We start from the raw sequence: 106809 nt of genomic DNA, 5'->3' as shown, positions 1-106809 counted from the left end.
ATTCTCTCTTTCCCTCTCTCTCTCTGCCTCTCTCCCCCTACCGCTCACAAAATAAATAACCTTAAAAAAAATGCCACCTTAAGAGCTAGCGAGTGCTGTAAAGGCACAGCCTTTCCTGGGCCACAGTCTTGTGGGTGACAAAGCATAGATGCACCACGCTCGTCACTGAATGCGGTTCCTCTGAGGCAAAGTCCTGGAAAGGGTTGAGTCTGGAGTCAACCACATGGGAGGGAGAGAATGAAAGGAGTAAAAAACATGATTTCTCCACGGGAAAACCGGGCTCAATAACACCAAGACTCTCTCCCAAAAGTAAAGGTTCCAGTCGCCTACGTGAAAAGTACCCCCTGTCCAGAGACCCCGCGATAAGCCTCCGAATCACCAGCGTGTCCCTGTCCTGCACAAGGCTGCTTTGTTTTCAGCGTTGTTTTTTTTTTTTTTTTCTTTTTTTAAGGTGTACCTAAGACAATGTCAGAGGATCTTTTGATGTGGTTTCCAACCGTCCTGCTGTGCAGCAAATGTAAGGTTTCTAGGTTAAAAATGAGAAAACAAGGTTGCCGATGACCCGACAGCCCACCTTCTACATACCCTCTCGGGAGCCGGTTATCCGGGGTGGGGCGGGAGAGTTGTGGGAGGATGGCCCCAACTTTGTAGCGTGCAGACACTGGCAGCTATAGTCCTCAGGGCGGAGCGTTCCCATCTCTCCATTTACACCGGGGCTTCCTAATTTTCTTTGAATTACCCAACTGCACAGTTTTCCCAAAACCCATTTCTTTAAAGGACACCACCCCGTGAGGTTAGGAAAGGATTTTAGTAAGCAGTAGAGAATAATGCAGGGTCACCAAATTACCAAAAGGCATCATACAGGGATTTCTGGAGCCTTCAGAACCGATGCCTAGCTCCTCATTTCCCCTCAGAAAGCCAAACCCCGGGCAGGGAGCTGGGGAGCTCTCAAATCCACTTCCAAAGTCAAAACCTGCTCATATTTTACAAGGTTAAATGTTGAAAGTGAGGGTTTGCTCGTTGGTTCTGTAAAAATGGGAAAGGAAGAAAAGGGACAAAAATGTGGCTTTTCAGGGTAAGGCTTTTATCAAAAGCAGGTACATTGTGGAACTCCAACCTGGGAAACAAAGGGAGCCTTGTGTAGCTCCCCCCGCAGGGCGTTGGGGGTAAAAGGAGTCGGGGAAATGGTTTCTGTGTGTGGTGGAAAAGAAAGAGCAATTCATGAGGGCTGCAAACGGGGGCTTCTCTGAAGTGCTCCTGCAGGCCAGCTCTGGCGGTGGTCATGTTTCACAGTAAGGAAAGGAGGCCTGCTGGGGGCTGGAACCTGAAGGAGGCCGAGGGCTCCCTATGGCTGATCAACCATCAACGGGAAGGGTGGTGCAGCTTCCCCCCCCAAATACAATCAGAGCAGGAGTCGGAGAGGTCCCTCAGGACTCCTTGGAGTGGGGCGCCCAATCGAGGGTGGTGAGAGCCTCACTCCGCTGCTTTACCAGTCTGTTCTCTGAGGCAAACCCAGTGGTGCACACTGTCCAACATGGCGGCCACCAGCCCAAGGTGGCTACTGAGGATTGGTGAAGAGACTGGTCTGAAATGAGGGTCGCTCTGAAAAGTTGAAAGATACCCCCCATTGCACAGAAAAGAATGTAAAATGTCTCAGTAATTTTTGTATTGATTGCATGCTGAAAGGACCACATTTTGGATATATTGGGTTAAATGAAACATATCATTGATTTTACCTGCTTCTTTTTTTCGTTTTAAAAAATGTGACTGCTGGAAAGTTTTTAAATTACACCTATTGGCTCGCCTTTTATTTCCTTTGGACCGTGCTACCTTGGAGAACACACTTAGAGCTGCAGTGCTGTTCTCACCTAATTTTCTTTTGATATTGGATAAAGGAGAAACCAAGATGGAGGAGAAAACCAGTGAAGAATGCACTTATGGTCCTAAAGCCTGAACAACTAACTTGAGGCAGCTGATTCACATGGCACAGATCCCTCCGACTCTCACCCTTGTCCCCAAGCCCCTCGTGCCTGCATCACATTATGTTCCCAGCACCCAGCCTGGCACAGAGAGGCACCTGTGTTTGTCTGAGGAAGGTGTGTGGCTGGCTGGATAAAGGGCTCTTCATTTTGCAGGGCTTTTCCTTCAGTTCTTCTCCACTTTCCCTCCTCAGCTCCCTGCTCCAATTCGTGGAGAGAGAAATTTGAAACTGAATACGCGGTTATAATTCCTTATAATTACTACAGACCGCATCGTGCGGAGTATCTGTGCGGGAAAGGTTGAAAACACAGGTAGAATGGGGGTGTCAGCTCTCTGAGGGGCGGCTTCATTTTTGAAGGGATAGTAAAGCGTGTAAAGGGCTCTGGTGAAAAGTGCGAAGCCTGAATTCGGTGGCACGGGCCACATCACTAGCCACGTGACTCGGGACCAGTGACTTAGAGTGGCAAGACCTTATTTTCTTTTCCTGTCAAACAAAAATGCTAACCATTGTCCTGATTCCCTCATAGGGTGAGGATCAGACGAGAAAAATGAACTCCAAAGCTCATGCTGGCATTTAGAGTATAAACGGTTAATGTTATTTAGTGCCGAGCTTCTTTTGAATCAAAAACAGAAGGTCTCAATATTCCCCTCTGAATTAAGAGATGGTACCCAGGGCTGATAGGAGGGTAAGGAAACCCGATACCGACCCCCGACCCCATCAGTCAGTGAGGAACTCTGGATGATTTCTCCGAGTCTACTGAAGGACTAAAATGGTCATCACAAATGTGTTCTCAGAACCAGCACTGAAAGAGCTATAGGGACCAATTTTGCTGTGCCTTTATATAGAATAAGGAACCAGAGAGGCAGGGAGGTTGGGAGGATGGTCTTGGTCACTCAGCCCAGTCAATGCCCAGCACCGTGTGGAACTCAATTCTACCAACACGAGGCAGCGCTCATCCTGTGGGACCACATGTCGACCCTGGGAGCCCACATGCCCTACACCACGAAGCTGGTGGTGGTGTGCGGGGGACAGAGTCTGGAGGCCATACTAAGATGAATGTAAGAGACCATGAAAAAGACCATCCGGTCTGAAACAAGGCTGGCTTATCTTCAAATTGCTAGCAAAGATCTACCCAAAGATCCATGAGTAAGACAGAAACTTCACTCACGGCCAAACAACGAAGAAACCGAGTTGTTTACTTTAAGGTGTGAACAAGAGCCAAGTTTATTGCTATAAAATTTCCTTTCAAGGAAATTAAGTTGTTAAGAGATTATTTATTTTATCACCACCGGCTGAGGACACAGTAAGTGACTCTAGGCTTCTGAGTGCATTATGCCACATGTGCGTTATCTAATAAATTGCCCCGGCTTCGTAATAAAAAGAATTAAATTAACATTATTGAGGGGCGCCTGGGTGGCTCAGTCGGTTGAGCATCCGACTTCGGCTCAGGTCACGATCTTGCGGTCCGTGAGTTCAAGCCCCGTGTCAGGCTCTGGGCTGATGGCCCAGAGCCTGGAGCCTGCTTCCAATTCTGTGTCTCCCTCTCTCTCTGCCCCTCCCCCGTTCATGTTCTGTCTCTCTCTGTCTCAAAAATAAATAAATGTTAAAAAAAAAAATTAAAAAAAATAAATTAACATTATTGACCCACACGGATTTTTAAAACCTACTTTTTATATCCTTAACAGAACCTGGGGTGCCAGGGTGGCACCCATTAAGCATCTGACTCTTGATTTTGGCTCAGGCCATGATCTCGCAGTCGTGGGATCAAGCCCCGAATCAGGCTCCAAGTCGGGCGTGGAATCTGCTTGGGATTCTCTCCCTGCCTCTCCCTCTGCCCCTCTCCCACTTGTGTTCTCTCTCTCCCTCTCAAGAAAAAAAAAAATAAATTAATTAAAAAGAATCCTAAACAGGATGTAGAACCTATCTGCAAATTGTTCAGCTTTGCTAATTAGCATCCCCTCAAGGAACTGACTCCCAGTGCAGAGGGCAATCTAGAGAGAAGAGAGCATTTAGTGTCAGATGAGTTCAGACTATAGGGTCACCCAGGATGACAGAGGGTGTCTCTTCTACCTGAGCCCCCAGGAGGCCTGCCTCCTGCAAACCCCAACCACTGTCATAAGGCTGGTGGGAATGACTTTGGTTTTGCCATGTGCCTTACTGCTTTTGTCTGATGTCCTGAGGTCATTTATTTAGTAATTTTTTTCTGATATAGGACAGGGAGTATACAATACGGATGCAGTTTATGGAAAGTCTTCCTCCTCCTTCCCCCTCCCCCAGCCACACACGGAAAATGTGATTTGAGAATAAATGACAGGAAGGCTTAGACCAAGGCTTGCTAGTCAATTTGAGAGATAGAACCACTGGTATCCATGGCAAAACTGTTACCCAGGAGACACCCTAGTTTGGGAGACGTGGGCCTGCGGGAAGAGCACTCCACATGGGAAACGAGTGATGTCAAGAGGCAGGAGACAGGTCTTTTTAAAACACTGGTTCATTGGGACGCCTGGGTGGCTCAGTCGGTTAAGCGTCCAATTTCGGCTCAGGTCATGATCTCACAGTTTGTGAGTTTGACCCCGCGTCACATTCTGTGTCTCCCTCTCTCTCTGCCCCTTCCCTGCTCACGCTGTGTCTCTCTCTGTCTCAAAAATAAATAAACATTAAAAAAATAAAAAAATAAAAATAAATAAATAAATAAAACACTGGTTCACAGAGCCTAAGAAAACCCTCGGTTGGACAAGGTGTGGCGCTTCATGGGCCGCCAGCCACCAAACACTGGAAACCTGCACTTGTCTATCAGAGAATCCAAAGGACCATGGAAGCAGTGATTGGAAGGACATGAGAAAGCTGAATGGGTTCCTGTTTAAGAGCAAGGGTTAAGGCCATGGAAGACTGTGGAATGACCATTTTCTTGAAGAATTAAGAGTTTTTGGAGAGGGGTGCCTGGGTGGCTCAGTCGGTCAAGCATCCGGCTTCAGCTCAAGTCATGATCTCACAGTTCATGGGTTCGAGCCCTGCATCATTGGGCTCTGTGCTGACAGCTCAGAGCCTGGAGCCTGCTTCAGATTCTGTGACTCCCTCTCTCTCTGCCCCTCTCTGGCTCGCACTCTGTCTCTTTCTCTCTCAAAAATAAATAAACATTTAAAAAAAAATTTTTTTTTTAAAGAGTTTTGGGAGAGCTAAGAAATGGATGGCTGCTGAGGTGGTGAGCCTGGGAGTCATAAATAGCCACCTGAGCCTGGGGGAGTGGAGTGGGCTAGAGGGCAGGAAGGTGAAGAGATGCCGCCCCATGGGAGGAAGAAACCCAGGCACCTTGGTGGACAAGCATCTAAAGCCACAGCAAAACCTACTGAAGGGAGGGAAGCTCGCTGGATTTTCAACCTGGAAGACACCCTCACGTTCTCGAACATTGGTGTCTGAGATGCCTGTTGGCCTGGCTGCATCCGAGTCACCAGGAAATAAACTATCGTTTTTTTTCAATCTTGTAAGATTGGGGACAGAATGGCTAGTTTTAATAAGCTCCCAGGTGGCTTACTTGGCCAAGAAGCTTGAAAACCACTTATGTGGTCCACCATCCAGCATCTTTAATTAGATGGCAGGGCTCAGGTTAAGTGACTGGCCCAAGGACACATGACCTGTTGGTAGCAACGGAAGAACTAGAACCTGATCCTGTAATTCTAAGCAGTAGTTTTTCCTTGGCCTCACAATGCCTCTGCCAATTTCTGTTGGGCATATTGGTTAGCTCTAGTTGAGTCACAAACCACCCCAAAACATCACCACTTAAAAACAGCCACACTTATGGGGAGCCTGGGTGGCTCAGTCAGTTAAGTGCCAACTTCCGCTCAGGTCATGATCTCGCAGTTCATGAGTTCAAGCCCCACAATGGGCCCTGTGCTAACAGCTCAGAGCCTTGCATTCTGTGTCTCCCTCTCTCTCGGCCTCTCCCCTGCTTGCACTCTGTCTCTCTCTCTCTCTCTCTCTTTCAAAAATAAATAAATATTTTTAAAAAATTAAAAAAATAAAAACATTTACCTCAGAATTCTACAATTAAGTTGTTGGACACTTAGACAATGTCTCCGTTGGGTGCTTTTTCTGGTCACCATCTTAGAACCTGCCCAGATGCTTTTTCTGGCCTCACCTGGGCTCCCTTGTCCACGTAGCCAGCTACCAGTCAGTTGGGTGGCTGCTTTGGGGACTGGATGGCTGTTAGCTGGGGTGACGTGAGGTGGGTCACATGTCTCTCATCCTCCAGCAGGCTGAGCTTGTTCTCACGGCACCTGGCCAGGTTCCAAGATGGTCAGTGGAAGACACAAGGCCGCTGGTGGCCTAGTGTGAACCGTACCTCATCACTGCTGCCACATTCTATTGACTGAAGCCGCCACAAGGCCAACCTGGATTCCAGGAGATGGGGCAGATTCTCCCCCTTTGTTGGAGGAAGCTACAAAGTCACATTGCAAGGACTGTGTGCGTCCAAGGAGAAGAATAAGTTGGGCCATCTTTGCCAGTCTACCACGGGGGACTTGTCTACCTGCCTCTGGCCCCCCATCCAGTACACCCCACACCCCAGCCAACTGTGATCCTCATTTCCCAAACACGATGCCACAGCCTTTCAGAAATCTGTTCGCGGACTTGCTTCCCTTGACCTAAAATGCCCTTCTCGTCCCCCCATGTCTTCACCCTTAAATTCCTCTTTAAAGTATGACTTACGGCTCCGAGTCAGAAGGGGCCGATTGAAGATGCATTTTCCCTGCTCCCTTGGAGAGGCTACTCTCCAGGAGTAGAACAGCCTCTGAAGAGCGCTGGAAGTGATTGCCTCTTAGTTGTGGGACTCCAGGCGGGAGAGAGCAGGGCGTGTCTGAGGTCATGAAAACCTTGGTGAAACTACTAGGCACTTTGCACTGTAGACATGCACTACATTGTTAAAATAAAAATTCATTCTTTTTTTAAAGTAAACAAAACCCCCTTAAACGTCCTCTCTTTAAAGACGTCTCCATCTGGCAAGCACGTTCATGGCCCTGCTTTACTGGTTTTTACACGATTGTCGTTCACAGGAGTAATTTACTGAAACGTTCCTGAATGAATACAGTGAACGGGACACATTTTATCTGCTTGACTGTCCATCCTCCTTTCTTGCTAGGCTTTATGTTTTCTGAGGTCAGCAGGAAATCTTTACTTAGTGTTGGGGCGCCTGGGTGGCTCAGTCGGTTGGGCGGCCAACTTCGGCTCAGGTCATGATCTCGCGGTCCGTGAGTTCGAGCCCCGCGTCGGGCTCTGTGCTGACAGCTCAGAGCCTGGAGCCTGTTTCAGATTCTGTGTCTCCCTCTCTCTGACCCTCCCCCATTCATGCTCTGTCTCTCTCTGTCTCAAAAATAAATAAACATTAAAAAAAAAATTAAAAAAAGAAATCTTTACTTAGTGTGCTACACACAGAGGACATTCCCACGTGTGGGGAGCAGAGGTCAAGTTATAGCCGATTCGTAAGACAAGTCTTTCCTCTTTTATTCACTATTTCATTAATTTTTTCATTTATCAATTTATAATTAGCTTTGTTCCTAAAAACAATTTAACGTGACTAGCTATCAAAGAAATAAGTGTAGAAATCGGGACAAATGGAAGCCTGCTTTTGAAAAGTCACACCAACATATTATTTAAAACATGAAAGAAAGCAGATGGGGGTTCAGGAGGCAAGAAAGGAAGGAAAGAGGAGATTTAAAAAGTGTTGCACTACAGCGAAACAGCTACTTCTTTCAGCCTTCTATTTTCTCTTCATTAGTCTTAGGCATATCCATTTGATAGCGTCCAATCATAGAAAAATAAAAATTTATACTGATTTATTCTGTGATATTTTAAGCCACATACTATTTTTCTGTGATGAGAGTATGAAGTTGGTGAATTACTGTCTTCCTAGTTATTTTTAGGGGGTTATACTTCTGTTTCATCCAGTCAACATGCCATAATGTAATACCTCATTCTCTTGTTATTGAACGTTTTGGCTTTCTAATCAATGCTACAGTGGTATCTTGTGTGCATAGTACATATTCTTCCTTTTGGAAAACATCTCCAAACATAAACTGTCTATTGGCCATAAATAGTCATGCAGGCATGTGTTACAGGGTTTAGAACTGGCAAATGGCTTTCAACTCCCTCCAGTGTTTCCACGGCTAAGATCGTCGTTAGAGATTAGAATTTCTTTCTAATTTAATTTTATTCACATTTAAACACATCTTTACTTCACTACTTCCATTTTTATCTTGGGTCTGTTCTAGGTTCTCACACCCTCTTACACATTTATCTACTATATGCTCTGCTCGGTGGTTTTCTCATTCATGTAGATAAACTATTTGTATAACATAGATATTAGTCCTTTGTCAATGTAGTGATACATCTTTTTCCCAGTGGTTTTCCGTTTCATTTTGCTTTGATGTCTTTAATATAATAGAAAAGTTTTCATTTTAAAGACAAGAGTTGAATCTGTAAATTTTCCCTCGTGGTTTCTTCTGCCCAACCATGTGTTGCTTTGAGTCCCCGGGTAGTTCGACACAAGCATCATTTGCTCTGTTTATAACTAGGTTTAACGCCAATCATATTTAATTTATCATTCAAATAAACAGCCTTCTGAAACCAGGGAAGCCAGTTCACCCAAACAATACCCAGAAGCTTAACTGAAGCCAATTCTCAAGTTCTGAGTTAGAAATTATTCTAATTGAGGCTATGACAAAATTTCGTAACGAGCATGAATGATGCTGGGACGACCAAAAAATTACATGTTACAAAGCTGCCCCCCCCCTTTTTTTAAGTTCATGTAACTTAAAAAGAATTCTACTCCCTTTCCCCTTTCCAGGTTTTAGGTTCAGAAAATGAAAATGTGAGACTGACCCCTTCCTCCATTAGCTCATAAAATTGAATTTAACAAATTCAAGTTCTTCAGTTCCTTTCTCTGTTGACTCTTAACATACTTTGCAAGCTTGGGAATGTTAGAGTAAGAATTTGAAGTGTTCTCAGGGTGCCCGGGTGGCTCAGTTGGTTAAGTCTCAGGTCAGTCCGCGTTTGTCTCAGGTCATGATCTTACGGTTCGTGAGTTTGAGCCCCGCTTTAGGCTCTGTGCTGGCAGCTCAGGGCCTGAAGCCTGCTTTGGATTCTGCATCTCCCTCTCTTTTTCTCTCTGTTCCTCCCCTGCTCACTCTCTGTCTTTCTCTCTCTCTCTCTCTCTCAAAAAGAAATACACATTTAAAGAAATTTTTAATGCTAAATAAAAGAATTTGAAATGTTCTCAGACCAAAGGGAGAGGAAGACAAATGGGGCAGTTCCCCTAATCACAACTTCCCCTCTTCCCTTTTGTCTCTTGGTCCCAGAAAAGTCATCATTACAGGTTTGGAAGGAGATGAGGAGAATGCAGGGCCTGAAGGAGAAAAATGTATCCAAGAGAAGGAAAGAGACGGAAGGCACAGGGCTGGGAGAAGTTGGCAAGCAGAGCCCGCACAGAACAGGAGTAAGGAAGAGTCACTGGAGAGGCCCAAAGAATTTTCCCAGTGCTTCCACCCCCAGCCCCATTCCCTGCACTTGGCCATGTCCCTGCTGAGGCTGCCCTCCCCACCGCCCCATCCATCCCTTCCCTGTTCATGGCTGATGCCTCCTCATCCTTCAACACAAGGCCATTCGCAAAGTGTGCTCTAAGCATCGGTGCTGGCTCTCAACCGTCCTGTTGAGTTTTTTAGGGTGAAATGAGGTGAGTCTGGAAGTGAAAAGCAAGCATTTAGAAACTTTTATAGTAATAAGCCAGAGCCATTACATATCGGCGTACTCAAAGAACAAAATTGGGTTTGTACTTTTGAACGTGACTGGTCTCGTCGTCCATTTTCATTGTATTTACATAGCAAATTGGAAATGAAAAAGAGAAAAAGATTAGCCCTTTAATATGGATAGTTCGAGAAGCTGCCTTCAGACTCATTTCAAAGATCACCCCCTCCAGGAAACCTCACCATTGCCTCCCAGATGAGATGAGTGTTTTTCCTCTATACTTCCAAGAAAATCTCTCCCCCCGTACACTAGTTTTAATTATCTGCTTATGGGTCTATTTCTTATTATTATTATTTTAGAGAGAGAGAGAGAGCTCAAGCAGGGAGAGGGGCAGAGGGAGTGAGAGAGAATCTTAAGCAGGCTCCATCCTCAGTGCAGAACCTGACATGGGCTTTTAATCCCATGACCCCGGGGTCATGACCTGAGTCGAAATCAAGAGTTGGATGCTCAACCGACTGAGCCATCCAGGTGCCTCTGTTTTGTGTCTATTAAACTCCAATAAACTTTGAGCTTCTTGACGGCAAATACTATATCTTACTTATCTTTGCATGTCCAACATCCAGTACAATGCATGGCCCACAGGAGACATTCAATAAACGTTTCCTGAAGATTACTAACTCAATGGTCCTGCTTGGGAATGCACAGCCTATATATATTTGACTCGGTGACACCCACTCATCTACGCTTCCATTATTAATCAAATCTTTAAAATACGCTTAATCATTAGATACGGTTATTGCCAAACGACCATATTGCTATCCTTGGGAGCCAACCTGACAAATATCTTTAGCATGACGTTTTAAGTTCCTTCTCTGCATTCCATTTTGTGTTGGTTTCACAGCCTAACCCTCTGAGGCTATTTTGTTTCCCTAACTTCCGATTTTAGGTGAATACCTCACTTTTTCCCTCTTGTACTGCCCACACAGGGAGATGCTATCTGTTTCCTGGGGTTGCTATGAGGAATATATCACATGGTGAATGCAGAATATATGGCATATAGTAGGCTTTAAGAAAATCTCTCTTGAAGGGAAGGCAAAAAAAAAATGTTATCTTGGCATTTGTGACAACATGGATGGAACTGAAGGGTATTATGCTAAGCGAAACAAGTCAGTCAGAGAACGACAAGTATCGCATGATTTCACTCATATGTGGAATTTGAGAAACTTAACAGATCATCACAGGGGAAGGGAAGGAAAAATAAGACAGAAACAGAGAGGGAGGCAAACCATAAGAAGACTTAAATCCAGAGAACAAACTGAGGGCTGTTGGGGGTGGTGGGGGGGGAAATGGGTGATTGGCATTGAGGAGGGCACTTGTTAAGACGAGAGCTGGGTGTTGTATATAAGTGATGAATCGTGGGAATCTACTCCCGAAGCCAAGACGACACTGTATGTTAACTAGCTTGAGAGGAAAGGGAAGGGGAGGGGAGGGGAGGGGAGGGGAGGGAGGAAGGAAGGGAGGGAGAAAGAAACCATGATTCTAGGTTAATGTTGAAGTCAGTGATAATCCCAATTTCAAAGCAGTTTTTAGCAAGTGCAGGATAATGAGTCTGGTAAGCAGGCAATCGATGGTTTCAAAAAAGTGAGAGCATACTTTTCTTCAGATTTCCCCAAGGTGAAAGAACTATCACGTTGTTTTGTTTTGTTTTTTTAATTTTTTTTAATGTTTATTTATTTTTGAGAGAGACAGGCTACAAACAGGGGAGGGTCAAAGAGAGAGGGAGACACAGAATCCGAAGCAGGCCCCAGGCTCTAAGCTGTCAACACAGAGCCAGACTCAGGGATCATGGTCAGATGCTTAACTGACTGAGCCACCCAGACACCCCTAGAACCATCACATTGTTGACGGAGAGGCAGGTAGGCCTTCTGGATAGTGATGTAGTCTCTTTGTTTTTAAGGAGCTAAACACACTGTGAACAGCATACAGTTGGATTAAGATCTAAGCAACTAATGTGTCTCCCTCAAGAGACAAGAATTAGTAAACAGCAGTCTCCTTGTAGCTTTACTTGACAAGGTAGGGAATCTCTGCGTTAGTGCCTGGGATGAGGCATGGATGCTGAATGGGTGCTTCAGACATGAAATTACATGAAGAAAATGCAAAACTGTATTGTAATACAATTCCGTCATAACGCAAAGCAAAAAAGACTGATGGACATGTATCAAAATAAAGATTGTGGTCTCAGAATACGGTTACAGGCAATGTTTTTGGTTTTTTGGATCTTCTGCAGTGCAATTTTATGAAAATAAAATAACATTAAAATTAATGCAGTGGCCGTTTCAATTCTGTAAGCTCCTAAAGAGAAGGAACACTTATGAGTAGGGGGCAGCCCCTTTCCTCAGCTGCTGGAAGGTGCTGGTCCCTCCGAGGAAGCTAAGGCCACTCTGGGGTGAGCCCCTCACTTCATCTGTGCCCAGCAGCACCGTTCAACACTCCCCCGCATCGTGGCCTCGGTCTGGGAGCTCATCAGCCTCTGCTCTGGCCCCATCCTGCACAGCGACGATGTGATGATCACCGAGAATAAGATCAATGCCCTCATTAAAACAGCAGATGTAAGTCTTGAACCTTTCTGGCCAGGCTTGTCTGCAAAGGCCCTGGCCAGTGTTGACATCAGGAGACTCATCTGCAATGTAGGGGCTGGTGGGCCAGCTGGCCGCTGGCACTGCAGCAGCAGGAGGTCCTCCATTTCCATCATGGCTGCCGAGCTGAAGAGAAGAAAGTGGGAGCCAAGAAAGAAGAATCAAAGGAGTCTGATGATGACATGGGCTTTGGTCTTTTTGACTAAACCTGTTTTCTGTAATCTGTTCAATAAAGAGCTGAACACTTGAAAGAAAGAAAGAAAGAAAGAAAGAAAGAAAGAAAGAAAGAAAGAAAGAAAGAAAGAAAGAAAGAAAGAGGAAGAAAATAAAAGAAAGAAAAGAAAAAAAGAAAAAAGAAAAGGAGAAAAGAGAAGAAAAAAGAAAAGAAAAGAAAAAAGAAAAGAAAAGAAAAGGAAAGAATACGGCAAATGGGGTCTCTCAAGTTATAAAGGCTTGAGGTAGAGAGTAAGTAAGCAATGAGTATTTTCCTGGTTTCCTGCCTCTTAGTTATATACAGGAAAACAAAGGCAGCCATGTGCCAAAACTATTTTACACATGAGACTTCTATTTCCCCAAGAAGAGTAGGTCTTGGTATCTCAACTGGAAAACTGGGGGTGATTCACTAACTGTACTATTTTAGCTTTCGTGTGTGTGTGTGTGTGTGTGTGTGTGTGTGTGTGTGTGTCTTTTGCAGTCAGAGGTAAGTATGGGCCATCTGGAATCATCACCCTTCTTTGCATAACGTGGTTTTATTCCAGAGCATATGATAGAGTTATTACATCCATACAGCATATGAGCTGGAAGTTTGTGTAGCTTCTTCAAATACTCACCGACTGAATGTTTTTAAAAGGGCTCGTTTTAATCTGATCATCACCGTAACATGGTGCGGAGACAGCAGCTTGCAAAAAATAATAAGGGAAAACAAAAGAATGTTGTCCTTTTGTTGTAATCTGTTGGAAGATATGAGGCGAATGCTTTGAAATGAAGCTCTCAGTAAGAGAACACTGAATACTGTGTCTCTTTGAGGAAGCTGTCTTGTTTATCTACAAGATAAGGGCCATGTGTAGCCAGGTGCATTAATAGCAGGTTCCAGAAACTTGGTGTCTCAGTTGGAAATGACTTCAATATTTTTTTTCTCCCAGAGGCTATAGTTTTTCTCTCCTCTAATTATTAGTGGAATGTTGTATAAAAGCCAAAATCGTGATCTCTTAAGTTGCAAGTTCATTTCCAGCCTGTGGTATTATATGTTTTATCCATCCTCTTTAGAAAACTGCTTTAGAACTTTCTTTCATGTTGCTTCCCAAGACTTTCTAAAAAAATTTTCTCCAGATCCCCCTGAAAATGCAGATTCATATATAAAAAGAATTATTAGCCACCACCCCTCCTTGTGTGTTATGCCATGTGACGTTCCAAAACAGGAGGGAATTGATCTTGTCTCTTGACTTTCATTGACAGATTTCTTGGGAGAGTCAGCAGCCCATTCATTCTGCCTGACCCTGCGTACTCACTTTGTAGCCCCTGTTGTCTGGGCTCTCCTACCACCAACCCCTCCCTACTCATCACTCCTCTGGAATCAAACTTGCTCTCAGGATCTTTCTCTGATTTCAGCTTCCTTGACTGTCCTATTCCCTACTGTTAGGCATATCTTTTTTCCTAAATACTCTCTTCTTTGGTTGCCATGGTCTTGTATTTCCTTACCTACTTTAAGAGCTCATCACCTATTTGTCTTCCAAATGTAGGAATTTCCAAAGGTTATGCCTTGTCTCTCTTTTTGTGCCTGCTCTTTCCATGGCCTAGCCCATGATCACCTTCACCTGAACTAAAATTTGGCTGCATCACTTTCCACTCAGGTTGATGTACTTCAACGTTAACAACTTGCCTGCACTTCAAAGCTGGCCTATTTCAAACTGAGATGCCTATGCCCCCCCCATTAGTCCTTCTTTCTCAATTCCCTATTTTTTTTTTAAGTTTGTTTATTTACTTTTGAGAGACAGATAGAGAGAGAGAGAGAATCCTAACTAGGCTCCACAGTGTCAGTGCAGAGCCCAATGCAGGGCTCGAACTCATGAACTGTGAGGTCATGAACTGAGCCAAAGTCAAGACACCTAACCAACTCAGCCACCCAGGTACCCCCTCTTAATTCCTTATTTTTATTTATAATGATACAATTCTTTTAAGGACCTAGGCTCCAACACAGAACTATATTTGCTACCTCCTTCTCTGTGACCCCAACACCTAGACAGTTAGGAGGTTCTGCAAACTCTCCATGGCAATGGTTTTTTTACTTCTCCCTTCCCACACTCTGATACTGGTTCAGATCCTCCTTTTATCCTAAGAACTACTGCAATGGCCTCTCCCTGGTCTCCGTGTTCTCTACCACAATTATCTTAAAGGGTGGCTTTGATCACAGCACATTCCATGCTCATTCATGCACGTTCGATGGCTCCCATTCTCCAACACAGTACGAGCAAACCCTCCTTGCATTCAAGCACACATAGATTTTTAACCCAGTCTCCCAACCCCTTATGAGCACCCCACACCACAGTGAATTTATAGCAGTGTGTCTGTTGTTTTCTGAATGTTCCGTGTTTTGTACTTTTACTCCCTCTCTTGCCTTCATCTCAAATATTCTTCCTGGTTATTTCTGTTTCTAGAAATCTTATTCATCCTATTAGATAGTTCACTTCCTTCCTATCCCACCGGACCACACACCTGCCATTTTCCTATTTCCTTTCCTTATCTGCCTTGCAGTATATTTGTTTGTATACTTGCTTGTCCTCTTTACTACACTGATCAGAAACATATCATCAGAAGAGAAGGGGCTTGATTCGGTCACACCAAGGGTAAGTCCGTAGCCCCTTTGAGCCTCACTGTCCTCATTCATAAAATGTAGATAATGACATAGTGTAACAGTGATTAAGTAAGACCTTGGGCTTCGGAGGCAGGCTGACCTGGATAATAAGTGCTTACTAAATATTGCCCATGAGTCACTACGACGGTCGTTAATTCCTTCATGGGGTTGTTGCAATAATCCTGGGGGATAAGACAACGGCACTCCCTTAGGTCAAGGCCCCCCAAACGCAGGTTATTATCAGCTCTAGAGAAGTCATGTGGAATACAGGACAGCCAGCAGCTCTGGACCTACGTCCCCACATATAGTGTAGGTGTGCACGTGACTATAAATAATGACATGCTAAATAAATACGGTATGACCCTCTCCATCTTCACCTTTGAACCTCCTGAGATGGTATGACAAAGTAGAAAGGGTAGAGCCTTGGATTTTCTAAAGTACCAGGACAGTGAATCCTATAAGTCTCAGTTTCCTCATCTGTAAGATATAGTGGTCAGTCACAGATACTAAATAAGGTGACTATAAAGTTCTTAGTATATTTGGTATAAAGCAGCTGCTCAATAAATGTCAGATTCCTTCATTGCCTCCCTCTCCCAGAAGTGCCTCACGCCTAGGATAAACTTAGCGAATATTTGTTGAAGTGAACTGAACTTAAAAAATACTGAGTAGTGCTATTGCTGGGTCGTAGGGTATTTCTAGGATCCAGGAGTGCCGATTCATAGGGGCACATGTGCCCCAATATTTACAGCAGCACTGTCAACAATAGCCAAAATATGGAAAGAGCCCAAATGCCCATCAACTGATGAATGGATTAAGAAGATGTGGTTTATATATACGATGGAATACTACTTGGCAATGAGAAAGAATGAAATCCTGCCATTTGCAGCAATGTGGATGGAACTGGAGGGTATTATACTAAGTGAAATAAGTCAGCTAAAGAAAGACAGGTGTCAAATGTTTTCACTCATATGCAGAATTTGAGAAACTTAACAGAAGACCATGGGGGAAGGGAAGGGAAAAAACAGTGTCAAATAGAGAGGGAGGCAAACCATAAGAAGACTCAAATACAGAGAACAAACTGAGGGTTGATGGGGCAGGGCAGGGCAGGGGAGAGGGTAAAGTGGGTGATGGGCATTGAGGACGGCACTTGTTGGGATGAGCACTGGATGTTACATTAAGCGATGAATCACGGGAATCTACTCCTGACGCCAAGAGCACACTGCATTCACTGCATGTTAGCTAACCTGACGATAAGTTACATTTTAAAAAATACTGAGTATGTATCCAGAATATGTATATTTGTCACAGGGGATGAGTACCTTATCTGGCTAATGGGCTGACTCCTGGAGAAGGCAGAAGTAATCCCGTTAAGAGATTTAAAAATATATAATTAACTCTTCATTAAAACTGCATTCTATAAAAAAGTTTTTAAGAGAGACAGAAATTACAGCAAGAATTAAAAGGAAAATCTGGCCCCACAAAATAGCTCCACAGCTCCATAGCTCTCTCTATGCCCAGATACCATAATGGCTAGACAGATGCAGAACGAAGCAATTTCCTGTTTTCTTACCAGATTCAAATAAAAAAAGCCTGAAAGCAAATAGATGGCCATTTTTTTTTCTTTCTTCTAAATAAGTTTACACTTACAACAACTTACTGAGAGACTACTGGATTCTAAGTGTTTTACATATGCTGATTTATCTGATTCTCAAACCACCATATGTAGTAGGTACAATTATCATCCCCATAACAGAGATTATGAAAATAAGGCACAGAGAGGTTAACCGTTCGAGATCACACAGCAAGTAAGTGCCAGAGCTAGGACAAGATTCTTGGCTGTACAGATCTTCTTGTAACTGTTACACACAAATGATACATTTAGTGTCCCATTTTGGAAAGCGCTAAGGTAGTGATTCTCAATGGTAGCTGCACATCTGAATCACCTACAGATTGATACATGGATGCAGATTCCCAAGTCCAGATCAAGACAGATGGAATCAAACTCTCCAAGTGAGGTCTGGCTGTGTGTAGTTTTGGGGGCATCACTGGGAATTCTTTAAGGGTGGAACAGAATGGTGCTAAGGCTTGGCACGCTCATCTAGGGTAGGAAAGAGCCTGTGCCTACAAGATGTCATGGAAGAAGGCTCTGGAGAGGCCCAGTTCCTACTGTGGGCCTCATCTAAGACCAGCAATACGTCTGAAACCTACACCAACTTACCACACGCCCACGTCCTCTAAGGTGCAACTGTGAAAGCGTCCACAGCCTGTGTAAGAGACTGAAGTCACTGCACACAGAACAACAGGCCATGCCGGGCACTCTTGCGGGGCCAACATACATGTCCCATTACAGCTTGTGCCAGCCGTAAGGCAATGCCAGGTCCCCAGGGAATTCCCAGAACCCAGACGCCTACTAACTGCAGATGCGGCAAGATGTGCTGCGAGGGAGGGCTGGCTGCTGCCACGTGACCCTTCTTCTCCTTGACTGTCTTTTTTTTTAGCTTGTGAGTTGTGAGGGCCTTTCTGGTGGTTGGGTTTATTTCAGGGGGTGGGGAGTGGGATGGGAAAGGGTACTCATTTCTATATTGCTGCTGCTGGCAATAAGAGGCAAAGTTGAGGGGTAACTGCCAACAGCTTCCCCTTTCTCTTCTTTTTGTTCACTCAATCTGTCTGGACCAATGCACAAGGAAAAAAGACAGACAGAATGGCCCTCCAAAGTTGCACTCTGTTTTAAAGCTGATAAAGGATGTGTTTCCCACAGCTTAGGAGAAAAATATATTATCAAGTGCCCGAGCAATTAAACAAATGGTATTTGCAAACATCTGCTGTCCAGAACTGTTGCCTGTGTTCAAACAAAGCCTCACACTGTCTTTGGCAAACCAGGGTGAGAAAAGCTGGGTGCCATTTGCTAAATGAACTCTTCCAGATTACAATTCTGTGGCCTGAGGGAATTAATTCACATCCACACGGGGAAATGAATTCCCAAAGAGGTAGTTAGTCCCTAAGAGAATCAAAGAAACTAGGACCTAGAGTAAAGTTGGCAGTAAGTCAATGAGTGTTTTATTACCCTCTACGACACCAGATTTATTATTTATGCCCAAACCACAGACTCCTAAAGTCAAGAAGATTCCAAAGGGAGAATGAGACTTTTGGTTGAAAACGGCTGCTAATAGCACCGGCACTTTTCTGCAGTCTCTCCAACTGATACCTACGAAGATACACCCAAAGATGGAGCCTTTCAACAGCGTCACCAAGACCGATGGCCAAATGCACAATGTGGGCGCAAAAATAGCATTAGAGGTTAGAAAATGCAGGCTCCAGATCTGAATTTTGGCCCTGCCATCTCCTAGCTGAGTGACTTCATATTCTCACCTGTAAAAATGAGATCATGAAGACAATTTCATAGGCTTGTTCTGAGGGGTAGAGAAGATAATGCCAGGAAAGCTCTCAGCGCCATCGGGGGCACAAAGTAAGCATCCCACAATTGTTAGCTATTCATAGCACAGCTTCATGGTTACTACTGTTGTCACCGTAAGACAGAATTTTCTGTTGTTCTGTACTCATAACAAATGAAGACAGGAATGGCACACAATGTCCTAGGTTTCCTGAGAGGTGCCTGCTTCAGTCTTCCCCACCTCAAGCCCCAGAACCCCAATTAACACAAAGGAAGAACGGGCAGGTAAGTGTGGCCTCTGAGGGAATATTCTGAGAAAGAGGCTATATTGACCCTCCCTTCCCCATGGGGGAGGATACCCAACTTTTTCTCTCCTTGAAACTAAGAGAGGGAGATCCTAAAAGAAATTCTAGCTAAATTTGAGGGTTTCCAACACCCCATTTTTAATAAACCAAAAGATTAATAATTTTTTCTCTGAAAGTTGGGAGAGGCACCAAGCCAACTGAGTATCTAATGTGTTTCTTGGGCTCTGAGAAGTGAATGGGAAAGGACGGTGAAGTTGGGCCTGGAAAGGATCAAACTGGTAAGCAAGTAATTTAACTGCTTATGGGAACAAAATCTAACACTCTTAAAGAAAGATAACAGTATCTACCCCTCAAAAATGTCAAATTCAGGAAGTCCAACATCTACCCAAACATTACTAGACATAGGGTAAAGCAAGAACATGTAATTCATTGTGAGAAAAGTTAGTCAATAAATAAAGATGCAAAAATGTCAGAAATGATGGAATTAATAGACACATCTAAACACAATTTAAAACATTACTGTTACAACTGTGTTTAAATATTTAAAGGAAAACATGTACCTGGTAAAAAGAGAAATTAATGATATAAAGGACTAAATATAATTCTAGAAACAAAAAAATAAGTCTAAAATGAAAAATTCACTTCATGGGATTAACTGTAGATTAACTATGGAAGAAAAGACCAAACACTTGAAACATCAAAATAGAAAGTTTCAAACTGAAGGACAGATGGAAAGAATACTGAAACAAACAAACGAACAAACAACACAGAGCTTCAGTAACCTCTGGGACAATATCAAGTGTTACAACGTGTTTACAAGTGATGGGGTGGACAAAATATTTGAACATATAATGGCCAAAGTTTTAAAATTTTTATGAAAAGAATAAACTCATAGATTTAAGGTGTTCAATAATCCCACACAGGAAAACCACAAAGAGAACCATACCAAGACATGTCATAATTAAAGTGCTGAAAAACGCAGAAAAGGGGGCTATTAAATGAGAGAGAGAGAGGGGAAAAAAATGATACATTGAGTAGAAGGGGAAAAAAACTACAACAAACTTCTCACCAGAAAATATGCATGTCAGAAAACAATGGAATGGAAGAGGCTTAAAGTGGGGTAAGAAATCCCACCAACCCTAGAATTCTATATTCAACAAAAATGTCCTTCAAAGATGAAGGTGAATTAAACTTTTCCAGACAAACAAAAGTTGAATGAATTCATTACCAGCAGGCCTGAATCACAAGAAATGTAAAAGGAAATTCTCAGACAGAAGGAAAAAGATATACATAAAACCAAGATCTAAAAAAAGGATTGAAAGCACCAGAAATGGTAAGCAGATGGGCAAATTTTAAAAATATTTTTGCTACTTTTAAATTTCTTTAAAAGATAATTTACTGGTAAGAGAAAAGTAATAATAATGTTATTGTGAGCTTTATAACACATGTACCAGTAAATATATGACATCAACATTCAAAAGGAAAGAAGAGGGAAATGGAAACACAATGTTGTATGATTTTTGCATTATACATGAAGTGGAATAATAATAATATCTGAAAATAGGCTGGTAAGTTAGAGGCATATTGTAGTTCTGAAAGAAATGATTAAAACATTAAAAGGGGTACAGTTAATAAACCAATAGCGGGGATAAAATGGAGTATTAAAGCAATACTAAATCCAAAATGGGCAGGAAAACAGAAAAAGGATAGGACAAGTCATTTAAAACTAGCAAGATGTTAGACTTAACACAACCATAATGATAATTATGTTAAGTGAAAATGACCTAATTCAGCAGTTCTAAAACCATGCTTTATGGCCTTTTAGCAGAAATCAAGACGGAACATCCCACTGTATTAGTAATCATTGTATTGTGCATCCTCGTTAAATCTGAAAGAAAACAAGGTCAGTCTCAAGAAACCTTCATGAAGCAGTAAAAATTATTGATATTATTAAACCATGATCCTTCAGTATACCTCTTTTATGAAACATTCTTCTTTGTCTCTAGTAATGTTTCTTGGTATAAAATCTCTTTTGCCCAATATCATTATAGCTATTCTAGCTCTCTTAAGATTATTGTTTGCATGGTCTATCTTTTACAATCCTTTTATTGTCAGTCTACTTATGTCTCTTATGGACAGTGTATAGTTGAATCTTGCTGTTTTATCCGGTCTGGCCATCTGTACATTTTGATTGGAGCTTTTATTCTATATTTAAGTGATTACTGATATGATTGGATTTATAAAAACTATTTTACTGTTTGCGTTCTATATCTTACATCTTAAATCCTTTTCCCCTTCTATTCCTCTCCTACTGTCTTTTGTCTTAAACATATATTTTTAGTGTACCATTTTAATTCCTCTACTGATTTTAAATTGTATTTTATTAGATTATTTTTTTAGTGGTTATTCCAGTGTAGTGTAACTCACTACAATCTACTATGAATTAACACTAACTTAATTCCAGCAAAATACAGAAACTTTATCCCAATATAGGTTCATTTCCTCTCTTCCTTTGTGCTATTGTGTGTGCATGTATACATACATGTACATATATATAGTCTATATATTTTGTACATATAAAATCTTTGTAATAAACCAAACAGTATGGTATACAACCAGAAAGCTCTAGCAATTATAAATCTACATTCATCCAACAGAGCCCTAAATACATGAAGCAAAAATTTAAAGAATTAAAAGAATATACAATTCAATAATATCTAGAGATTTCAATACCCTAATTTCAACAGCTAAGAGAACTAGACAGAAAACCACTATAGATATAGAAGATTTGAGAAAACATATTAACCAACTTGTCATAACTGATAGTTAACACTGTACCCCAAACCAGCAGGATACACATTCTCTTCACATACACTTGTAAGATTCTTTAAGAGACATCATATGCTAGGACATAAAATAAATCTCAGTAAATTAAAATAATCGAGAAACTGTATTTTCTAACAATAATGGAATTAAATTAGAAATCAAAAGTAGAAATAAATTTGAGAAATTTCTAAATTCTTTCAAATTAAACAACATGCTTGTAAATAATCCATGGTCAAAAATCTGAAATCTGAAGAGAAATGAAACTATAGCAAAACCTTGGATTGTGAGTAACTTGTTGTGTGTTCCACAAGACAAGCAAACATTTCTAATAAATTTTAACTTGATAAACAAGCAATGTCCTCCAATACAAGTAGTACGTGATGCCGAACATCACATGATCACAACTGAGCCAATGGTTCTTGAAATTCATTTTGATATACAAGCATTTTGAATTACAAGCATATTTCCAGAATGAATTATGCTTGCAAACTAAGGTTTTACTGGTATTTTGAGTTGAATGAAAGCAAAAACACAACAGATCAAACTTATGGGATTCAGCTAAGGCAGTGGTAAGAAGGCAATTTATAGCTTTGAAAAATCAGTAGAAGTTAGAAAACAATAAAAGTTTAAAGTCAATAATTTAAGTTTTCTTTCACCTTAAGAAACTACAAAAAGAGGGGCGCTTGGGTGGCTCAGTCGGTTGAGCGGCCGACTTCGGCCCAGGTCATGATCTCGCAGTCCATGAGTTCAAGCCCCATGTCGGGCTCTGTGCTGACAACTCGGAGCCTGCAGCCTGCTTCAGATTCTGTGTCTCCCTCTCTCTGGCCCTCCCCCGTTCATGCTATGTCTCTCTGTGTCTCAAAAATAAATAAACATTAAAAAAAATTAAAAAAAAAAAAGAGAAACTACAAAAAGAAAAGCAACTAGAAAACTCAAAGTGGGCAGAAGAAATAAGGAGGAAATAAGAAATTTTAGTATAAATCAATAAAATAAAAAACAAAATTAGAGAAAATAGATGAAATCGAAAGTATGTCACTTAAAAAGATCACTGGCTCAGTTGGTTAAGCATCCTACTCTTGATTTCAGCTCTGGTCATGATCTCACAGTTCGTGAGATTGAGCTATGTGCTGACAGCATGGAGCCTGCTTGGGATTTTCTCCCTCCCTCTTTCTCTGTCCCTCTCTGGCTTGCATACACACACACTCTCTCTCTTTCTCTCAAAAAGAAATAATAATTTTTTTAAAAATAACTTTAAAAATGTTTAAAAAGATCACAATATTGCCAAACCTTTAAGTAGACTAACAAAAGAAGGAAGACATATTAGCAGAATTAGGAATGAAAAAGGGGACATCACTACTGACACTACAGACATTAAAAGGTTTCTAAGGGAATACTATGAACAACCTTGTGCCAACAAATTAGACAATCTGGATGAAACAAATTCCTAGAAAGACATAAATTCCCCAGACTTAAGAAGAAATGGAAAAACCTGAATAGACCTATAATAAGAAAAGAAAAACTCGGGTCCATTTATCTACACTGCTGAAATTTATCAAATATTTAAAGAAATAACACCAATCATTCATAACTGTTTCAGGAAGTAGAATAGATAACAAATTAAGGAGTATTCATACAAAAGAATAACAACAACAACAACATTGATACAACATGAATGAATCTCAAAAACATGCTGAGCAGAAGTCTATCAAAAAAAAAGAAGACACACTGTAAACGTATAATTCTATTTATGTGAAATTCTGGAAAACAAAAACATGAAAGGCTTCTGTTTCAAATGGGTGGGGGTATTTAAAAATACCATTTCTTACATGAAGTTAACAATTATAAAAACATAGGTGAATGCTTCTGAAATGTTTAGCAATAATAATTAGAAGACTTAAATGCATGCAACACACCTCCAAGAACACAAGTGATATGAAAAAATAAGCTATGTGAACCAAAATTGTGTTGGTGATACTTTGTACACCTAAAAAACTTAAACTTAGTCTCCCACTACACACTTACTACAAAAATAAAAGCTTATAGAAGTATATGACAAACTTTGAAGTTTACAAAAATTAAAATTAATTGGAGTTTATGTCCATAAACTCTAAATGAACTTAGTATCATAATACAAAGGAGCAACATAATCAAAGTTTTTTTAAAAATACATAACCTTCATTTAGGAAAGACTTTTTAAAACACAAGATAAAACCCAGAAATCTTAAGGAATATGATTAAAGGTAATTTACTTCTTCCATAAGACAATGATTGTGGCAAATTTTGTTTTCCATAGATGTCCTCAAGAGGAGGACATCTCAGCTAACATACTTTTCCTGTGAAATGTGACTTTGACACATTGCCCAATAACTACAGTCTACATTCTCTTTCACTGAATCTCAGCAGGCTTTATTACTTTTGAGGTTAGGTCACAAAAAGTGATATAGCTTCTGTCTGATTCTGTTGGGCCACTCTCTTCTGGAACCTTGCCACCATGCTGTAAGGAAGCCCAAAGAAACATATAGAAAGAGGTGTTCTTTTTTTTCTTTTTTTTCATGTTTATTTACCTCTGAGAGAGTCAGAGAGAGAGTGTGTGTGAGCGGGGTAGGGGCAGAGGTGGGGGGGTGGTGCGGACAGAGGATCCGAGGTGGGCTCGACGCTGACAGCAGTGAGTGAGACACCAACGTGGGACTCAAACCCATGAACCGTGAGATCATGACTGGAGCTGAAGTCGGACACTCAACTGACTGAGCCACTCAGGGGCCCCTGGAAAGAGCTGTTCTTGACGACAGCCCCAGCTAGGTCCCAGTTGACAGCCAGTATCAACCATCAGACATGGGAGTAAATGAAACGTTAGCTAATTGCAGTCTCCAGTGATGGACTCCTTCATAGTCTCAAGTTTTTCTAGCTGAGGCCTCAGACACTATAAAACAGAAAAAACTGCTGTGCCCTTTCTGAATTCTTGATACACATGGAAAATGGATGGCAAAAATTAGAGCACTTTGGATGGATTTGTACTTTCCGTATTGTGGATGCTTTTTCACATTAAGAATATTTGAAATGCTTTCAAACATTCAAGAACTCTCTAAATCAAAAATCAAGTTTTAAGAAGTATAGATCACCCAAAAAACTTTGCTATCAGTTACTTCTAGTTGCCATGAAAATATGAACCTGCTCAAGGGATTCAGGCTATATCTGGCCTACAGTTACATAGCTTATACAATTTATAGAACAAATTTCTTTAACTTGATGGTCATTATTCACTCATTATGGATTAGTCATCCATAGTGTCAGTGTAGAACTACAAAAGCTCCACATCATGTTAGATCCTTAATCAGTTTTTGCCAGGAATCATAAGAAGTAGGGAAGACTTTTAGTTATAAAAATAGTAAGTTTCAGTACTAAGAAGGATAAATACAATCCAGACCATGCCACAATTAAACTACTAATGACACACTTCAGTGCATATGTATGGTAGCATCTCAATGTTTGAATTTGTAGATTTCAAGTTCTCTATTTCCTGAATTATTCTGGTATTTTTTACATGCAAAACACATTGCTATTGGGGCGTTTGATCTAAGCAGAGGCATTTTGTTTGTTTGTTTGTTTGTTTGTTTGTTTGGAGAAGAGGGCTAATTTGAAAAATACTAAGCAACCAGAGGACATTTAAAGAATATGCTGCAACTGATACACATATTTTTTTAAGTCAGCTTAGATGTATTTTTGTCTTTCGAACTAACACACATCCTCTATCCTTCCCTCCTCAATCCTGTTTGCTCAGCTGGATGTCCACAGGGTCCAATTTTCCCTCCAATTGCCCTTGCACGCTAATATAATTGCTGTTCATATGGGTAATTGGTCAGCCTAGAGCAGCATTTGTATGGATTTGTTCATCTACAGTATCTGGCAGCTTCTCAAATGGTTTTGCAGTATTATAATACTATCATGCATTTTTAGTTTTTGTCTCTTTGTAACAAGACTAAATAGATGTAAATCTTTTTTATTTATTTATTTATTTTTTTCAACGTTTTTTATTTATTTTTGGGACAGAGAGAGACAGAGCATGAACGGGGGAGGGGCAGAGAGAGAGGGAGACACAGAATCGGAAACAGGCTCCAGGCTCCGAGCCATCAGCCCAGAGCCTGACGCGGGGCTCGAACTCACGGACCGCGAGATCGTGACCTGGCTGAAGTTGGACGCTTAACCGACTGCGCCACCCAGGCGCCCCTAGATGTAAATCTTTAAGGATGCTATATTTTAAGTGCTTCAAAAGCAGGAATATACAAATGCAAACTGTTTAAGCAGCTAACATTCCTTTTCACTTATCAGATACACAATAAATGAACTTGAGTCTCAAACACATAATGTTCTGCCCTATCTTCCTCCATTGCTTTTTTTCCTTAAAAAGAGCCAAATTGAGTAGATTCAAATAAACTTTAGCTTAAAAAAGAGAATAAGCCAGCTTCACCTGATAGTGCCCTTGATGTATCAGTAAAAATAATTTTATTAAATCTTGATCTTGGAGTGCATTTCTAATGTTCTGCTTGACAATATGGGAAGTACACATAAAGGATTTCACCTGCAATCCCAAATATAATTATTCTTGAGGAAAAGCACAGGTTGCACCTGTTTGAGTTGCAAGCTGAACTAGCCATGTTTTTCATGAAACGCTATTTTTTATTAAAAGAGTAACTGACCAACTATGGCTTTTCAGATGTAGGTATCTGACCATTTTTTTTTCAAAAGTAAGTGAAGTGTTCCTCTCACCTCAGGGAAAACTACTGACAGTATGTGGTTACCGATGATAAAATTCAAGTTTCCAAGTAAAAACCAGAATTTTGAAAAATGTAATGTATTATGAGTTTAACAGCTTTCTAGTACTGAACATTACTACTGACCTTGTCAGAGAAGTTAAGTTTTTAAATTATTTAAATTTAATTTTATAGAGTTAAACGTATCAACACTTAGAAGATCTGTGTTATTCCAATATTTTCCAAATGACCAACGGATGCTGTCACAAAATCATGTAGTAGTTAAGAGAACTTTCCAAAGGGAAAAAAGAGACCAGTGGATTTCAATGTAACAAAACATGAGAAGTTCTTTGGGGAGAGTCTGGAAGATCAAGGTGTAGTAGGAGGATGCTAGGCTTGCCTCCTCCAATGAATACAACTAGGTTAACTATCAAATCATCCTAAATACCCCAGATCATCAACCTGAAGACTGGCAGAACAAACTCCACAACTAAACGTAAAGAACAGGCTACACTGAAGAAGGCAGAAAATGCAGAGACTCAGTTTGGGAGAGAAACAGACTGTGGCTGCTGTGGTAGGGAGGTAGCTGCGGTCATGGAGAAGGACAAGAGAGAGACTGACACACGGAGTGCACAGAGAAAATGAGTTCCCATAGAAATTGGCTTAGAAAACGAGAGAGGCTGAATTTTGTTGAGGTCTTATAACCAATGGGGCTTAAAGCCTGGAGTTTTAAAGTCAGTGGGCTTGGCTTGGGTAGAGCCCAAAGAGCATTGGGGCTGCTCCTGGACAGAAGGCAGGGCAACAGCCTGCAGACATACAGCGTGGGAACAGCCATCTGAAAGTTCCTTGGGCACCCAATGGGGAGGTTATTTGTTCATCTCAGAGCCTGTCCCAGAGAGGCAGCATTCACAGAGAACAAAGAAACTGGCAGGTGCTACTTCTCTGCCCTGCTCCTCAGCATAAGCTGAGAACCTCTTCAGTAACCAGGGCAGTGTAGTCACTCACTACCTAACTGACTTTACCAAGACCCACTCCCCCCCCCCCCAAACTCCCAAAGAACTTCCCTTCCCAGTTATGTTTGCCTCAGTCCCGATATGGCAGACCCCTCAGAAGACCAGCCCAAACCCCTGCCCACACCACATCCCTTGACCTAGAAGCTCTGCAGAGCTTTAGTTCCAGTGGCAGTTGCAACAGATCCCATTTCATAAGCAGACCAGGGTACACCTAATTAAAACACACCACATTCAGGCCAGGAACCAAACACTGCACGTAACAGGCAAAAAGAGCCCCTGCAGACAACTGGCCTGAAGGATAATGTGGCCAGGACACAGCAGCAGAGCACACGCTGTGCACATTGGAGACACTCCCGTAAGTGCCAGGTCCTGGGGAACAGAAGACACTACACTCAGGACACTTCAGGACACTTCATAAGGCCATTACCCTCAAGAATGAGAGATGCTGACTTTCTTAACAAATGGAAACAGGCACAGAGACTAAGACAAAATGAAAAGACAGATGAATCTGTCCTAAATGAAAGAACAGGGCATGGCCAGAGATCTAAGAGCAGCAGATGTAAATAACATGTCCGATAAAGAATTTAAAGTAATGATCATAAAGATACTCACTGGATTTGAGAAGAGTGGAAACATGAGTGAGACCCTTAAAAGAGAGATAAGGAATAACACAGCAGAAATAAAGGGCTCAATATACTAAATGAAAAACATGCTTGATGCAATGAACAGCAGGCTGGAAGAGGCAAAGGAACATATTAATGACCCAGAAGACAGGGTAATAGAAAATAAGTTGAACAAAAGAGAGAAAAAATAATTATGCAAAACAAGAATAGACTTAGGGAACAAATGACTCCATTAAATGTAGTAACATTTGCATTACAGGAGTACCAGAAGAAGAGGAAAGAAAAGGGGACAGAGAATTTATTTGAAGTGATAATAGCTGAAAACTTCCCCAATATGGGGAAAGAAACAGATATCCAGATCCAGGAGGCACAGAGAACCCCGAACAAAATCAACAAAAAACAGATCCAATTAAAATGGAAAATTAAAGACAAAATCTGAAAAGTAGTAAAACCAAAAAAAAAAAAAAAAAAAAAAACAGTTACAATAAAGGGAAATTCCATAAGGCTATCAGTGAATTTTTCAGCAGAAACTTACAAGCCAGAAGGAAGTGGCATGATATATCCAAAGTGCTAAATGGGGAAAATCTGCAGCCAAGAATACTCTATCTAGCAAGGCTGTCTACACAATAGAAGGAGAGATAAAGAGTTTCCCAAACAAACAAAAGCTAGAGGAGTTCAGGGCCACTAAATAAGCCCTGCAAGAAATATTAAAAAGGACTCTTTGAAAATATCAGTCAAAAACTCACAAAATAAAAGGATGTAAAATATGGCACCAAATACCTAAAACCAAAAACCTAAAAGGAAAAAAGAATCGGTTCAAACTTAAATGACCATCAATTTAATATAGACTGCTATTTGCAGAAGAGGTTGTATACAAACCTAGTGATAACCACAGAACAAAAACCACTAATAAATATACAAAGAATAAAGAGAAAGAAATCCAAATGTATCGCTAAAGCAAACCAGCAAAACATGAAAGAGAGAAAGACAAAGGAATCAGAGAAAATCTTCAGAAACAACCGCAATGTGTAACAGGTAATAAAATGGCAGTAAATACCTATCTATCAATAATTACCCTGAATTTAAATGGACTAAATGCTCCAGTCAAAAGATACAGAGCATCAGAATGGATTAAAAAAGCAAGAACCATCCATAGGCTACTTACAAGAGACTCATTTTAGATAGGAAGGCACCTGCACATTGAAAATGAAGGGTTGGAGAAACATTTTTATGTAAGTGGAGGTCAAAAGAAAGCTGGACGGGCACCTGGGTGGCTCAGTTGGATAAGTGACTGACTCCTGATTTGGGCTCGGGTCATGATCTCACTGTTTGTGAGTTCAAGCCCCACATGGGGCTCTGTGCTGATGGTGCAGAGCCTGCTTGGGATTCTCTCTCTCTCTCTGCCTCCCCTCCACTCATGTTCACTCTTGCTCTCTCTCAAAACAAACAAACTTAAAAAAAAAAAGAAAGAAAGCTGGAGTAGCAATACTTATATTGGACAAACTAGACTTCATTTTTTTAAAGTTTACTCATTTGAGAGAGAGAGAGAGAGAGAGAGAGAGAGAGGGCGCACACAAGTGAGGAAGGAACAAAGGAAAGACAGGGAGAGGGAGAGAATCCCAAACAGACTCCACACCACCAGTGCGGAACCTGGTGTGGGGGCTCGAACGCATGAACCATGAGATCATGACCTGAGCTGAATGAAGTCGGACACTTAACTGACTGAGCACACAGTTAGTGTGCCCCGGACAAACTAGACTTTAAAACAAAAGCTGTAACAAGAGACAAGGAAGGACAATATATAACAAGAGGAACAATCCAACAAGAGGATATAACAATTGTAAATATTTACGCACCCAACATGAAAACACCCAAATACATAAAACAGTTAATAATATTCATAAAGGAACTAATCAATAATAATACAATAAGAGTAGGGGGCTTTAACACCCCACTTACATTAGTAGAGAGATCACACAAACAGAAAACCAACAAGGAAACAACGACTTTTAATGACATACTGGATCAGATGGACTTAACAGTTATAATCAGAACATTCCATCCTAAAGCAGAATACACATTCTTTTCAAGTACATATGGAACATTCTCCAGAATAGACCACATATTAGCCCACAAAACAAGCCTCAACAAACTCAAAAAGATCAAAATCATAGCGTGCATGTCTTCTTACCATAACCAGAAGTCAACCACAAGAAAAAAACCTCAAAGACCACAAATACATGGAGGTTAAATACCATGCTACTAAACAATCAATGGGTCAATCAGGAAATAAAAGAAATAAAAAATTACATGGAAACAAATGAAAATGAAAATACAATGGTTGAAAACCTTTGGGTTGCAACAAAAATGGTTCTAAGAGGGAAATTTATAGCGATACAGGCTTACGTCAAGAATCAAGAAAAATCTCAGTAAAACAGCCTGACCTTACACATAAAGGAGCTAGAAAAAGAACAAAACCTAAAAAGACAAAAAAGAAGAAGGAAGGAAATAAAAAGATTAGAGCAGAAATAAATGATAAAGGAAGTTAAAAAAAAAAAAATCAATGAAACCAGGGGCTAGTTCTTTGAAAAAAATCCATAAATTTGATAATCCTTTAGCCAGATTTATCAGGAAAAAAAAGAGAAAGGACTCAAATAAAATCACAAATGAGAGGAGGAAAAACAATCAACACCACAGAAATACAACAATTATAAGACATTATGAAAAACTGTATACCAAAAATTAGACAACCTAGAATAAATGGATAAATTCCTAGCAACATATAAACTACCAAAATGGAAACAGGAAGAAAAAGAAAATTTGAACACACTGAGAACCAGCAAACAAATTGATTCAGTAATCAAAAAACTCCCAACAAACAAAAGTCCAGGATCAGATGGCTTCACAGGCAAGTTTTACCAAACATTTAAAGAAGAGTTAATACATATTCTTCTCAAACTATTCCAAAAAACAGAAGAGGAGGACAACTTCCAAGTTAATTCTATGAGGCCAGCATTACCCTGATACCAAAACCAGATAAAAAAAAACACCACAAAAGCGAAAGAGAGAGAGAGAGAGAGAGAATGAGAGAGAGAAAACGAGAACTACAGGACAATATCTTTTATGAACATGGATGCAAAAATCCTCAACAAAATACTAGCAAACTGAATACAACAATACATTTTAAAAAACAATTCATCACAATCAAGTGGGATTTATTCCTGGGTTTCCAGGGTGGTTCAATATACAAAAATCAATCAATGTGATACCTCACATCAATAAGCAAAGGATAAGAACCATATGATCATTTCAATAGATGCCAAAAAAGCATTTGACAAAGTACAACAGCCACTCTTGATAAAAACCCTCAACAAAGTAGGTTTAGAAGAAACATACCTCAACATAATAAAGGCCATATAGGAAAAATCCACAGCTAATATCATCCTTAATGTGGAAAAACTGAGAGATTTTCACCTAAGGTCAGGAATAAGGTAAGAATGTCCACTCTCACTTTTATTCAACATGGTACTGGGAGTCCTAGCTACAGAAAGAAGACAACAAAAAGAAATAAAAGGCATCCAATCCAGTAAGGACGAAGTAAAACATTCACTATTTGCAGATGACATGATACTATGTAGAGAAAACCCAAGAGACTCCACCAAAAAACTGCTAGAATAAATTAATTCAGTTAAGTCGCAGGATACAAAATCAATGTCTCTTGCATTTCTATGCACCAATAATGAAGCATTAGAAAGAGAAATTTAAAAAAAAATCCCAATTACAGCTGCACCAAAAATAGTAAGATGTTGAGAACAAACCTAACCAAAGAGGTGAAAGACCTATACTCTGAAAATTATGAAACACTAATGAAAGAAACTAAAGATGAAACAAAGGAATGGAAAGACGTTCCATGCTCGTGGATTTGGCAGAACAAATATTGTTGAATATCTATACTACTCAAAACAATTGGCACGTTTAATGCAATCCCTATCAAATACCAACTGCATTTTTCACAGAACTAGAACAATTTGTACAAAACCACAGAAGACCCCTAATAGCCAAAGCAACCTTGAAAAAGAAAGGCAAAGCTGGAGGCATCACACACAATTCCAGACTTCATGTTATATTACCAAGCGGTAGTAATCAAAACGGTATAGGACTAGCACAGAAAAAGATGCATAGATCAATAGAACAGAACAGAAAACTCAGAAATAAACCCACAATTATATGGTCAATTAATCTTCAACAAAGCAGGAAAGGATATCCTATGGGAAAAAAGACTGTCTCTACAACAAATGGTGTCGGAAAAAGTAGAGACAACTTGCAAAAGAATGAAACTGGACCACTTTCTTACACCATACACAAAAATAAATTCAAAATGGATTGAAGACCTAAATGTGAGGCCTGCAGCCATAAAAATCCTAGAAGAGAGTATAGGCAGTAATTTCTCTGACATCAGCCATAGCAACATTTTTCTAGCTATGTCTCCAGAGCCTGGGAAACACAAACAAAAACGAACTATTAAATAAAAAGCTTCTGCACAGCAAAGAAAATAATCAACAAAGCTAAAAGGCAACCGACAGAATGGGAGAAGATATTTGCAAATGACATACCAGATAACGGATTAGTATCCAAAGTACATAAAGGAGTTATAAAACACTCAAAAAATAATCCAATTCAAAATGGACAGAAGACACGAACAGACATTTCTCCAAAGAAGACAGATAGCGAATACACACATGAAAAGATGCTCAACATCACTTATCATCAGGGAAATGCAAATCAAAACTACGAGATATCACACCTGTCAGAATGGTGAAAATCAACAGTACAAAAAAACAATAGGTGTTGGCAAGGATATGGAGAAAAAGGAGCCTTCTTGCACTGTTGGTGGGAATGCAAACTGCCGCAGCCACTGTGGAAAAGCTATGGAAGCCTCAAAGAGTTAAAAATAGAACTACCCTATGATCCAATAATCGCACTACTGGGTATTTACCCAAAAAATACAAGTACACTAATTCAAAGGGATCCATGCACCCCTATGTTTATAACAGCATTATTTACAATAGCTAAGCAGCTCAAGTGTCCACCAACTGGTGAACACAGATAAAGATGTGGTATAGGGGCACCTAGATGGCTCAGTCAGGTAAGCGTCCAACTCTTGATTTCGGCTCAGATCATGATCTCGTGGTTTGTGAATTCAAGCCTCACTTTGGGCTCCTCGCTGACAGCACAGAGCCTGCTTGGGATTCTGTTTCTCTCTCTCTCTCTGCCCCTCCCCTGCTTGCTGTCAGAAAAACTTAAAAAAGATGTGTGTGTGTGCGTGTGTGTGTGTGTGTGTGTGTGTACACATATACATACACACAGACATGCAATATTATTCAGCTATAAAAAGAATGAAATCTTGCCATTTGTGACGACATGGATGGAGCTAGAGAGTACAATGCTAAGTGAAACAAGTCAGAGAAAGACAAATACCATATGACGTTAAGAAACAACTGAACAAAGGAAAAGAGAGAGGCAAATCAAGAAACAGACTCCTTTAACTGTAGAGAACACACTGCTGGTTACCAGAGGGGAGGTAAGTGGGGGAATGGATTAAATAGGTGATGGGCATTAAGGAGGGCACTTGTGATGAACACGTCGTATTGTATGGAAGTGTTCAATCACCTTGCATCATACACCTGCAAGTAATATTACACTGTATGTGAACTAACTGGAATTAAAATTAAAAACTTTAAAAACGTTTCTTGGTATTGTTTCTGATTCCACGTTGCAAGTTCAGGAAACCAATACTTGCTGAGTTTTTGTGTAGTATTAAAGAATATGAACAGCCACTTGAAAACATTATTCTTTTTCACAACTACACTATTTGCATAAGACCAGATTTCTCTAGATACTTCAACCAAAATAACAATGCAACAGATTAAATGCAGAAACAGTATGAGATTTCAAATTTCTTTTCTGAAGGTAGATACTAGAACTTTGCAAAAAAAAAAAAAACTCATGAGTCTCTAAATAAAAATACATTACTTATGTTAACATGCAATCAGCTTATTATTGCTATTCCAATGAATAAATAAGCATTTAAAATACTTCTCAGTTTTAATGTTTTAATACAGCCAATAGCAATTAAGACGACCTACATAATAAGCAAAAACTCTTTGGGGCCTGCAGTAATTTTTATGAATGTAAAGGAGTCCTATGACCAAAGAGATATAGAATCATTGTAATTGATCATCACTAAGGAAGTACAATTATTGTAAATGTTGCCTAGAATCAGAGCAAAGGAAACAAAATGAAACAAGATTAAAGTTTTAGAATCCTTCAGTTGGTCAGAATGCAACTGAATTTGCTTTCATTCACCAACACAGTAAGTTTGTAGTTTTATCTACAATTCTACCAAGTCATTTAAGTGTTAATCCAGGATATTTATCAACATGATTTTTATGACAATAAAAACTTAAGAATTTTAAAACTAAAGTTAAGCCTGTATCTTTCCATCTCAGGGCAGTTCATAGTCCTTCATGGTTTCTAAGACGTACAGAGTTTCAGATGGTATTTTTGACCAATTTATATTCACGAATATACTTTCTTCTTTTTGACTTCTTGCATGGCCAAGTAAAGTGGTTAGTTGAGACTTTGGAAATTTGTCAATAAAAAGCTATCCAGAAACTCCTAGAATATAACTCCATGAGAGCAAAGGCTTTAAGGAATTCAATATCCCTAGCCCTAAAATGTCTAGTTGTATACCTGAATATTCTGCATTTTACGTAAATTATTCCTCAAAAAAAATATTTCTATAAAAGTGTCTGGCACAATAAATGGGAAATAAACTGGAGGACTGAATCTAGCCATATGGGTCATCTCTAAGACAAAAATGTCTGACTGCAAATATTGTGTTTGTCAATGTCAACCCTAGTATGTGTACCTAGTTCTTGATGTGTGATGAATTATGGGATTACGGTAGAACAGTATCCTAAAAAGGCGACTAATTATGAATAACCATCCAAATTGCGTAAAACTAAAAAAAGTGGCCTATCATCTCTTGGTCCTGAAATCTAGAATTTGGGTTGATTTTAATTAATAAAGAGGTGGGGGAGAAAAACAGTCCTATGTTTTTGAAAAATATTTATTTAAAAATAAGATTTCTAAAAATACAGTACATAATACATTTCAAGAGAAGTAAAAATTCCACAATTTAAATTAAAAACAATCTGCAAAGAAAAACAAATATTACAGGAATAAAAACTAAATCACTGAAATAAATTAAAAAAAAAAAACCCACAAAACATTGTTCTTAAGGTAGATACATGGTTTTCCATTTTAAGAACCAGTGTAGATCTTTCACTTAAACAAGTGTATCTCAGATACATGGCTTCCTCTCTCTTTTCAGTCTGGTCTCAGCTCTCAGCTATTATTTTCCCTATTGCCATTAGCACTAGAAATGTTAGTGAAGATCTTCTTTAAATGCTCTTGAGGGACCAGACAAGGTAAAACAGACAATGCAGCCAAACAGCACTCAGATTTAAACATATGCACTGAATGAAAAAACGCCTGACACATTCGAAAACAGGATCTTTATGGCACTTGGAACGCCCCACTATTAAAAGACTTTTATTTTAAGGATGTAACATTAGACACAGTTTGAGGTGGACACAAAATTTTAGGAGCCCCAAAATGTCACAGATTTTGCCCATTCAACTTGCCAGTCAGAGTTTTAAAAAGACTGCTTCGGGGACACACGGCTCATACAAGCGTGGTTATCTGTGCTCAGGCCTCCGAACGGCTATCGTGCACCCCCTGTGTTAGATTCGCAACTTACTGGTCTCGGATTGTGGAGGAATTTCTTCCTTCCTATCAGATCATCGTAGTTGTTTCGTTCTGCCTACACTAAAGAAGAACTTCTTTTTAATGTTCATCTCTGGAGGACAACAAATAGCGGTGAACTATCCACTACCAATAACTTGAACAAGCAACTGCATTCACCCACAGCACTTTAAATAAAAAACAAGCCAAATAACTCAGAACCGATACTGCAGCAACAGAACCTGGGAAATATATTGTTGACAATTAGAGACACAATGTTGCTTCTTCCCATTTTGATTACAAGTAAATTGTCCTTTTACCTCTAATGGCAGGTACATCTGTATTTCTATATATAATTCAAATGATCTTATGTCATATTCCATTTAAGTTTCAGACTTGACTCTTTTTTTCCATTCAGAAATCACTGCAAAACCATATACTGTATCTACATTCAAGGAGAAATTTGATTTCGGTTGACTGAAAATAATGTAAAACATTCTCAAATGTGATTGTCAACTTTTCCAATACACAAAGTTATCTTCTTGCCAGAAATTTTAACCACTTGAGTTGCAGTTTTAAGGACACTAAAGAAGTATTTTGAAAATTTGTGGAAAAAGAAAAAACAGGGAACCGGCAGAGTGTACCCCGACAGCCGTACTACATTTGGACAATTGCAAGTATTTCTAAAGGGCATTTCCCCCCATTTTTTGGCAAAATGAATCACTAAGCAGAAGTAGTTCTGAAAATAATCTTACTCTAAGTTTCAGGTAAAGTGAGTAGCAATATCCAGACACCTTTTGTGGGTGTGTGTGTTGGTGAAGTTCAATTTTCTATGATCATTTTGCTTAAATCAAGGTACATTTGCATTTCCTCTTGGGGAGCGCGTGTGTGCGTGTGCGTGTGGTGTGTGTGTGTAGATATATATTTTTTAAAGGTGTTCTTTAATTGTATTTTTATTTGGAAAATAATCCCCCCACACCCATACATAGACAGATGCAGAATTCATTTATAATCAGAATGAGCCCGTTACAACTTTTCATTTTAGCATTTTGTTTCAGCATTCATTAAGAGGGCTCAATAGGATGTACAGCTCATTTACAGAAATAAAAGGAGTTCTTATTATTTTTCATTTATTTCTGCAGAAATAAAATACAATCTTGTGAAAAGTGTTCAATTATCTTTTGTAACCTCAACCTATTAAACTACCTTTTAAAGTAGCCAATCTATATTAAAATACAGACTGAAAAACCATACTAATATGCCTAAAAAAAAAAAAAGTCCAAATGAGAGACATTTAAAACCAATTAAACTGAGGCAGAAGTGTGCAAAAACTCAAATGTGTTCATCAAAATTGTTCTTAGGGACATTATTTAGAAGGATGAGAGAAGCAAAGTCCCAGTCAACCAAAAAAAACCAAACAAAAAACCTAAATAAATAATTCTTTGGTACAGGAATTAAAAATGTCACTCAATGCTAAAATGAGTAGCACCAGTATGTATGTTTTAGTTGTTGAGGCTGTAAAACACTAACTTCAGGCACCAGTAGGTTGAAAGATCACCCAGTGCACACTGGCAAGAACACAGAGCTGGCGATATGTGGACAACCTTTCCCTTTAGTTAACAGCCTATGCAATGAAACCCTGTATGAGATCAAACAGGCAAGCGAAGCCACAAAAAGAAGCATAACTTTTGTTGTTGCTGTTTTGTCCATACCTTTGCTCGTATATAAAGCTATCGATACCAAAAAGATCCAGGTGTTGAACAACTGTGGCAAGTGCTACATTAACATGTTACAGGTGTTCACAATACCAATAGATATAGTGACCTTGGAGGGACCAAAATAGCCCAAATTTTAAAGTGAAAATCACCTTTTATACACAAATTGCTAATTTTCCCTCTGGTGGCAAGTTTACTATAATATTTTGTATCCTTTATTTGCAATAGGTGGCTTGTAAAAAAAGGTCCCAATTTTTCCAATCAAACTTTCAATAACCTATTCATTTCCCAAGTCTCCATTAAATAGCCGTAGCTTTCACATTATTCATAACACATCAGGTTAGCATACGCTACATAATTATAATGTTTAAAATTTAAAATAATTTTTCAAAGGCATCTGGCCAACTCATGAGAATCCGCAATATAAATAACTCTAACTAAATGCTCCCATGCATTAACAACTCTTACAGTAAAATGATTATCAACAAGAGATAAGGCTAAAATGACTACAGCTGGGGATTTCCTGATGTCACAGAGACTATCTCCCGTCAACCCTGTTACTGAGATGCTGCTTTACATGTCCCATCTAGCCTTCTTCCCATCTTCGAAAGTTTCCCTAATATCTTTATCCAATTTTGGCTACTCACTGCTCATTTGTATCTGCCCTCTATGGTGGATGAGGGAAAAGGACATATAATAGTAAAAATATATATAGTGAGAATGGAAAATACTGGTAATATCAACACCTTAAGAACCATAAATGCCACTGTTATTTCTGTCGCAAATTAGCACTAGCAGGAAGTATTACAACATCTGAAGAACAGACAAAAATGCAGTAAATTTTGTTGTTAAAAACTGCACAATGATGATGAAAGACATCAGAGAAAACAGTCACTTTCCTGAAATTAAACCATCATTATCCCAAAGGCAGCGGAAATGCTAAATACTGACTGATATATAAAACAACAACATTGGTTCAAAATACTTTAAACAAGTTGCTTCTATTACTTTCTCACATTCTACTGCAGAATATTCTAGGATTCAATTGAAAATGGCTAAATTCAGAGCACAGTGCAATTGTTGATTTATAGATAAAATCTGAGGGTGATTCTTAGAGTAGAAGGTAACAAATGACATTAAATAATACACTCGTTCAGCTGTTAATTATATGGTTAATAACACTAGCAAACAGAACATACTAAATGTACATGACTACATCTGCCAATACATACATTTTCAAAAGCAAGAACAGGTTGGGTAAAAAAAAGCTAAACCTTGTATCTATTAGTAAACTATCTGATGTTTGTACGCATAAGCTTTCCCAAATAAATTCTAGGTATATCTACTTACATTTGAGGTGATGTCAAAAATGTGTTTAATGAAGCAGCACTCGTTTAGTAAACTTGAGCTAGACAATCTATTCATACATGAAGCACGAGGGAAGTAGTTAGAGACTAGAGCAAAGTCCAGGGAGAGACTAGCAGCTCTGTTAACATTAATGCCATTGTACATCAGGGCCGGACACACCGCGATTTTACAGCAACACACGCGAGAACACACGAACTGCCCTGTGATCTAATACATAGGAAACCGTGTGGTCATACTCTAAATTACTTCACACTTCCCAGTCGGAAGTGTCCTCCTAACCTAAGTCTTTCTGATTAGCATTCAGAAATAATACACCCTTTTGAGCAAATCACACCTTCAACTTTTATGGAAGTGACTTAAGAGTGTGACAATGAATAGCTATAATTAGCCAGCATCCGCAGAGAAAAATACCTCCAAGCATTGGCAAAAAGTCACTGCTGTTCAGTCCAACAGAAGTTTTAACTTAGTTGTCATATGGAGCATTATGTCTGCTTATGCTCCGTACTTCCATTACTATTAAAAGTAAACTATGCTTTCTTCTGTTAAAAAGAGGTTAAAACATTAACTAAAATTTTAAATATGGTTACCTCTTATATGAAGTACTTTTAATACAATTCTTAAGCAAAATAGTATTTTCCTTATAATGGAACACCAGTTAACTTTGTATTTTTAAACTAGAAGTCTTGGTTACAAAGTACCAAAAGCTCTTTAAACTGATGCCTGCTGTCTGGGGGACTCTGAACTCAGTCCATTTTTGCCTACAATCTTGGGCCCATAAGCATTTTTGTTTACAGAAGAGAACAACAACAAATATAACTTGTAACTCAGAATATCTGGCTAAAAATCTTTCATTTCCAGAGCCCAATTAAGAATTGCTGATGCAAAGCATCCTTTAACATATATTTTGCTTAAAACAAAATGGAATGTTTATAAGGAAATACTTCATCCAACAAATAGATTATATCAGTAATTTCACTGCCTGTAAGTATTTTCTAATAAGGCTCAACATTAGTCATTTTCACAGTTATCCAAAACCCATAATATGATGACTACTAAAGTTATAGCTAGAATTCTGAATGGGAATTATAAGAGTATAACTTATACTCTTAAAAAGAATGAAGTATAAAAAGAATTATTAATCTATTATTCTATTAATACAATAAAATCAGTAAAAAAATCATTCTGAAACTGAGATTAAAAAATCTAAGTGTATTTTTTTAGATACTCATTAAAACACATTAGATACTTGCTTGCCAACGTAACTACAGTAAGTTTCTGTGTTTTGTAATGAATTGGTAATTTTAGGTAATGGCTTTCCTAATTCTAAGCACTTAATTTGCCGAAATAAGGTTTAAAATATTATTCATGAAATGGTTTACATTTGTTTACCCTGATCTGATATAAATTTCTAATGGATAGTAAAAAAGTATAATAATATACACGGATGAACCAAAGTAGTTATCATATTTGTATGATCCAGACACTGCCATCATAAACGGGAATGCACTGGTTTTCATAAACTCTTACGTTTTTGTACTTACACTTCCCCTAAGTTTGCACCTCTGGCATGCTCAGAATTAGGCCATACAAATAATGAACTGTGGGGCAATAAATCTCTAGAACCAGTATAATTACACTAGTTAGCCAAAAGAGGGCGCAGAGAGAACACAACTAGACTCCATGCGTCCCAGGAAACTGCCGGTTGGCTTCTTTCAAGTCATCGCTCTAGAATTGTAAACACAATTAGGTGTGCTGACCTGAGCACACTGAAAATTACAGCAAAAGTGTATACAGATAGGCTTTAATATAGATTCTTACATAGATTGATACGTAGCATTTCTGCCATTCAAACAAAATAAATATATGCCTTGCCTAGTGTATCAGTTTGTACCCCAAAGACTGTGAGCAATCAGGTAGAGGGAACAGGACAGGGAGGTTAAAGAGAAAAGAGGGAGGAAAATGTGCCCAGAAGTGGTAAATCTAAGAAAAACAAAAACCCTCAGGGCGGGGAAAGGACCATCTCTGGCTCCCATTACTGAGACAGAGATCGGCAATGAGATCTCCCAGGTATATACCTTTCAAGGTAGCTACTGCTACTACGTGAAGCATAAATATGTCCATAAAGCTCTTTAGCGGGTCTACAGTTGGCTTTGTTTTTTCTCAAGGTTCTCATCTGACAGAAATGTACACAGCATGAGGCATTTGACTGATATATATCTACATATCTACACGTTACTTCCCTTTAACAGTTCTGTCAACAGACCAAATGTGGTCACTATGTTAGCTTGCACAAAACCCAACCCAGGTGCCGGACACAAACATACTAATTTTGTGGTTCACTAAGCTCTATAAATATACTCCTCATATTACATTTACTATGCATCTTATCAGCACTAATAAATATTTTCATCTGCCACTTCCAAATTTTTAAATAATAAAGCACTGTAGTCAGAACATGAAAGACATGGTTTTTGTATTTCTGAAAACAGCTTATTCAATTATTTTAGAAGATATTTACAATTCCTGAAAGAACTAACTACAGTAGAGTTCACTGGCTGTCAATGGAAATCTTCTGTTTCATGATTTCTCAGGTTTGACTCCTTACTCTCAAAACTAACTAAAAGGAAAATACTGGTATGTTCCAAGAACAGTGGACCCCTTTAATCTTCTCTTCAAGGGAAAGACTGTGAGGACATAAATTGTTGAAAAGGATATATGGATTTTGCAGTATTCTAATGGAAAAAAGTGTAAAAGCTGAATTTTTCTCAAAGCATGCTAAAATGTCTTTCCTCACAAATCTTCTATGCTCTCCAAGAGACCATCACCATTAGCAATTTAAATTTGTAGAAGCTAATCATGTAGATCATGACGTTTTCTTATTTTAAGGTCATTTCCTAACATTAGGTACTAAGTACAAAAGGTCTCTCAATCCAAACTTATAGTTGGCCAATTGCAATTTGGGTGATTATAGGTACACAAAAATTAACTTACTTTTACTAGCGACTTCCTATAACTAAGATTTCATTCTTAGTTGGCCAATATCTATTACATACAAACCTTGAGTGTGTAATTTTAGATCTACTAGTAGGTAAGTAAAAGTAAAAAGTATATATTTGTTTTTCAAAAGCACAATATTCCTCTTTATACTGTACATTATATATTATCTAGTTATACTAGCACTTTAAAAACATACGCATTGTAATATAACCATACTAGAAAAGGTATCTGTGGAATTATTGCAAATTCTCTACCCTTTTTGCTCATCAAAATCTTAGGGTAAAATAGAATATACATGCCCGCTTGGTCAAAAATTTCACCTTGGAGTAATTATTTTAACAACAACCAATAATTACATCAGTATAGGGAAAAGAAATGGAAAAGTTAATATGGAAAAAAAAATCAATCTTGCCTTGAAAATAAGGTAGGTAGTTGGTGTTTTATTTTAGTGGCGTTTTTATTTTGTTTTTGGTGAAGAGAAAAACAGAAAACATTAGAAAGCTACTTCTAAGAAAACACTGCCCTTTTTCTGTTGTTGTTTTATTGTTCAATTCTATGCTGCATTAAAAAAAATCCTGCAGCATATAAAAAAGGCAGTATTATTTAAATTATTATGCATTTGAAAAAAAATTTGCATATACTATAAGGTGTGTCAACTTTTATAAACCTGAAGAATTAAATTCAGATTTGGTTAGTACTGTTTGAGAGTGAAAAATTTAAATAAACATCTGAAATTTCCCATAAATTAAAATCTGCAACATTGTCAGTACTAAAAAAAAAAAAAGAAAAAAAATTATGTACAATTATTTTATCTCAATCACTGCCTTTTGGGTTTAATAACAAAAGCATTTCAAGAAATCCCCGTGGAAAGCTAATTTGAAAGTAAACATGCTTTAAAACTTAAATATAGATCTTGTATTAGTCCCACAACAGGATTCAAGATCACTATTAAAATAAAGCCTGGGGCACATTATGACGCCTAAGATTGGTGGGTGGATTTTAATTGACTTGAAGACTGTCATAGTTCTATTATCAGAAAACCTGTAACGCATTTCCAGCATGGAGGACCCATCTGTGCCCACCATCCATCTGTTTAGACGTGATTGGCAAAGTGGTAGGGAACTCGCAGTGGTTGCCTCTGCCTGAAAGGAATAAACCACAGGATCTTCCAACGAGTGCCAAAAACTTCTGAGAAGGTCTGCTGCCATGGCTTTCGGGGCCTCGATCTACAGAAGACAGCATTATTAGTGAAAGACAGCACTCCCATGGTGCACTTCAGTCAGCTAAAACAATGCAGGTTGGCTGGGGATCCATTACTGGACTCTGATGAATTGTGTCCCAGCATCACAAATACAGCTTTTCTTTCATTATGGCATGCAGCTGAGTTTTAACTCTGGATAGCAGATATTGTATCTGTGTCGTCAATCAACCTAGGGGAACTTTTGAAGCAGAGGAGAATCTCAGGATTAACAGAGCGTGTGTCAACGACACAGTAGCAAATCTCTTTTGATGTACTTTCGGGACAAATAATTTAACTTACTTTAGTTAGACAAGGAACAAGAACGACCAGTACGCATTTTGTTGGGAAACTCGCATGGCTTGAAGACCCCTACTGTAAGACTGGATTATGCTTGTCTAGCTCAGGCCTTAGACAAGGCACCAAGAAAAAGCCATCATTATGTTATCTTTCCATCACATGCACACATTTTTCAAATGTGGCCAGCTGTTTCCATTTTTAAATAAGAGCACTACAGATTTCATTTTTATACTTACATTTCTTCACAACAGTTTGACATCTTTTCAATAGATGTTGTATCCTATTAAAAATTAAAGAAAAATTATACTCAGATGTAACAAAGTTATCAAGACTTTATTCTGTATCTACTTTATGATGCTTTTCATCATATTCAGAGACTATTCTGAAGACTTCAACAGTTTACATATGGGTACTAAGAATTTTAAATTAACTGCATACATTGCTGAAATTCCCTTGACAAAAACAGAACGAACATTACATTGTGCCAAAAAAATGTATTCAGTTACAAAACCTCACAAAAATTGTAGGAGTCTCACTTTATTAAAATATAACCTATTACATTTGCTTTCTTTGATAATTCTTTTAAAAGTCTACGATCTATTTTTAATTCAACTGCCAGGGAATATGTGCTACAAAATAAATACCAAAGTGACAAATGAAAGGCACTTAATAAACAGAAAGCTGCCAAGAGCCAGAGTGCTACTGGTTCTGGATTTCTATAAACAAACACAAATTCAACAAGGCAATCTATGCATTTGCCATATTACAGCATCTATTACCTTGAAAGGTAAAGCGAAACTATTTCTTCTTTTTTTCAACAGAAAAACCAGTATCTTCCTAATAATACAATTTCTCATTCTATGTTTTCCATAAAGCTCTAACACAAATATGTAAGCAAAGGAAGTCAACAAAGAGAAGACAGCTTCTAGACATGCTGGTTCCATTCATATATACAGAAATCCTATCACTAGACTGAGAAACTGCAATAAATAATAGCCAAATGCTCAGAACACAAATTACACGATCTTCTTTTAAATATATATTTCATGTTTTAGACACATTTCAAAGTAGTACAAAAGGAAATATGTTCTTTTAAATATGCAAAAGAGTTAGTGAACTTTCCCTCTTATCCTCTGATAGCTTGCTCACATATGGCAGGTGAACTGTACTGTTATTAAGCAGCACTATGCACGCACAATCTGGGACGGCAACTCCAATTGCAAGAACATCTAGTTGTAGAACTCTCTCCCAACGATACTGGCAAAAAAACACTTTGACTTTAAAAATCTCTTTGTAGAAGTTACATCAACATCTCACAATATTAAGTCCTTAACGTATGAACCGTTGAAGAACTACGGTTGGCCCACATACGAGAAAATAAATCTATTTTTTTTAGATGACAGAGTAACCAATAGCAGTGTTCCGTTTCCATATTTCCCAGGAATTTGTGGCAAGATGGTAGATTAGCCACATATTCCATATTCATCAGTTTTCCTATCATGCTTTGAAATTCATGGTATCCAATGACAAGTCTATTTATAACTAACTTTTCTCAGTTCTGTTGCATAATTTCCTCAAAATAATGTTTTACTTTGTGACAACACAGTCTGCAAATATATGAGAACCTTGATCATGGGCTTAGAGGAAGGCTGGGCCTCTGCTTCCACATCTGTAGAGAAAGTGAAGGAAGTCATTCTAACGGTTTCCTGGCACGGATGGGTGACAGCATGCCCCAAAAGACTGAAGGCAACTTGTGCAAAAATGCAAAGCAAACGATTGGACAGAAATCTGTCAGGGTTCTTAGGACAGGTAAATAAATGGATGCAAAGGGATAATACTTAAAAACCATTTCGAGAGAAGGAAGGCAATTACAAAGTCAGACTACCACAGCTAGTATTGTATGAAATTTTTTACTATGCATAAATTTACAATTTGATTAAGACTCTGAGGAACTTATTTGTGGCGATAAAAGATTCATCTTCAAAGATTCTGGATTTAGACTTCATGTGGGAAAAGCTTTTATTTTCAAGTGCTTTTGACACCTTCCCAGAAACTGGTTCAAGTAATAAGTAGAATACTACCTCTTAAGTGATCATAAACAGACGGTCATTCCATCCATGAATGTGATGTTTGCCATGACTTTTTGAACAGGATTTGCGAGGCTAGACAAAGAAGACCACTCTTTTCCCTCTAGAAATAGCAAATGCATAACTCTCTGAAACCCAGCTATCGAGCATACGGTTATAAGAAAAATGTGCAATTTGTATTTGAACAGCCAAACAGGTCACAAACATGTCACTGGCACTTCTAGAGCGTACTCAGAACAACACGAGTTATCACACCATCACATTCGTAAACACAGCAGAAACTGCAAACTTAGAGGAGCAGAGAGGTTACTACCGGCAGGAACACTGAAGCCATAAGTTATTTCCAAAAGTGCCAAATGAGGTTTGATATAGTTTTTAGGTTTATTTTGAGAGCGAGCAGGCGTGCACGAGTGGGGGAGGGGCAGAGAAAGAGAACCCCAAGCAGGCTCCACGCTCTCAGCGCATTTCGAGCGGGGCAAAACCTCAGCAACAGTGAGATCATGGCCTGAGCTGAAGACAAGAGTCGGACGCTTAACCGACAGCGATCCAGATGCCCCTAATATACTTTTTGTTTTATGAAGCTGGGAAATAAAACCAACGTTTTTAGTGCATTTAAAATAGATTTAGGTGCAGAGAGTTTAACTCAATATAAAAGATTCAATACCTTTAGTGACCATCAGGAAATGACCAATAAGAAAATCGCCAGTGACCAGTAAGATAATCTTCAAGGAGTGTAATTTATAAATTCTTAGTGCTTTATAAAACTAGCTAGCTATCCAGAAAAATTCATTCTTCAAGGAATGATAAGAAACAAGTTTTTATAGTAGGTCATCTTCAATCAGGATATCTTATCTTCAGAAAAATATTTATGTCGCGCTGATGGTCTAATGATCAAAATATCTAAGACTTCCAACAGTCTGCATAACTAAGAGACATATGAGAATGCTCTCCTATATTTAAAAACTGAAAGTTTATTTTCTAAAAAAGAATAAATTAGGAACAGCAGGACTTCTATGGACCTTACCTATTTCATCAACTGATCCTTTATCTTCTCCTGCTGGCTGATGTTACCCTAACGATCAGGTTCAGTCTAAGACACTAGTAAGATTATATCTGGAATGGGGGGGGGGGGGGTGTAGTTCCTAACAGAAAGGGATAGGAAAGTATTTACTGTCTGTTGGAAAAATTAGTAGTAAGAGTGGAGGACAAAGAGCAAGAATTTATCACCAGACAACTAGCCCTCTCGGAACACACAGCTTGACGATCCAATCCATTCAACTGACTCATCCTGCTTTGGGTTCGTTTTCACCAAGCAACGCTGCCACGTACGTTGTTGTGCAGGACAAGGAATATGCCGAAAGTCCTCTGGCACGCCTGACAATTCCACATGAGGGAACAAACAATCTGGTTTATACGACCAACGCTTTTGAGTCTGGAAGGCACAGTCGCGATCTCTGGGCCTAACTCTGGAAACATTTCCAAATGGAGTTTCTAGACCTGCCAAACTGCCAACTCGATGAAAGTTAAGAGCATTCTATCACAAAGACATGAAAACGGCTCCGTGTAACCTCGATGATCACCTGAACACTTTATTCTTCCTTTGGTCTGTTGCACATACCTAATTCAGTGACTGTTGACTGAATCTGGAGTTAAAAACCACTCAGGAACTTGTTTCACAACGAGAGATTATACACCTGTTTTATCTATTACTACTACTACTAATTCTGAGACAGACTTTGGCTTGACTTCCTAGCACCTCTCATCAATGAATGGACAGCAGCTCAGTTAACTTCACGTCTTTCACAGCACCTAGCAGCATACGTGGTTCCAAGTAGATACCCGATGTATGTTTCCAGCACTAAACTAACTGAACATGGACAGAAACAGCGTGATTCCTTAGTTTTTTCCTTTGGAATTCAGAGAGAGAACATTTCCCGTGAATCACAGCTCTCTCTCCTCCTTTGAAGCCAGAACTCACTATATTCTTCATTTGAAATAACTGGTACTTTAAGCATTTATCCACCAAGAGAGGACCAGCTATATCTCTTATTAGAGATCTGAAGTTCACAGAAACATTTAATCAATCATGGAACCAAAGGAGAAGGTGGTAGACCTTACATGTGCGGTCACTGAAAATTTCTTTCCAATACGATTCCTGTACTTCTCTTCATCAAGCTGCTGTCTGGCTGTATAAAACCTTAGGAAAGTGACTAAAACTCAGTATCATAATTTTCAAATAATAATTCCTTATTCATAGATTTTTGTAGGGATTAAATGAGTCGATATATGTTAGAACCCTTAACTCCTCAATAAACAGCAGTCCTACCTTTTACTGATGTTGCCTACTCTGCTCTTTTCGAGAGGGCTGAGAGATTCAATCTCAATTACATCAGAACATAACTTAACATGTTTAAGCAAAAAAAGTGGGTTTTATAACAAACAATAAAATGACAGGGCCTATTTTACACAGATAAAATCCAATGTCCACAAGGGGCTTACAATCCAGCTGAGAAAATAAGTACTATGTAACATACACCACGACTCATTTACCCATCTATCCATTTAGCAAAAATCTACTAAGGACCTATTACAACACGGTCCTTAGCATCAAGGAGCTTGACAGTCTAGTGAAAGTGGTCAAGTATACAGGAAAACTATACAAGAAAATACAGAGAATGCCAGAGAGAATGGTTATATGCAATAACATACTATATAAGTAAGCGTTATAACTGAATATTTGAAACAGCTGGAAACTATGTTTGCAATCAACACTCCCTGTCAACTACTCTTACATTTTTAATACAAAATTATACTTTCAAAAAGATTTTTGGTTACCAGCATAATAAGTAAGATGGGCTAATGGTAATGGGCCTCTCTGGCTGAGATTTAGGGAGTAACTAACATATTGACGGCATGTGACAGAAGCATATGAATCATTGTAGAAAAGATCTACAAATTAACCGTAAATACAGGATTCAGTGTTTTCTCCAATTCTACAGTAATGTTTTAAATCAGATTTTAAAAAATGCATGTAGATTCAGAACATGAGAAAATAAAGTGAATGTGCAAAATTGCAAGTAAAATGAAAACTCATAAATGTTTAACTTTTTCACCAAAAAAAAAAAAAAAAAAGCATTGAGTTAATCACTCAAGCAATTAGTAATGCTTTGAGAAAATTAAAATGCAGTATTCCTATGGAAGAAATTCTAGAAATAGATTTAAATAGTTTAAATTACTTTTAACGTTATCAGATATACAGGGAAGTTATGACACTGAGCAGACAGATGATGCAATATATATACATTTTTCACACAGGAACATATTATGCTAAAGAGCAATATAATTCCACACATAATAATTTTGATGCTAGCAGGCATTTTTTAAAAGAATGCTTTTTATATACCATGCAATGTGACTTAGTATGTATTTAAACTAATTGTTTGGCACAGGGGAACCCAGGTTCTAGAGTTTTCTATGTATTCAAGTTCAAAGAAATAATACTTAGCCAATATTAGTATGTAATATTACAAAGCATAAAAGAAATGACATTTTAAATTGTAATGACTTTTCTAGGTTTTTAAAGCTACTGAGAAGATATGTCATATAATATTACAAGTAGGGGTATTCTATTAAATACACTTTGTTTTTATGGAACAAAAAATATAATTCAGAAAGGAAAACAAAATGCTATACAGAGCGTCTTTTGTAGAAATGTAAGTGAGTTGGGTTCTGCATAATTAGCAATAATTTCCATATTTGCAATGCTGATTTAGAGCTGAGTAAACCAAACATAATTTGTACACAGATTGTACTGAATGCCGCTAATTCACCACATTGATTCGGTGGGATACTTGGCAAAATTTAATTATAAGGATTAATAATCTCAGGACACATTTCTGGATACATAGTAAAAGGCAGGTAAGCCCACTAATTGTCTGATTAAGGAGAATGCTATTTAATAGATAATCTCATTTAAACTAATTTAACATTTTGAACATAAGATACTTTTCACTGCATAAGATAACCAAGTTAAACTGAAATCACCCTGCATTTGTGATTCTCTCTGTATTTATTTAAGGAACCATGGGTCCGTATTTGGGGGGTGGGGTGGGCGTGGGGGAGCATTTTCCCTCTTAATTTGAAAAGCTTTACTTTAAGCTAGCTCTGGTAATTCAAGTAGAGTCCCACAAGAGTACCTATGAGCAAATGCAAGAGCTCACTTTTTTTCTTTGAGAATTTAAAAGCACAAAACCACAGCTAAATACATCTTCCCCGCCCTACCCTCAACCTCACCGCAACTGAGAAAAGCACTATGCTCCAGAGATGCCATCAAAAGCTTAAGCTATTATATAAACTCCACGGTGCCCAGAAAACAAAAATGCTTGTATACAAAATGTAGATAAACTGTCAGAGCAGTGTCATGGTATACAATAGCTCACTGTCAGAACCTCACCAGAAGGCGCTGTACCAGCTGTTCTAGCGTTTCTTGATGAACTCTCTCCAAGCCCGGTGACTGAAAACATGACTAATACAATCATCCAGCACTGTTAGTATTGGTGCTCATCAGAACGGACATTATTCTTGGCTGTGTGTGAACTACTGCTCAATAAGAAATTCTGACAACATCAATTACATTAATAACAACATCACTATCCATTTCATTCGGAAACAGAAACAGAAAAAGGCTAACCAGGCTAAGTAAGGAATAATTAGAATAATCTGTTCCCTAAATAAAGAACGCTTCAAAGCAGATTGCTTTGAAAACAGTTTCATTTCAATATTGATTTTACTAAAAATTTACCAACTTATAAACATATGCCTAAAGTTAAATCTAAAAATAATCAAAGGTAATCCCTTAAAATTGGGTTTAAGATTAGTCTATTCCACAGAAACATCTGGTTGTGTTGAGATCTTTTAACCTTGGAAATGAGATTAGAAACCCACTGTTTTTAAATTTAATTTCTAGTTATTTTATCTGGGTCACAGATAATCTGCTCTTGCTAAATCTAAAATGACATCAGATTATCATTACTGTGATTATCCTGTTACCTTCTATTGTCAATAAGAAGACAGGATTTTCCCTCTGACATGGAGAGAAATGATGTATTTATTCCAAGTAAGAACAAATAATGGGGAAAAAATTACTGAAAACTGAGGTACTGCTTCCTGAAAATCTCAACCTAAGCCTCAAAAAGATAGCATATGTTTTGTGTATTTGTTGTCCAACAGGCCTACGTTCAAGCTACGTAATGACAGTTCATATGACGAAATAATACTCCTACCAGTGTTTTCCCAAAATGCCTCTTGGTCTCTGGGGTGCAGGAATAGGGGAAGGAGGAAGACTTTAGCGGAAGGATTAAATTTACTGTAACTTCTCCTCCTCCTCCTCTTCTTTCTTATACTACTTGACAAATTCATCACCTTCTTTCACATTGTGAGAGATGCACGGATTCAAATTACAACAAAAACACCCAGGTGTGACATTTCCTGTGGGTAGTCTTAAATTTTTCATAAGATGAAAACAGCAAGCATATTATTGTATTTTAAAAAGTAAGCATGATCTCTGTATGTTAACTTTAATTAAAATATTAGATTCTACTTTAAATACTAATCATTCATTAGATTTAAAATTAATACTGAGGTTAAATGACCTTAAATAATTAAGCCTTAAAGAGCCTTAAATCAATGTGAGGAGGAGTGCATTCTGGAAACCTTAAAAAAAAAAAAAAAATGTTTTTCATCCAAAAACAGTGACGCTAGAAGTTCACTATGAAAGCCCAGGTAAATGGAGTTAAAATTTACTGTAATTGTTTGAAGTACTGGGATTCAAGAGGAAGTACAGTGAGTGGTGAGTAAAGACTAGACTAGCAAATACAGTGTATATGTTCTCTTAACGCTGCATTCTTTTTTGAATGTTTCACAAATGTCGAACTTCTACAGACATCAGAACTGTCCAGTACAGAGTATTCTGAGAGGGTACTATACATATACAGAAAGAAATGAAACTTTTGGAGGAAGCATTATATATATATATAAAAAAAAAAACAACAAACACCGTGGTTTCTACTTAGTTTTAGAAATATCACATCAGAACCAACCTCTCTAAAGACAATGTTGTTCCGTATTATAGCAAAAGAAAAAAATCATACAATTTGAAAAACATTAACATGTCGGCAATACAGAATAGAGTCAGAACAGAATTTGATATTACACATCCTTCAAACGCCAACAAATTCAGTAAATAACTTTATGGCCAACTCAGAAGTGAACGCTAAAATTTTAAAGTAGGGATTCTTAAAAGATTTTGAAGGCTTTGCTGCCAAACCCTCCCCTCTGAAGCTTCTGGGGCTGCTAGGGAAGAAAGAAATGGCTGCCCTCGGCTATAAACCCGACGGCCCTCATAAGTAGCTTGTACTCTTAGCAGTAATGTCCCAAATGTCCATTTCAGTCATTCATCGTAAGAAATTGGAAAAATCTGAGAATTCTCCCTCCAGGGGATAAAAATACACACCAGTGATTTCGGTAAATCCAAAAGTGAAAATTCAAACAATGCAAGTACAATCTGGCAATTCTGACGTGACTGATGAACAGACTATAAAGTAATTGGGAATTAATATAAAAGTAGAGAAAAAAGAATTTAGGCAAAGACCTACTTTCATCCTCACCACTGTTATTAATACCATGTTATTTACCATCATCATTAGAAAAATCACAAGAGGTATTAGAAAATATTTCAAGCTGAATAATAGTAAAAATATATTTAAACAGACATTACACGATCCATGAACAGCCAATAAGCACACAAAGAAGTGTTCAATATCATTAGTCGTCAGGGAAATATAAATGAAAACAAGATGCTATTAAAACCTACCAGAATGGCTGCAATTAAAGACCGATGACAACAAATGTTGACAAGGATGTGGAACAACCAGAATTCTCATATACTGTTGGGGAGAGGGCAACTGTTACTTGGGGAAAAGATCTGGCCGTTGCTTATGAAATAAAAGGTAAGCCTCTCCTAAGTGACAAAGCCGTTCTTCTCCCAGATATTGACCCAAGAAAATGAAATAGGTTTCCACAAAAAGACTTGAGCAAAAATATTCAGAGCTTTATTCGTAACTGCCACAATCTAGAACCAAGCCAGCCCTCTTTCAATAGAATAGAGAGACAACTCGTGGCCTAGTCATACAATGGAATACTACTCAGCAACAAGAAGGAATTACCAACACATGCAACGCTATGGATGAAAACATATTATTTTGAGCACAAGAAGATCTACATAAATGGATACATATGAAATTCTCCAACCAGTACTAATCTATGGTGGGGAACAAAATGACATCAGTGGTGCCTCTGCGGACTTACTGATGTGAGGCAGGAGGGAACTCCCGTGAGGTGGTGGTAATATTCTGTGTTGTGAAAAGGCTTTGGGTTGCGCTGTGCGCCTCTGTCAGTGCTCATCCAATAGTAATACTTAACGTATGCCTCTCACTGTATGGAAATTTTGCCTCATAGGAAAAACATGTAAACAAGCATTGAGCTCTAGTGGATGATTTGCATGGTGAACAATTTGATGCCTGTGATTTATTCTGACATGTATTAAAACATATAACAGATTGATAGACAGTATGAAATGAGGTAAAGTATTCTAACATGTTAATTGTGGTTGGGTATTCACTGTAAAATTCCTTAAAAGTTCCTGTGTGTTTAAAAATGTTTCCTATAAAACCTAGGGAAAAAAGGTTACCTTATAAAATCTGCAAACACAGGTTATACAGTAAATGTTTTCCTTCCATATCTGACTGCATCCTTCCAGTTCAGAGGCCAGTACCAGAACCGCTATCGAATGTGCCTTTCCAAAGGAGTCTGAATACAGCCAGTAGGACAGACATAGACAGACAGCAATCTCCTGCACTATTTCTTTTTTTTGAAAGTTAACATTTTTATTAACCTTTCTTAGTGATCAGTGAGAAAAGGACACCTTAAGAAAACAGACAAAGGACATCAACAAACCATATACAAAATGAATAAAATTAACATTTAACTTATGCTAGAAATAGGCTTTTTTGGAAAGAGCTATATTGACATATAATTCACACACTATACAGTTCACCCATTTAAAGTGTACATTTCAACTTTTTTTTTTTTTAGTATGTTCATAGAGTCATGCAGCCATCACCACAATCAATTTTAGAACATGTTCATCATCCCGTACAAGAAACCCTGAACCGTTGAGCTATCATCTCCAGCCCCGCTAGCTCTCCACCCCCAGGTAACCACTAGTCTCCTTTCATCTCTACGGACTTGCTCATTCTGGACAGTTCATTTAATGGAATTATACAAACACATGGCCTTTTGTGACTGGTCTCTTTCACTTCACATAGTGTTTTCAAGGCTCAGCCATGTTATATCATGTATCAGCACTTTACTTCTTTTTATGGCTAAATAATATCCACTGTATGGATATACAAAATGTTATTAGCAATAGATACCTGAATTGCTTTTGGTTGGGGCTACTATGAATAATGTTGCTATGAATATTCACCTATGATTTTTTGCATGGACATAGATTTCATTTCTCTTGGGTATATACCTAGGAGTGGAATGATAAGAGAAATGATAACTCTGTGTTTAACTTTTAAAACAACTATCAGACTGTTATCTGCACTGTTTCACATCCCCACTAGCAGTGTGTGAGGGTTCTGATTCCTCCACATCCTTACCAACCTTATTTTCTTTAATGTCAATTTATCTATTTTTGAGAAAGAGAGAGAGCACAAGCAGGGGAGGGGCAGAGAGAGAGAGAGAGAGAGAGAGAGAGATTGAGAGAAACAGAATCCGAACGAGGCTCCAAGCTGTCAGCACAAAGCCCGACGTGGGGCTCAAACCCATGAACCCATAGGCTCAAACTATGACCTGAGCTGAAGTCGGAAGCTTAACGGACTGAACCACTTAGGCACCCCTCCATTTTTATTATAGCCATCCTAGTGTGTGTGAAGTGGTACCTCGTTATGGTTCTGATTTTAATTTCCCTGATGACTAATGATGTTGAGCATCTTTTCATGTATTTGTTGTCCACTGGATAACTTCTTTGAATAAATCTCCATTCACAACCTTTCACCATGTTTTAATTAGGCTTTTTATTATTTATAGGAGCTCTTTATTCTAGATATAAAACCCCCTTAGCAGATACATGATTTATAAATTATTTTCTCCCATTCTATGACCTGCCTTTTCACTTTTTTCATAGTGTCCTTTGAAGCACAAAAGTTTATGGTTTTTTATTTATCCATTTTTTTCTTTGGTTGTCTGCACTCTTGATATCATATCTAAGATACTATTTCATATTCCAAAATTTCCTCCTATGTTTTCTCCTAAGTGTTCTATAATTTTAGATCTTACCATTTAGGTCTGTACTCCATTTTGAACTAATATATGTATATGTATATGTATATGTATGTATATGTATATGTATATGTATATGTATATATATGTATATGTATATGAGGTAAGGGTCCAACTTTATGCTTTTGCATGTGGATATCTAATTATCCCAGCAGCATTTGTTCAAAAGACTTTTCCTTTCCTCACTGAATAGTTTTGGCACCCTTGTTGATAATCAACTGACCACAGATATATAGCTCTGGTCTCTCAATTCTATGTCATTTATCTATATGTGTATCCTTGTGCCAGGACCACAGTTTCTTGATTACTGTTACTTCATAGTAAGTCTTGATACATTTTTTTTACTATACATTTTTTTCGCTGAACATATCTGGTATACACTTTTCATACACAATACATATGTTATGTATAATGGAGATCTTTTTTAGCATACATGTTTATTACACATAAGGAGATCTTTTTAACATACATGTTTATGTACACACATATGAATAAAATAGCTTCTACAAAATAAACATGTAGAGGTTGATCAAAAGGACTATGCATTTTAAAGTATGATACACAATGACAATTTACCTTTCAAAAAGGTTACACCAATTTACATCACCACCAACAATGTATGAGAAAACCTTAACCCACATCTTCTACAATACAGTGTATTACCAAACTTAAATCCTTACTCAATATAATTTTTCTCACTTTTTGAACTTTTTTGCTGTGATAAATCCTATACGGTTAATAAATGCATGCAAAAAAATAAGACTTAATTATTAATAAAATGTTTCTACCAGCAACTCCATTTTGTGGAATTTACCGTAAATAAATAATTTGAAGAGGAAAAGAAATGTTCAAAGGAATGTTTGTAATATAGAAAAAAATGATCACACACTAGATGCTGACCAACAGGAAAACTATTCATTAAAATATTGTATATTCACTAAACAGAGTATATCCAACTACTAAAAACAATAAACACGAAGTCTGTAGCCACACAGAAATACGTTAATTTTTAAACCTAGGATACAAAATTGCATATGTCCTCTACAGACTGATTGTAACTACTTTAAAATTACATAGGCATATGGAAATGAAAACATATAAATGACTGTGAGTAATTTTCTCCTTTAATTGCTAAACTTTTTGCAACTTCTTGGAATTAAGTTCATAATTAGGGAATATGTTCATAAATACATTACATTAAAAAATAGATACTTACTGTGATGATGCCAATTAGTTGAGTATAAAAAAGTCCAGTTATTCCAACTAACATAGTAATGCCCATAAAGGCAGCTAGTCTCATTATGGCCAATTCATGCCTAACCACAAAGAGGTCCTATAGGAAGAAGAAAAAAGGAAGCCTTAAAAACAAATTGAAAAGTTATTTATTGTTGCAGTAACAGTCAAGAATTAACAGTGAATTAACTTATTATCTTAACAATATTCTCCCCTGAGTTTATTCCACTTTCTATATAAATATTTGAAAATTTCAAAAATAATTGTTTTAACTCATAGTAGCAAGTTGAAAAAAAATAGGATTTTTACTACTCTTGTGTCAAAAAAAACCTCAAACCTAAAGTTGCAAATTAGTCACACTCATTTACTATTTGCAGCAAAAAAACACAAAACCATGTTGTACAATCTTTGGTTATACAAAAGAAAATTTTATTATTATACTGCTAAAAAGCTTGAATGCACAAGCCTGATTCATAGTATTAAAATTCAAGTGACCAAGACACCTAGAGGTGATGTCACTTAGGCAAAATAAGGGGAAACACAAATGACAGGATCATGTGGACCAGCTCTTAAGCCCACTTCATTCATTCATCCATCCATTCACCCGACCCCCACTGCCGAGCAATGCACTGTGTAATAGAAAAGCCAAAATGAGAAAGATATGTCCGTGCCCGAAGAAGCTGCAGCTTATTTAGAGACAGAACCCAACTTTGCAAAATTCCAAAGCAATGTGATATATGCTATAACGGGGGTGCATGCAGAAGACTACAGAAACACCTTGCAATGTCTAGACAGAAAGGAGAAATGGAAATGCTGTGAGGGACAATGGATTTTCTGGCTCAGGGCATAAAATAAGGGTGAACCCAAGAAAGCGGTGGAAAGACAGGAAAACAAGAAGCATTTCATGCACTCTGATACCAAGCGGACAGACCAGAGGAGTGAAAGGGAGGGAAGGAACAAAGACTTCTAGAAACCTACTGCTGCTGCTAAGCTCTGGTGTAATACTGTCCAGTGGATAGAAGCAACAGAAGAATGGAAGGACCCCCAAAACATATACCCACGTGCTTTTTAAAACCTGATTCAGGTTAAGGCTTAAAGGTATCCTGGTAGCAACATCAAAAAGAGGGAGGTCACCGAACGTAACGAGCTTGCTTGACACAAAAGAACTGATGCTTTTCTGTGCATCACAGTGACCACCCACCAGACTCAAGCAAAAATCTGATTCCACACCCAAACCATTTAACTCATTAGCCTGGAGAAACTTAAATTCACCAAGACATTTTAGGTGCCGTGTAGCAGTCACATGTTAGGCAGTCATTTCACAAGCATGGTGAAAAAAGCCTCATGTAGAGTCCTTACAAAACAGACAAAGATGAAAAGGTAGAGCTATGCAAGATCTAAAAACGTTAAGTGCAGTGAATTCTGCTATAATGCTGTTTGAAAACACAAATTTGTTCCAACACGATTGATACATGAAGCAACAACGAGAGCGCAGCAAGAATTCTGGTTTTGCTTATGTGTGATTTCATCTGGGAGGAACCCCTAGATGAGCAGGCAAACTGCACCCAGCTAAATCACGGCATATGGGAACACACAAAATACACGTGCACACCCGAACACCTACCATCTACCTCAGTTGTTTGTGTTATGGGCCACATTCATCCACATCTGGTGTTACAACTTTCCCTCCAACTCCAGATGATTCCCCTTCTGTCAGTACTGCAACCCTTCTGATGCCCACTTCCACAACAACATGGCAGGTCCTTAAAAGGGACCTTGCCGTGTTCAATATAGTACTTACGTATTTCTTAACTATTTAATGTGTGTGAAACTGTGCTGCTGTTTTTATCAGGCTCTGACCCTTTTGAATGTCACTGACAAAGTTTCTGGGTGTTGTGCCTCCATTTTCCCATAAGCCTTTTGGTCTCCATTGTATAATTCTGCACAGTAAAGTGAGCTTTTAAAAAATTTCAGCCAACTACAATTAATAAATGTTGGGGATGATGAAACTGAAAGATGTAATTCTAACATTACATTTACTACTCACTTCATTGCACATTTACATTTAAGAGTATTTGTGTGAAACAGTAACATATTTGGAGAAATTTCTTTTTAGCACTCTTTAACATTTTTTTTTAAATTTTTTTTTAACGTTTATTTGAGACAGAGAGAGACAGAGCATGAATGGGGGAGGGTCAGAGAGAGGGAGACACAGAATTTGAAACAGGCTCCAGGCTCTGAGCTGTCAGCACAGAGCCTGACGCGGGGCTCGAACTCACGGACCATGAGATCATGACCTGAGCCGAAGTCAGCCGCTTAACTGACTGAGCCACCCAGGCACCCCAACATTTTCAAAATACAGTAGCATTCTAAGTTTACATACACGTAATTAACATCTTCAGTACTAAACCCAGATCGTAGTCATTTAGCACAGTTCTTCAGGACACAACATCTTTACTTAGTTTTTTTGTTTTTTGTTTTTTTGATGAAGCACTTCTGAGATTTAAAAATTGGCTTAGGAAACTTTATCCAAATCACAAGAACCCATCTGCTATTCAAGACCTTTACTACACAGTCAGTGTTATGGCTGAATAGGTCTCCCCCCAAATTCCTATCCTGAAGTCCTAATCCCTAGTGCCTCAGAACAGGACAGTATTTGGAGACAGAGCCTTTAAAGAGGTGACTAAGTTAAAACAAGTCCCTTACACTAGGCACTAATCCAATCTGACTGGTGTCCTCATAGGAGGAAATACAGAAACCCAGACACACACTAGGGAATGCCTGAGCACAGAGGAAAGACCATGTGAGGACACAGCGACCAGGTGGTCCATCTGCAAGCCAAGGAGAGAGGCCTCCAGAGACCCCAAACTTGCTGACTTCTTGCTCTTCGACTTCTAGCCTCCAGAACTGTGAGAAAATGACATTCTGTGGGGTTTTGTTATGGTAGCCCTAGCAAACTGACATAGTAACTGTATTTGTTAATTGTTTTCATTTTTCCCATTTTTTTTTTTTTTTTGTTAAGAAATGTGGCTAGATCCAGAAAACCCCCAAGGTGTAAGTTCAGTTTAGAGAAAGGTAACAGCACCCGCTCAGGAAAGAGGACATTTGAAACCATAACAGAGCTTTCATCTATGCATTCCTTCCCCATCACATTCTCTCCCTCATCCCTACCCTGAAGGTCAAGTTTACGGACTCACTCTTCATACCATTTGGATACTACCGTGTTTTAGTTGTAGAGTACACATATCTTCTTCTACTCTGAGTCCACCTTTTCACTTTCTTTATGGCGTATTTTGATAACTCCAAGTGCTTCAATTTAGTCCAATTTATCAGTCTTTCCCTTTAGTGCTTTTTATTCCCTGTTTAAGAAGCCTTTCCCAACCCCAAGGTCATAATGACATCCTCCTATATTATCATCCAAAGCCTTAAAGCTTTATGGTCTTGCCTTTCACATTTAGGTCGCTAATCACTTGTTTATTTTTTTGTGCACCGTGAAATACAGGGGTCTGAATTTACTTTTACCATATGGATATCCAATTGTGCCAGGACGGTTTATTTAAAAAACTCTCCCTTCCTCAGTGATCAGAGGTCAAGTGTCCATACATGCAGGTGTCTGCCGTGGCCTCTCTATTCTGTTCTCTCGTTTTATTTGTCCCTGTACCAGTGCCTCACATTTTAGTTCCCATGGCTATCTAAGTCTCCATACCTAATGGACCAAGTCATCCCTTCTTGTTCTTTTTCAAAAATGTCTCGTTTATTCTAGATAATCTGTATTTCCAGAAAATTTTTTAAATTAGTTTTTCAAGTTACAATACACAATCACACACAGACACACATATATTGTCTCCATTAAGCTTCCTAATTTTCCCCCTAGAGGTCTTGTACTTTTTTGGTCATACTTAATTTGGGAACTTCCAGTTTCTCGATTCTATTATTAATGATTTTGCATTAATTTCATTGTCTAAAGGATTATCTGCATACACATGGTTTTTTTTTCTAATCTGTTAATGTAACGAAAATACTGACTGATTTTCTAATGCAAAACTACCTTTCATTTTTAAGATAAACCCAACTTGATCAGGCTTGTTACACAGAATCAGATTCAGTTTGCTAATATTTTGTGTAGAAGTTGTTCACCTATGGTCATAATCAGACTAGCCTATTATTTTCTTTCTTTATTGTCCTTGCTACATTCTGTATTCAACATATGTTACCCACATAAAATGAGTTGGGGAGAGTTTCCTCTCTTAAAAGAGTTGGTGGAAGACTGGAATTATTGTTTCCCTTCATATTTGACAGAGCTGGAACTCACTGGTAAATGTGTGAATGTTCTTTGCAAAAGTTTTAACTACTCACTCATGGTTATAGAACTCCCCCTGTTTCCCATTTCTTCTCAAAGCAATTTTCTTCTTAGAGCTATACTATGCTTATTATCAGGAAACTCAGTACTGTTAAACGTGTCAACTATCCAAACCGATGTATAAAATTAATACGATCCCAATAAAAATCCCCACCAGCAGGGCACATAGTCTACTGGTGGCAGCTTTTTAAAAATTTTGTTTTGATGTGTACAAATTACTAAGTAAGCTGTTTCTAAATTTCACAGGAACAAACAAAACACAACGAATCCCATACCACTCCTGTATAGAAAGAAAAAGGTGGGAGGGTTTGGTTGACTGCATGCATTCTCAATATAGGTCATATTGCCCCCAAGGAGGGAGAAAATTGGTTCTTGCGGGGGGGAGGATCGCCTTATTTCAATAGTTTTGTGGCCATACACAAATCTATCCTACCTGACAAAATCTTATTCCTTAGTATGTGATTTCATAGAGGGAAGTGGAGAAAATGTCTTAAAAGGCTCCTGAGGGAGCAAAAATAATGAAAAAAGAGGAGTCATCACTGGATAACAAGATTTGTTATAAAACTATAGTTATGACAGCGGTACAATCACAAGGACAAATACACCGATGGACTAGAAAAGAACCAGAAACAGACACACACACATACAGCTTGGTTTATGAAAAAGGTGGCACCGCAGAGCAGAGTGGAAAGAATTTTCTTTTTAATAAATGGTGCTAAATCAATTGGCAATCCATCTGTGACAAAAATAAAACCCTGACTCATACTTCATGAGAAATACAAAAATCAATTCCAGGTGGAAATATAAAAAATACGATACTTGGAAGACAACGTAGGAGAATTATATTGATGATCTGGGGATAGAAGATGACTTTTTAAATGGAACCCAAAAAACACTAACCAAAAAGGAAAAGATTGATGTTGGAGTACATGAAAATTAAAAACTTCTGTTCATCAAAAAATACCATCAACAGAGAAAAGGCAAGCTACAGGGCAGAAGAGATTTACAACACACATACTCAACAAAGAGCTCAAATCTAAAATGCCCTACAAAAAAAAAAAAAAAAAAAGTCAAATAACCCCAACCACCAAATAGGCAAAACACTTAAACAGGCACACTACACAAAATAGGCAGTCAGTTAGCATGTGAAAAGGGGCTCAATATCATTAGTCATTGGAGAAACGCAAATTAGAACACAATCAAGTTCCGCGCCATCTCCACCAAAATGGCTAACTTCAGGAAGATCTGAACAAGCATTAGTGAGCCTGTGAAGGACCCTGAACTTACATTCTCTACTAGTGAGGGTTTAAATTCATAGAACCGCTTTGGACAACTGTTTAACGGTATTTCAAGGACCGTGGATATATCCTTTGAACACTACCACTCCTAGCCATAAGTCCAAGGCAAAGACACACACATGCAAGAGACATGAACAAGGATGTTTTCCCGCACCATTATTTGCAACAGCCTCGAACTGGAAATAACGTAAATCTCCTTCAATAGAATGGACAAATAAGTTGTCCTATAGGAAATGAAATACAGTTGACCCTTGAACATTGGTTTGAACTGTACCAGTCTACTTAAACCCAGATTTTGTTTTTACTACATTATAAATGTATTTTCTTTTCCTTAGGCCTTTATTAATAATATTTTCTTTTGTCTAGCTTATTTCATTGTAAGAATAGAGTATGTAATACATATACAAGATACAGCTTAATCGACTATATTATCGGTAAGGCTGCCTGTCAACAGTAGACTATTAGGAGCTATGTTTTGGAGGAGTCAAAGTTATATATGAATTTTCAACTGTGCAGGGGATGGGCTCCCCTAACCCTGCATTGTTCAAGGGTCAACTGCACCATGAATATTTATAGCGATATTCACTGCAATGAAAATGAACTGTATCTAATGTAACAAAAAGAACAAATCTTACAAGCATTGCTCAAAGAGGCTTTGTGATAATTCAGTGAGCTGTATGTTTTTATTTTTGTGTACTCCTCTATATGTGTATTTTGGAATACAGAAAGTTGCGATCATGAAATACGTAACGTAAAAATATTATAAAAATACTTTCTTAATTTTAGAAACAGAAACAAAACTTTTAAAATACATACAAAAAATGTAAAATAAAATTTGGTTACATAGGGCCTGTAAAAGGAGACACAAAAAAGATACATCAAGTAAGTTCTAGAAAAGGATATATTAGGAGACAGAAGGGGAAAGGGAGAGAGCAGGAGTCAGACTGGCTCCCTGATCTCATCCACCGCTTTCTTCACTCTGATCCAACCAGACTGATCTCCCTGCTATTCCTCAAACACATCAAGCAAACTCCCATATCAGGGCTGTTAACACTTGTCCTTCCTGGCAAACTCTTTCCCCAGATACCCATGTTTACTGCCTCACTGTCTTCAGGTCTCTCCCTAAACATCACCTTATTTGATAGAGACCCCTACGCTTTTTTTTACCAGGGCCTATTTGCTTGTTTTTCCTTGCCCAAACTACAGAAAATCCCAGCATTCCCTATCTCCTTCATATATTTTATTTTTTCCATTAGTACTTAGCTCCATCTGGTATATCTCTATTTCTTTACATACTGCCTGCCTCTCTCAGTAGTATGTACATTTCTCGAGGATAGGGACTTTTGCCCTTTTTGTTTTGTTGTTTTTTTGTTGTTGTTGTTTTGTTGTTCAATAAGGAGTCCCTGGAACCCAGACCCCAGCTCTAGCTCACAGCAGGTACTCAATGAGTATTTACTGAATGAATAAATGAAAATGAGGAAGAAAGCTGACAAAAGAGCAGAATTTCCTCCCCCAACACGTGAAGAGGCAGAGTACCACTTACAGAGACTGTTACACACATCCAATAGCAGAGATAAACACAGAAAAAGAAACACACAGGCAGCAAGTGCACAGACACACATGTCACAAAAACCAACAGAGGCAGAAGACAGGGGCACTTACAGGAAATAATACTCCTATATTCCTATCTGGTAATCTTTTGTAATGATATCATGTAAACTTTCAAAATGTTAACAAAACTAGAAGGTAGTGGGGGCATCGCCTCTTGATGCAAGTTATCTGAAAATAAGCCAAGACTCAGATTCGGCCACTTATGATCTAGCATAAGTCTTCTAATATCTGGTCTGTGAGTTCCCTGAACTCATTTCTTCCAATAATCTTATCTTCTGTCCTAATCTAGTCTCAATCCAAATTCTATAATTAAATCCGCATCACATCCTTTCCCATAACTGTACCCGTAACATAAATGCAAATTCAAGCGCGGCACACTCCCAATACCACCTCCCATCTTTCATGCCCAACTCCCCGTAGGCGTCAATGCTAACAAATCCTCAACCTCAGGGGGGCCTCACTCTGTTGACCCAACTACCGAACTATACTGGCCCACTTCTCAACAGTTCCACCAGTGCTGTAATCATCTCATGTTTGAACTATACTTCGATCGTCTTGCAACTAGTCCTCCTGCCACTATCCTTGTCCTCCCTCAATCTATTCTTCCTAGCAATCAGTTTTCTTTCTAATATGTAAACGCCTTTGTGCAACCAGGCTCAAGACCCTTCAGTCGTTTCCAAAGTCCCGACCACCAAACATCCTGACAACAAAACATCTCCAACATCCAACTGCATCCCGTACTGTTCTCAACTCGGCTCCTCCTACCCTCTTCCCCAATTGGCTCCACTCAAGATACAGTGGCCTTCTGACTGCTCCTCGGAAAGGTCAAATGTGCTCCCACCCCAGGGGGACTTGGCATGGTTCTCTCCTCTCCCTGGAATGTTCTTCCCCCCAGTATCAGTGACTTGCTTGCGTTCCAGGTCTCTGCTCAAGTGTCACTATTGACAAAGGACTTCTCTGACTGTATTATCAATCATTAATCTCTATCCCTTACCCAACTTTATTATACATCAGAATATTTATTTTGCATAGCATGTATTTGTTCATTGCGTAGGCCCACCAATTAGAATATAAGCTCCTTAATGCAAGAACTTTGTTTTATTCACTGCTGCATTGTCAGAGCCTAGATCAGGGACCAGTGTGCACAGAAGACACTCAACAAATAGCTGTTAAATGACTAAACGAGTGTTCTTCATAATTTTTGAAAATGAACATCTAGACTTTACAGATACAATTTTACATTATAAAATGATAAGTTTTTATAGCAATCAGTAGGAAGCAATTTTTATTTATAGGCTATTATTTTAAGTAGTTTTCTGTGTTTTTATGAGACCAGTCTGAAAATTAACAATATTTGAGGTATTTATGATCTTCCTCCTCCTAAAAAGTTTCTCAGCCTGAGCACAGGTGATCCTTTGGGCCAAATCACTCTTTGTTAGAGGGGACTGTCCTATGCATGGTAGGAGTTTTAGCAGCATCTCTGGCCTCCACCCACTAGATGCCTGAAGCAACCCGTGACAACCCAAAATGTCTCCTGACCTATCCAATGAATGTCCTCCGGGGGACAAAATCCCCCTCGTTCGCCCACTATACTGCTCGAAGGGATTTGGTTTTTCCCATTTTCCAAAAATGAAAATGGCTTAGAACACAACTGAGATATCTAAAGCATACAGACTTGAATTTTCAAAATGGCTTCATAACCAATTTCACATGCTGAAGTCGGGTTCATGTGGCAATTACTCTTGGATAAAATAAAATCCTGTTACATCTGAATGGTCATCAGCACTTTTTGGAATAAGCCTTGGCTTAAGTTTTACCATTATATTCCAAAATGCAGGCAAGGAAGTTACAGGACTATTCTGTACATCCCTCTCTCACCTCCAGCCCTCAAGTAATATGCATCTTTTCAGTTTTGTTAAATCCTAATGGAAATTAATATCTAAAGGAAAAAAAATCATTATTCACACATAACTAATGGCTATCACTGAGCATTCAGGATTACACATTAAGTTTGCATATAGGTATAACTGCAGTTTTGTTAGGGAGCAAACTGCACTGGTACCTGTCAGGTTCATGGTTGAGGGTAAAATAATTTAGAAAAACATTTTATCTGCCTTCCCATATTTTGACAGTAAAAATTCCAGAAAAACTGGAACAATAAAAAACAACACAAGAGACCCTATTTTCTTGCTACATTTACCACTTAACTTACGATTTCAAAGATGAACAAGACAATAAGACTGCTGCCAGGCTGTGACCATTTAAACTCAAAGTGACTGGGGGCGCCTGGGTGGCTCAGTCGGTTAAGCGTCTGACTTCAGCTCCGGTCACGATCTCGCAGTCTGTGAGTTCGAGCCCTGCGTCGGGCTCTGGGCTGATGGCTCAGAGCCTGGAGCCTGCTTCCGATTCTGTGTCTCCCTCCCTCTCTGCCCCTCCCCCGTTCATGCTCTGTCTCTCTCTGTCTCAAAAATAAATAAACGTTAAAAAAAAAAATTAAAAAAAAAAAACCTCAAAGTGACTGAACCATTTTAGAAATAAAAAAGGGTTAAATCTTTTACTAAATGCTATAATCTTCATAAATAATGAGCTGTATAAAACAAATTTACTGAGGATATATATTCAGTAGACCTGGTATTGCAGGGCCAGGTCAAAATTTATTAGAAGGTTTCTGTGTTCCATGTAACCCTAAAAGCACAGGGATATACTGACACACAGAACTGACAACTGTTAGAATGACGTGGCATTCTTAAACTGTCTATTTTTCCCCCTACAAATATAAACTAATTGTGTATCTGACACTATAACTTCCAAGCCAAAAAAAAAAAAAAAATTTTACCAAGGATGAGATCTCCACTACCATTTCAGGGTCCATGAACAAAAATGCCAATTACCATCATATTAGCATTAAAAGTCATTTTCATTTCACTGTATCCTGAATTCCAAACTATTCTTGGCTATTCTCAACTATTTTCCCCCAAATCCAAAAAGTTAAATACATATTTCAGCAATTTTATCCATTCTAAAGTGACCATATGACTTTATAGACATCAAAAAACAAAGGTTATGGAGCAAATTCTAAAATATTTTTTAAATAGCAATAAAGCATTCAGGACACTTTAAGATTGGTTATATAGAAAGATAAACTATAAAGAGATTAACCAGTATTCGAAGCGACCTGCAATCCAATCTTCTGGCTATTTCTATTCTTTGTTAGCCAAAAGCTAGGCAAATAATCCTGTGGCATTGTTATACCTGACATCAAATCCTTAGCAACGCTACTAGATATGAGCTACTTGGAATAATAACAATGTATCTTCCTCGAAGAGTTAGCTGGACTGCTAAACATTATTTATTTTCCTTCTCTGAATATTGGAAGCATTCACTTTTTGAAATTCTCTCCCTTCCTTCCCCCTTCTGTCACTCTCCCCATACATAGCCTTAAATGTAATTCACAGATTAGTTTCGGGCCTTCGCAAAAAAATAGGTATAAAGGAACCAGTTAGAAATTATGTGAATCTACTTCATCTAAAAAGAATTTAAAAGATGTCACCTTAGAACTAACGTGGTTATGACACAAATTATTAGTTGCAAAATCTCTATACTAATAGCTACAAAGTTTTTATTTCAAAAAGAAAACAACCTCTGATTTTCTCACATAGGCAGACAGTATTGCGTACAATAAGAGACTGCAAGTAGGTACAAATTTTAAAAAATATTTAAACCACTAAAATGCCTTAATAAGGTCTATTTTGACAGTCTTCATATTAGATAAGCTATTAAAAATAGGATATCTCAATGAAAAATGAAACAGCGAAATATGAAGTCACCAATCAGGAGATTTCAATGAGCTTTCTCCATAGAACAGATTTTGTGACACTCCAGCATTTTTTAATCTGTACATTTTTAAATTAATAATGCTACGATAAAATTGTTAGGACAAAAAAATGCCCTTAGGGAAAAATACAAAAAGTACAATAGCACCTGGAAAGAATACTGACTTAGAGACAGCAAGAAATGGGCTGAAATCACACCTGCCAAGTGGTAACTCTCAGACTGGACAAGTTTCAGACTGCTCTGAATCTCAGTCACCTTATCGGTACAATGGGAACCATGCTACTTATCCTCGCAGGAATATTTTAAAGGAGTTGACATTTTCCACTAATCAAATGCTTACAGCTCCAGAATAACAGCACGTAAAATTCATGAAAAATATGACTAATGATATATTTATGAAGCAACGAATAATAAATTTTTTAAAGTATACTAAGTATAGTGATACTTCATATTTAATTATAAAGCTATATTTTTCTAATATTGGTTTTGGTAAGCTAGCACACAATAAAATGAAATACACTTGTTATAATTTAATAGTACGCCATATGACAAGTGCTTATATTAAAAACAACTATGTGAAAAAGTCAAATATGAACACTGGTCACAGAAATTTCAATTTAACATCCATCTATTTTATGCATTTAAAATGCCAAATCATTCCCCTCATCTACAGGTTTTGAAATCTTTAAAATGATTTCATCCCAATCACTAAAGTAAGACATTAGTTTCAAGAGGGGTTTTAAAAGTAAAATTTAACATTATATTGGCAGGATAAGTGCAAATGGTGGTCAAACTAATTTGACATCTAACATTTGAAAAACTTGTCCAAAATGTTTAAGATGAAAGCTTATGATCTTCATTGATTTTGGATTCTGTGATTTTAACCAAAATGTTTAATTTTGATTCCCTTTTACTTAGAAAGATACCTGTTAAGTTTCTGCAGTTTTTCCAGATAAATGTATTTTTTGTCTATCCAGAGTATTTTGAGATTATTTTAGCTATTATTTACAAAGAAAATAGTAATACTAATTCATTTTAGGTTCTTAGGCCTTCTTTAGTATAAAACTTAGGATATTTATCAATATTTACAGCTTAAAAATATATTCTTATTATGGGCATTGATTCCTGCTGAATAAATTATCTCCTTAAGTTCTTACTACCTCCTTCCCTCATTAAAGGATATATCGAAATATTTCCTCAAAGCTGCACATAGTAAAAATATACATTTTTTAAAGTTCATGACAGGTGGATATTTTAAAAATAAAGATTAAGAAGAAACCCAAAAAGCACGGTTACTCTAAAAAAACAACAGGGCAAATGCAAAGCAGTTAAAACAATCCAGCACAGAAAGAACTCTCTTGATAGGAGGAGGTTACTAGAAGAGAAATGGAAGAAAACCAGGGTTCCAAGCCCTTCACTTCCCAGAGTTTGTGAACGGCATGGTTTCTCTCTCAAGGCTCTCTTCCTTGAGCTTAACCAAGATGTACCAATTTTCTACTGAATACAGGTGGGGTGCCTTTACAACAAAGTTTAAATGACAATTCATTTCTTCTTTTGTTTAATTAATAAACACTCTCGTCTTAAAAACAAAAAACGAAACAAAAACCGAAGGAAGAGTCGTTAACACTTTCTTTTCCCACCCAGAGAACCAACACTCAGCTTTAGAATTTGGCTGGCAAAGATACGATGCTGCCATCTACCAACCCGAAAGGGTATAAAGAAGAACACAGACTAAAGCTTTCACTTCTTTGGCTGACAGAATACAGGGTCAGAGGCTATGGCGTGCCTTAATTGTGCTAATATTTCCACAAGAACGATACACAGTGATCATTAATACAAGCTCCAAAGATAATTAGGGACATTGGGGGCCTTTTATTCCACATCTCAAATAACTGAAAGGGTCACAATGTGAATTAACCAGGTTTCTGACACTATCTGGCCAGCTTTACACACCAAGTGAAGAGCTGGATATAGTTTGGTTCGTTCGCTTTAGAGAAAAATCAAAAAGACACATGGGGGAGGGGAAGGAAAAAAAAAAAAAAAGAGGTTAGCGTGGGAGAGAGCCAAAGCATAAGAGACTCTTAAAACCTGAGAACGAACTGAGGGTTGATGGGGGGTGGGAGGGAGGGGAGGGTGGGTGATGGGTATTGAGGAGGGCACCTGTTGGGATGAGCACTGGGTGTTGTATGGAAACCAATTTGACAATAAATTTCATATATTGAAAAAAATAAAAAATAAATAAAATAAAATAAAAAGACACAGCAAAAACTTAGAAAAAAATTGATGGGGCAGCATTGTCCGAAAAATGGTCCACTACAAAACGTTATTTTTTTTTTTAAATGTCAATGATAATAATGATGACTTTTGCACTGAAATTACTGGTATTTTTCCTACCTTTATTAAAAAAAAATTCAATAAATGTCATCATTAAAAGAAGCGTTGTAGCAAGAACAAGGTTCTATTATTTAGCCTTAGAAACATTTGCTGTACAGTATTATTAGTATTTTAGAGCAGACTTGACCTTAAAACCAATTGTTTCCATTATTGCCTTTAGTTGTCCCCTTATTCAACAAGGACTTCCTTCATGTCCTCGTCTGGTTAATCTCCACCTATGCTGAAAGCCCATCCCAAGTCTCATTCCCTACAGTACAACAGTGCTAGAGCACAGCGGCTAGAGCAGCACTGTTCTGTACAACCCCATAGGACACCTTTCACATAGACTAGGATGTGAGTGTTATCTCCTGGAGTTGCGCAGACAACACTGATAAGAATCACTTGGGAAGAAATTTTTAAACAAAATGCTACTGCCAATGACACCTGTGAGGGAAAACATTTGGGGAAAGAACAAGGAAAAGGTACCATCCACAGTAAACACCTAAGGTTTTCAACTGAGACTCATGAAGGGCTACATCGTAAGAGAGAAGGCAAACTGAAAGTAGTCCTTCGCAAAGACCAAACCCAGCAATTATAAATCCTTACAAAACCTCAATAAATGCAATGTTATCTTCAAAAGAACTGCTGTATTAAGACCAATGTTCTATTATTTAGTCTTAGAAATATTTGTCATACAAACCCTTCGTTGGACCGAGATGAGCCTTCTCTTACTGCCTGTCCAAAAAAAGTAAGTAAATCATATCTTGAAAAAATAAATAAATAAATAAATAAAACAGATCTTCTACAGTTTGTCATATAAAATGGCTGGCATCCAACAAAATTTATCAGATATGCCAGAAGAAAGGACCAAATAATTGGAAACTAAGAGAGACAGAAAAAAAGAGTCAACAGAAACAGACCCACAAGTAGATCTCAATATTGAAATTGTCAGACGTAGACATTAAAATAACTTTAATTAAAATGTGCACAAGTATAGAAGATAAATAGGAGAATTTCACCAAACTAGTGATCTATGAAAAAGGGATCAATGAAAATTTTGACAGTGAAAAATTCTAAGTGAATGAATAACTCAGTGGAGGGGTTTGACAGAGCAGAAGAGCTGATCAGTAAACCAGAATAAAGGTCAGTAGAAAACAGCCATCTGAAACACAGAGAAAAAAATAAAATACAGAAAAGACTGTGAAAGGTATGCAGTGCAGTGAGACCTCATGTACACAAAATGAGAAAATGAGAACCGTAAAAGCAAAGTTTGGCAGAAGCAACATTTGAAGTGATATAGGCAAAGAAAGGTCTGTAACTTAAGAAAGACATCAAGCCAGAGTTTCAAGAAATTACATAAACTCTCAAATAGGAAAGATGCAAAGAAGACAGTGAAGCACAATACAGAATAACTGAAATATAAAGACCAAAAAAGAAGGGAGTGCCAGTCCAAGGTGGTGACATGTGAGGCTTCTGAACTCAACTCTTTTCACAGACACACTGGATCTACTGCTACACATGGAACAATTCTCTTTGAAAGAAACCCAGAAACTAGCTGAGCAATTCCTACACAACAGTATACAACACAACTACAGAAAATCATCAAATCACAAAGAGAACAAGAGAAGAAGGGAACAAAGGAATTATAAAACAGACAGAAAACAATTAACAATAGGGAAAAAGGAACTGCATACCTATTAACAATTACTTTAAATGTAAATGGACTAAATACTCCAATCAAAAGACAAAGAATGGCTGAATAGATTTCACCAAAAAAAAAACAAAACAAACAAACAAAAAAAACTCAACAATATGGTGCCTATAAGTGACTCACTTTGGCTTTAAGGACACACAGACTGCAAGTAAAGAGATAGGAAAAGATACTTGATGTAAATGGAAACCAAAAGTAAGCAGAAGTAGCTATACTTTTATATCCGACAAAACAGACTTTAAGCCAAAGACTATATTAAGAGACAAGGAAGGTCAATATAATGATAAAGAGATTAATTCAACAACAGGATATAATATTTGTAAATATTTATGCACACAACATAGGAATACCTAAATACATAAAGCAAATATCAACAGACCTGAAGGGAGAAATAGGCAGCAATACAATAATGGCAGGGACTTCAATACTCCAGTTTCAACAACGGATAGAACATCCAGACAGGAAATTAAGAAAACACTGGACTGAAACTACACATTAGAGCAGACAGACATTTATAGACCATCCCACCCAAGAGCAGAATATATAGTCTTCTCAAACATAAACAGAACATTCTCCAGGGCAGATCACATGTTAGGCCACAAAACAAGTCTTCATAAAGTTGACTGAAATCATATCAAACATCTTCTCCAACCACAATGGTATGAAACTAGAAATCAATTACAAGAAGAAAACTGGAAAATTCACAAATACGTGGAGATGAAACAACATACTACTGAACAACCAATGTGTCAGAGAAGAAATCAAAACAGAAATCAAGAAAACATCTTGAGGAAAATGAAAATAGAAATTGAACACACTACAACTTAGGAGACACAGCAAAAGCAGTTCTGAAAGAAGTTCACAGCAACAAATTCCTAAATTAGGAAAAAAGAAAGATCTCAAACCACCTAACTTAATACCTCGAGGCACTAGAAAAAGAAGAAACTAAGCCAAAAGTTAGGAGAAGGAAAGAAATCATGAAAATAAGAGCAGAAATAAATGAAATAGGGACTAAAAAGACAATAGAGAAGATTAAGGAAACTAAAAGCAGAGTCTTTGAAAAGATAAAGAAAATGGATTAATCTTCAACTAGACACACTTAAAAAAGAAAAAGAGGACTCAAATCAAATCAGAAACGAAAGAGGAGACATTACAACTGACACCATACAAACATAAGAATCATAAGAGACTACTATACTATAAAAATGATATAGCAATAAATGGGACAACCAAGAAGAAAACAGATAAATTCCTAGAAACATATAACCTATCAGAACTGAATCATGAAGAAACAGAAAGTCTGAACAGACCAATTACTAGTAAGGAAACTGAATCAGTAATCAAAAGCCACTCAACAAAGAAAAGTCCAAGACCAGACAGCTTCACTGGTGAATTCTACCAAACACTCAAAGAAGAATTCTCAAAGTACTGCAATCCTTCTCAAACTATTACAAAACCTGAAGAGGGCATACTTTCAAAAATCACTCTACAAGGCTTGCATGAACCTGCTACCAAAATCAGACAACATTAGAATAAAAGAAAAGCAGGGGCACCTGGGTGGCTCAGGCAGTTAAGCACCTGACTTCAGCCCAGGTCATGATCTCGTGGTTCACCAGTTCCAGCCCCACGTCCGGCTCAGTGCTGACAGCCTGGAGCCTGCTTCAGATTCTGTGTCTCCCTCTCTCTCTCCCCCTCCCCTGATCTATCTCTTTCTGTCTCTCTCTCTCAAAAATAAACAAACATTAAACAAAAAAATTTTTTTAAAAAGAAAATCACACAACAAAATCCCTGATGAACATAGATGTATTCCAGGAATACAAGGATGGTTCAACATCTGCAAAACAGCGTGATACACCACATTAATAAAATGAAAAAAAAAAAATCACGATGATCTCAATAATGCAGAAAAAAAGCATTCTACAAAATTCAACATCCATTCATGATAAAAAGTCTTAAAATTAGGTGTAGAAGGAACATATCTCAACATCATAAAGGCCATATATGACTAGCCCAGAGGACCATCATATTCAATAATGAAAAGCTGAAAGCTTTTGCTCTAAGATCAAAGACAAGGATGTCCACTGTTACCACTTATTCAACTTAGTACTGCAAGTTAGAGCAATTAAGCAAGAACAAAAAGGCATCCAAATTAGAAAAGAAGTAAAACTTTCTCTCTTTGCATCTGACATGTTATATATAGAAAAACCTAAACACTCCACCAAAATCTGTTAGAACTACTAAATGAACTGAGTAAAGTCGCAGGATACAAAGTCAATATACAAATATCGGTTGTGTTTCTGTAAACTAATAACTATCAGAAAGAGATTTAAGAAAATAATCCCATTTATAACTGCATCAAAAAATACCTTGGAATAAATGTAACTAATGAAGTAAAAGATCTGTACAGTAAAAACCAAGACACCAATGAAAAAAATTGAAGAAAACACTAATAAAATGGAAAGCTATTCTGTGCTCATGGATTGGAAGAATGAAATATTCTTAAAATGTCTACTACCCAAGCAATGTATAGATTTCAATGCAAACCCGACCAAAATCCCAATGGCATTTTTTCACAGAAACAGAACCATCCTAAAATTTGTACAGAATAACAAAAAACTCTGAATAACCAATCCTGAGAAAGAAAAAGAAGGCTGGAGGCATCACTTTCTGATTTTAAACTATATTAAAAAGCTTTAGTAGTCAAAACAGTATGATACTGGTGCAAAAACAGACACATAAATCAATGGAACAAAACAGAGAACCGAGAAATAAACCCATGCATATATGGTCAATTAATTTTTGACAAAGGGGCCAAGAACAGTCAATGGGGAAAGGACTATCTCTTCAGTAAATGGTGCTGGGAAAACTGGACAGCCACATGCAAAGAATGAAACCACACCTCTAATCTTCTACATAACTCAACTTCTCTGCACTTTTTCTACTTTCTTCCTACATTTTGTATCTCCTAACAAACACTTACTATTCTGCTGGTCTTTTGTCAACATTCAGTATGCATTTAAATATTTATCTAATAAAATCATGTAACATATAATATTTATATATATCTAAGGATTCAAATATTACCACCTATAACCAGTTTTCCCATTTAAAAAAGTGATTCTTTCTCTAACTGGCAGAAATTTTCCAAAGTTTCTACCTTTCATTTGGAGAGGGAAATCAGTTTGTAATTTCAAATGTCTTAATCCTTCAGTTAAACATTACCATTATATTCTTGATTATCGAAATTTCTTTAGTCTATCATTGGTCTCCCAGTAATACTGTTAAAGGGTCTGTAAAATTTTCATAAAATTTAACAGGCCAAAGAAAAGCTGTTCCCTCTTTTTGAGAGCTTTTATAAAGTCAAACATAACATAAACTGAATGTCTATTATATATCATACTTTCACATGTGTTATCTCATTTAATCTCTTTTATTATTCACATTTTCCAGAAGAGAGCACTGCAATTCAGAAAAGCTAAACATGGTGTCAAAGGTTATACATAAAGTAAGAAAAGTCAGGCTTTGATCTTAAGTATGTCTGCTCACAAAGCCAAGATCATTCTACTACCAGGGGTTGGCAAACTCAATATAAAGCGCCAAAGAGTTAACATTTCAGGCTTTTTGGGCCAAATGTCTCTGTCACAACTACTCAACTCTGCTGTTGTAGCCCAAAAGCAAATGTAGACAATATGGAAACAAATGTAAATAGGTGTGTTTCAGTAAAACGTTATTAATAAAAACAGGTGAAGGGTCAAATTTAACTCAAGGTCCATAGTTTGCCAATCCCCTCCACTTTCCTACAATGCAAAACCCCTATTGGGTTTTCATTAACGCCACTAAATTTTATCTCTCTTCAAAAAAGTATGACCCTAGTCTCACTGAGAAACTAAAACAAAATTCTTTTTAATGTTTGTTTATTTTTGAGAGAGAAAGAGAGACAGAGTGTAAGCGGGAGTGGGGCAGAGAGAGAGGGAGACACAGGATCCCGAGGCAGGCTCCAGGCTCTGAGCTGTCAGCACAGAGCCTGATGCGGAGCTTGAACTCATGAACCCCAAGATCATGACCTGAGCTGAAGTCAGATGCTTAATCGACTGAGCCACCCAGGCGCCCCTCACTGGGAAATTTTATTTTAATGCTTTTCTTACGAGGCTCGATTATTTGAGATAGGTCACTCTTGGAGGAATACGTTCAACCTTTTACATAGTCTAACTATAATGCCAATTATAATGCCAATTATACCAGAAATCAATCTATAAATAAGATGAAACATGTCTAAAACTACAGTACTGGCATGCACTAAATTCTCAGTGTGAAAAAGTCAAACACCCATAAAGTTCTCCCTGTTGAACTTTTTTCAGTTAGTATCTAATTTCAGTTGCTCAATCTATAGGAAATACACATAATCACAAGGCCCCACTAACATACACAGCCAAGCAACAATAGCAAATATCCTTTTAATTATACAAAATGATCATCTATACTAAAATTATCTAAATACGCAGAACTTAAAGACCTTATTCTTTAGAGAGACCTCCCACTCCCTTATTCTAAAACTTAATTAAATGTACCACCACTGAAATTGTTATTATTTAATACAAAAGATTCAAGCAGTATGAAATGACATGAACAGGAAAGAAAAATTCCCCTTCTCCATCAAGGACTGTAGTCTTTCTCCTCTTTCTTCTACCCTACCTTCCTTCTTCACGTGTGCACATGCACCCACACCCTTGTGCATGCTGTCGTTCTGTGTTGTCTACCTGCCTGCCTCTTTCTCGGTCTCGTCTGTGTGTGTGTGTGTGTGTGTGTGTGTGTGTGTGTGTGTGTATATCTCTCCCTCTCTCACACACACACACATACACACACACAATTTCAAAACACAATCCAAGTCCAAATTATGCACAAGATCAGGCTTCAATACCAACCGTATACACAAAACACAGAGGGGAAGATTCAAAAACACAAGATCAGATTCAAATCCCAGTTCTACAACTAAAACCAGCTGAATACTCACTTACTAGCTTTGTGCCTTCAGTAACTACTTAATTAATGTCTATTAGTCTGTTTGCTCATCTACAAAACTGGGGGACACTGTACCCACCTCACGTGGTTGTTTTGTGCATTAAAGTGAGAATTGGAACAACATGCCCACTGCATGGTGTTGGTACTTGGTCAAGTACTTAAAACTTGTTGCTGCCAACCACCCCTAGTAGCACTATTTGGGGCAAGTCTTACTAAGATCTATTGTTATTCCTGTATACAGTGGGAAAAGCACTCCTTCCGATGGTATATACGACAATAACTTTTTAAAGAACCTTGCAAATTCTCATCATAATTGTTTAAAGTCAAAGGGAAAAAAGGTCCTTTTTCTCAAAAACTTAACATTCCCTTGAGAAACTTTAAAAAACTGAAGTCTGTTTTTATTCCTGAAAAGAAATGAGAAGTTAACATTTTTCACTTTCTCCCTCATTATCGTAGATATTCTTAAACCAAAACATACATATTGAAAGACCTCGTATGTTGCTTTTTAAAGAAAGTCACTCAACACTAATAAATAATCATAAATGGATTTGGTTAAAAGGGAATGTCAGATTAGAGTCTACTTTCTCAACCCCAATACATTCTCAAATTCACCAAGTTTGGAGTATATTTTTGTTGTTTTTTGTTTCCAATCCTCTGCACTTAAAGGAACCACATGTTAATAACTGTATGCTACAGCTGTTCTAACATCAGTGAACATGAACATTTCTTACCAAGTTACGCTTTTTTAGTGGAAGAAAGTAATAATAGTGGCAGAAAGAAAACATCAGTGCGTAGGAAGTAAGAAGTTCTGTGTAGAAACACAACTGCAGAAAAAGCCAATGATTATCTTCGCCAACACAATTGTTAATCCTGAAGAAAAAAATGAAAACAGAAACAATATTTTCAACTTTAATAAAATGTTAATCTTGGGGCTGGTAAAAATAAACACAAACAACTTCATATTATGCTTGACTTCCCGGAGATATGCTAACATCACCTAAACCTAAAAGCAAACCGTGCATAGGAAAAGCTACACTACAAATATGCCTCCTCACATTTGTAAAGCACTTTCTACTTGACAAAAAGGAAGTCCGTGGAGATGATCTGCCTTCAAGTCACAACCACCCAGTGTGGCAGGAAGAGCAGATGGCAGTCTCCCTGTTTCACTGATAGGGGAGCAGGAACAAAGGAGTTAAGACACTTGCCAGAGGAAGAGACAGTAGCCAAGAAAACAAGAGCCTTCTATATATCGCTCTCCCATTCCAGCATTCCAGCTGTGGAGAGCAATTCGAACGATTGGAAGCAAAAGAACTTAAAACCTGCCGCTTTGACGTTACTGCTAAGCATTTGCAATTTTTCTTACTTTTAAAATCCACCCCTAGTTGCTGGAAATAAACACATATCCAAAAGTATTTACAAATTCTCAGAGCTACACTTCCACCAGGACAATAGTGAACCATAACCAGGAAAAATAATTAACGTTATCATCCTAACATTTTCAAGGCTAATGCAAACTCAGTATTTTATTGTTCCAAATTTATTTATCATACCCCAATTTTCAAAATATTTTACAATTCCAGCAGAAAACCCTAGCCCAGAACCATAATTTACTTTTACAAATGTTTTCATTTCACTATAGCATTATACTGCCATTGTTTGGCGGGGAGGGGGGGGGGGGGGGATACAACAGGTTCGGTTCCTAACAAATTGTTGTTTTAAAGGTGTATCATTGAAACTACTTTTGAAAATCAGACATAGAATGAAATGGAAAACCTGCAGAAGCATTTCCTAAACTTAAGATCTCAGGCTTTGTAAACACGAGAATGCCTGGGTTTTGCTACTCGCAAGCAGGGCTTTCTTTCGCAAGCAGGAAGCGTGCTCGTGTGTGATCTCAAACACACTCTTCACCAGCTGTTGCTTCCATGACTTCTGCTCACCCCATTCTCCTCGTCCTGCCCAAATTTAAGACATAACTGCTATGATGATGGCATTCTTCTTAACCGGAGAGCTTTAAGAAACACTAAGGTACTCAGTCTATATGTAAGAGTCCTTTCAGTAACAAGCTATTCAGAAAGAGTAATCAGAGCCTGAAACAGAAAATCTCAAGGTGACCTGAGAACTGACCTCCAAATCTAAAGCTCTTAGGCAGTTACGATAATGCAGTTTCTGAAAATCTCAAAAATTCTCTTTGCTTCCAATTTACACTGTCCACTGCCCTTACCCTCTAACTATCTCAGCAATGCTCTACTAAGGAATTCAATCAGGAAAGTCCCTCAGTCTTTTTAAGGCCACTGGTCTACCCTCCTTTCCTACCTCCAACTCTTTCTACTTCCACTCTTCTTCCCACCAGGACTCTGAGAAGCTGACGAAAACCACAGAAGAAACCGACAGACAGACAGCTCACCCCAATCTCAAAATTTAGGTTAATAGCACATTTTTTTTGTCACCAAGTTAATCTTTATTCCTTAAAATAAGGAATATCGCTAATCTCTACAGGAGCAAAACATCTCCTGGTTGATTATTTTAAAGCTTAAAATAATGCATTCCTTTCAAAGGAAGGACCGGTATCCAACTGTAATTTGAACATTCATTACATATTTAATTAGTTAATCAGAAACAGTACTCTAAAAAAGGGTATGCAGTTGAGTTTTTCAGTGTGATTACCACTTACCCAATAATACATGTTTTACCTAGCCTTTTCTTTTTAGTCTATTACTATTATAGTTGTAAACAGATCACTGAGGTTTAGAAATTCACTTGAGAATTAATCTGTTGAAATTCAAAGCATATTTTTTAAACATCAACTATATATTAATATACTACACTATCCCGTTAATGGAATCAGACAATTTTAAGCCTTTTTATATAGTAACCAAGTGCTTCTATCTAAAATGCTTTTTTTAAAAATGCTTTTATTTTTTTCCTAATCTCAGGAAATACTTTCTATTTAAATAATAGATTTATAGTAAAAATCAAATTTTCACTAAAAGCTTGGTAACCAACCTTAAATGATGCTATCAAAGTAAGTTATCAAAAAATATGGGGAACTCTAAATTGATCAGCATTGTCAAAGCTAAACTCCACCCTTAAGTCAACTATAGATAAATGCAGTTATAAATTTCAAAAGCCCATTGTGCAGTTAACTTTGTATATATGCATGTATGAGTGTACAAACATAAATATATATGTATTTAGATATATTTACAAAGTGCTACGCTATACTAGTTTAAATATTTATACAGAGATCCCATGCTAGGAAAACAGAATTAAATACAATATCTTGCTCACAGATTTTTGTGACAGCTTTGAAATGAGATACAATGCAGAATTCTCACAGCATTTGTTTTCAAAACGCTAGTTCTCAACTGAACCATTTTTTAAAATATTACAAGAGAGCCCCCTATTGACCAAAAATGTTGGCAGTTCAGCAGAAGCAGTGAACTACCACTTGTACATATCCATCATGCGTGTAATGTGCAAAATGTGCAAAATGTGCAAAAATGACTTTGAGAGTTGATAGAACCGGATAGAAAAAGGTATCCTTATTATCCTCACTAAAGGGTTTTTTTTTTAAAACTGCATAACTTTAATAACTTTTGTTTAACTGCATAACTTTAATATAACTTTTGTTTAAATACTAAGTCCTAAGATTTATTTTTCACTGTTTCTTTCTTTTTTCTTCCTAAAAGTAAATTATCCATTTCTTACCACGGACAGTGATGATCCATTCTCCTCACGCAGTGCCCGCAGCGGCTACAGTGATGGGATCGCTTTGGTCTCATCAAATTACATTTGTTACATAATTCCCAGAACTCCCGTTCTAGAGAAGGAAATTAAAATCCATTTACTAAAGGCAAAAGAGTCCTGCTGAAATTTAGCAACAACAGTTTAGAAGACTTTATAGGAAGTCCTCCCTCTCTCTCTCTTTGATAGATAGATAGATAGATAGATAGATAGATAGATAGATAGGAAGATAGATCCAAGAAAATATTCTTCTTCTACATCTTCACTGTAAGAGAGTTTGACATAAATATTGCTATTCTACTCTATTAAAGTCTTATTCTGTACACTTCTAATTTTAAACACTATAATAGTAAGACACTATTAGTAGTCAAACTAAATGATAGAAAGTAACGCATCTGGGTTTCGGATAAACTGCTATCAGTAAAATTTAATGACAAAACCCTAAAGTATAACCGGTTACTATATTTCATTTATTTTTCTTAATGTTTATTTTTGAGAGAGAGACAGCAAGCGGGGGAGGGGCAGAGAGAGAGGGAGAGACAGAATCCCAAGCAGGCTCCAGCCTCTGAGCTGTCAGCGCAGAGCCCAACACGGGGCTCAAACTCACGAACCGCGCAATCATGACCTAAGCTGAAGTCGAACGCTTAACCGACTAAGCCACCCAGGCACCCCAGCAAATCATTATAGTTAAACAGAATTTTATGTAAACAAATTTATTTCTAGAAATTTTATTAACTAAAAAAGAAATAATGCTGAATCCTGGTTTCATAGACTAAGAAATCAAAATTAATCCTATTAACTCATTAGAAAAACAGAGATAGCATTCCCACCTCCCAAACTTTCTATACTTTAATATCAATAAATTCATTTGGGAGTGTTTATAGGAGAGGGTTGGAGGTATTAGAATGATTTCAGAAGTAAAGAAGATTATAAGATAATTACTATTTAATGGAAATAAGGGAGTTCTTTACAAAACTCTTTCCTACAATCAAGTAGCAATTTCTTTTAAGTTGTAATTAAAGAGCACACATTTAAGTTTTGTGCTAAAAACATTAGGTTTACAGAAATAAAGAGAAAAGTCATTTGTTTTCAGCATATGTCTTTCTAATGAGATCTATAAGAACTATAGGAAAGTCATCTACCAACACAAATGCTTTATGACACAGAATGTATCTATTTAATATTTGTTAAAAGGGAATTTTACAGAATTCTTAAACCTTTTTTAACACTTAGGTTCATTTTTTTCCAACCCTATGTTTATACTACACTCTAACCTTGTTAAAAGCCTGGGCATAGTAAAATTAACCTGACTCCAAATATTCAGAATGAATTATCAGTATATGCAAAGTATGACAAGCACACATATGACTAAATACCTGCTCAAGTATAAAGTTTAAATGTTTAAAAACAAAACATTTTAAATATGAGTAAAAGAAGATAATACCAGGTAGTATTCAATTTTCTAAAAAGATATCCTATTTTAATTTCATTATTTTAGTTTAATGACAAGAGTAAAATCAATATACAAGAATTTTATATAGTGAAGTATTATGAAAACTTCTGCTACAGAAGAAATAATAATAATAGTAACAAATTAATTGTTCCAATAATATTGAAGTTGAGAAAGTATCTTTTGCATCAAAAATTTCATTTGAAAATAAAATCTTTTCACTTCTTACTTACAGTTCTTATTTTAATGAAAACTTATGTGAGAGAGCAACACTAAAGTTTAATTTAGATACACTAGTATTCTTTGTGAGTGAAATGAAAATTTATATAATATCATAAGCAGATCTCTCTTTTCCCACTTAGCCGCTGAAACAGCCAAACATCCTAATATTAAAAAACCCTGAATTCACATATTGCAAAGATTAGAGTCAGAAAGTAGACCCTCCCTGATGAGCCGATTTTCATTAAAAGACAACATAAAAACATTATGTCTTAAACCAGTGCCTTAAAATATAAATATGGTGTATTCATTATTGGTCATTTCAGCATCTGATACTTTACACTAGTAAAATTCTTTCATAATTGAAATGTTGCAACCTCAGAAAAGAAGACAGCATTTGGCGATAGTCAGAGAAAGCCTGTAATTCTGGAGTCCAGACCACCGGTTGGCAAGCTATAGTCCACAGGCAAATCATGAGCTAAGAACGGTTTTTACAATTTTCAGTGATTGAAAAGAACAAGAAGAATTTGTGAAATGTAAAACACATGATATTTGAATTCCAGTGTCCATACATAAAGTTTTATTTGAACACAGCTAAACCCATTCATTGACACATTATCTATAGCAGCTTTTGGGCTACAGTAGCAGAGCTAAGGGGCTGTATGGTCTATAAAGCTCAAAATATTTACTATCTGGCCCTTTACAGTAAAGAAGAGTTTGCCAATGTATGGTCTGGATCATAAATTTGCTTAAAGAAAGAGCTGAGCTAAATTGGTTAAATTTCAGAAACTATACAAGTATCTAAAGTGAGAAATATCTTTGAAAAACTCATTTTCACACATATACACACCTATGTGTGAGGGGAACAAAGGAAAAAAACGCACTACTTTAAATATCTAGAAATTTAATTAAAGTATCATCTAGGTTTAGGCCTTGTATAGCAAGGGAAAAAAAAATCTATTCACCTTAACCTATCCTACATATCTATAAACCATTTCTTGATCTTCTCCCTTTCCTTAAGGTTTATTCATGTTCAAATGTGACCTTGGAGACTGATATATTCTAAGGTCTGAAGACTTTTGCACTAGCCATCTAATATAAAATAAAAGCCTATGGGAAAGAATCAGAAGGCAAAATACAATTTGTAAGTGATGAAAATAAAAATTTTTAATTTAAAAAAAAGCCTATAGGAGAGAGAATCCAGTTGCTCATTTATGGTAGTTACAGAAAAATTGAAAACTGATTTTTTTCTTAAAGGAAATGTTTAAAGGAAAAAAAATTGAAAGTGACTTTTTTAAGGAGAGAAAAATCAAAACATAAAACAAATTAAAGAAAATGAGTAAACCTAAGTAACCTAAGTGAACATTATCACATTGTTTTGCATGGGTCCTCGTGTGTGTGTGTGTGTGTGTGTGTGCGTGTATGTCCGTTTATTATTTTTTGTTATTTACTTAAGTTCAAGTTAGTTAACATACAGTGTAGTATTGGTTTTAGGGTTAGAATATAGTGACTCCTCACTTACATACAACACCCAGTGCTCATCCCAACAAGTGTCCTCCTTAATGCCCACCACCCATTTAGCCCATCCCCCCACCCGTCTCCCCTCCAGCAACCCTCAGTTTATCAGGGATCCCCTTAATGCTGTAAATGCATGAATAAATACAAAGGAAGGGGTTTTTTTGGTGTTTTAATTATCCCTCAGAGAGAGGAATAACCTCCTATTTAAGCCTTTTAAAAGACTTAACAGTCATTGAGAGAGCCTAATATGCATTTCAAACCACAAAGTAATGTTTTAGGGAGAAAAATACAACTTGAGACTACCAAAATCAATGCAACATTTGGCTCTTCACAGAGGTTCCCTGACACAATCACTTGCCAAAGTAGAAAATAAATGACAGGAAGTGTCTTGCAGAGCTCCTTCAAAAAGCAATAGAAGAAATGCGAGGGGAGCAAAACTACAAGTGAATTCATAACCCTGAGCATTAATAGCATGTGCATCCCTATAGCTCAGGGTAAAATGTCAAGGGACATTATCACACAAACTTTAAATGTGCTACAGTTTGTAAAACTTAGAGGATTTTGCTCTGTAACAGGGCGGCTCTACTCAAAGTGGCTCTACTAACGACAAAAACACTGAAGTCAAACATGTAAGATAAGAACTTGACGATCAAAACGTTTGAGGGGCGACTGGGTGGCTCATTTGGTTAAACATCTGACTTCAGCTCAGGTCGTGATCTTGGGGTTTGTGAGTTCAAGCCCCGCATCGGGCTCTGTGCTGACAGCTCAGAGCCTGGAGCCTGCTTCAGATTCTGTCTCCTTCTCTCTCTTTACCTCCCCTGCTCATTCTCTGTCTGTCTCTCAAAAATAAAAAAAACGTTAAAAAAAAAAAAAGGTTTTTTTTTTTTAGAAGAAAATGTTCTAAAATTGATTGTGGTGGGGCACCTGGTTGGTTCAGTCAGAAGAGCATGCAACTGTTGATGTCTGGGTTAGGAGTTCAAGCCCCACATTGGGCATAGACCTTACTTACTTATTTACTTACATGCATACATAAAATTGGTTTAGTAATGGTTGCACAACTCTGTGGACGTATTAAAACCACTAAATTGTACACTTTAAATGGGTGAATCACATGGCGTGTGAATCATACTCAATAAAGCGTTTTTTTTTAAAAAGATTGAATAAAATCATTTCATAAAACCTGAAAGTAATATAATGCAATATTTACATATTTCAAACATGCATGTGATTAATTTAAGTAATAGAAATTGACAATGATTTCATTTGACTATTTCATCTACACACCAAAAAGTTTAAAAGAACCAAATTCTGAGAAATCTTTGCAGAGATAATGCAACATTCTCTTATATTCAAACTGCCTCCTATATTTGGAGGGTTACACTGACACTAAATTCATTCTACTTAAAAAAAAAAAAAAAACAGAAAGGGATGTAAAATATTTTGGAGTAATTCAATTAAAACATGGTTAAAACTGTAAAAGTTCTGGGGCTTACATTTCCTTTCCTAAAGAAACCATTTATATAAAACTGCTCAACCTTAAAACAGCAATGAGTAAATGTCACTTTTTATGGCCCCAACCCTCTGGTCATGCTATATTATTTTTTCACTGTTAAAATTCTGTATTTTTTACTAAGTTAAAACCAGATTTACAAAATAATCAGGAAATCACCACAAAGCACATGACAACCTCAATTTTTCCCAGAATCAAAGCCAAGGTGAATAAAGGGCTAAATTATTAATCTCTCTATAGATACACGGTAAACAAGATGATGGAGACAAGTGTTGGGATGTCACGGTAGGTCTTTAACAACCTGCTGTGTGACAGTCTACACTCTTGATTATTCGGTCTACCTCCCTCATAAAATTGCCACGAGGATCAGATGAGAGGAGACAGGAAAAGACTCTGGAAACACTGAAATATGATGAATGTATTTTTTTTCAACTGGGCAAAAGATAAGTCTTCGGAACTCAGGGAAGAAAAACAGGCCACACGTCAACTGTGACCAGATAGGACGCAGACATCCAAACAGCAGCAGGATGCCACGCAGTCCTCCATCACTGGGGCCTGTCAGCTAAAGGTAACCCGGTGGTTTCACGTAGTTTGTTTAGCATTGTTTTAAAACCAGTGTTTTTTAAATTTTTAATTAGCTGTCAATTGTCTTCAAATCCTGAAATTTCTCTTAAAAACCGAGATTCTCTGTTTTCTCTTTAAAAATTCTAAGATCTAAGAATACTGGGCCTACGTGACAATTTCACTGTAGCTGAGTAGTGGCTGCTGTCTGTGGATATGAGATTTTCAAGTTCCTTTTTGGCCCCTTTCTCTGATTTGCAGTATCTGATACATGCAGGCGTGTGAGTGACCACTGCAAACAAAGATTTCCTAGGAAATGGGTCATGGGTTAGGAAAAACCTGCTTCTCTAATTTTCTGGAAACAGTGGGTTTTAGAGTTGAAGTAGGCAACACATTTATCAAGATGTTAGAGAACCTTCGCTTTGGGCTGGTTGAGAAAAGAGGTTCTGTACAAACTGCAGACTGTCACCCTCCCTCCGCAAACACACGTGCACGTGTGCATGTGTGCCCACAGACCAACGTGATGGTGACACTGTTTCTATAAGTTAATAGAAACAAAATATTTGACACAGTTCTCAAAAACTCTCACAGCTATGTAAACGTCAGTGTCATATCATTCCCATTTAATCATCAAACTTGCAAAGCCAAGTATGTCCCTAAATGACGGGCAGCAAAAAACAACAACCAGGGACTTAAGGAAGATTCTTTAAGTGACTTGTCACTAATCTCATTTCAGAAGGAATTAATAGGTTCCCCAATTTTTGACACACTGCAATCACCTGGGATCTTTGAAAAATATTGATACCTGGTTCCCACCTCCAGACATTCTGATTAAATTAACATAGGTGATCAGGACATTGAAATTTTTAAAATCTCCCCTGCGGATTCTAATGTGCAGCAAGTTTGGAAATCACTGAAGTACTAGAAAAAGTATTCTGGCTCTCTAATGTAGAACAAAGTCCTATACATTTCTCATTAGAAGAAAGTACAGAGAGTTCTCAAAGCTCATATGGCAAATGACCAAAGAGTGAAACTGAGGAAAGAAGGTAAGCAAGGGTCACTATCCCTAGCACACAATAAAACAAGCAACACATTTTCAATTCATTTTTGTGGTTCGAACGGTTATCATGCATTAAACTGATCCTAAATTACCTTCAACTGACACTAGAATAAAATCTGTCAAATTTTTCACTGAATTGTTAGAACTTGGAAAAACACAGGCAATAGTATCATTAAACCACAAATATTGACTCTAAGCAATATTCTATTTATAATATCATGCACGAAGCGAGGGACACGATCAAAAAGATTCCTTTATGAAATAAAAATACATCAGGTAATTATGTATCACTCAACCAGTGTTTACCCAGCATCTACCAAATGACAGAGACGGGCACTAAGGATACAGCACCGAACCGAGGAAGAAAACGAAATAACAAATCTACACCCTCACACCGAGGAAGAAAACGAAATAACAAATCTACACCCTCACACAGGCTATACAGATGTAGTGTGGGAGGCGAGAAAAACAAGCAAACAAGTAAACTACACAGAAGAGTCAGGGAGTGCGGGATACAGGAGTCAGCTGACATTTGCAACTATAAAGAAAGAAATCTAGTACGGAGACAGTTGAGAAAAGACTTGAGAGCTCGTAGATGACATATGTAATTAGTACATACTAAAGGCTATAAAATGCATTCACAAAGATAATAATAATGCAGGTACAGTCAAATTGATAAATCTGAAGAGTATCGTACCTCCATGTGGAATCTTAGGGTTCTCAGGGAGTCTTCCTGGGTCAGTTATTGAGGCCCTCACTAAAGCAACCAGACAAAATATGGCAATGCCATAGAATACTTTGAAATAAATAAGAAAGTTAAGTAAGTAAATGAGGCATTTATTCTTCAAAACATTTTATCAAGAAGCATATTTAAACTTTAAATGTGTATTTTCATTAATGCCATCAGGATAATTTTCAAAAACTAAAATGGAAAAGTTAAATGATCCATTTCATTTCATTCATCAAATAATACTGCCACGAGGACTTTCTCAAACGTATTATCTTTAAATATTATTTTGCATAACAACTGACAAACTTGTTATAAATCAGATTTTTTTATTAACAAATTCCTTGTCAATAATGGCATAAATGAATGGGTTCCCTTTTAATTACTACATGTACTATATGTGACAGAATCAAAGCAGCATTTTAAAACCTATCCTACAATTAAACTTTTTCATGCCTCCAACTGGCTAGCTTCAAAATTACCTTGAGTTAGTGACATTCGATTGCTCCTTTCAATAGATCGTAAAATATTTACATAATGTGAAAATAAAGAATCTAGAAATTTTGAGTTTTTAAGAGTAATTAGAAAAATAGCAGTAAGGAAAAATAGATCCATTCATTATAATTCTGCCTTTTAAATGAATAAAAAATAGGCATTTGGCAGAGGTGGGGGCGGGGCTGTGAAGAGAAGGCAATGCACCTGTAACAGGAAACTTGGTCTGAGCGCTAACCTCAGGGCTGACTGCATGGTACCGATCGGTTTTATCCCTTGTACCACAGACAGCGTGTTACCCACAGCACTTGTGAGGTCGAAATGACATAATGTACAAGGTAACTGTAAATGCCATCCACGTACATGTAAAATATATCATTTTCAATCTTATTCTTTTCATCATAAGCAAGCCCGCACTAAATGAACTACAGCAGAAAATCATTATCCAGAAGTTCAAAGCGTTATCATAAACAACATCGTAATAATTTTTTCATCATGAAATTCTCATTTCTGTAATATACACCATCTTCATTCTGAAAACTCCTTCCACATTTGAAATAAGTACATAATAGAAACACATTAAAAATACACAGACACACACAAAATAGCAGTAATGTGCCAGTTTCATTTTAAACAAAATGACCTTCATATGTTTTGCAGAGTTAGATATGGAGATGACCACATTTATCTAACCCTGCAAAACAGAGAAAAGCCAGTCTTTTTAAAACTTCCATAATTTAGTAAATAACATGAATAATACCAATACTAAAAGAAAGGTTATCATAGTGGCACTATACTCCAAATACATTCACAATGAGAAAATTCTTTAATAATATAAAGAAATAAAGATCAGAAACTTACTTATTATTAATATGCCTGGAATATGTCCTTCTTCATAGTGAGGAAAGAGGACAATTTTGGGAATTAAGACAATATTGTATAACCAGACAAAGACAATCAAACCCATGCAGCACCAACCATGTGGGTCAACAACAAAGTGAATCCGGAGACCCATTTTGCAGTCCTACAACTGCCTGCCAACCCACAAGGAAGACGACCCTAAGGAGAGGTAAGAAAGAAAAAAATTACTTATATAGAAAAAATTATTTAACTAAAACAAAACTACATTCCTGGCAACTATAAAATGACGTGGAGTTTTCTTTGCATATTTTTGACAAAATGAAACACACTGGAAAACAGAACTTTCAGGACATTCAAGTTTCATCATAAGTTTCACATAATTTAATTCTGGCTCCCACCATGAACTGCTATCATAGGAGCGTAAACTGGCAATACCTTCTGAAGTTAAACACAAGTCTGTCCCGAACCCCGTAATTCCATAGGTTAACCCAAGACAAATGAGACACAGGTCAAAAGATATGTGCCAGATTTTTTAGAACTTTTAATCGTAACACTAACAGATGCTCACACAAGTCAAAATAGTGGTCATCTTGTAGTGGGAGGGGTGTTTACTAACTAGAAAAGGACATAAGGGAAACTTTGAGGGGCTAGTAATGTTCTGTATCTTGACCTAGGTGGTGCTTCAAGGGTACATACACATGTAAAAATTCACGGAGCTGTACACTTAAGATTTGTGCAATTTAGTTTAAGTCACAATATAACGCTTAAAAAATCATTTTAAAAAATTTTAATGAAAAGCGAAAAGGAATTACAAATTGCCAAAAATATTTAAATTCATGGAACGAAGCCCAACTAATCTTCTTACTATCAACTCAAGAAGACTCCTGTTTAAAATGCTGGCAAGGATGTGGAGAAAGGGGAACCATCTTGCACCACTGGTGGGAACGCAAACTGGTGCAGACACTCTGGGGAACAGTATGGAGGTTCCTCAAAAAGTTAAAAATAGAACTACCCTATGATTCAGCAATTACACTATTTGGTATTTACCTAAAGGATACAAAAATACGAATTCGAAGGGAGTACATGCACCCCAATGTTTATAGCAGCATTATCAACAATAGCCAAACGATGGAGGGAGCCCAAAAATGTCCATCGACTGAAGAACAGATAAAGAACATGTGGTGTACATACATATACAATGGAATATCACTCAGCCATCAAAAAGAATGAAACCTTGCCATTTGCTATGACATGGATAGAGCTAGAGTGTATTCTGTTAAGCGAAATTAAGTTAGTCAGAGAAAGACAAATACCATATGATTTCACTCATATGTGGAATTTAAGAAACAAAACCAAGGAACGTGGGCAGGGGGGTGGGGAAGAGAGAGGGCAACAAACCATAAGAGACTCTTACAGATAGAGAACTGATGGTTGATAAGGGAGATAGGTGGGGGATGGGCTAGAGAGGGGATGGGTATTAAGGGGCACTTGTTGGGATGAGCACTGGGTGTCGTATGTAAGTAATGAACCAGTGAATTCTACTCCTGAAACCAATATTGCACTGTATGTTAACTAACGAGAATTAAGTACAAATTTGAAAAGAAAAAAAAAAAAAAAAAGGAGACCCCCCCTATTTAAATGGGGCTTTTTTCATATGAGTGTTAAAAATATTTATGGTACCAAAAAAGTGATGTAAAATATATCCCTACCTTAGTGGATATAATTTATAAGCTTAAACAATAAATTACTATATAAGGTCAAGGGGGCACCTTTTATAGAAAATACAATGGAATAACACAATAATAACCAGGACAATGTTTCTCAAACCTGTAAACAAACCAGAATCAACTGAGGAGCTTTTTAAAAATACTTATTCACAACCCTCACTCCAGATCTACTGAATCATAATTCCTTATGGAGTAAAGCTCAAAAACCAATAAAAGGGTTTAAAATGCTCCCCAGGTGTCTCTGATAGAGCTGACCGATATCGAGGAACAGCTGATCCAAAAGCTTCCCTAAGACTTCAACGTTAGGGCAAGGAGTTGAACTCAGTTCAACAAATTTATTCACGGAGCCTCCAGTCTATACAAGTTATTATAGATACAGTGATGAACGAGACATTGCCTTTGCTTAAAGAAACCAATAGCCTAGTGGGGGAAAGAATCATAAGATTTAATAGAACATGCTAAGCTCCAGAGATGTGGACAAGATGTCACCAGAGGCATAGAGGATGGAGACTAGGTAAATTAGGGCACGACTTCCTGTAACTGGTAAAATAGGAGTTCAGTTTTAAAAGATGAGTAAATGTTACCCAGGGGTGCCTGGGTGGCTCAGACGGTTGAGCATTTGACTCTTGATTTTGGCTCAGGTCCCGATCTCAGGGTCATGGGATTGAGCCCCTCGTCAGGCTCCACACTAAGTGTGTGGAACCTGCTCGGGCTTCTCTCTCTCTCCCTCTGCCCCCCTTCCATACTTGCTCACTCTCTCGCGTGTGCTCTCTCTCTCAAAAAATTAAGGGGCCCCCAGGTGACTCGGATGAGTGTCTGACTTTGGCTCAGGTCATGATCTCATGGTTTGTGAGTTCAAGCCCCAGGTCGAGCTCACTGCTGTCAGCCTGTCAGTGCAGAGCCCACTTTGGATCCTCTGTCCCCTTCTCTCTCTGCCCATACCTACTTTACACTCTCTCAAAAAATTAATTAAAAATTAAAAAAAAAAGAGAGAGAGAGAGAAGTGACAATACTGCAAACAGAAGGAAGAGCAGGAGGTATAGACGACAAAAATTGTAGGCAGTGTTACAAACTGCCATCACAAATCATAAAGCTCTCAGTGGAGAGCGAGTGATGAGAAGTAAGGGGCTACATCATGGCATAAAGACGCCATGTTACAATGCTGAGACTTCGTTCTTAGGCACTGGAAAGCTACCGAAGCAAGGAAGTTAGCATAATGACATTTATACTTAAAAAAAAAAAAATTATCGACGCTCTAGTGTCGAGGATCAAATTAGAGATCAGTTAGGCTAAGAAAGGGCAAAAGCCAAAATTAGGTTTGGAGAAGAGATCAAGTGAGGAAACAGTTACAACCATCCCAGTAGGTTTTACTAATTGAATGGATATTAGGAGTTACAGAGGAGAGAGTCCAGAATGACTCCCAGATTTTCATCCCTTACTATCATCAGATGAAGAGACTCAGGGTACCACCCCTGTAGAGGTCTTGCCAATGTTCTTTAGGAAAAAAGATTTAGGATTAGCTCATTTTAAAGTAATACCCTGATCCTCTTGTCCTCAGAACATGCAAATACTGGAGCCACAGAAAAAAAGGCAAGAACGCAAATATAACACAACCCAACTGTTTAAATCAGATCTGGTCCTTACGTATGAATTCTAAAATAGGAAAAAGTGTCCAGGCCCTAAAAAAGTAAAAGTTGAACTCCATTACCTTTTAATTAGAAAATTAAGACCTATTGGGATCATTAAAGTGAGAAAAGTCACAGAGTACACTGGGTATCGTCATTTTAAAAACTGAAGGAGCTCAAATACAAATGGTATGCTGTCTACGTAGTTAAAATGGGAAACATTAAAAAGAATGTTTATTTTTAAAGTCTTGCCAACCATCAAGTGCTAAAAGAAATGACAGAAGGCTCTGTTTCTCAACATGCTCAATATTATTAACTTCATGTACCTTCTTTCTTTCTTGCAATGTTTCAGTTCCGTTCGGGACTGGAAAACAGACCATGAATTCCAATAATTACAGAGAACAGGATACTTTCATTACTTATTTCTAAATTTATTAATATTAGAAACGGAAAAGCAGACAAGCCAGCAAAACAACCAGCAGAACTGTTACTCATTCATTTTTTTGAACTGTCTGCAGTCTCCTCTACCAGAAAATAATACATTTTTTCTTGCAAAAGATTTCTCACAGCTGAAAATACTAGATACTGAAAAGTACAGTTAAATGTGTCTTTTCTTCCTGCATGTAAAAGATACAGACAACAAGCTCTAAAAGCATAAGCATCCCCAAGGAAAAGTAAGCCAAGGATAGACAAAGAAAACAATGAATGAGATGGTGAATGTTTTGTTTTTTTTTAAATACCTGATAAGCGAAAATTAGTGCCACAGAAGCCTTACAGCTAGACTGTCCAGAAGCAAACAGCAGTCTTCCCAGAGCTCCAAATCAGGTTACAACCAGAGACACGTAACTGGCAGAGTTGTAGGGTCACTCCACTCGCTTAATATCCACCAGGCGTGGCTTCCGGCTGAACAGAAACTATTACGCATCCTGACCCACAACTGAACTGAACACACTGCTGCTGTTCGGTCTCCAGGGTGGCATTTGTAAAATACTTTCATTAGCTATAGAGATTCGAACATGCTAATTGGTACATTAAATGGTGAGCTCATGACTCGAACTTTGATGTAACTTAGTAGACCTACTGGTACTTCAACATTTTTGAAGATTGCTATCTGGTAACTCGACTTGAGTGCCATGACTAACTTCAATAATGATGTAAATTACTACCGCACAAACTTTTTTAAAAGATATTATAATTCAACTCTAATAAACCAGACTACATAAATATTTACAACACTCAAACCATTCTAGTAGGAAACCACCTTTCTTTTCTTGCCTTTTCAGGCAACTAAATTTTACCATGTATTTTCCTCGGGAAGAATATTCGAGTCACTCGGAAAAGAAAGGGATTTGGAAAACTATTATATGACAGAAAATGATAACATCAAAATGCACATTTCAGAAAATGATAAAAATTGGCCAAAAGTATTTACAGGAAATCTAGAAATGTGAGCTCGAAACTTCCAGTTTTATAGGACTCTCCGCCTCAGCCACTGGTCTTATGACTGTTTGTGAATATGAAAAAAATATTCCTTCTCTCATTCCTCCTATCCGAAATGGCCCCATTATTTTGCTTACTTCTATTTCAATTCAAGTCATAATTCAAGGTCAATTTGAATCTCACTCTCCCTATGAAATTCTTCCTGTCACCTCAGTTCACAGTGATTTTTCTCTTCCAAATGCCAAATAAAAAGCAAGAGTAGTAGACGAAAACAGCAAGTGGTTTTATAATCTCAGAATGAGTAAGACCTTCACAAACAAGACCCGTAAGTGAAGCGTAACCACATGAGGATTAAAATTTGTGAAGCCTAAAACACACCAAAGATGAAGTTAAAAGATACAGCATCCCTTTTAAAGAAACATTACAACAGGGCACCTGGGTGGCTCAGTCAGTTAACTGTCCATCCAACTCTTGGTTTCGGCTCAGGTTATGATCTCACAGTTCAGGAGTTCGAGCCTTGCATGGGGCTCTGCACTGATAGTGCAGAGCCTGCTTGGGATTCTCTCTCTCCCCCTCTCTCTCTCTGCCCCTCCCCTGTTGGTGCCATCTCTCTCTCACTCTCTCAAAATAAATAAATAAACATTAAACAAACAGATTACAACGTATGACTGGTAAGAGGCATATGAAGTAAATACATAGAGAAGCAATTCACAAAGGAAAAAAATTCAGTGGCTCATCATTACTGATGAGGAAAATGTGAAATAACTAGGCCTATTTTTCATCCCTTGTATTTAAAACCTTTTAGAAAGACGGATTATCCAGTCTTGAGAGAGCGTACAGGAGAGGACACTCTCACCCATTGCTGGTATGCATGTAAACTGATACAATCATCTTCAGAGGGCAATTTAGCAGTCTCTATTAAAATGTCAAACTCTTTGACCCAGTAGTTTATTTCTAGTCATAGCTACCAAGGTACTCATCGGAGTGTAGAGGTAGATATACATTCGAGGTGTTGTACACAGTGCCTTTCATAATCGTAAAGATATGGCACAACTTCAATGTTCACGAAGAGGGAGGGGGATGGTCAAATAAGCTATGAGACCTCCAAGGTGTAGACTATTTCCAAGCCACTGCAATTTTAATTTTTTTATGTTTATTTTTGAGAGAGAGAGCGCGAGCAAGGGAGGGGCAGAGAGAAGGGGGGAAAAGAGGATGTGAAGCGGGCTTCTTGCTGACAGCAGAGAGCCTGATGCAGGGCTCAAACTCCCGAACCGTGAGATGGTGACCTGAGCCGAAGTCGGATGCTTAACCGACTGAGCCACCCAGGTACCCCCAAGCTACCACAATTTTATAAGAAAAAAAGAAAGGAGAAAAGGAGGTAGATCTAGATCGGCAGGTGGCTACCCCCACAAAGTGCTGAATGAAAGAATGCAAGTTGTATGAGAAAAGGCTTAACAGTGGTTTCCTGGAGGAGAGGAGGATAATGATAGACAAGAAAAGGCATAAAGGGAACTTTCTGGTTCCCTCACAAAGATCTCTATCTTGCTAGGAGTCTGAGATACACAGGTTATGAATCTGTCAAAAGTCAGCAAACGTACACTTAAGACTGGTGCATTTCATGGTATGTAAATATGCCTTTTAAAAAACCCTATAAACCAATACTGAACTCTAGTTAATGATACGCAGGCTGAAGTATCGGGGAGGGAGGGGAAGAAATGTACTGATATCTGCAATTTACTATGAAACGGAGCCAAAAAAAAATAAAAAAGTGGATTGTCAGATGGACCAAGAGATGGATGAGCATGTGACGAAGCTTAATAAAACATTAGTTATATTATCTAGGTGAGGGATATTCAGATGTTACACTATAAAATTTTTTCAACTCTTGCGTTTAAAATTTTTCAAATGTAAGTGTTACAGGGGAAAGCAAATTACAGAAAAGTTTGTATGGCATTATTGTTTTTTGTCAAAAAAAATATAGGGGTGCCTGGGTGGCTCAGGCAGTTAAGCGTCCAACTCTTCATTCCGGCTCAAGTCATGATCTCACAGTTCATGAGTTTGAGCCCCGCATCGGGCTCTGCGCTGACAGCATGGGGCCCTCTTGGGTCTGTCTCTCTGTCTCTCTCTCAAAATAAATAAACTATTTAAAAAATAACATGTGTGCGTAAGTAAAAAAGTATAGAAGGAAACACATCCACCAACCTGTTAACACGAGTGGTTATCACTGGGCTTACGAAGGACACAGTAGTGAGAAGAAAGCTCTCACTTTCTATGTATGGATTATGGGTTCTTCTAAGTTTGTTAATAAACATATGTACTTATAAATTCTTTTCCACCAACTGAAAAATAAAGAAAGCTGAGGGAGTCTGATTAGACACCACAACCTTATACACAAAATATTTAAGTCTCTCGTTATCACTATATTTATTACCCTTATATTAAATGGTTTTAAAATTAGTATTTTTTTAAATGTAGTGCAGAAGCATCAGCTGCAAGCCATATCAAATTTGTAATTCAGAAAATGTTTCTGAAATTCATATTACGTACAAATTACTTTTCTCATGGAAAAAGAAATTTCTTATTTAAGAAAATGTCTAACTAAAATTTAATATGAAATGTTTTAATTTTTTTTTTCAACGTTTATTTATTTTTGGGACAGAGAGAGACAGAGCATGAACGGGGGAGGGGCAGAGAGAGAGGGAGACACAGAATCGGAAACAGGCTCCAGGCTCCGAGCCATCAGCCCAGAGCCTGACGCGGGGCTCAAACTCACGGACCGCGAGATCGTGACCTGGCTGAAGTCGGACGCTTAACCGACTGCGCCACCCAGGCGCCCCGAATATGAAATGTTTTAAATAAACATAATGTAACTACAGTTATCTTTTTTTAGAAATTTTTTTAGAAATTATTTAATGTATCTAAACATAAGACTTTAAGGATACTAAGACACATAATACAGAAACATATTCCCGCATAAAATTAAATGTAGACTTACCAATTGGAAATTCACCGAGATGTGTTGTAATTTTTCTGGTACTTGCATTTAGAGGTTTTATCTTGATTCATTCTTTTTTTAATTACATCCCAACAAATGGATCTCTCCTCAATAACCGTTCTCCATGAGAATCTATTAATGATTTAACAAATAATGATCTCTCACAAAAGATAAAAATTATAAGCCACTAAAATATTCTGACTGTGAAAATGTCAATTACAAAGGTTTTAAAGTCAGAAATAAGAGAACTCCATTTCACCTGACTTTGTTTTCATTTCCCACCCCATCTCCCCCAAAATCTGCACTTGATTTCCATCATACATGAAAGTTCTCTCTTTTGAAACCACCCAGTTCCCATAAAATCAAATTAGTATCCTGTGTCCAACATTTGGGCTTCATCAAACTCTTGACCACAAAGCACAAAATGACAACAGATTCTGAGATCACGCATGAGACAAGATGCAATGTAATGTCTATCAAGATGTGAGGCTACAACTATCCAATTGCAACTGATTAACATAAAATGAAGAGTTTAAAATAGAAGCAAGTTTTAGTTTAAAATGCTGTAAGGAAAAGTTATCCTCCTATAATGAACCGTTAAGAGAATCAACCATAAAAGTTAGCTTCTATAGTTCAAGCTTAAATAATAATACCGTAGAGAGTTCTAGATAATATACATCTACCAATTCAGTATTTCACTAATTCAATTAACCTCTATTGACTGTACATTATGCCTCTGCACTGGATACAGATAAAAAAGAGATGGGCCCCATCCTCAATGGAGACAGACTAGTAAACAGACAAGATAGATACCATGTAAGACAACATAAGATAGGGGGCAAGAGGGCAAGAATGCATCTCATAGAAGATGGGTATTGGCTCATGGAACTTTTTTCAGTTATGTGAGTATTTATGTGCATACAAGGTGGCAATACAGAATGCATTTCTCATGGTAAGCTGCCATCAGGAAAAGGTTTCTGGAGAGAGTAAACCTGTGAGTTAGCGCGTCAAAGAACGGAGGCTCTTCTGACCACGGGAGCAAAAGAAGCAAAAGTACAAAAGCAGGCAGAGAAAACCCTAGTAAAGTGACATGCCTGGTCATTGCACATGGAAGAATGACGTAAAACATGTTTAACCTTCGGAGCACACTCAACTCCAAGAAATATACTTCATTACAACATCAGTACACACAGAAATATAAATGTTTGCCACTCTGATTATATGAAATACATGACTGAAAAAGTCTATTTAATATACGTGATGTACTCCGCTACTGTTCTTCTATTTTATTCTAGTTCATTTTAAATACATACATAATTCTAGTCACAGCCCACTCAAGTGATTTCATGACCCACAAGAAACGAGTGATCCCAGTGAAAAACACTGTTAAACTATGCCAATGAGTCTGGACTTTGCGCTTGGCAGAGTGGGAAATCACTGTAGGATTTCAGGGAGAAGAATACCATGATGAAGTCTGCACCTTGGAAAGAATAGCCATGCTATGAAGAATGGACTTGGGCGGATGGATAGTGCTCCAAAACTGACTATATAAAATAAGCTACTGGTCACCCAGGTGAGAAATGAGGGTACATGATAAGGCCACAACAGCAGTGACTTAGAAGGGGGGTGCGGAGAGGAGGGGGTGAAGAAGGAACACTTAAGACAGGAGGCATGTGGAAAAGGACAGATTAAGAATTTAACGAGTAAAACTAGGGCACCTGGGTGGCTCAGTCGGCTAAGCAGCCAACTCTTGATCGTGGCTCAGGTCCTGATCCCATGATTCGTGAGATCGAGCCCCGCGTCAGGCTCTGTGCTGACAGAGCAGAGACTGCTTGAGATTCTCTCTCTCCCTCTCTGCCCCTCCCCTGCTCACATGTTCTCTCTCTCTCTCTCTCTCAAAATAAATAAATAAACTTAAAAAAATTTAATAAGTAAAACTGATAGAACTTGGTGATCAATTGGAATCAAAGGGCAGGTTGTAGGATGGCTCCCAAGTTTTCCGCTTAGGGACTATGTAAAGGGTGGTACCATTCTCCAAGACAGGAAATAAACAAGTTACAAGTTTGTTAAGCATACTGCTTACCAAAGCAAAAGGAAACTGTTACATACTGAGGATGTGAAAAATACACCAAAATCATTATCATTTCCATTCCCTGTATAGATTTTTGTAACTGTATTTTCTCCCAGCATCAATTACTCTGTGGTCCGTGATTGTCAGATTGTCGAATATAATTTGTTTCTACTCTAACTTTCTGAACTAAGCTAAGAATGGTTTCCTTGCCTGCACCTTTGATTTTTAGAGACAAAATATGGAATGACAAAGTAGGGGAGCTGCTACTCTAAGAGCAAATGAACGTATTCATCTTCCTCTAGAAAATAATCTCACACAGAATTAAATGTGGTACAACAAAATATTCTGAAACATGGCCTAAGTCAACAATGCTGCTATGGCTCGGATTCCAGGGTGGCTTCCTAATGTTTCAGCAAAACAGTACTTCCTGTCAGTATTATTAGGTAATAGCACAAGTCAACCGTCTATGAGTCAAACCGCAGTCATTCACTGGCTTAGACTCCAGGACACCTCCTACATTTACAGTTATTACAGCCACCCTGCAGCCAGAGATAGCATCCAAATGGGATAAACATTTTATCTAATTCAACAGTCTCACTGACATCACGGAATCAAATCTCACCTAAGAGGGACAGAAACAATGCTAGGCTTAAAACTTCAGGTAATTTTGGGATAACAAAGAACGTACCAAAGTTTCATAACTATAAAGGGTCCTTAAATATTCTTAACACTGCTATTTCTAAAAGAATACAATAAAACTTCCCACAGAAAGTTCCCAAGAGAGATGGTTAATATGTGAAAATATAAAATTTAAACTTATAATTGCTTTTTTTAATTTTTAAAAATATTTTTTAATGTCTGTGTATTTTTGAGAGAGACAGAGGCAGAGTGCAAGCAGGGGAGGTACAGAGAGAAGGAGACACAGAATCTGAAGCAGGCTCCAGGCTCTGAGCTGTCAGCACAGAGCCCGATGCGGGGCTTGAATCCACCAACCGTGAGATCATGACCTGAGTCGAAGTTAGACGCTTAACGGACTGAGCCACCCAGGCACCCCTAAACTTATAACTGCTTCTGAAAATAAAGTTACAACTATATACTTTTAAACATATTTATACAGACATTTAACTTCTGATGTTATCTACTCTGAAAATTGGCCACATTAAATAATTCTACCTAAACTATCAGGCTATAGCTGTCTCTAACAATTAGCCAACGATGTAATTCAATTTTTTAAATACACATAGGTATTCAGTTTATTTCAACAGCGTAGGAAATTGACCCTGTGGGGATACGAAAAAGAGAGCCACATTCAAATTCTGACACAGCTTATTAGCTCTCCAGGCTGCAGTTTCTTCTCAAGCTTCAGTTTAGCCATCTGTAAAATGGTGATAAAAATAACTCCTGGAATTGTCATCATGCTTAAATGAGAAACTGCCTGACAAATGATAAGGAACTCTCAAAATAGTAACTTGAAAGGGGAGTGGGGATAGGAGAGGAAGAGAGACAAAAAGAAGTTTTACTTCTAGTCTTGTAAACTCCAGATGTTTCTGGGTCCCCATTTTTAAAAATCGAGTCGTGATACAACTTAACCACGCCCCAGCTCTACTTCCTCTAAAGCTAACATCTGAGAACACTTGTCAAAGATGAGCAATCTCAGGAGACCCAGCCGCTCAGCTGGTATGTACTAGAAGCATAGAGAGAAGTTTTCTTTCCACATGTTGGCATGAGGTCTCCTCAAGCAGAAAACCGAAAACAGAGATCTGATCTCAAACAGAGAGACTGAAGTAAAACCCGTAAACCCAATCTCTTTGGGCTGGTAAGTTAAGGACGGAAACATGGGAGCAAATCAGGACCCAATTTCAGAAATTAGTGAACAATGAGTTAGTGAAGTCGGGAACTTTGACTCAACGCTGAGTTCTCCAAGAAGACTCTGTGAAAATGTGGTGGGCAGAGGTGTCAAAGCAGAACACCCTTGCGCCATCAATGGTCTCATGAACCTGCTTCTAGAACAGGTCTTCAAATCACTCCATTCTAGGCAAAACTGAACATGAGCCATTACTCCTCTGTGTACCTGCTTCATGAGTGAGAAATAAAGGTAAGTTAATATCTCTATTAAAAATATTGCACTACAGGGACACACTTCATCAGAATCTCCTAACAGAAAGTACAAATAGCTCGGAAGGTGTGGACGATATGAATTAAAGAGACCAAATGTTGCTTCAGTCAGTACAAAATGTCGGCATGGGAATCTTCATGTAGGAAGGCAGGGATGCGGGAAAGGGCCAGGAAAGACAAGAAAAGAATTGGAGTTGAATGCAGAGCAGGGACGGAAGACAACAGATAAGCTTTGGCTTCAAACATGGCACAAGGAAACCCTTCGGATACAGTAAAAGCCAGAAATGAACCTGGCAAGTTCTTCCAAGGGGGAAGGGAAACTAGCGACTTACCCCTAGCACCCACTACACCAAGATAGGTTGAAAAAAGAAAAAAACAAAAAACCCTAAATCAGAGGTCTTTCACACCAAGTTTACCAAAGCAGGCTCAGTTTAAGAATAACACTAAAAGACCAAGTGCCTGGGTGGCTCAGTTCGTTAAGTGTCCAACTTTGGCTCAGGTCGTGATCTCACAGTTTGTGAGTTCAAGCCCCACATCAGGTTACTCACTGCTGATGGGGAGCCTGCTTGGGATTCTCGCTCTCTCTCCTCTCTCTATGCCCCTCCCCCACTCACGCTTTTTCTCTCTCTCAAAACTAAAAAAAAAAGAAAATAACAACACTAAACGAGAAAAAAAAAAAAAATCACTCCTGACTTGCTTGAAGCTGAACACCCTGCAGTAGGTTAGGTTTCATTCCATAATTATGGGATAAAAGGCTTAAAATCAGAAGCCTGGTTGAGATCACACCTAGCGTGTTGAGTTATAACTACAATAAAATTAATCAGTGAGTGGTAAAATACTAATTTTACCTAACCTGCCCTTTTGTGGAAGCAGTAACAGGTAGATGGAGAGAGCAGATATCTGCTCAGGCTCTTAAATGAGGTTAATCTACCCAAGGGAAAAAGCACAAATGGGAAACGTAAAAGGCCAACGACAAACTTTGGAAAAGTCCCATCTTTTTCCTAGGGAACATCAAAAGAGGGAGAGAAGTAAATAAACTACCATCACACTAAGGTATTTTGGGGGGAGATAACCCCCAGAGAGAGCAGTGCAGAGAGAGTACGCACATCTGTGAATAACTAGGTTTATTCAATTTACCAAAGATGCTGAACCAAAAAAGTCACTATGCCGCCTACAAGAAACACTGGGGGTTTTCCACCTTTTCTTGTCTTTTACCTGTGTTTTTCACGGATTCAAAATAGTTCAAATATTTTCAACTTTAATAAGAAGCATAAATGCACTAATTATTCTACTGGATGTTAAAATGCCATTTATATTTAGTGCACTCGAAAAATTGAATCTGAGCCCTAATGTTTTACTAAAGCAATATAAAATTCCTTTATGCCTTAATATAAAGTAAAACTGAGCTTAGGGAACAAGTCCCCGGTAATAAAAATGGCTTTTCCTCCGCCTTCCCTGTTATGCCTGTTAATACTGATACGACTATGAAGCATTCTACGCTGAAAAAGGCTGTATTGACTCACACTCCATTTCAATCCCAGAAAAAAGCTCCATGGAGACAATACTAGACTTCTCAATTAGTTTCTTCACTAATACGTGACATTATGTTATCCACGCACTCTTCCACAGGTTCGGAATCAATCCCTATGAATAACAGAAATCGGGCAGTGGGCAAATAAGTAAAAATGTTGTGATTCACTGATTATTACTTCTTTAGAATCTACCTGTTAAGCCGGTGGTTACATGGATGCATCTTAAAATGCATTTATTTTATTAAATAAAATACCCCAGAGATAGGCAGTGTGACAGTTACCATCATTTAAAATACGCTCTGTTTCATTTATTCCAATTATAGCTTCTAAAGTATGTTACATTTAACAGAAGGGACCTGATACAATCCCATTGTTTTACATCCCCAATGAGGAATTCTAGAACTAGGCCACGTACTATTCCAAAAGTATGGAAATATATATTTAGTTATATTTTGATATAATTTTACCAATACTTCTTCAGGTAAATGCTTAAAATGTGCTTTTAACATGCATGTTAAAGGGTTTTAAATTAATTACAAACGTAGCATATGCCAAGTAGTATGGGAAAGCAAAAATAAGCCTTAAAGAATTTAGCCTAACTCCTTAGTTGTATAGCTGAGAAAACAGCATGGGTCACTGGCCTATCCATGACCCCAGAGCTAGATTGTGCCAAGCAATGGGACTAGAATGTCGTTTTTCTTTCCACTACACTAAATCTCATTTAGTTCTTTCCTTCCCATTGATTTCTCACCTCATCTCTTCTTCAAAAATCTTTTTGGCCATTAAGAGATTGCACAACTAAAGAAAAATAAAACACCGCTCTGGACTTCATCCGTAAAATCTGAAGAAATGGAAGGATTTAACAAGACATTACACAAAAAAGCCAGGGACAGCACATACCAGGCGGTCATCAAATGATAACTATTATTATTCGTTGTTATTATTATTATGACTACCACAAGGAAGGTAGTGAATTCTTTTTAAAGGTTACATATTAGCATCCTAGGCTGAGGATCCATTTGACACAACTTGTGCTTAATTATCCTCAGTCGTCTTTCAGGCTGTAACTTTACACTATGATTTATGACCCACCCACAATGACCTTGATTCCCCGCCCCCCCCCCCCCTTGTACTTTTATGGACTGCTATGCTGCAATATTTTCGAGTAATAACCGGTCAGGTTCTCTCAGCCCTAGAGATACAGACATCCTCCACTGACTGACTCACAAGGGATTTTAAGATGTGACCCAAATATAGCTTGAGAAACCACAACTTTAAATGGACTCCCCACTTAAAATCCAGCGACCTATTTATTACAGCGAATGGTAACAAGCGCAAACTGCTGCCATCCGTGAGCCATTTTCTCAAAATCACTCTTGGATCCGGGGGAGGGAGGCAGAAGGTCAATAAAGGAGCAAACTATTTCTGCTCCTGCTAGTCCTCTGCAGCCCCACACCAGGGATCTGGAAATGAATGAAAGGCTGTGGTAGCATAAATAAACCCGGGATCCCTGCGCAGGTCTCTGGGCGGGGGTGCAGAGAGGGAAAACTGTAGTTTCCAGGCGATAAACTCGGGACACACATTTAACAAATTAAAAAAAAAAAAAATACTACCCCAAATCACCTCGACCGGAGCAGGAACCCACCCCCACCCCTGCCACCAGTTCTGGGAGGGGAAGCTGGCGGGCGGCTGCGGCTCTGCTGCAGCTGCTGAGAGACCCGCCGGGCCCGCGGCGAGCCGGGTTCGGGGCGGGGGGCAGGTGCGGGGAGGGGCTGGACGCGGGGCGGGAGCGCGGCCAGGTGAGGGCGGCGGGCGCCGGGCAGCGGCGGCCGGGGCCCTGCGGGGCGAAGGCGGGGGGCGTGGGGGTGGGGGCAGCCGCGTCGGCCCCGCGCCTGCACACACTCACCGGCGCCGGCGGGCTCGCCTCTCGCCGCCGGTGCTCTCGCGGCCGCCAGCGGCTCTCCCCCTCCTCCTCCTCCTCCTCCTCCTCCTCCGGCGCCGCCGCCGTCTCCCAGGCCGGGCCGCGCTCCCCTTCCGCTTCCGGGAGCCGGAGCGCCGGGGCCGGCGGGGTGGGTGTGCGCCCGCCCGCGCGCCGGAGCCACCGGCTGCCGCCGTCGCGGTCTCCGCGCCGCTCCCGGGAGCCGCGATGGGAGCCGCCGAGGGCCGAAAGAGCAGAAATCGCGCCTTGGCCGGGAGGAGGCGCGCCGCGGACCCCAGGCCGCTTGCCCCGCGGGACCGCCGTCACCGGAACACTCGTACCTGACGCACCTCGCCGCCTCCCTCTCCCCCGGTGCCACCTTCCCAGCTGTGCCCTGGCCGTCCTTCTCTTTGTCCCCACACCCTCCCCGTCCCCCCTATGTGGGGAACTGCAGAGAGGCCTCCCTTTAAGGATTGCAACTATCCTCATTCCTTCAGGGATAATGGTCAACAGGCCTCTCTTCCCCCAACGCGCTCTGGATGTCCCCTGGTACCTTGTTTCAAAGCGCGGCCCGGCCCGCAGCACCTGCATCCTCTGGGAACCTGTTAGAAATGCACAACCTCAGATCTGCTGACTCAGTATCTGCATTTTAACAAGATCTCCAGGTGATCCTACACCTGGAATTGCCCCAGCCAACTAAGAGGTTTCCTATTCCTGTGGGCGACCTCAGTCCACACCCGAACAAGCTTTTCGCCGTATGTAAGGAGACATTCAAAAGTTGCCTGATTTCCCATCCCTGCAACCTAGGAAAAATAAGTCGACTCAACATTGTAAATAATCCACCTCCCGGTCTAAGTTAGTATCTTACCGAACATCAGAGATACACTAGAACCTCCCCTCTCTTCCCACACCTAAGCTAAACAGTACTTGGGATACAGTACTGCAATGCCTGCGGTAATGTAGAGAGCCAAGCCTTTGTGTCTGCATGCCACAGGAAGAGACAATGTATGGATAGAAGAATATTACTTGATGCATCAAATCCGAACTTCTTTACAGGATGGTATTGAAAGCCCTTCACAAGCTTACCCCTCCAGTCCTAGCTCAAACTAACTTGGTCCATTTACCCTTCCTAGGATGCCCTTCATCCTTCTCTCTGATGACCTTGATCTAGATTTGGGAGTCAGTTCAAATCCTGCCAGCCCAGAGTCCTCTCCCACCAGGGCACTTCGATCACACACACACTGAATCTTGCTTTGGACCCTTATGTTACCTTCTATCGCTAGGGGTTTTGAAACAGGTGACCTTGCATTGCTAGGTATTTTTAAACATGTTCTGTTCTGGTTTGCGAATTGTTTACAAACACCTTAGGACCTTCAAGACCTAGATCAGTTGTTATCCAAGTCCTCACCGGCACCATCACCAGAATGCGAGAGATCCGCATTCTCCAGCTCCATCCCAGATCTATTGTATTAGGAACTTTAGCAGGCGTGAAGCCTAGCAATCTGGTTTCATGAGACTTCCAGGTGATTCTAATGCACCCTCCAGTTTTAGAACTACTGCCCTGGAATAGTGTCTTCTACCCTCAAAGAAACTCAGTGGTAGGGATTGATTTGACTATATGCAAGTTTTATTGCCTTTCAGATTAAGAAACCGGCTCTTCCATTTAGGCACAGCAAGGTTGGAAGGCTGTGACGATTGCTCTTGAAAGAATTGTCTTTGATTTTCATAATGCATTTTATGTAGTAGGATTTTTGTGACTTGGTTTGTTTGAAAAGAAATAATACAAATAACTAGTCACTTCAGGAGAAGGGGAAACATGTGGTTTTACTTCCACAGTTCAAATACATGAATTGCATATTATTTTGCTCTCTTTTAGTATTCTGTTGTGAGAGGAATAATATGCGACAAATGATTTCAACAAGTGCCAAAATGAGAATTAGTTGACCAGCACGCAAATGCATGTGACAATTTTAAGTGTATGTATTTTTTGTGCCTTTTTTTTTTTTTCATGTGTTAGCCTGTCTCTTATCAGCCAGATCAATTCCACGGAGGATTTTCTAAGAAAGACATGGAAGGAGAGGGCACCTGGCTGGCTCAGTCGGTTAAGCATCTGACTTCGGCACAGATCATGATCTCACAGTTGGAGAGCTTGAGCTCTGCATCAGGTGAGCTCGAGCCCCGCTTCTCTCTTTCTCTCTCTCTCCCATTTCTGCCCTTTCCTGGGATTCTCTCTCCCTGTGTCTCTGCCCCTTGCTCACTTGCACTCGGAAGAAAGAAAGAAAGAAAGAAAGAAAGAAAGAAAGAAAGAAAGAAAGAAAGAAAACAGAAAGGAGGAAAGAAAGAAAGAAAGAAAGAAAGAAAGAAAGAAAGAAAACAGAAAGGAGGAAAGAAAGAAAGAAAGAAAGAAAGAAAGAAAGAAAGAAAGAAAACAGAAAGGAGGAAAGAAAGGAAGGAAGGAAGAAAAAGAAAGACATGGAAGAAGAGAAGTGGCGGGAAAATCATTCTCAAAATCATGAGGCTTCTTAGCATGGGCACTTAAGAAGTATAATCAAGGGCCGATCTATCCCTTATGCTGAAGGTCACCTCATAAACATGGCTGTATCATATTGCAACCCACATACTTGACTCCTGTGTTATAATGAGATGGTAAGGGAGATATGGCATCATGCAATCTTTTTGAGGAGATTTTCTATTTCCTGTAAGGATGGGGATAAGATATATGTCCTAACCATATTCTCCCTCCAGAATTGTAGTCTATTTCATCCTTCCTAGGACTCAT

At 38.2% G+C, this 106809-nt stretch overlaps 1 protein-coding gene and 1 pseudogene across 8 annotated transcripts; one reads left to right on the top strand and one right to left on the bottom strand.

The window, feature by feature from the left end:
- The first annotated feature begins 2860 nt into the window (after nucleotides 1-2860).
- Nucleotides 2861-12644, top strand: LOC106976827 (60S acidic ribosomal protein P1-like; annotated as a pseudogene).
- A 22578-nt stretch (nucleotides 12645-35222) lies between these two features.
- On the bottom strand, nucleotides 35223-104603 carry ZDHHC21 (zinc finger DHHC-type palmitoyltransferase 21). Of its 8 annotated transcripts, XM_053205089.1 has the most exons (11): nucleotides 104019-104159; nucleotides 102864-102953; nucleotides 96395-96526; nucleotides 95602-95738; nucleotides 88608-88805; nucleotides 87225-87323; nucleotides 80174-80285; nucleotides 77197-77335; nucleotides 56243-56359; nucleotides 43771-43814; nucleotides 35223-43223 (listed from the first exon to the last, which is right to left on the bottom strand). In XM_053205089.1, the coding sequence occupies exons 5-11, from the start codon at nucleotides 88759-88761 to the stop codon at nucleotides 43091-43093; spliced, it is 798 nt and encodes a 265-aa protein (XP_053061064.1). In that variant the 5' UTR covers nucleotides 88762-88805; nucleotides 95602-95738; nucleotides 96395-96526; nucleotides 102864-102953; nucleotides 104019-104159; the 3' UTR covers nucleotides 35223-43090. The 8 variants fall into 8 exon arrangements, with proteins under 8 accessions (XP_053061064.1, XP_053061065.1, XP_026903027.1 ...); XM_053205090.1 differs by lacking the exons at nucleotides 102864-102953; nucleotides 104019-104159 and adding an exon at nucleotides 104584-104603; XM_027047226.2 differs by lacking the exon at nucleotides 102864-102953 and having other exon boundaries at nucleotides 95602-95755; nucleotides 104019-104166.
- Nucleotides 104604-106809: the final 2206 nt, after the last annotated feature.

The sequence above is a fragment of the Acinonyx jubatus genome, chromosome D4 (genome assembly GCF_027475565.1).
Source record: "Acinonyx jubatus isolate Ajub_Pintada_27869175 chromosome D4, VMU_Ajub_asm_v1.0, whole genome shotgun sequence".
Lineage (NCBI taxonomy): Eukaryota > Metazoa > Chordata > Mammalia > Carnivora > Felidae > Acinonyx > Acinonyx jubatus.
Note: the sequence above shows the minus strand (reverse complement) of the source record. Positions and strands in the feature narration are given on the sequence as shown.

Coding starts and splice junctions, on each gene's coding strand:
- ZDHHC21 (XM_053205090.1), bottom strand. CDS start 88,761: ATGGGTCTCCGGATTCACTTTGTTGTTGACCCACATGGTTGGTGCTGC. Junction 87,324..88,607: donor TCCAGGCATATTAATAATAA/GTAAGTTTCTGA, acceptor TTTATTTCAAAG/TATTCTATGGCATTGCCATA. Junction 43,224..43,770: donor TCAAACTGTTGTGAAGAAAT/GTAAGTATAAAA, acceptor TGTCTTCTGTAG/ATCGAGGCCCCGAAAGCCAT.